Genomic DNA, 139,642 nt, shown 5'->3' with positions numbered 1-139,642 from the left:
ACATACCCACGCGAGGGGATTGGCCAAGGTGTAATTGAATAAGCAAAGAAGTTGTCTTCTTCGTTATCCTCACTGGCTCTGTTCCTCAGTGGTGGGAGCTGAAGGTAAAAAGCCCGCAGTTGGCGAAGAGATTGTAAGGGTAGACTGCAGGAAAAGTAGTTCATCATTGAGAAGCCTTCATGGCTCTTAACTTTTTACAGGATTTTAACCCGAACATTACCGCTCACCTTTGTGATATGGCGCTGTTGGGCATTTCGACTATAGCATAAGTGACACGGTACCTGTGGAGGGGCGCTCTCTTGAATATGTTCTTTGTGCTCAATTTTTATGAAGCTGGCTCATGAAGGCGGTGAAGCTGGCTGCAGGAGTTATTGTGGGGACAGATGGTGAAGTGCGGCACGAAATTTCACGGTCAAAGCGTCATCAGGCAGAGAGCTCATAGTCTGTGAGATCTCTTTTTAGCTGTGTGGTAAACTGCGAAAGCCGAAAAAATAAAGGTGATCGAAACAGTAAAAGCGAAAACCAGTGTCAAAAGCGATGATACGGCTTTCGTACAATGTAGGAACGTTAAACATCTGGAATTTACAATTGTCCGCCCAGCTTTTGTGCTCGTGGCAAAACATCCAGTTGATTATAAGATACAACTCCTGCGCTGATTCGTGGTCCTATTTTATAAATATTCCAAGCTCATTTGCTGTATTTATTCATTTTAGAGCAATTGTTATGGTTTAGTGTCTTTAGTCATGAAGGATAAGTTAACGCCACTGGCCAATTTTTATGCATTACCTTTAAGGCCACGTAATTATAATGACGTAGACTATTGTAATGTCCGGCGCTGAAATTCACACGAGGCCTGGTGGAGCTGACTCTGCGCTGTTTCATGCTCATGCATATTACTATTTCACAACGGTGCTCTTTTAATGACACTTTCACTAGGAAAACTCGCACTGCCTTCGAATACCATGTTCCATGGAGCAAGCGAGAACTAAGAATTTTATAGCCTAAATGACAGATCTATCCAGGTAGACCAGAGATCACCCATGAAAACAAACCAATAGCCGCAGATCTTCTGGCAGTTACAACAGCTGACTACGGCCAAAGTGCTCGCAGCGTTCACGGAATTTATATTTCAGTAGCCGTGGCAACTTGCCATTGGGACAGAAAAACACAATAGAGATCTACAAATCCCCAGTGTTTGCTCAAGACTCAGAGCATGCTAGCAATCGCTCTGAACACCCCGTACTTAAAACGGAACTGGACTACAATAGACACAGGCACGCAAAGACAGGGCCCTTAATGGGAGCAGTGTGTCCCAAAGCTGTAATTGTTGGCATCCTAGATAGGCAATCAGCGGCTCCAAACTCTTTAAATACCCTTAAATAAAGATATGCTCCTCGAAGACCGGAAGTATGACAGACTGTCCTCATTTCTGACGGGTTCACAGTTTTCGCAGATTTAGTAATACAAATACAATCCGGGAAAGAAGCGGTAAGAAAAAACAAGTTCATGTAAAAATCAGTAACTAAGAAACATGTTGTACACGTGAACTGGAACAGCCGTTTTTTTAAGGCTATTAATTGGTTGATAACAGCACACAAAGAAATAGTTTTAATGAGCACGCATGCGAGAAGATTCATGCTTGAATTTTCAGCGATAAGATTTTCTAGTAAAAAGAATTATGTCACCAGGCGAAACTTATTTACACCAAAAATATCTTCGCCAAATAAAAAAAAAGCAAGTAAGACACCTCATAGGGTCCCAATCCGTGGTGGTAGGTTATCTGATGTCAGGTCCCATTCCCTATCGAAACAACAGATACTGAATATCTGTGCTTTCAGCTCGGTGGGGCGCCGTCTACTATTGCCCCTCTGGTGACGGCCTAGCCTGTAGTGATTGCACTACGCCGGTGCTCCATGAGAAGGCAGCGCCTGAAGCGTGCGCCACATTGGTCGACGAAATTGTCGTAGTCCAATCCAAGGACGAGAACACACGTGCGAATGTCCGGACCCCGTAGAGTATCTGTTACGGGTCCAAGTTGGACTTATTTTTGGAACAATGGCGGAGAGTTTGAAGGATGCTTCACTCCCGCCACCGGTTGGCCCGGTATTGCGCTACCTCCAGGATCGGCCTTGTCTTTAGCGCGTCTTTACTATCCTGTCTTTCTATCCCATCTTTCAACTCTCCTCCTATCTGCACGTGGTAGCGATTGTGGCTCGTCTTGAGCCAGTGAGCAGGCCTGTGCACTTTCCCTTCTTTCTTCCTGGCAGCAACAGACAGACAGAGAACACACGTGCCGCTGTAGAGGCTCGTTCGAAAAATGAGCCTCCTGGCGTTGCTGACCATAAATCTCATTGTGGCAGTGGCACTGTGGTCAGGTGGCTCTCGCACCTGTTTGTGTACGATGCAGGAACCCGTGCCATTGGCAGGTAGATTGGAGCGAACTTCATAGGGGGCTGGAAGTATGCCACTCCGGTCGCCGGATCTACACTGCCCTCAGAGACCATGGGCGACGCATACTCAGCGATGCAGAGCTGCTCGAAGCTGATCCGTTGAGCTATGCGCGCGTACCGCTCGAGCACACTGTGAACAAAGCTAGTAATGTTCGCGCACAGGTGCTCCATGGAGGGATTTCTGGGAAGGCGCACGCGATGAGTGGCGAGAAAAAAGTAGTTGACTTCGCTGAAGACGTTGCCCACGAGATGCTCGTTGCCGGCGTTGACGTCCAGGATGACGGAGGTGATCGCCTGTCGTAGAAGGCTTGGCTATTGAAGGTGCTGCGGAGGTTCTTCAGAAGATCACCGAGCAACCTCAAGTCATCTGGGCTCTCGCAGCCTGGTTTTGGCTGGGCCCAGTCCACGGTGACTCCGTCAAGGTGAAAGTTTTGCATGGCGCTTACCACACTGTTCATTACACGCTGCAGCATCGCCGGGTCCTGAACTAGTCTCGTGAAGTGCGGGCTGTCTTCTGGGTAGCCACCTAGCGCCAGCCGGATCTTGAAGTCTGGGTATCCTTGAGCGTCAGTGATGGTCCTCAGCTGGCTCAAACCGTGTTGTCGAAGGTGGGCATCCTGCTCGTGATGGTTCCGTTTTCGACGCCTACCGACCAGTACACGATGTTGAGGCAGAGGGCGAACGGCAGGGTCTCGAACATGTAGTTCCAGGACGTGCCCGTGTAGAGCGGATCGTAATCGGGGACAACACGGGAGCTGTTGAAGACGCACAAGAAAGGGTTTAGAGATGGCGTGGGTGTCGTGCTGTTGTAATGGGGCCAATTTGAAAGTACGTGGGCAAAGCAGACAGAACTACGGACTCCATGCAAGGAGGTGGAGTGCTCTGCGTGCTGGTATCGGTAGTCGCGATTGATGTGGCTCCTGTCGGCTGTCGAGAAGTCCCTGGGAAGTTGAGTGCCTCAATATTGTAGACCGTTCAATATCCATGAGGAAGGGCACCAGAAAGAGCCAGACGGACAGGATCAGAGGGAACAGCAGGATACCGCGCAGTAGCCACACCGTCAAGCAGAAGCGTTCGTGTTCCTCCGACTCCTCGTGTTCCCTGCTCTGCGACTGGCGGACCCTTACTTATTGACGGTACGTGCGACGTCAGCGCTTGCTCCCCTTCTAATTCAACTTGCGCTTGAGTTGTCGCTGAAGGGGGTGCTGCTCTAGGGCTTAGCACGACGACGACGTCTTGTGTTTGCGGCTGCGCTCCAGGGGGACTTGCGATTCTGGCAACCTGATGTATCGGTGCGTCGCTCTGAATGACGTATGGGCCTATTCGTATCTGTGGAGACACGGAAGGGGTCGCGGAGCTGCTCTCTGTCGTCGACGAAGAGTCCTTGTCTTGGCCCTTCCCGTCTGGGCTCAGTCGTGGTCTGTTTGTCTCCTGATCTATGAACTGGTCGGGATTCATAGGGCAACTGTTGTTGTTGTTGTCGTTGTTGTTGTTGTTATCCTCGTACTATGGCACATGCCCACATAGGGTGATTGGCCAAGAATTGGGGGGCACAGAGAGTTTTTCAGGTAAATATTTCCTGGACGGAAATAAAATGAATGCTAAGGAAGGCAGAAGTAAACAAAAAAGAACAACGAAATGAAACGGGAAATGCATAACGCGCGCAGGAGATCGAGACTGATGTCTATAGCCAATTAGTCAAATGATAATGGTTTGTAAAAATAAAAGTAATATTGAAAAAATTAAAAAATTAACAAGGCAGCCGACTTGATTCTAATAAAAAATTTTGGACGGCGGTAAACACAGACTTGTGGCTGTACCCAAGTATGATGGCTCTAAACGACAATATGACTGGGCTGCTCAAAGGCCAAGCTGTTGTAGTGGTTTCTCTAAAAGCCGTCTTCTCATCATGGCGTATCGGCGACAAAACAACAAATAATGGTCTATGGTTTCGCGCTCACCACAGAATACAGAGACGGGATTAAGCGCCAACCCAGACCTGTGCAAATAAAATTTTGAGGGTGGGATCCGGCAGCGGAGCCTTGATAGAGATACCTCAACCTGCAGTGAATGTCATGATTACCTGCTCCAGGTGCAGGTAATCATCAGATCTTAAAAGAGGTCTAGTTGTCCTTCTTAACAAATGCTGTCTCCGAAACCTCGCTGCTGTAATTTCTGCTGTAGCCGGAACGATAGGTGGCACGGGGCCATTGAGGGATGCCTTTGCCAGGCAGTCCGCAACTTCATTGGCTGTCACACCGCTATGACCTGGCACCCATATCATGTGAACAAGGCTCAAATGTGGGGGGAGTAATGAATGGAAGGTGTTTAGAATTGGCGAATCCACAGCCGAAGCAAGGGACGAACACAAAGAAAGAGAGTCTGTAATGAAAGCCACTGAAGAGAAAGCTGGCTCTAGTTTGCGAAGAGCAAACACCTCCGCCAAAAACTCCGCTTGGAAAACTGGGGTGTAGTCGGGAAGCCGCAGAGAAAAAGACCAATCATTCATCGTGGCAGCTGTCCAGCCCACTGAACAAGAGCTTCTTCTTTGTCTTCTTCGTTAGCATGACTGCCTCTGTTCCTAAATGATGATAGCTGCAGGTAAAGAGCAGAAAATGGAAAAAAGAGGGGAAAGGCGAATTCTACGAGGAAAATCGTTCATTATCGTAGAGTCTTCAGCCTCTAAACAGTATCGACTACTTCAACAGAGGTATGGTTCAGAAACTACTATAGGCTGACCGGGTGCGGTTTCGTGGGGATGGAAAGCGAGGTTTAGTGGACTACAGTGTGAGAGCTCCGTAGCGCGTAAGGGTGCTAAGTCTGCGAGGTTTTTTTAAGCACACTTGTATACAGCAAGCTTCAAGAACGAAAATATAATCCAGATAAAAACAGAACTAAGTGTCATCAGCGTTGATACCGCTTTGGTACATTGAAGGAATACTGAAGATTTCACAAGTAACCTATTAACGTTTATGCTTGTTAAGGTACATTCAATTCATTGTAGGATACGACCTGTGCGCTGATTGATGACGTATTTTACAAACTGTCCAGGTTGCGTTGCAGTAGTTCTTTGTCCGAGGGGCTTCTGCTTCTTGTGGCAGCTGACATACGGTTAGCTGTTTCGCGATTCTTACGATAGGCCAGAGGACTCGAAAGCGTTAAGAGTCGTACTTGAGGCTTAAGAAAAAAACTAGTGGATTACTTTGCGCCATTCATATGGCAGGCCGACTTTATATCTACTGGGATCTGAAATCGGTCACGCCGAAATTTTGAAATGAGCTTGTAATGTAATCTTTCAGAATTTATTTTTTTTATTTATTTACAGATACTGCAGGCCCTTCTCGGGCCCATGCAGGAGTGGTTACAAGGAGGGAATATAAAACAAAGGGAATACGTAAAGTACAAGGGTACAAAAATAACATTTCATCGCTATAGTGGCACAGGGTACTAATGACGTCAAAGTCAGGAGAAGAAACTAGCGGGTTGAAAAGGAAACACATGTAATTGCAAAGAAAATACAAATGGAAATTGGGCGACATAGGTTCATCACGGTGGTACTGACAGTGATTCAACTCTGTTAACATGCTCTATGAATGATTCGATTGAGTTGCAGTTGCAGTGAACTATCTTAATAAAGCAAGTATTCCACCTTATGTCTGCTCAGGAGTTCCGATTTTTTGTCATTCCTTCCTGTACAGTGCCCCATAATGTGCGTGAAAACCTACAGTTACTTCGCCCCATTACCTTTGTTTACGAGCACAAAGCGAAAAGGCCAGTTTTCTAGAATCAATCCAAAGTCCCACTGAGCACTTGCCCTTTTGTGCTCAGTCTGAAGGCTTGGGATGGCACGTACTGACACTGCCATGAAATTAGATGGTACAGTACGTCTGAAGTCGGACGGGTGCTGAGCTCTAGAGACGCCGTAGTGGTGGATGCGGCATTAAATTTCTTCGAGCTCTTTATTATACCGGTCCGATATACCTACCGGTAGAGTAGAAAATCTCATCAGCTGCACCTTCGCAAAAAAAAAACACAAAAGGCGTAGCGAGGGTGACCGAGACCCGCAGCGGCGACGTGCGCCTACAACACGGCCCTCCCTTACAAAAATTTCTTTTAACAGTCTATTGACTGTCTAGGGAATTCTGTATATAAAGTCCATAGACACTCTATAGACAAACCTTAGGAAACGGGCTATAGGCCATAGAAATCCTACAGACAATGTACAGATGATCTGTAGATTTATGGCCATAAACTTTTAGTAGACTTGTATATAGTCTAAAGGCCATGAGTAGACAAAAATAAATATTTATGGGAAGGCAATAGAGTCTTTAAGAAGTGTAATGACAGTCTATAGACCATTTGTATAAAGGCTAAGTCTATAGACTCTCTATAGACAAACCTTAGGGGACGGTCTATATGCATACAAATCCTATAGACAGTCTATAGACGATCTGTAGATTTATGGTCATAAACTTTTAGTAGGCTTGTATACAGCCTAAAGACCAAGAGTAGACAAAAAGAAATATCTATAGGAAGGCAATAGAGTCTATAAGAAGTGTATAGACAGTCAAGAGACCATTTTTATAAGGGCTGCAGGAGACAACGCGGGTCAATCTGTTCCAGCTTCTCCTCGGTCAAGTTTCTACTAGGCGCCCGTTGACCCTCACTACGCGTTACGGTGCACCTGACCCCGACACTATGTTCAGCAAGCTGAAGAAGCGTGGCAACTGGCAAGACAGCATATACACCGCCAACAGCAGGTAGACGCTGCCCGCTACAACCTCCGAAGGCAATTCGACACCTAAGAACCAGGAGACTATGTGTGAATTCAGACCTTCGTTACCGCGGATTATCCGAGAAGGTACTGCGCAGATACTTGAGCCCAGACCGTGTTCTCCATCGCATTAGGGACGTCACTTACTTAGTTTCACCTGCCAGCCACTCAAGTCAGCTTATTACTCAGAACAAAGCCTACAGACGTGCCCGTTGTTCCGACGAAGCCATAGCACGGCCGACCACCTGAATGAACTGCAGGGTGGTACAGCCAGTCTCTTGGGCTCGTCCCCGTCCCCCATTTATTCTAGACACCAAGCAGGCATTCACATCTCATTGAGCCATATGCGTGACATGTTTACGAGTCAGCCGCGACCAATGCTCATATTCTTACTTCTATCCCTACAGAGACTCGAGGTGGTCGCCGACTGGCTGAACAGGCGAAAGCTGTTGTGGAGCTCAGGTGGAACAAGACGTCGAGTGTTGCAGCTAACAGTCCTAGTCCGCGAGACAGTTGCGTAAAACACTTCTAGAACTAAAAGCACAGCAAATATAACATTATGTGTGCAAATGAAATTGCAGCTCTGACAAAATACGTCCGAGCATATGACTTTGCTCGCTAGAGAAAATAATCAATTTTGTTTTTGTGGCTACTTATAACCGCAGCTGCTGCGAAACAGCGGCGACACACAAACTGCATCGAAGCCATGAGGAAATGTTCTAGAGGCTTGCCTCCGAGATTGCCAACCCTGTAGTCTACGCCTACAGTGTCAGAGGCCATGCAGAATTAGAGTCGCCGAAATGAGAGCGTTTAGGTAGCGATGAACGCCTCGCTATCTTTACGGCTGGTCCAACGAAGCTGCACCTCAAAGCTTATCGCCACACCCGCTCCACAATTTTGGCCAGTCAGTGAGGATTTCGAAGGATCAATTCCTCGCAGGATCGAGTTAAAATAGGTTTGGTTGGTTTGGTTTATGGGGGTTTAACGTCCCAAAGCGACTCAGGCTATGAGAGACGCCGTAGTGGAGGGCTCCGGAAATTTCGACCACCTGGGGATCTTTAACGTGCACTGACATCGCACAGCACACGGGGCTCTAGAATTTCGCCTCCATCGAAATTCGACCGCCGCGGCCGGGATCGAACCCGCGTCTTTCGGGCTAGCAGCCGAGCGCCATAACCACTCAGCCACCGCGGCGGCTCGAGTTAAAATAGGGACCCGAATTCCAGACTAACTCTCAAGAGCTGTCTCTCGTTTGTTGTCGTGATTCTCGTAACCGCTGCTGTTGAGAACACGTCCAATGCCACCATACGATCCACGTGTGTCTTGTCAGCGAAAGCCTTGGAGTAAGTGTTCACATCAGATAACAGAAACGGGTCAGGAAAACGTACAGTGTGATTCAATTTTGATAAGGAGTGTCCGATCAAGATACACTTTATGGCGTTGCAAATTCGCGTACCTCGCGAATCTAATTCGTCTTGAAGAAGGAACCTTAAATTATATGAGTCAATAAGAGGCATCGTAAAAGAAAAGGACAAAATACACAACGACATACAATTTTGACAATGAGTGCTAAATCTGCGTTGTACCGATACGAAATAGCTTATCACTTGAATGTAAATGGTGCTAGAATCTGTTCTTATTTCAAACTGTCAATCCCAAAGGATATTTTCATCTCATCATAACAGAAATGGGCAATGAAAGGATATAATGGCACACAGCTTAGATGGACAGTCCAGAAATAATGTACGTTATAAAGTTGCAAAATCACATTATAAATCAAGAACGTAAATTACCTTGGAGAGGGGACTTTTATATAGGTAAATTCAGGAAAAGAGATTGCACAAAACCTCTAGAACGAGCCAAGAATCAAGGCAGGTGTTACAAAGATAGAAAACCAAATTATTTCTTTATTTTATCTACATATACTGCAGGCCCATCTCGTGCCCATGTAGAAGTGGGGATAGCACAAAAAAAATACGAAAACAGATCTCTCAGTTACTTCGAACCAAATGGCTTAAACACTGATTTGCAGCCAGAACAACAAGTCATTGTGCCACATGTGCAAGACAAAACAAACAAAATGCCCCACATTACATTACTATGAAAAGCAAAAGTTCTTAAGATATTGACAAACCTTTCTTTAGAGATATACTGATAAGTCCTCCAATAATTCGTTTTAATGAGACCTCACAAATATGAAAAATGAGTGCCAAATCGAAAATTTAAATTACCTGGGATAAGAATCTTATTTTACACTGCCAATTTCATCCGGGTTTCTAACAGAAGTGTGCAGTCAATTTTAGAAATCACAATGCCATTTTTGATAATGAAGCATGAATCAAAGTGCATGATTTTCTGGTTGATAATCGAAACTTTAAATGGTAGCACATTATGCAGCGCTTAACAAGAACTGGGCTTTAGTCATGTACTTACAGTCCAAACGTACACAGCGAGCGTAGCAGCGAAATTGAAAAACTTCAATGCAGAGATGCACGCATATACACGGAGGCATGTACCTATCAAGCTATCAAGAGAATTGTTTAAATTTTTACAAGTACGAAACAATACCGAATAGCGTCAGTATGAAATAATGATTCATTTCGCGTGTGTGAGAGGTTTTCGCGTGTAATCCTCTTCTGAGATTTCGATATGAATTTTTAGACTTGTAGTTTTAATTTTTTGCCATCGTATATGTATTAAAGCGGAAAATTTTGGGACAAATAGGGAAGCGCGCGAAGCTCGTTATTAGCCTGAAAAAAAAAAACAACCATGGCATTCTTTTTCGTTTGTCACAAATTCAGGGCAAATTAATGATCCGCAATGCAGCAGCTTGACGTAGTACCTGCCTCTTTGGCTACAAACTGTCACTACAAGCATAAAAATGACTAGCCGCTTGCTTCATCCTATTCGTTCCACCCAGGCTTCAAAAAGAACGTACACACACGCAAAAAAATGAACACTTCGGACTTGCGAGTCTATGTAGTAGCTTCGTTTTAGAATTTACTAGTCTGAACATAACACAGTAAAAAATCTCAAGGTCAATTCTTGACAAAAAAAATACCGCACGCAATCACAACAACTCGCTCCAGGGTGCCCTGATCCAGCGTCGCTGCATGGAGGCACCCTAACTAACAAGTTCAAAATGCGAATCAGCGTTTAGAAACGACAAGCGACATATTCCCGACAGTGATTCTCTCGAAAAAAAAAACGCAAGAAACCGCCAAAACCAAATTCAGTTAGGGAAAAATGTGAAAATTTGTCTTTGGAATGCAGGACGTGTTGTGTTAAATAAGCACAATTTTCTTTTCTTTATCAATCTAGTGTGTGCGCATCACGCTTTTGAAACTAAGCCGGCCAGTAAAAAAAAAATATTTCCGTTCTCGTTAACACTAAAATAACGAATCTACCTCCTAGTCCTAGGTTTTTGACTTGAATACAAGAACAACTCGAAGCGCTATGAAATAGCTGCCAAAGAAAAGGTCCGTTTTACGCAGAACATCGAAACTCCGCGCCTCACGTCACAAAGATCTGCGAGCCATGACTAAGCCTAATCACATCGGGAGGCCCAAGCAGTCTCTGATAACGGCCGCCTCTTCGTCGCTGCTCTCATCGCAGGGACGATGGACGCAGCAGTACACGCATTCGCACCAGGACAGAGAGACACTGCCGCGTGGAACGCAGTAGTTCTCGAAAAAGAGCCTAAGGTCGTAGCTGTCCGTGCTCAGGTGACGCAGCGCGGGCAGGGACGTCAGCAACTTGTGCAGGTCCTGCGGCATTACTTGCAGCGCGTCGATCGTCAACGCGGTGCCCAGAGTCAGTTCCTCCAGGCATGGAAATGAAATCGGTTCGTAGTGCAGGCAGCACAAGTGCAGGAACCCGCGGCAACTGGCATCACCTGCGAGGCGCAGGTTCCTCAGTGTCCCGCTGGTGGCGTAGAGGAACGCGTCGAAAACGACCCTGAGCAGCTTCACGCACAGCTCGACCGTTCTCAGTTTAGGAAAAGCGTCGTAGTCCAGCGGAGTGTCATCGCTGGATATCTCGCAAGACACCAGGCGCAGTGTCTTGAGCTCCGGACAGAGCTGGGCCAGCGATGCGAGCCTTAAGCCTCCGCAGCACCAGAGGGAGAGACTCTCCAGCCGCGGCCACGTCTTCAGGAGCCTCTGTAGCTCAGCGCCAACGTCGGCGAAGCGGATGACAGCAGCCAGGGACACTGACAGACTGCGAAGGTAATGGAACGCGGAGATAGCGGCGAACGCTGGCCGTGACCCCACGATTACCTGCAAAAACCGCCACGTCAACCACTCAACTCATCAGAAAGAATCGACTACAACTTCGCAGAAATCCACCGAAACTCGCGTCCTTCACATGTACCCAGACGCGGCGGCCGCATTTCGGCAGAGGCTCCTTTGCTATGCGATGCGCCGCGTGTTAACTCTTTGTAGGGCAGCATATATTTTATCCAGACTTGATAAAAAATATGCATTTTGCACAAGATGCACAAAAACGGTTCTCGACAAATTTCACAATTTGAGTACAAGCAGTTAAGTGTAAAAAAGTGGGACATATTTGTCCCGTTTCCATTAAATGAGGATAAATAAAATGGGATGCATTTGTCCAACTAACCTACATGGGTTTGCTCACAGAGTTTTTTCTAACCACTTCATGAACTTGTTTGCACTAGTTTGCTTGTTGTTATACTTGTTCGCAGTACTTCTCCCGTTTTGCAACACCAACAGCGTCTACGCCTTTGTTAGACTTTCACAGGATTGTGTTCTCTGCCGATGAGCGGAACTTCACCCCAGATGCCAACTATTTTTGCCAATTTTATCACTCTGCATGTTCATTTGAAAATGCTTCTTGCTGCTCGCGGTTCTTAATATTTAGCCACAGATGATTTGGCGCCCAAAACAAACTCTACAGAGAATGTTTGAGAATTAGCGCTCAATATTCAGTCATTAAATGTCCCACTATTAAATAGTCCAACTATGTTGGACTATTAAATGTCCAACATTAAATGTAAAAGATCTTCGAAACAAGTGCACGTTGTGATCTAGTGTGCCTCTCGATGCAGGAAAAAGGAATCACTCACCGGGCATTTTGACTGTTTTTTTTTCCAGATCGAATATAGCCAAAAATTTCCAAAGCACCCCCCCCCCCTAAAGAAACGAAGTTTCAAGGTCTCGACTCGCTACCTTATCTAGTACACCCGGCTGACACCGTTTTTAAAGAAATGATTGAAACTTAAATATAGGTGGGAGCACAGCATACGTCCCACTGCATCTTACGAGCCTTCATTATAAGGAATAAAGTGGGACATATATGTCCCAGTGTCCCACAGGGGTTTAAAGAACCCCCGGTGGTCGAACTTCATCAAGAGACCTCCAGAGACGACATGTCCCACAGCCTGTGCGCAGGATTGTTGCGTTCAACCCTACACACAGCACCAGACCATAACACACCATAACACATTGTATCATGTATTGCAACCAGAAAGCAGAACCGGAAGCACCGCTGATAAGGATTAGCAGAACAGATGAATGGTCACCTGTGTTCATCATAAACATAGCCAAAAGAGTACGTCCCAGTCTTTTGCACCCGACAATCCTTTTCAAATGCAGCCTGGCTACGAGCTGATGTACAGCAGCTTTCATGCAGCAGGAAACTTTAGAGCAGTGTGGAGTTTTTGTGTACACGGTATAAATTTCAGCGGCAAAATTTCTTTCGCATATTTATAACGGTGAAGTTCTAAGGGCCTGGTGAAGCTCTGGGATCAAATCTCTGTTAGGAAAACTGATTTTCTTGTAACCAAGACAATTAACGAAGATTACCTTCCCAGACTGCTGAGCGCACAAATGGCATAAAATGTTGGCAGAACAGACGCTAGAACAAATAATTTTGTTCACTGATTCACCTGTTGGAGTAGCGAGTTTTGTTTTGAGATTTGACGATATGAACATACTCTTATTTTTCTAGTAATACAAACAATCAGCGGAAACTTTACGCCTTGATCGGTTGCCTAATCAGTCTTCTGAAATCCTCCCACGATACCACACAAGAAATTAGCTGCGGTTTAACTACTGAAGAAAGGAAAAAATAAGCGCCGTAGTGGAGGGCTCCGGAATAATTTAGACCACCTGGGGACCTTTAACGTGCACTGACATAACACAGCACACGAGCGCCTTCACGTTTCGCCTCCATCGAAACGCGGCCGCCGCTGTCCTGTTCGAACCCTGACATTCCTTCATCCCTTCCCTTAAGGGGCGGTTCTGGTGTCCGCTGATATGCGGGACAGATACTGCTCCAATTCCTTTCCCCCAAAACCAATATTTTTTTTTCATTTAAGTACGCTAAGGCGCCCGTGTGCTGTGCGATGTCAGTGCACGTTAAAGATCCCCAGGTGGTCGAAATTATTCCGGAGCCCTCCACTACGGCACCTCCGTCTTCCTTTCCTCTTTCAATCCCTCCTTTATCCCTTCCCTTACTGCACGGTTCAGGTGTCCAACGATATATGAGACAGATACTTTGCCATTTCCTTTCCCCAAAAAAACTATTATTATTATTATTTAAGTACTGCTTAATCTGGTAAGATAGCGAAAACTGTGGTGTATAAGCCAAGTAGACGCGGATTGGCTTCTGTAACGTTGAGTGCGTTCCGCGCACCGGATGGGCAGCGCGCCCACCCTGCCACCCTGGCAGGTGGCAATTATTTATTTATTTTATTTATTTAATTTATTTATTAATATTGCAGGCCAACATACTGGCCATGCAGGAGGGGCAATACAGCTGACAAGGTAAGGACAATGCAACAAGGGTGACAAAAAATGCATATATAAACTGCATGAAAATGATGCAGCCCATAGCCACGTTACAAAAATCTAAATGCTTGCCTTAGCACAGTAATTACAACAAAAAGAATCTCACATTTGAATTTATATATGGAAAAAGACGCTGTGCCAAACAACAATAGGGCATTAAACATAACAAAATACAGGAAATTTCACATAAAAACGAGAAAAATAGTGAAAATACTCTTATGGTTGTGTCATTTCATGTGACAAATAGTTTTCCAGCGCTTTTGTGAAGCTCCCTGATTGAAGTACATCAACAGGGAGAGAATTCCATTCGTTTATAGTACGTGGATAAAAGCTATTCATGTGAGATTTTGTTTTAGCAAATAATGGCGTAAGGAAAAGTTGTGTCTATGTCTTCTTTTTCGTGCATTAAGAGCCGTTACATAATGAGGCATTCGAAGCCCGATTTTTCCATTTATGATGTTATGTAAAAACTGGAGATGACTAACTTTACGCCTGTGTTCTAGTGAAGGGATTTTATTTCTAAGTATTAGTAAGGACGGGGAATCCTCTCTTTTATATTTTCCAAAGATAAATCTAACGGCCTTCCTTTGTACTCTGAAATGACAGTGCACGCCAAACGACGCTAAGCGGCCGAAAACTTTTTACACCTATACGGCTTCGGTCACGTGCTTAACATTGACCGGCGCTAACTAACATTCATCCACCTTTTTACTCGGTAGGAATCGTTGAACAGTTGTGAGCAACGTGAACTTTACACTAAGGTGACTCATTTCTCTCTCCCTCTTTTCAGACCTCGTCTATACTCACCTCACGGCGCGATTCAGGTGCCCACCATAAGTGATACGATTACTTGTAATCTCTGCTATATGGAAGGTTGCTTCGTATTATAATGTACAGAATACCTTGAGCACTTCGAGAAATGGAAATTTCCCTGCTGCGAGCTTAACATCCTCAGCTTCAGCGGTGAGCACATGGCCGGAGTTGGAGATCTTTGCCGCAAAGCCCAACATGAGGTGAGTGAAATTGGAGGCATTGTGACGCCCACCCCGAGGGCTCAACTTCGCCAACTGCAGGAAAGCTCCCAGGACTGATGCAGCGTCGATGCGGCGCACCTGTGCAAGAGGAGGCAGATGCTAAGCTTGAAAACCGTTCGTGGGCCCTTGAAGTGTAGTCTCATTACGCGCCTGCCGATACTTTGTGCCACGCAAGGTCTACAGGGCAGGGAAGCTGGTGTCGCAATATATGAAAGATTCATCCACTCGGCCTATTCTTATCATGTAAGTGTCACTGCACTAAAACGTAATGCTCATCTTACAAACTTAGTAGACCACCGTACTTATTGCAAGTCTATGCCTCTTTCATAAATTTTACTATCACCACATGATCAAGTCTATTATCTGCCCTGGCCACCGCATCTCCAGCCGCACGAGCCACTAGAAGGCCGTTTACCCTCCCCCTGCCAGGACTACTGCTCACCTGTAATTTTTGTCCGCACTAAAAAGGACTGGAATGACTTGCCCAACACCGTCGTACTTCACTCCGACCCATCATCATTCAAACAATCCATCGAATTAACTATGTGCCCTGACTTCCACTCCCTCATGTAATACCCCTTTATGGGGCCTTTGAGGTTGTAATAAATAAATAAATAAATAACGAGTGCTCACGGTCACAAGTCACTGTTTCAAAGATTGCGTGTGAACCTTGAGTCAGACGGCATGCACTGACAGTTCTAATCACACAGTCGAATAAGCTCTATGCTCACTGCGATACAGCTTCGGTTCAGAAAAAGACGCACCGATAAAACTGCGACGGATGACGCCTTCATACGTCCCTTACGGGGCTCCTTTTTACGCCGTCACTTCCGGCGTCCGTTCGACGGACTCAATTTACGACGACACCATTGCCTCCGCGTAGAAACGGCGCTTGGAGAATTCGACGGCAACACTTACCTTAGGGCACGTGCGCACGATTTCCAACACAGTGTCCTCGGTGAGGAGTAAGCTGCTGGCGCAACCTATCCGCGTGCTGCCTTCCAACACCCTCAGTTCAGAGGTCGGCACTAGCGGCTCCCCGCGGCATCTGTACGGTTCATCCAGATCCACGGCGTGGAAGCACAGGTCATGGGGTAGGGCGAGAACCTTGGCGTTGGGGAACATGCGAATGAGCTTGTAGATCGTGTCCCTGTTGTGCACGATGCAAATTTCGCCGGCGAATCTTAGCACCTCCCTCGCGGAGGCCTCAAACACGTTGGAGGACTCGAAGGCCGCGCATCCGGCAAACAGGGCTTCCGAGATCCTCGTCTCGCGCAGGGAGTTCGTTGCCGAGACAAGAGAGGCCTGGTTTGTCACCAGCAGGTGGCCATCGTCGTCGCCCATCGAGTAACCGTCGGGAAGCGGGACGTCTACCGGCCACGGTGTCTCGAGCTTCAGGACGATGTAGTCTTCGGCGAGGAGCAGGAACCATGGATCTCCGAACTGTTCCACTCGTTCCATCGCACAATAGGGGTCGCCACCTTGAAAGTGGGAAGTACTCCGGCTCTTCACGCTTTGAATGCACAAAGAAGAAAGAAAAAACGGGTTAACTACCGCTGAACCTCGTTAGAAAGCGAAAGCTGTGGCGTATCAGGCAACTAGACGCGGCTTGGCGTCTCTAACGTTGAGTGTGTTATGGACGGATAGGCAGCGCGCCCACCCTGCCACCGTGGCAGGTGGCAGTTAAATGAACGGTTGATCGGAGGTTGCTCACCCAATGAACGCTGTGGCCTATTGTTGCGGTGCCGCGTGTCAGCCACAGCGTTGTCAGCGCTAATGCATGCATCCCACACCTCTCTCTCACCACCTCCACGTACCTCACAGCGCGATTGAGGCGTCCACCGACCCAGGGTGCCAGTTATTCGCCCTTGCTTTCCCCAAAAATTCAGGGGGGTACTTTGTTGACCTAAAGTGCGGTGAGGCGAAAGCCGTTAGCGCGGTGTGGCTGCTTGTGTCGCTGATGTGTCATGAAGATGTTGATTAAAGACTTACTACCAAGAGCGTTTAGGCGGTACCTTTCCAGATCGGCGTTCAGGAGGCGTCTCGATTGAGACGCGAAAGCGTGTTGCAGCGTTGCCAAGGTGCCCACGGAACGCCATCGCCCGTTCGGCGCGACGCCTTGCCCGTTGTACAATTCAAGGAAAGGAAATGACGCCTGTCTCAAACGTCCTGGTGGACACCCGAACGCCGCCGTAAGGGAAGGAAAATTGAAATTGCTTTCAAGGAGAGGGAATGACCCGTGTCTCATATCGCGGTGGATACCCGAACCACGTTTGATTGACAGCTATAGCGTGACGAATTTCGCGGACGGACGGACGGCCAACAATGAGCCAGTAAAGGCTCGCGCCTTAATGTCATCGGAGTGTAGAACGTTCTTAACGCCAACTCCAATGAAATTGTAAAGGTTGTGTCGTTTATTCAGAATACGCAATAACATCAAACAACGTCACAGTGCTGCCGAAGTTGGTGCGCAAATGTTCGCGAAAATGCTTGCTGTGAAGACGGATGAAAAAACCTCGCAAAATTCAGGTATTCAAAGGTGTAGGAATAGTTAAGGTTTAAAATTTTGCATGTCTCACTGCCGGCAGATTGTTACGAGAGCGACAGCAGTGGTCAAGCCTTGCTGCATTTGGAATGAATTTGCGATAGCAACGATAAAATGAAAGACGCCACGGGGGAAAAAGCATAGCCACTAAGCAAGGACTAAGTGACATGCGTGGATAAGGACAAATATGTGGCCAAGAAGTGGAACACCTCCGTTGGGGTGTCTGGGAGGGCACAGTCACAAGACGAGGACAAACTATGCGCGATGCTCCGAAGGAGAGTCTTGCCTTCCGGAGTCGCATTCATGATGCAAGCGCGTTAGGAGGATCTCCTCCGGAACAAGGGCCTCTCAGTGGCTGTGGTCTTTTTCACTGTGCTGCGCGTATCAAGTCGCATTCTTCATCTGAGCTGTCATGCGCTTCCGGCGGCGTTGTTTCTCCAGGGCGATGACGTGGCGAAGGCTCCTGTGCGCGATGCACGTCTGCTGTGACCACAACTAACTTCGCGCCTTCGTCTTCTGAAGAGTCGTCGTAATTTAGTACTCCCTGCCTCATTAGCTCCATAGTAGGGCGCTGGATGTGCTCACTTGGCTCGTCGTAGCGCTCCGGGCTTTTCTGAAGCAAAGAGTTCAATGACATTGGTGGTCCGGGCGGCACCGAGCTGAGTAGCGAACTGCTTGCACTTTGTGAGGACTGCTTTCCAGTTTCTCGGCTCGCCAGCCAAGGTAGTCCCGATGCCCCGGGTTTCTGCGAAGGCGCGGGTTGCTGCGAAGGCCCGGGTTGCTGCGAAGGTCCGGGTTGCTGCGAAGCCCCGGGTTGCTGCGAAGCCCCGGGTTGCTGCGAAGGTCCAGGTTGCTGCGAAGGCCCGGGTTGCTGGTGCGCAGGCGATGACGTAGGTGTTTGGGCTACCTTGCTGTGCCAGCACAGCCTTTTAGGACACGGAGCATTTTTGAGCACAGTCTTAACAGCTCGCCTCAGGGTAGATATCGACTGTGATTTCTCGAAGCTGAACGCTGGGTCTTTGGAAATATCAAGGCCACAGTGCGGGCATCGTGGCCGCGTCGCCGTTATAGCTTCATCAGTTGAGAACAGTTCATCGCAGTGAGGGCACTGGACCATCAGAGGAGTTCCAGGCGGCGTGGTTTCTGCGCTGTTGCCGCAATTGAAACACAAGCTTGTTTGTCGAGAACGCGGCGGTCGCTCACCGCCGCCGCCGTCGGCAGCGCCTCTTCGTTTCTTGCTGGGAAGGCCCTGTTCTTCTTTGGCCATGTCGTCAATTCGTCGCCAGGAAAGCAACCGCAAGCGACTTTGCTGCCTCAGGCAGTTTTCCTTATAGCCTTATATCCGATGAAGCGGGATGATTCCAACGCCAAGTACAACTGACCACATTTACTTGCCCGCTTATCGAATGGACACAATGAACGCCGACGGTCTATAGCTTCAGTGCCGCGTCTCTGCTACAACGTTGTCAATGCCAACGCATGCAGCGCACATCTGTCACTACCGCCACGTAGCCTAAAGCGCTACTGAGATCTCCACTGTCCTAGGGGGAAAGTTATGCGCTTTTCCTTTGCTTTTGAAGCTCCGGAGCGACTGAAGGTTAAAGCGACGGAGTCGGCGAAACTCGCCGTACATAGCGAAATAAAGCTTTGGCTTTATAATATTCGTTATGATGTGAACGTTGATTCACAGTAACGCCAAATGACTGTGCCTCCTACGCGAGGCTCTTAGCAGTGCTGCGAAGGCACACGGGTTCAGGGGCAGTGGAAAAGCTCTCAGAATACAGCGAAGCTTCCGAATACACTGAAGGCGCTATTTTTAACGCGATAGCGTTAAGGAGCTCGTGTCACAGAAAAGCCGGTGTCGTCGGCGTCGGCGTCTTTGGCCATGAGCGAAAAATGGCGCATCTCGGTGACCTGAACAGCGCCGTAAGAGAAGGGATTTTAACGCGATAGCGTTAAGGATTTATTGGTAGATGGATTGACTGATTTATTGATGGATTGATTGATTGCTCTATCGATTGATTGATTTTTCCTTCCCTTACGGCGCGATCCGGGCGTTCAGCGAGAAATGTGAGACAGTTCATTTAATTTTTCTTCCCTTACGGCCCGGCTCGTGTGTCCGCCGGGATATGTGACAGGCGTCCTATCCTTATTCTGTCCAACGGGCTACGCGTCGCGCCGAACGGGCAATGGCCTTCTGTGTACCCCTCGGCAACGCCTAGACACGATGTCGCGTCTCACTCTTAAAGACGAAGCTTAAGCGTCCTCCAATTTTTGTTATCACCCGCCGCAATGGCTCACAGCTTAGGGCGCTCGGCTACTGATCCGGCGTGCCAATGCTCGAACGCGACCGTGGCGGCCGTGTTTCGATGGAGGCGAAACTCTAAGGCGCCCGTGTGCTGTGCGATGTCAGTGCATGTTAAACATCCCCAGGTGGTCGAAATTATTCCGGAGACCTCCACTACGGCAGCTTTTTTCTTTCTTTCTTCCACTCTTTCTTCCACTCCCTGACCCGCCGCGGTGGCTCAGTGGTTAGGGCGCTCGACTACTGATCCGGAGTTCCCGGGTTCGAACCCGACCACGGCGGCTGCATTTTTATGGAGGAAAAATGCTAAGGCGCCCGTGTGCTGTGCGATGTCAGTGCACGTTAAAGATCCCCAGGTGGTCGAAATTATTCCGGAGCCCTCCACTACGGCACCTCATTCTTCCTTTCTTCTTTCACTCCCTCCCTTATCCCTTCCCTTACGGCGCGGTTCAGGTGTCCGACGATATATGAGACAGATACTGCGCCATTTCCTTTCCCCCAAAACCAATTATTATTATTATTCCACTCCCTCCTTTATCCTTGAGTTCCCGGGTTCGAACCCGACCGCGGCGGCCGCGTTTTTATGGAGGAAAAACGCTAAGGCGCCCGTGTGCTGTGCGATGCCAGTGCACGTTAAAGATCCCCAGGTGGTCGAAATTATTCCGGAGCCCTCCACTACGGCACCTCTTCTTGCTTTCTTCTTTCAATCCCTCCTTTATCCCTTCCCTTACGGCGTGGTTCAGGTGTCCAACGATATATGAGACAGATACTGCGCCATTTCCTTTCCCCCCAAAACCAATTATTATTATTAACTCCTTTATCCCTTCCCTTGCAGCGCGGTTCAGAAGTCGCTGATATGCGAGACAGATACTGCGGCATTTCCTTTCCTCAAAAACCAATTTACAATTTTTCTTTTTTTTTATTCTGCAACAGCTGCAGCCGCCCAGTTCGTAAGGCAGGTGGTGCATGGAAAAAGATCTCTCTACTCTGAAAATTTCTCACCTGGCTCCGCGAAAACTTTGCGGCCCAAATCGTCAATCAAGTACGGCAGTAGCTGCATTTTGCTTTGCAAGGCGGGGATGGTGGCCCACAAGAACCATGCAAATGACAGGAATGCTCGGGCTGAGGAAACGACGTGGCGATACGACAAATGCCTACTGTTCCATCAGGCTGTAAACAGTGCTCGGAGCCGGAGAGAGCAACACGACCGCTTTTTCGCCATGCTACAAAGCACGAATTATCCTAACAGTAACACCCAGAAGATCGAAACAGGGCGTAAAATATTAGAGCTAATGCAGTCGAGCCCGGATATCTCGAACCCGGATATTTCAAATTATTACATATACCGAACACACTGACTGTACTCTGAAGATCCTGTGTGACGAGTGGAAAAGAGTCGCGGAATCTATCGAACTCCAATTTCGCCGTGAATTCGAACTTATCGAACTACGTGCCTTGCAACTGACAACGCGCTCTGTAACTGACACAAGGTCCAGCTCCGCGTATACGCTAAATCTCGAGCGAAGGCCCGTGGCGACGGCGGTAAACGGTTTCGCCTATACCGCTTGCTTAGTCACTCGGAACTGGACACAGAAAATTTCGCTCGTCGCACTAAGGCCACTCCCCGCCCAACCCCCTGCGTCAGCCCTCCGATTAGCCAATCAGACCCCTGCTGGCCGCACCTGGTGTTGAAGCGAAAGCTTCACTACGCTAGGTAGAGCCGATTTCGCCGTGAACTGCCGGTTGACCTTCAAGTGAGCCAGAGGCCAAGTGCGGCTACAGGCCTTACCATATGTGGTCCACCATGGTGTCGCACCACTTACCTCTGAACTTGACTCTCGCCGGTAGAGGGCGGTAGAGCAGTCACGTGACAATCGAGTGATGTCGCGTGATGGAAACTGCCGTTGTGACGTCAGTCTGGGAAGAATATATAGGCCGCAGCGTTCATTGGATGACCAACATCTCGCGATGAACCATTAATTTAACTACCGCCTGCCAGGGTGGCAGGGTGGGCGCGCTGCCTATCCAGTGTGCGGAACGCACACAACGTCACAGGCGCTTAGCCGCGTCTACTTGCCCGACACACAACAGCTTTCGCTCTCTAACCATGTTCAGCAGTAGTTAAACCGCAGCTTTTTTTTTTCACACAGCTCGTTCCCTTAGATACACTGAGATCTGTCAAACTGTCATTGTCCCAACAAGCACGTCGGCTTGGTCATCGCCACTGGCGCTAGAACGCCGCCGTATAAAAAACATAACTTTTGCCCTGGCTGTGAGGCAGATGTGAACGGTCTGCTGGTCGGTAACGCAGGCATAACAAAATTTAGAGCGGGCTACAAGCGAAGCACTGCAGGGCCAGATGCAAATCCAGAGCTCGATTCCCTGCGCCCCCTCGCCGGCTGCGATTCATTGCCTGCGCGGGCACACAGTCGCTCGCGTCACGTGCATAGTTTGGTCACTCACATACAAGCAGATCGCGGTGACTGTTTACGAGAGTGTTTAATATATATATATATATATATATATATATATATATATATATATATATATATATATATATATATATATATATATATATAGAGAGAGAGAGAGAGAGAGAGAGAGAGAGAGTGTCTAAATACTGCCGACAGGGAAAGCTGGCGCCACCGTCTATGCGGGTTTCTTGAAGGGCACTTCATCATGAGAATGCCGGGAAGAGCGTGTCGCACATTGCTTGGCCCTAAAACATGACTACTACTGCAGAGATAGGAATTTTCGCAAATTATATAAATCAAGAAAGCGTTGTTTTACAATAATTATGTCGTGTAATAAAATATGATTACTTTACACTGCAATAAATGAGAAGAAAAGCACACAGGTATAAACGAGCACTGAATTTGCACATGTTGAGGGAGGGTTGTATCTTCATGCCGCGAAATATATGCAATCATAGGAAATAATTGTTTTTGCTTAAAAGACACTTTTTAGAGCGTCTACTATTGTAAAAAAAAAATGTTAGCGCTTAAGATACTACACTTTAGAAGCTTCCGTATTCCCGATGTGGAAAGCAGAAACGTTTCATTGGTGTAGTCTGCTATTGCGGGTTCGCGCCCTATATCCGTGCATAGGCTATGTTCGTGCAATGAGAAACTTGCTCGAGCCCTCGCTTTCCCAGAAGAAACTAGTTTTCACGCACTAAGTGCCGGCTCTCGATATGTCCTGGAGCTGCGCTTGCAGATTTTGCCAAGCAAAACATGAATTAGGAAGCGAAAACTCTCCCTACCACAAGTGACGGCTATGTTCATGCTGACAACTGCAACTTGCGTGTATTTGAGTGAATTAATTCATGAAGTGGAAGTCGTACCTGGATGGATGGATGAATGGATGGATGGATGGATGGATGGATGGATGGATGGATGGATGGATGGATGGATGGATGGATGGATGGATGGACGGACGGACGGACGGACGGACGGACGGACGGACGGACGGACGGACGGACGGACGGACGGACGGACGGACGGACGGACGGAATGGAATGGAATGGAATGGAATGGAATGGCATGGATGGATGGATGGATGGATGGATGGATGGATGGATGGATGGATGGATGGATGGATGGATGGATGGATGGATGCGGCTGAACCCTTTAAATCGGGCGGTGGCTCAAGCCACCTAGCCATCACTTATGAAATTTTACTCTTCTCTTGATTTTAGCCACCAATCAGATAACCTTCGCTTGGTTACTTCTACCCGCTTAAAATCTACTTTCCCGTCACTGTCATTAAACCCCAATGTCTTGGATAAATCAGCCCCGCTGCTTTCCACTGTAGGGTGAAGCCCTTTGCAGAAAAGTGTCAAGTGTTCAGCCGTTTCCTCCTCCTCTCCGCACGCAACGCACAACCTGCATGCAATGCAACGGACGGCCACCGCCAGTCTTCCGAATGAACCAAACGCAATCCTCGGCGAGCACGGTTAACATATGCTGAGCTTGTCGAAGTACTTTGCGCTTTTAAAAGATAAGTGTCTCCGAGACAAGAAATGTGCTGAGTGGTCATGGCAGCAGACTGCTGAGTTCTCAATTCACATAATCTTTCTTCCCTTTCATCTTTCAATGCACAGGCAACATAGGCTCCCGCTGAGCAGACCCGGCTGGCTCCGTAAATGGCTCCAAGCATTGGGGCAAACGGGCTTCAGGCCCAGGAGGCACCAGACGCTGTGCTCAGCTCACTTCGAGCGCCTCCGGATGCTTCGGATCTCAAATGAACTGAGCGTGTAGCTGCATTGGTAACTACACCACCACCACGCGCACAAAACAGCAATGAAAAATACAGTGGCGAAAACGAAGCTGGACAACCAAAACACCAATCCAATCCGTAGTAGCCAACAAGCCATCAAATGTCAATCCGAACCGCTGTCCTCCCGGCATGCTCGGGCGTCCATAGTGGATGAGCTGCAAAGCCGCCAGCTTTCCCTTCAGTGAATAGTAAGCAACAATGGTTTACTAAGCCGCAGTGCGCGGGAGCCGATTCAAAGCACATATCCGTTAGTACACGTCGCCTGCCGCATATTTAAATGTACGACTGCCGCCTTCGCTTGCTTGAGGTTTGCCCGGTTTGCTCAAGCGAATGAGCGAACAACGCCGGTGATCGAGCGCCGCTCACTTTTTCGGACACACGAAGCGTACACTAAAACGACGCGAACGGCAGCAGCTTACGAGCGAAATATATCTACGCAGAACTTCGTTATCGAGGTAAAACAGAACGGCGCCTGACAGCATCACGTTTGTCACTACAGTGTTTCGACAACTAAAATCCTTAAATGCACCGCTCAAGCGCGATTAGTTACCAGCCTATCTGATGTTAGGTGATACAAGTAGCAGAAACCTGGGGCAACTTACACACTCCCACGCGGCGCCTTCGGCTAGACGTCTTGAACCGGCGTCATTCCGTAGCGTTCCCGGGCGCTGTCATGTCGGCGTGCTCGCTCCCCAAACACGCGTGCTAACCACGCGGCTCGCGGAAGCGGCTCATTGCGGGTATGTGGCTCCGTCTCTTAATGTTTTCTGTAAGCTGGCTGCGCACTGGGAACTAAAAACTAAAAATCTTGCCTCGCCTACGCAAGTAAAAAAACCAGCGTGGCTAAACGAAAGAAGCAGATAAAGAAAAAGAAACTGCATGAAGTTCGTTGCAGACGCCTAACCGTTATCGCGACAAGACGACGAGCTGCGCAGTGCCAGTCATCCTGACATCCGGTGGGAAAAGCGGCTGCGAACACGGCGGCAAAGTTCAATGATTTGGCAAGATACGTATCACCATGGTATCGCCTTTAAGACCCTGCCTCTGGGCACGTAACCCCAGTTTTTCCCGCCGAGTATCTTCTGCGCTCGATCGTGCTGCCTGACCGGATTGTAAGCTCAGTTTGTAACATTTTCAACAGAAAAATTAAAAGTGCACTTGTCTCCTTACCAGCGGAAAGGCGGAAGCATTTTGAGTTCCGTTGCTTCTTCTGTTACTTAGTAATTAATAACTCATTAAAACTAATTGAACTAGTTTGTTGTTCGGCCATTAATTTGCTTATATGGGACTGCAAAACTTAGTTGAAAGCAGTCAAAAACTTTTGGCGGCTTTGAGTCATTGAACACGAGTATCTCGGTGTTTCGGAAGAGTTCGGCAGTGCTCTCTAAAGCTTTCACTAAACACTTGCTTCAAAATTAATTTTCGCTAAGATAACTTGAGCTCCTCACACAGTACAGGAAAACGTGGACAAAAAGCTTGAACAGAGCCGTTTTCTTTTTTCACTGCCCTCTAATTATCTAAGCGTGTGGTTTCTCCAGGGGATGTTAATTGAAGTGGTGGCTCCAGGAGACATGGTTATGGCTGGCCATGGTCGTCAGCTACAGACTACCAGAGAGCTTCAGGCAATAAGGGAGTAGGCAAATTTTCGACGCTCCTAATACACACTGGTGGCAACAAATGTGTTAGCACTCCGTCTCTGTCTCTGTAATTCAAACAACTGCGTTTTGTAAAGAACCACATGGCACGTGCACCCTTTGTTGTTCTGCTGGATGGAGGCGAAATTATAGAGGCCCGTGTACTGTGCGATGACAGTGCACCTTAAAAAAGCCCAGGTGGTCGATGTTATCCGCAGCCCTCCCCTACGGCGTTCCTCGCAGCCCGAGCCGCTTTGGGACGCTAAACCCCCATTAACTATAAACCAATCCAAACCATATATTCTAGCACTTCCGGGAGGCGAAACAATTTTTTATACATTTATTTCATTTTGCATGTCTTGCTCACGCTGGCGCCTTAAAGTATTATTGAAGCTCCACCAAAGCGCCCGAACCAGAGAAAAGCTTGCATCGCCAGGCAGAAGCAAGCGAAATAAAAAATACGCGAAAAAATTTTTTGAACTTTTCGCCTCTTTTTGGTGTGAAGTGGACCTCGCGGAGCACAAAAACCTTTGACCATACGAGCAAGACCCACGGGTAACACATTACCACCAGAACAATGCGGGCCGTTTCAGACTCGGCATGCTAAGTCAACAGCAAATGCTTCAAATACATGATTCACAATGAATGCTCTCTGTGCAGCTCTCGCTGTTAGAAAACAACAGAAATGTGCATACACAATACTTTGTGCCTGCAGTTTTAAGACCGTTATAGTATTACGAATCATTATCTTGAAGTCCATTCCAATGCGATAGTCCGTCCCGGCATGTGGGACACCCGCATCTACTGAGGACACGGCAGCGCAACTCCAGGTTGGCAAAGCGAATCACACACAGCTGTTTTTGCAAGCGTTTAAAAGCAAATGATGTTCAACATGTAGCATCAGATTCTGTTGATGAAAAGAATAGAAAAACACAAGTGTCCAGCCTTCTGCAAAGCCAAATGTCGAAATGTAGACTAAGTAATGTCACCCTTTAACAATGAACGCATAAACATAATTATATCCGATATTTAATCATGTATATGGTCGAAAAATGGCAACTTTTTGCAACTGAACACTGTTATGAGCGACGGCACGCAACAGTTAGATTCAGAGATATTGGAAAACAAAGGCGCAGTACACGCACAAAGAAAAAAATACAATCATTCAGCGAGTTAGACAGTAACATGCTTGGAAATAAAAAAAAATGATCAGGACTACACTGGGGTAAATCAAGTATATCGCCGTAATCAAAGAAAACAACATTCTTTGTGTAAGTTCGCAACACATACCCGTCCAAGGCAGAGAAGAGTCAGGAAGACTGAGGTCCAAGCAGCAGGAGTCACTAACCCTTCTACATACCCTACCATTACGGAAATTTGTACTGTGAGCTGAAACGACTTGTTCAGTCGAGGTATCACCTTGGTAACAGCCCTTAGTTTGTCAACAAAATCATTGTGTTGTAAGCGAGAAAACGTCACTTGTAACCCAAGAAGATTGTGCATGATTTCAGGCTTTCCGCTTCGGAGGAATTACATCTGAAGGAGCTTCCAAACTCTAACATGTTTAGGACCGGCACAAGGCACTGTACCCGGGAATAGAGTCCCGCATCGACGGCGCTGCAGGTCATGAGGCAGAACCTGCGGAAGAAAGTCTGCTGTGCTGCGGTCCAGATGTCCTCAAAGTCCACATTGGTCCTATTGGCGTCGTACATTTGCATCGTCGCGGTATGGGCGACCTTAACGGCGCGGGCCCAGGAGAACAGTTCCAAGCCTTGGCGAAGAGACATCCTAGCGTTGCCCATAAAGGCACGCTGGACACACTCGACAAACCTGTTGACGTTCACCTCATACCAGTTCTTGCCGCTTCTTGCAGAGGGCAGACCAGCTTGAAACATTTCCTTAGCTAAGAGGACGCCGACTGTGCCCATGTCGAACTCCAGTGGGACCCTCGTAGAATACATCATAGGGGGTTGTTGCATTGCGGTCGGCAGCACAATCACGTTCAGCAAGCGGGAGTAGGTGGTCTGTCCCGTCAAGAACGATTCGCCGATAAGGAGTTCCGCGAGGGAAGGCGGCTTTTCTAGACGTCTCCTCGCTTCAAGAACCTTGAGAGACGCGTAATAGTCGATGAAATTGTCGGGGCGATTTAAGTGACGCATGGCCCAGACATCGGGCGTTGACACTGAGTGCAAGGGCGTGTAGTCTACAAGCATGGTGATGCCTTTCAGAGCCGCCAGTGCGTTCATCTTGTCCGCCTCCTCCATTGCTAAGTCTACCAAGTGCAGCGACGACAGCCTTCGAACACTGCTGAAAATTTTCTTGCTACGGGACGGCGTCGACAGCAACGGCCACGTGTGGCTCGAGAAAAGGCTTAGCCAACTGGGCCACATCACTTCTTGGCTCGCAGCGAGACATAATGCCCCTGCTTCGCTGTATGATGTGCTTTTGTAGTAGAATCGGCCAGCTTCAGCTAAGATGTGCAGGAAAATGTACACAAGCCCGATTCTCCGGTGCTTTGCAAGGTACTCGATTGCTGACTTAACAAGACCCAGCCGATGACTCATTATAGGTGACTGTTCACTCAGTCTGAAGTTTCCATGCGACAGCGAATTGATGAACTGGAGCCAATCCCGAGGGTCTGCTTCGTGCATAAGTACGGCGAATTGAGACGCGTTAACTGTCTCAGCCGTCGGCAAGATCTCTTCGCTCAAAGCGATCGCGCTCTCAAACACCAACAGCTCTTGTATTTTGGCCTGAATCCACGACATATTAGCGCTGGCTGCGATCTTGCTTGTATGCTCGAGCGCCTCCCCTATATAATACGCGAGTGTGGAACTGTGTGGAGCGCCGGCCAGCTTCTCGGTCAAGGTCTTGCCTCTGGAGACGTAGAGCGCCCTGCCCCTGTCACCGTGCCGAACAACACTGACACTGAGCAGCGTGGAAATGCCCCGCTGCAGGGACAGAAGAACGACCCGACGAAGAGCGGCGGTTGTGTTTGGAAGCCGCAGAATGTCGATGTCACTTTGGTTAGCGCTTACGAATCGCCTTCCATGGCTCACGTTCGTGGAGGTCAGGAACTGTCTGCAGCCGAAGTAGAAGCGCGCCAGGAGGGCTTCGGGTTGCGAAGCTAAAAAAAGAAAAAAAAATTATATGCGAAAGAATTGGGGTGGTGTTTAAATAGATGTACTTTATTTTTGATGTCGCCGTCGGTGACCCGAACAGGAGTTACAGGACGCACGCTCATTGATAAAAGAAACTTCTCCGGAAATACTTGGAAAACATATCAACACCACATGTTGTGGAGGTCATCATTGCCTACCGACTGGCGGGTTCGATCCCGACCACTGAGGCCGCGTTTCGATGGAGGTGAAACGCAAAGGTGCCCGTGTGCTGTGCGATATCAGTGCATGTTAAAGATCCCCAGGTGGACAAAATTATTCCCGAGCCCTGCACTACGGCACCTCTCTCTTCTTTCACTCCCACCTTCCTTCCTTCTCTTACGGCTCGGTTCGCGGGTCCACCGAGATATGTGATACAATTACTGCGTCACTTCCTTTCCTCAGAAACCAATTTTCATTTTCATTTTTACTGACTGCTTTATTTCTGGTAACGAGCGTAACGAAATGTCTCAAAACTGGGTCTATGGTAGGCTATCCTGCATTACGTCTGCGACAGCGATTACACAGAAATAAATTATATTGTGGTTTCACTTCAGGAAACGTCATCTAAATTAATGTGCTTGATTTGACTGGAACAAGCGGTCTCACATGCACCATGACGTCTTGCGGTTTCGAGGAGCGTCACATCAAGAGAACCAATGAGGTCTCGCGCCGCATTCTGTGCCAGGGTGGCGCCGTCAAAGTGGTCCACGCGCCAGCGACGGCAAACGTGGAGGTAGAAGTCACTGCAGGGCTGGATGGACTGGTCCAGGAGGGAGTCCAGAAAAGCGCGGGCATCGCGGCACTCCGCGCTGCTGCACTCGCTGCGCTGATGACTCGGGTCCGTGGCCCACATCATGAGCACCAGAGCGACACAGGCCAGGCCGACGAAGCCTCCGAGACTGCCGTAAATTACGGCGGACTGCGATAGCTTCTCGGTGATGGTGGTCAGAGGGACGAACTCGCGCAAGGTTGCTCCCCCAACTGGACAGTACAACGAAGGAAAGACGTATTAAGACTGAGGAAAGAAGCTCCAGCGATAAGCGCTAACATCGCTGACACACACTCTCTGCCATAAAATATAAACGAGTGCGAACTAACACTAGTTGCAGATATCCAAACGTATATTCAGAGCAAGAAATGAACTTGACCCCAGTGAGTTCCCTCAACGATGGCGTGAATTTGAATTTAAGTGGAAAATTAATCAGTGCTCTTGCCCTGCAGTCTGCTAGAGCGCTGGTTAGGTTTGGTGTAGATCGAATTTCCGAGACGGGGTTGGAAAATGACGAATTACTAACAAACTTCGGAGATTCTGAGAAAGCTGCGTGACTTTCCATTGCGGCCTTTTGGCTGTGGTCAGAGGATTGCTAGGAATAACTAGCGCCTTGAAGGAAAATAAATTTGAACATAGGGGCTATAGGGCACTGAATTCCAGCGAAAACGTATACAGGAGTGACAGAACACACAGGTGCAGAGATAAGATAAAGGAAGATCTAGGGAGATGGCGTCGTCGCCTCTGGCAGAGGACTGTGCTGATGGAGATCAAGATAAGAGGCCTATATCCTGCATAAGATCAACATTGGCTGGAAGATGATTCAAAAGCTTTTACTTTCTGGGCAGTAATTATAAAGCATTGGAATCGACTGATTGTACACGAAAAAAAGTTGCTTCATTGCAGGAAATGCTTTTTTTCCCCCGCTGTGCATTCTTTGTGGCAAGGAGTAAAATACCTTTCTAGTTCGCATTACGCTCATCCTACAGTTCCCCCCGTGTGTGCAGCTGCTGAAAGCCCCATAAACGCCAATCATTCAGAGCGAGTTCGGCATAGAGAAAGCGACCCAGTCTTTGTACTGAGGGAGCAATTACTCATAAGTATCCACCCAATCACAGCCGTATGGGCACAGAGGAAAGCTATAAAGCTTTCGCAGAAACTTCGTGGTTGGAGGCAAATTATTCCTGCTGCGAGGCTTCGAGCCCGGGACCAACGCCTCACCGGACGAGTCGCTCTACCAACAAAACTGACCGGGACCAAAAGATCTAGCCGTTCTGGCAGCTCAATTTACCAAGCAAAGCGAATGCTCCAGTGAAGCGGTGGTCCCGGGTTCGAAACCTCATATCAGAACAATATTTTTTTAACTGCGAAGTTTCTGTGAAAGCTGTATACTCGGTTTTCCTGTTTGTAAAGAGACATGGATGCTGCTGATACTAGTCCGAAGTCGCTTCCGGTATCAGTGGCGCGGCGCTTGATAATCTTTGCTGCGGTGCGTATGCTGCGTGTGGCGCTGGTTTTGATAAGACAGCGCGGCAAGTGAAGCATTGCGCGCAGTGTTTGATATGGCGTCGTTGCAAGCGAAGCACCAGCTCTCGATGCTTCTCTTACAACGGGAGCTGTTCTGGGGCCAAATCACAGTACTCCCAGAAGAAAAAAACGTTCGATAAAATCGTGTATAGTTTTCCAGTGTGGGCGGATGCTAATGTATGGTTACTCCCTTACTGCAAAACCTACTCCAGCTTGGGGTACTCCCCTTTACTTTGGGCCAGAGCCAGTCTTTTGTGCGAACATAATCATTTCCTTGATTCCTTACACGTCTTCCCGAAAACGTTCAAAAACGCATGCTAGGTCATGATCTGAAAGCTTTTCAGGAACAGAACGCTTTTGGTAATTATGCAAAGAGATTGAAGATACTCACATCGAACAAACGCCGTACGCGGCGGTAATACTGTTGACTGCTTTGACTCCGCAGCGGCGGACGCCGACAGAGCGTAGTGGTCCAGCTGCAGATGCCCAAATAGCAACTTGGTCTCAGACTTTATTTGCTAACAGTGGCGCAAAATAGAGGCTCTTTGGAGAGCCTACCAAGAAAGAATTGATTGAATGGTGTTTGTATTTTGGCATGCCAAATCAACGCCGTAGGCTAGAATAGCACTAGGTCAGCGGATAGCTCGAATAAAGCTATCTCGCCTCACACTTTTTTATAAAATATACCACTATAACTCAACATTGCGCTCCTTGTGGATTCAACCCCCATCATACATTTCATATCGCCGTAACCACAGTCAAAAGGTCTACATTCCACACTCAACCACGGTTGCCCATTCTAACTCTTTTCTTCCCAGGACTTGTAATGATTGGAATAACCTATCCGCACCACTAACAAGTAAAACTGGCGAAGAAGACTTTAAATCCGCGTTGCAAAGCTTCTTTCTTGCATAGTGTTAAACCATTTTTCATATATGTCTATCTTCATTGTGTACTGTGTTCATTGTTACATTTTTATTATATTTCTGACACCAATGCCACCTTATAAATTATATTTTGTACCTTGTTGTCCTATTTTCTTTTGTTTTATTGTTTTATTCATGTGCTAACATTACTTTGTACATGTATCCGCCCCTCCCCTCTGTAACGTACATCTGTACCCTGAGGGTATCTTAAATAAATAAATAAATAAATTCCGATGACCACCAGGTGTTTCGAAGCAGCATTGAGGGCAAATGAACGTGGCCTATTTTAATGGACTAGCTCTTTGAAATGAATTGGAAGCAACAATTAAGCCCTGATTTTCTGTGTTAAACTGCATACGATGCAGGTACGCTAGCACAGTTTGTATGGACTCTTCGTATAGGTTACTAATGACGGCTTCAGACAATGTAAGCGGCTTCTGCCTTTTCACGTGGCTGCAACTGCACCTGCCAATTGCACTGCAACTACTGCACCTGCCAACTGTGTCAGGTAGCAGCTGAAAGCTGGAGGCTTCGCACCAGACAGGACGCTGTTTTCGTTACGATGCCTCTAATACTAGCGCACTAAAACAGAAAAGGTAATATTGGCAGAGAAAATGACTGTGCACACGATATCTCTTCTCGCACTAACTCTAATTCAGTGCGCAAACAGTGTTCCTGGTGCTCGCCCTCTAGCTACGTGTACGGGCTTTGAAGCAAAGTGTATTTTGCTTCTCAGTGAGCCATCAGTTTCCAGCAGTCGTTCATTTTAAGTGAAACAGCGTAACATCTCATCATTCGATCAGAAAAGGCTTCTTGAAGACTGCCTCTTTAAATGTCCCTCACATAAATGGCATTATCTTCATATTGTTAGCATAAACAAAGATGAAGGTACGCATGTTGCGTTCTGACCACTGCCCACTGCGCTTGTCGAAGGCAGTTTTAGCCACCAGCAACTAGCAGCCGCGCTAAGTGAAAGCGTGCGCCCTTACAAAAACGTTCTACAGACAGTCTGTAGATTTCTTATTGATTCTACTGCCTTCCATAGATATTTATTTTGGTTTATTCATAGTCTATAGAGTGTCTATCGACAAAACTCTACTAGAAGTGTATGGCCATAAATATATATATATCTTCTATAGACTGTCTATTAAATTTGTATGACCTATAGGCTTCTCTGGGATTTGTCTATAGACAGTCCATAGACTTTATAGACAGAAGTCTATGGACAGTCTATAGACTTTCTAAAGAAATTTTTGTGAGGGCGTGGAGTAACCTTAACGCCCCCTCAGAAATTGAGAGTACGCGAACAAGGTCATTGTCCATATATTCCTCAAATGTATCCGCAGTTGGCTTTGGTATAACTGGAAGACCGATATTCCTCTCCTACACGACAATGTCGCTCTTCTTGGCTCAAATCTTCGATGCGCACTCGACCTTCTTCCACCGGTTTTTAACCCGTTCTATTTGCGATAATTAATTGCCCAAGTTTCTCGTATCGGCACCTCTGTCGATCTCACGGCGGTCTCTCTGCCGCTGTCAGTTTTACGACGGTTTTAAAGCGATCCATGCCATGCATTCACAAGCGCGGAACTCTGTTATAGATCTCGTACCCTCAAGCCACATGAGGCACTGCACTGAGCAATATTAATCAAGGAAAGCGCAAGTATAGGACATGCCATTCCTGATAGAATGGAACAGTGTGGTCACTTCTGGAGAACATTGGAGCTTTCATCGCCCTGTATCAGCACTTCCCGAAATACGGCGGCGCATTCGTCCGAAGCGTCCTGCAAGAGCAGCAGCCTGCCTTCGAACCGCATTTTCAGACTCTACAGTAAATGCTGCAAGCCCGAGGTAGCAGGTTTCACCGGTGAGCGCTTTTTACATCAGTACGATACAGCAAACCAGGCCCAGCAGCTAGCGCCTCGCGATCGTAGCCTTCACTGCACAGTCACAGAAAGCTGTGGCTCGAACAGATAATGGTGGTCAATCCCGAGTCCATAGTATAAATAACCGAGCATAGGTTAATTAGGCTGGCAGCATGAAATACTACGGAAAACCCCACTTAGTAGGCACGATACCATGCCTGCAGGCTTCGAAAACGATAGGCGATAAAATTATTAAGGCAGTATTCTTCAACCACGTCCTGCCCTCACCTTATGCGCCTGGGTCCCTTCAAAAGCCTTGAGAGCGCCTGGCGACGGGAACATGTCATCCGAGTGTGGCGTCACAACTTCTGTAGACGGAGAGGTTACCGACACCGGCTCGTTACCAGGATCTATTAGCCGATCTTCGACCCTCGTGGCAGGAAGATCAATGCCGGCCGTCGACGGCTTAATCCAGTCAGATGGCCCTGCATTTGAAGAGGCTGACGTGTGAGCACTGCCCAAGAGCGGTTCCGCACTACGCCTGGTGGTGAACGAGATTGCACTCAATTTCTGCGTTAGTGTCGTTTTCCTCCGCGCGTTTGACTGCCGTAGAATAAGTGCAGCTCTTCCTATCGATACTGAAGGCTTCACACGCGAAAACCAGCTTTTACATACATCCACAACTTTCAACCAGAAGTGAAATCTTTGTTGATTCTGGAAGTATTTGCGAAAGATATTTGCAGATGTCTATGCTACTGCCGTGCTATAATACTGCATGAATACGTGCGTACAGCCCCATCTTGCGATGCAATGCACGCACACCAAGCGAAGAGACGCGGAGGCCTGGACACAAAATTTACCACGCCCCTCCTCTTTCTTCGAAGAGCTCGAATAGCAGACTATGTTTTCTTTCGACGCCGTATTTTCCTGTGTTACTTCGTCCTCTTTTATTTTTTCAAGTGGACTTTGACTCCTTATATGTCCTAAATACCGTTGCAAGAACATTCTGTATTATGCCGCAGTGTACGGAGTAGTACTATCTCATTTTATAGGACGCCTTATCGGCATGTTCTAGGCTACACGATCGATACCTAGTGCTAATCCTTGGTCCAACAGAGGTTGCAACTGATTATGTGAGCAGTCCCGTCAGAGTCGCCAGAATACTCAAATACAGCGTCTCGAATACGTATTATCGTTAGCCTGGGCACCTCAACACTCGTCTTTCCTCCATTACAGCCTCATAAGTTTTGGGCAGAGAGACAGGACAAGTGTGTTGTGGTGTGTTGGGTTTAGTAGTGCATAAGCATCTAAGGATATCATGGGCCAAACAAGAGACAGGACAAGGGCTGAAAAATCGGCGCTTTTTACGAAGTTTGGTTCTTCCCCTTGCGTGGAAACGCCGGACGTACCAGTGCCTATTATAATTGAAGTCCAATGTCTGACGGAAACCCGCCTGGTTGGGATGTTACATGACGAAAATAGAAGGCGCCTACCAAAAGAAAGGATGGGATGACGTTTCGGCTACCCCACAGGAGCATTGTTCAAAATGATTCGAGCTCATTGTGAACATGTCTGTCATTGTGAACAAGGTTCCCGTGGGGGAACCGAAACGTCATCCCATCCTTTATTTTGGTCGGCGACTTCTATTTTCGTCATGCCTATAATAATACCTACGTACCAGCAGAGACGAAAGAGCCTTCCTTGGTGGCAGAGGCCGTAATCATGGATGTGCCTTCGGCAGGAAGCGGAGTTTCCGGCGCCGGTATTTTGCCGTCGCGAGTCCCAGCGCGAATGTCGGTCTTATCTGTGCCTGGCGAGTTCACATCTGGCTGTGGTATCGGCTTCACACCTGGCGATGCGAAATTCCCATCACTCTCGGCGCCTGTCGTCACCCCGGCTGAGGTTTCGGCAAGGCGAGGCAAGTCCGATGTCTGTCCTTTGTTGTGACGAGCCCTGGCGCCGACGTCTGACGTGCCAGCACCAGAAGACTCCGCATCTAGCCGAGTTATCTGTCTCGAACCTGGTGAGAGAGAAGCGCCATCGCTGTTGGCGCTGGTCATCACCACGGCTGAGTCCTCGGTAGGAGAAGATGAGTTGGACATCTGTCCTTTGTCGTGGTGATCCCTAGTGTGGGTGCCGGATGTGCCAGTGCCTGGAGCCTCGGCATCTGGTCGTGGTGTCTGCCTCGCACCTGGTGAGACAGAAGAGCCATCACTCTTGGCATCTGGCACAACCACGGCTGAGCCCCCGGCAGGACGAGATGAGCCGGACGTCTGGCCTCTGTCGTGGTGAGCCCTAGTGTGGGTTCCGGATGTGCCAGTGCCTGGAGCCTCGGCATCTGGCCGTGGTGTCTGCCTCGCACATGGTGAGACAGAAGAGCCATCACACTTGGCATCTGGCACAACCACGGCTGAGCCACCGGCAGGACGAGATGAGCCGGACGTCTGGCCTCTGTCGTGGTGAGCCCTAGTGTGGGTTCCGGATGTGCCAGTGCCTGGAGCCTCGGCATCTGGCCGTGGTGTCTGCCTCGCATATGGTGAGACAGAAGAGACATCACACTTGGCATCTGGCACAACCACGGCTGAGCCCTCGGCAGAACGAGATAAGCCGGACGTCTGGCCTCTGTCGTGGTGAGCCCTAGTGTGGGTTCCGGATGTGCCAGTGCCTGGAGCCTCAGCATCTGGCCGTGGTGTCTGCCTTGAACTTGGCGGGTCGCAAGCACCATCCCTTCTGGCGCCTGCCGTCACCTCAGCAATACGATGCGAGTCCGACGTCTGTCCTCTGTCGTTATTCGGGCGGAACTCCGTTTCCTGGATTTCGATGTTCCTCGAGGAACGCCTCCGATCAGGCCGCTGTCGGTGACGAGAGTGTCCTCCTCCTGTAGGAATTTTCTCTGTCACGCTGTGCCTATGCTTGCTTGCAGTGACGCTGGCTCCTTTACTGCTCTCTAGGGACTGGTTCTTGATCACTGGCTTGTCCGTCATCCTTGCGAGAACGCCGCGACAGCCTGGCGAGGGTGCAGCGAAAATTTCTTCTTCTGTTTCCTCGCACGTGCAAACGTGGACCTAATGTGCGCGCGCACGTAAGCCCACTTTTTTTTCGCAATTTCTCGCGAAATGCAGAGGCAGAAGTCAGAGTTCAATTCTTCCCAGGCAATGAACTGTATTCACATTCCAGTTGTTTACGTTCCCGACCGATGAGATGGGCAGTGATGGCTGCTCTCTTTCCTTTTTACGGAGGCGTCTGCATTGTATACGATTATGCACATTAAGCCATTGTCACGTCTTTGATCTCCAAGTTAACAGGACCCCTGTCCTTGCGTCTTTCAATCTATCAGCCCACTTGCTATTACCACTCCTTTTTCTGTCAAAACTTCCTTGTATCCAGTAATTAACCGCTGCGTCTTGGCCACTCCCCCGCAGTGGGTATGTGCCAGCATTGTTTGAGGCCCGTAACGACAGCTCGGTCTGAGTTTCTTTGCTGGGGTTGCTCTTTCTCTTGGTGCTTTCCCTTGGGCGCAGCAACAGGATTGTGCTCTCCGCCATTCAAAGCTTCCTTTTAGACACGAAAAGGCTCCGATCCTAAAATATTCCTGAATTAGATCTTCTGGCTGCACCTGTTAAAAAAAATGTAGGGGACACAACTTCTGCCGCAAGAGAATGACGCGCTAGAGTTAATGGGTTAACTAATGCCCATATGTGTGCAATCGTCCCTTCTCGACTTTGCATTCATAGATCTCTGGGAGTCATCGTACCACTCCTGGTGCAGTGGTGCAGCGGTTAAGCGATTGGCCACTTCTTTGCGATGACAGGTGCTGCCACTGGTGTTACTTGTGCGACCCAGGTTACTCTTCCCGAGTGACCAACCACTAATTTAGCTGCCACCTGCCACCGTTACCTGCCACTGTTGTCAGTAGCAGGTGGCCTTTCACGGACAGTTTATTTGTGAAAAACTGCTGGCTTGAAGCTACAGACGCTATCTGTTCATGCATGAAAAAGGAATTCGAAAAGATAAGCCTTTCACCCAATGCGGCAGCGGAGAGAATTACTGAAATAGGCCACGACATTGAAAACGCCTTGATGAACTGACGACGGAAATTCGAAGCCTTTTCGCCCGCAGTTGGCGGAAGCGCTGACATTACAGATAACGCCCAGTGTGCCATCTTCATTAGGGGCGTAGACAAAAGTCTCAACGTCAGAGAAGAACTGCTGGACATTGTCCCGATGACAGACACCACTACAGGAGTGGACATCATTTCAGTGCTTGAAGTAGTTGTTGAAAGTACCGGCTAGCAGTGGTAGTGGATGGTTTATGCAACAACCGACGGTGCTACGTCACTGTTCGGAAACAGGAGCTGTCTTGTAGGAAGCTTGCGAACGAGGCTTCGATGCGCTGTGTATTACTGGACATTTTGTGCCGGTGTATTTCATCTTGCACCAAGAAGCACTATGCAGCAAGAAAATGAATAAGAAATCTGTCATGTATGTTACGTTCGGCGCAGTGAACTTCATTCGTTAAAGAGCGCTCAACCAACGTCAATTCACTTCTCTGTTAGAAGAGGAAGAATTCAATCATATGGATTTCTTCTACCACACGGACGTGCGCTGATTGAGCCGCGGAAAAGTACTGAAGAGATTTTTTGACCTCAGAGAGAAAATAGAAAGCTTCTTGGAGAAAATTAAGGTAACTGCTGAGCTGCCAGATGAGAACTGGCTTCATTCCCTTGCATTCCTCACATACTTATGTGATCACCTGAATATCTTGAACGTAAAACTTCAGAATCACAACGAAAACGAGCGAGCTCATTCATGCATTTCAGGCCAAATTACAACTCTGGCAGCGCCAGATAAAAGCAAATAAGCTGGACCACTTTCCCACTCTAAGGTCACCAAGAAACGTTGCCCAAGAGTCTTGCGATGTTTTCTCAGATTTGCTCCGCAATCTAGAGGAAGGATTGAAAATTTGGTTCGAAGACATCTGCAGCCTCTCCAAACAGTTCTAAACTATCTCTGCGCTCTTCGATGTGCGAGTCTACGACGTTGAGCCCGAGCTACAAATGGAGCTTATTGAAGTTCAAGCAAGAACCACATTATGACACAAGTTCGAAGACGTAGGTGTCCCGAAGTTTTGCACTTTTTAGATAAGAATTTTTTTTTAGATAAGAATTTTTCTAACTCTGCGGCACCAAGCGACAGGGATCACTGCCATGTTCGCGAACACATACTTGTGCAAGCACCTCTTCTCTTATTTGAAAGTGAACAAATCTGCACTGCGTTCAAGGATAAGCGACGACCACCTCAGAGCCACCATGTGAATCATCTCCGCAGAAGACCTAATGCCGGATATCGCTTCCCTTAAGGGTAATTCCTGCGATTAAAAAATAAAACCTCCTCTTGACAGCAATTGTCCTCGTAGTTTCTTTTATTTAACAGAAGGCAAGATTGACGTTCTTCACACCGCCCCCCCCCCCCAAAAAAAAAGCACCATTGGAAGTGACCCCTCCCCCTCTTTTTTTATTTTCCGGCTTCTGACTCACGGTGGACAAAATTTTCTCAAGGCGGCCCGCATAGAAAGTCGAGTTTGAAATCTCTGTTCTATTGGGTGAGGACTTCGTGGAGGTTGGGAAAGTGGGTTGGTGTTAGATGGGGCAAGGGTCCTGGAGGCTTCACACGTTGAGGCTTCCCGCTGTAGCACTCTGTACTTACGGCTCTGACAGCGCGGCTGCGCTTCACACAGCGGTATTAAGCAATTTTTCAATGACCTCCTCTCTCTTTTTCTCTCCACTATTTCCCCTCCCAAGTGCAGGGCAACCAACCGGTCATTGTCTAGCTCACCCCTTTTCCTTATTACCGCGAAGAGTTAAAAAGACCCTGAAGCTTTTGTTTTTCTGAAAATCGGGCTGACAGCGGCGCCCTAAAGTTTTCCGTGGTGCATACTCGAATATCGAACCCAAATTAGGCAGAAACAAGAGCGAATTGCCTTTTTTTTTTAGCAGAAATATGCGGCCGGTGCCGCGGGGGGCTCTGTCGTGCGCGCCGCCGCCTGTGATTGGACAAGACGTCGCGACGACGCGTTGATGACAGAACAAGCTGCCGACATGGATCCCGCGCTGCGCTGAGTGCAGATCGCAGCTTTTCGTTGTGTTGCAAAAACGATAAAGGAGACTATTAATGCGCCACTGCTTGATTTTGTGATATCTGGAGAAAACCGGAGGGTGTTTTTCGGCGTTTCTGAAAAAAATCTTTTTTTTCCCGCTGGTCGTACGGCAAAATTGCTAAAAGCGGTTTTTATTGACGAAGAAATTATCAAGTTTATGAAAACGCGCGATAGAAGCAAATAGCAATTTTTTTACCGCTCTGGTTCACACTTTAAGCGCAGTTGGTTGCAGTAGTGCTCAATGAGCACTGGATGTCCCTTGGATGTACCGCGGACGACCTGAACGTCCGCAAGACGCCCACGGGAGTTTTAATGTCCATTGGGTAGGCTGGTTGACGATCTTGATTTCATATCGTTCGCACGCCTGTGTTGGCATCACGCAACGTCGAAAGTGTTTGGGATGTTAAAAGACGCTCTGGATAATACTGGCCATTCGCGCGCATTTGGACTGCACAGTAACAGAGTGATATACGGCAATAAATCTGCAACTCCGAATGAAGGTTCTTCAGGCTGTATGTTCCCGCACTAAGTGCCTGTTGGTCTATTCGCAGATGGAGAACGTCTTTGGAAACTACGTTTTTCACAAGGCTATACAATATGGACGTGGTGATCTAGGGGCCACCTGAGAACTGCAAGACATGGTACATGTTCTGCAGGATGTTCCTCGGTAACTTGTCTGACACCTTATAGAACGCTGCTAACATGGTTCGAGCTTACTTAAGTCCTTATCTAACATGGTCATTTGGCTGCCAATGCTTTAGTATCTTTCTGCTGATGTGCAATTCTGGTTTAGGTTTAGGTTTATGGGGGTTTAATGTCCCAAAGCGACTCAGGGTATGAGAGACGCCGTAGTGAAGGGCTCCGGGAATTTCGACCACCTGGGGTTTTTTAACGTGCACTGACATCGCACAGTACACAGGCCTCGAGAATTTCGCCTCCATCGAAATTCGACCGCCGCGGCCGGGACCGAACCCGCGTCTTTCGGGCCAGCAGCCGAGCGCCATAACCACTGAGCCACCGCGGCGGCTCTTGTGCGATTCTATTCCTTTAGCCAGGCAAGAAGCTTCATTCCGACGAGAGTAAATCTCGTGTATAAGGTTCTTGTGCGGCTGAATAGTTTACATAACCGCAGGTTACGAGACAATTATCTCGTACTGAAAGGTCATTCTAAGAACTTTTTACCAATATTTTAGAGTTTTAAGGCAAGTGTTTTGACAGTGACTCTTGTCTTTTACGACGTAATTGCTCTAAATAAAGGGAGAAAGTAGGCAATAAGGGTTCACAACATCGGCGAGTGGTTGAGAGAAAACCACCGCATGGGCTCACTATGGAGGGGATCTTTTGTCCAAGACAGAAACCTAAAGCTCCAGTTCCTGTGGTAGCTCTTCGTGAGAGCTGCGATTATGTGCTCCACATAAAGGCTGATAATACAGCTTGCCAAGCCACCTTGCCCCGAGGTTGCGTCGTTAATGTGCCTGCACGATCAAAGATGGCATCACAATCTGAAGTGCTCCCACAGCACTCTTTTCGCGCCTCTGCAGCTTGCACCTACCTGCATGAAAATTTCTTTCATTAGCAGCAATTATGGTATACTATGATCCTTTGAAGGGCCTCTAGAACAAATGTTATAAATATCACGCCACCACGGTATGCGAGTAGTCGATTTATTAAATTAGAAACGCAATTAATTATGCCATTGAGCAGCCTTTTTATCTTCATTAATGTTTACAGGCAGTAAAGGTTCAAAATCAAGTCAACTGGCCTTCATAATCTATGTACATAAAACCTAGGCCTCCCGCTAGCACGAGAGAGCGATAAACGTGACAGATAAAAGAAAAGGAGCCTGCAACAAAGATGAAAATGATAGAGATGAACTTGTGAAGGTGGCCATGCCGGCTCCTTTCACCTGGAAAGAAAATGAAAAAACGCACGCGTAATGTTAAAATCAAGTCACGAAACTCAAAACTTATTTTGACTCCTTGCAAGCTGTGTTACGCGACAGGATGAAAATCCGAGAAAACTGGTTCTCAAGATACTGCATATCTAAGCACATGTCTCTCAAATTGTCTTCGCTACCAGGTAGATCAGCCTTACCAGCTTACGTTTTCACTTGAATCGCGTGCAGCACTTTTCCTGGCTGTTATGATTATTGTTGCTCAAAATACACAACAGCCCCACGCACATTTTTGAACTGTCAAGGGGTGATGATTTTCTAGCGGTTAGATAGCTGACAAAAGGTGAAGAAAGCACCAGTGTCTCAGCAGTGCAAAGGCTACAGCGAATAACCGTTAAGGGAAATAAAGAGCGCTCAAAGGTCGCAGTTTTTTTTTTCATTTTTGTACGGAGGTACGAGTCATAATCTGCGACACGGATTTCCTAGCACCTGCTAAAAGGTGTCACAGGTCCCTGGACGGTACAAGGTTACGCACTGAGACACGACGTCAACAAGGCGGCACGATAGGCTATAAATGGCCTCCTTTAATGGGCGTTTGCCACCGAGTTAATTCCTGTGCTGTATCCAACTATACACCCAACTGTTCGCATCTTGTGGTTCCCGTGTACACATATGTAATATTTTATGTCTTTAACGCCACACCGTCTATTCCATACAAACCAATTGTTTGACAGCAGGCTACAGCCTCAAGTGCATCGGTCCGCTGCAGTCTCGTTGTACGCTGCTCACCAATGTGTGTACTCCTCGTCTGACTGCGCCCGCGGGACGTAGTCGTAGTGCCGCAGCGGCTGGTGGTACCAGTCCAGCTCGGGCGGCAGGTGGTACCGCATTAGGGTCGTGATCAGCATCACCGGTCGCTGCCGTGTGCTCGGCGTGTCCTGCGTTTGTTCCCCAGAAAGAAAAAACAGAGCCAACCTGTCGGTTCCTTCTGAATATTCACGTCTAACTGTCTCTGCGAAGCCAGGCATAAAGTGGGCGCGCATTTTCCTTTTCATCCAGATTTCCAGCGTGTCCGTATTCCTTTATGCGCCATGTGGTTATACCCCGTATTTTTATCAAGTGGATGTGTTTGATTTCTCCAGTTTTGAAGTCTTGTTTTTCGTTGTCTTTTGTATGCCCAAGGCGTGGTGTTTTGTGCTGTTGTTGTACATCGGTGTTGTGCGCTCATTAGTGTCTTTTAAGATCGTGGAGACGTACAGTCGTCCACAGACCTGTCTAGAGCGCTCGAACTCCGTGCCGTCTGCGCTCCGCAGCGCGCAGAGCGACGTCTGGCGGCGGCGCCTGGTTCGTGATTGCGCATGTCTGAAGTGCAGACGACGCTCAAAGATGTGCAATCTCGAACCAGGCGCTGCCGCTAGACGTCGCTCTGCGCGCTGCGGAGCGCAGACGGCACGGAGTTCGCGAGCGCTCTAGACAGGTCTGTGGACGACTGTGCTAGTATTGACAAATATCCGGCTCCTTCCGAGCAGGCGCAGTGGCAGGGATGCGCAAGCCGAAGCTACTGCGCGTGCACAACCGGCGTAACATAAACCGGCATACGTAGATGCTTACACGTCTCCTCTATGTTGAAAGCCTCTTCTATTATTCGGATGCATCGGGTCGGCAAATACAAGAACTTCTCGATTAGAACTTTTCTCGCATAACATTTTTCTTGCGTGGTTAGTGAGTAGAGAATGCGACTGCAAATGGCAGTTCATGCTGTCATGATTAATGTTGCCAAAGCTTTCATTACTTGCATCATGCTACATGAACAATTCAAGGCCGTTCAAGCAATGTCAAATGAATGTCAACGTCATGCATATATACTAAGTTAAATAGTTAATGTCACTTCTAATTGGCTCACAAAGAGCAGTAGTCAGATTAGTGGAATGCATGACCCAGAGTCACGTGACCTTGAAATGTGATGGCGTCATTTCATGCAGATGGCCATAACGAAGTACCAGCATCTGGCATTGTCAAGCAAAACCCTACAACAAAATAACGCTCACAACCATGGGAATATGTGTAATTCCTCAAGTCCACTTTCCCTCGTAACATTGCTGCCGCAAAAAAAAAAAGATGGCCGGCCTTATGCTTCCAACTGTAAAAAAGCGGGCAGGACTAGCTTTTCGTTTTATTCTTGCAAAATAAATTTCAGGCATTCCGTCCACACACTCAGCGTCCGTTCTGCAGCCCTCTCAGTTCTTTTATCCAGACCTCTGCCATCTTTGTTATGGCAACAATATCTTGTGGGAAAGGGCTCTTGCGGAATTTTTCATATTCATTTTGTTCTAAAATGAAACCTAAAGTCTGACGAAAACTCATCTGCTCGGGTAGAAGATTCATGTGCAAAGAAAGGAACGCCGACCAAAGGTTGTTGTTAAAACGAGGACGTTTCGGCTTCCGTATACTCCATGTATAAAGAAAAGAACGCCGACCAAAGGTTGTTGCTAAACGAAGACGTTTCGGCTTCCATACGGAAGCCTTGATCACATCACTCCATGTATAAAGAAAAGAACTCCGACCAAAGGTTGTTGCTAAACGAAGACGTTTCGGCTTCCATACGGAAGCCTTGATCCAGTAATCAAGGCTTCCGAAACGTCTTCGTTTAGCAACAACCTTTGGTCGGCGTTCTTTTCTTTATACATGGAGTGATCAAGGCTTCCGTATGGAAGCCGAAACGTCCTCGTTTTAACAACAACCTTTGGTCGGCGTTCTTTTCTTTATACATGGAGTATACGGAAGCCGAAACGTCCTCGTTTTAACAACAACCTTTGGTCGGCGTTCGTTTCTTTATACATGACCCTTTTGTTCTAACAGCCTATCGCGATACATAGTCATAATCTTATTCGTTCTATTGTTCTTTCAAACGTTGAGATATTAAATACTCCGGTAAGCAAAAAATACACATCATACGTTCGACACCCCATATCCTGAATTTTTTTCGCCCCCGTTCTCTTACCGGCAGCTTCATCTGCCTCAGCGACGGGGGAAGGTAGCACGGTCCGAAAAACCGATGCTCGCCGTCCGACGAAACCACGCAGCCCTGGACCAGGATGACGTCCTGCACAGCTTCGTCCAGGGAGAACTCGATGGCATAGTAGAGGTTCGGCATGATGCCCCCTTCCAGGAACTGCTTCAACTTGTCGTGGGTCCAGTCCTTCGTCGCGCACGCCGGGGAACAATGAGTTACCACCAAGGCTGCAGTTGCTGCCGCTGTTGCTTCCCACATGACATTTGTTATTAATAGTTAATAAACGTCAACAAGAAGTAAGGTGAAAGCGAAAGGAAATAATCCAACCTGTCCTCAAAGTGCACGTCCATCATTCACTGTTAAAATCACTTACTATAACAGGCTTTATCTTACCAGTACTCATGTACGGGGCGGAAACGTGGGGGCTAACGAAAAGGGTTCAGCTCAAGTTAAGGACAACGCAACGAGCTATTGAAAGAAAAATGATAGGTGTAACGTTAAGAGACCGTAAGCGGGTAGAATGGGTGAGGGAACAAACGCGGGTTAATGACATTCCAGTCGAAATCAAGAGGAAGAAATGGGCTTGGGCAGGGCATGTAATGCGAAGGCAAGATAACCGCTGGTACTTAAGGTTAACGGAGTGGATTCCAAGACTAGGCAAGCGTAGCAGGGGGCGGCAGAAGGTTAGGTGGGCAGATGAGATTAAGAAGTTTGCGGGGATACGGTGGCCACAGCTGGCAAATGACAGGGTTAATTGGAGAGGCATGGGAGAGGCCTAATCAGGCTGATGACGATGATGATGACTATAGCAGGCTATGCTACTAAGAATTACGGCCACACAACCTAGTGCTCTACCTGAGTGTAGCAAGGCTCTGTACAACTAAAGAGTCTCTCACGTACACGTCGGCACGGCATACTGAGCTTTGCGGTCATCAATTCGAATGCTAGGAGTCATAGTGCCAGCAATGAGCAAGCCATAACACCAACTTTTTTTGCTCGGCGATTACAGCAAATTCTAATCTGCAATAATATTCGTTTACTCATTAACAAAACTCTTCAGGATGTAGATCTAAGTTATCAATTAACAACTTGAGCCGCTGCGTTTCCTTTTCTCGTGACAACTGTTACCAGCACCATTTATAAAGTGCACTTGGCGCACCTCGTATCGCTTGTGGTTGATGAGCACGCCGAGGGCGATGCGCACTGCCACCGAGAACCACATGCGGTAGACTACCGTAGGTGGGTCCGGGTGCTGCTCCGCGATACGCTCGATCACCTCCATCGGGATGCTGCACAGCTGCGAGAAGGTATGGGGAGCTTCTTGTATTCCAGCTGCACTGCGGGAGAGCTTTCACTGCCCCACAATGAACGCGAGTGAGTTTGCCTTGATCGAAAGGCGCGGCCATTATACTATGCCCTAACAGAAAACATGAGCGCTTTCGGCCCAAGGCATACCCACAAGTTTTTGAACAGCATTTTTGAACGGGAAAGTTTATGAACGCAATTTTTTTCATATGTTGTAAGCTTTCACCATACCAATCAATACAGCAACCGATCTCCATTTGGAAGGCTTGAATTTTTTTGCTATTGACGTTTTTCTAACGCCAAAGGCGTTTCTGAGTAAGGCGTGCCGAATAATGAGAATATGCAGTCCTCTGATGCGCTGAACAAACAAAAATCTCTACATTTTCCACTTGTTTTCCCCATGGTTTCCGTATCCTTTCCGTATGACTTCTAAATTTGCACACGATGGACATGACGTTGTTCAGAGTCCGTATGTGTGTAGATTTCTCATGTGTGTATTCCGTGCTGGTATGTGGGGATTAACCTCTCTGAGCGGCAAGTGAGCTATGACAACCGCCGTAGTAGAGGTCTCCGGACTAAGTTATCCCACCTCGGGTTCTTTAGCATGCACTGAGATTGCGCAGAACCGCCTCCATCGTAATGAGGCTGCCCCGGGCCGAGATTTGAGCCCACAACTTTCAGCTCAGCAGTGGGTGCCCGTTGTACGTATGCCTCGATAGAGTATGTACGTACTGGGGGACAACAGTTTAAGGGACGCGAGTTCGAGGAAAAACGCTTATCGTAACTTCACCTCACCACCCCCAGTCGCCTGATATTGTATGAAGGCATTAAAGGCCTAAATGCTCCTTTCTCTCTTCACAATATCAGGCGAATGGGTAGCGAGGTGAAGCTACAATAAGCGTTTTTCCCAGAACTCCCTTTACAAAAAATTTCTATGGACATTCTATAGACTGTCCATAGACATCTGTCTATAAATTCTATAGACTATCTATAAACAAGCCATTGAGAAATGTCTGTAGGCAATACAAATTATATAGACAGTGTATAGACAATCTATAGATTTATGGCCGTACATTTTTAGTAGACTTTTTTCTATAGACAGTCTAGACTATGAATAGACAAAAATAAATATCTATAGGAAGGCAATAGAGTCTCTAAGTAGTCTACAAACTGTATAGAGACCATTTTTGTAAGGGTCGCGTCCCAGTGGAACTGCCGCTTGGTCCCGCGCGGTTAAGTAAAAACATCTAGGAGTGATTTTTGTTGTCTTATTTCGGTAGAAGTAGTCACCGCGGCTGCTCGTACGACCACAGACGGCTCAGCCATCAACGGAGCGCGCACCTCGACATCTGTCTCGCAGACTGCTTGGCAGACCGACGGAAACGCTGTCAGAAAGCCGATGAGGCCGATGCAGTCCGGCGACACGAGGTAGTCCTTGAAGTCACCCTCACTGAAGAAGAACTGGTTCGAGTCTGCATTCTGCAGGCGCCCGTCTGTTACGTTCCGGCCCATGCCCTTTCCGTAGACCTGCAAGGGTTTGCAGGCAACGGCTCGAGACCTGTACCGTATCTCGGCAACGTGGGTCTCATCCGCGTGCCGCCTAGCAGGACACTCTCGTTGAAAGTTGTCGCGTCTGGGTTCGGGCAGATCCTTTATACTGTCCGACGGTGAACAATAAAAACGAGTGATAAGCCTTGTACACCGTTACCAAATTTTCTTTTGACATTCTAGAGACTGTCCATAGATTTCTGTCTATAAAGTCTACAGACTCTCTACAGACAAACCCTAAAGAACAGTCTATAGGAAATACAAATCCTACAGACCGTCTATAGATGATGTATAGATTTATGGCCATACAGTTTTAGAAGACTTTTGTCTATAGACAGTCTACAGACTATGAATAGACAAAAAGAAATGCCCCTAGGAAGGCAATGAAGACTATAAGAAGCCTATAGACTCTCTATAGACCATTTTTGCAAGGGCATGGTAATGCGATAGTGCAAAGTGCACCGTTGTTTTTTATCATAGACGAATATTTTGCACTATAAATTAGCAGCAATACACCACGATGAGAAACACGATGATAGAAGTACGCACATTAACGAGAATCTGAAACGCTTAGAAAGTGATGCACGATATTTTCCTTATTAGTGCCAGAACAGTTATCGTTACCATTTTGAGCGGCGCTTTGCTGCGAAAACCCTGCCAGTAAGAAGCCGCGGGCGGTGTCTGTGGCTCACCTTCACAATCCCCGAACAGATGATGGAGACCCGCTCGTGCTCGTGGCCTTGGATGCAGAGCACGCTGCCTTTCTTCTGGCACACGAAAAACGCCTGCGAGATGTATTAGCATGACACAGAGACGTCTCTTAATGAAATGTGCGAAATTATATGTGTCAAACAAGCCTATTTCCTTTCCTTAAAGGATTATACACGCCAAAGTTTTGCTTGTGTGCTTCCTTGTTTAACGCGATGCGCTAGACATTCGTACACATGGAACACCCTGTGGTATTCGTGTACGACTGCTAAATAGTTTATAATTGAAGTTCCCCTAGACGCCGTTCCGGTTTCATCGACCGAACGAAAACTGTGACGTCAAGTTAACGTTTTGGTCACGTGATCCACTATAAAACCCTAATAAAATCGCTGACAGGTCATTTTTGTTGTTTCAAGTCTTGGAAGAGACTGGATTAAATGTCGTAGTGAATTATAACAACATATAAGCGATTACATTGCAGTTTTTTTAGTCGCTCGCGTGACCGAAACATCAACTTGACGTCACAATCGTCATTCGTTCAATTAAACCTAAAGCGAAACACCACGAGGAAGGAAATTCAATTATAAATTATTTGGCGGTTGTAGGGCAAATAACACCCGGTAATCCGTGTATTCTAATGTCTAACGCATCGTTGGACTGGAGAAAACGCGAAATAAAATTAGATGTCTATAGGCCTTTAAGAGAAGCTGTCTACCACCCTTTACGGACAACAAAAAATGTATACATATTATTTGTGCTACCTGTTATATTATGTGTTTCGCCTATGTAAACGTATATATAAGTGCATAAAATTTTTAAAATGATAAAATGTGCATTTAAGATACTTTAGCAACATGCTCAGAGTGATATAACTGTAAATATACATAAGTGTTTTTTTAATATGTTATGTTAATTGAAAAGAGTTAAGTATTTTCACAATTGCTGCTCTTTAATTTTGTATTTATGTGTACTGCCATGCTGCAACACACATACGCCTCTCATTTGCCTGTCCGCTCGGCAGCTTAACGATCGAGCGCCTCGATTCTGGCAGTCTTGATGCCATAGATAGCCTGAGAGGGTTCTCGCAAAACTTCCGCCCACACCGTTCGATCGCGTTCCACTCCACATGACACGGTAATACAGAACGTACAATGTCCGCCACTATGAACGAAAGTGGCGCTGGTCAGGCGTCTCAAGGTTATGTTATACGCAACATTAATGAGCCAGAAATTTAAACACCGGACAGCCGCCACAGTAGCTCAGTTGGTAGAGCACCATGTGTGAAATTCGGACGTAGTGGTTTCAGATACCATCTGCGGGATGTGGTCGTTTTTAGTGCGCGAGCAACAGAACACCCCCCCCCCCCCTTTCCCCCCTCAAGGTTTGCCGTTGCTTGTCTGTCAGAACTGTCCCTGGCAGGTGATCATGCAGCCTGGCACGTTGTGCAGGTGACAACCCGCCCACCGGATAGTGGACAATCTGCCTTCAAGCTTCATGGTCAATTATGCAAAACATTTTATGCCATATCACTCTTGGGTCGCTAGTGGCTTTCGAACCCGGGACGGCGTAAATAGATCGGTTTCGCTGCCGAATCCATTACACCATTACGTATTCGCCGAAGCCGAACATCCATCAAGTTAAAATTCTAGTCTCTCTCGCGCTGCGCTCTGGATATCGTCGTCTTCAGTGACCACCATAAGTGCGCAACGGATCCAGAAGACACCCCTAGCGCACTGTCTTCTTAAACCGAGCATAAGACCGAAACCGAAACCGCCGAACTGAAAACCGAATACCGAGCGCACTTAATTCGCACATGGCCTAACCGCGTTATTTTACATTATTTTTTCTTCTGCCTTCTAATCAATCACCTGTCAGCCATAAAATAATTGCAGTTATTTTCCCACTGATCAACACCACAGTTTCAATAAAAAGTAATAATAAAAATCCCCTTTCCTTGGTTTCAGTGACAGTTAGCTTCATTCACAAGTGCTCTACTGTGTGCAACACGCTCACATCGAGTAAAGCTGAGATTGCGGCAAGTTGGTAAGCATTCGTGGTGGGTGAACAGCACACCAACGACAGGACAGAGGCGGGACAAAGATAACATAAGCGTTGTCTCGTCTTTGTCCCGCCTTTGTTGCGCTGTTCACCCACCATGAGTGCAGCCCTTACAAAAATTTCTGTAGACAGTCTATGGACTGTCCGTAGATTTCTGACTATAAAGTCTACAAACTCTCTCTAGACAAACTTGTGAAAACAGTCTATAGGCAATACAAATCATATAGACAGTCTACAGACAATCTATAGGTTTATGGCCATACACTCTTAGTAGACTTTTGTCTATATAGGCAGTCTATGGACTATTAATAGACAAAAAGAAGCATCTACAGGAAGGCAATCTATAGACCAATTTTATAAGGAAACACGCTCGCCTCGTCCTAATGTTATTATTAATATATGTGCAGCCTGAATGTATATTATAAGTACGCATAGAGAAATGAGGAAAAATCTCGAACCTTGAGCAGCTTAGAAACCTCCTCCTTGGGAAGCCAGGGGATGCTGAGCAGAATGCACTGCGCCGTGTCGCCAACGATGACGTTGGACGGCATTCCGTCTACTCGGTGGATCATCCACGTCAGGTCCTGCGAACACGGAGCCAGAACAACGCAGAACATTGAACTCAGTGTTGTTCCATTCCAGGGGATCCAGGCAAAGAAAAACATCGCCAATGCACGACATACAACATGGACTGAGCAACTGCTGCGGCAGGATGGTGTCCGGGAAGACGGATAAATGCCCTGTCCGTCTATCCCCAATTCCCTTCCTCACTCAGAGTAGCATGTCAGTGAACTTTACATCCAGGCTAAAATCTCTGCTTTTCAATGAAGGGGTTCTTTTATCAGTTGATTTCCTTAAATTGCATCCGGACCTTGCTCTTGCATACCTGTGAAGTGTTTCTAATTGCGGTTTCTCTTATTCGTATTATTATAAGTGCTATATTGTGCGCTTTCAGTGGCTTTTTCAACAACCCTTATAGTTTTTGCCTTAAATTGTTTCTTATATTCTCGTGTTATAACTACTTTGTATGGCATTTCACGTCTATCTCGCGTGTTGTACACTTTCTGTTACACATCCAGGTTTGGGCCTCTAAATGTGTAATGCATGAAGGTTACGAAGTGACGATGTGGAGAAGCGATAAAGATTTGTGACAGGTGTCTGGCGCTTTGAAACACCAAATGCAGCCACGGAGGAAAAACGCTAAAGCGCCCGTGTGCTGTGCGATGTCAGCGCACGTTAAAGATCCCCAAGTGGTCGAAATTATTCCGGAGCCCTCCACTACGGCACCTCTTCTTCCTTTCTTCTTTCACTCCCTCCTTTATCCCTTCCTTTACGGCGCGGTTCAGGTGTCCAACGATATATGAGACAGATACTGCGCCATTTCCTTTCCTCAAAAACCAATTATTATTATTATTAGCCACACTGCGAAAGAAAGAACGACAAAAATGGTTGGTCCGAGTGTCTCCATTCATCAGTGTTGCAGTTAGCAGTACAAAACGCGTTTTGAGGCGTCAGTATGTCGGGGGATGTTGTTGAAACACTGTCACTTGCACACAAGGCTTGATTGCAATAAGTGCTGCCGTAAGACGCACAAAGTCACACTCATACCCTCGACGCCAGCGCGTCTCACCTCGTAGAGCATGCCGAACTGCTTGTCGTCCAGCAGACCACCATCGTGGAGGTCATGCAGTGCATCCAGGGCTTTGTTTAGAGTCTTCCGCGCCGCCTGGCGAGTCTTCGTTGCGACCTCGATGTTCGGATACTTCTGCTGGATGTCAATGACGTTCTTGAGCGTCTGCGCGGATGCACAGTTCTCTCAGACTCTATACAGAAAGAGGTGTATGATTCAGGCATCGCGGTTTTCGCAGGTGTCTAGATTGATTAACCCAGGAAAGCCGACTCTTTTGCTAATCACGTGAATTAACCAAAAGTATGATGAGGAACCACTTAATAGCTGTGGATACAGCAAGCGCTCAAGTGTGAACGCCTGTGTAAAATTTGCGACGACTCTCGTATTTGATTTATATCAATTTGTTTTGCTGCTGGTGCTACTGAGTGTTTATTGAGCACTTACTTTGCACCTAAGGTTTGTGCATACTAAGAACAGCACCTCATCTTCTGGTAATGAAACGCCTACATCAGTATTTGAAAATAGACAAATGTCTAGATGCAAGTTAATGCCTTTTCTAGGCTTCTATACCGTCTGCTTGCCCGTTACTGTTGCACCTTACTACTGTCGAGGACGTATAGCCACTTGTAAGCTGTACCCGCGAGAGTAGTAATTGGCTGAAATCAGGTGCATATTTGAAGCGCATATTTTTTTTGTTCTGTGCAGGAAATACGCGTCAACTTCGCTACCTGAAGCTTGTTGCGGCCACAGGCGTCGCGAACCCGCGCCGCCAGTTGGGCATTTTTCACCAGGCGGCCGGCCTTGGCCATGGCCTCGTCCTCCGCAGTGATGTAGGCCCAGCTGACGTCGTACGCGTAGAACAGCTTGCGGTTTAGCAGGCCGTCCAGCATGTCCCACAGCCACACGAACAGCACCTGCCCGATGTGAAACACATAACGTCTAATGATTCACATGGATAGCCAAGAACTACCCCAATTAGGCCTATCGACAACGGTGAGGCTGAACGAACACTTTGCTATCGTGATTATCATGCAAGCCCCGTCCGAAATTTTTACGAGGTTGCATGTACAGGTAAGTGCCCACAAAAGTTTTCAGAACGCCGAAATGACGAAAAAGCTGAATTTCTTTGCTACGCAGGGGCACAACCAGGTGTTCAAAAGTGCACTGTTCAGGTCGCGTAAGAAAGTATGGAGCTTAACAATCGGTTCGTGACTACAGGCTTACACTGGCCACAAATTACCCTTTCTTGTAATTTTCTTGTTCCGAAAACTTTTGTGTGCACCTGTACACTATGTTGTGTTGAACTAGAGCAAAGTACAGCCGCGTTCTGTATAACCTGCAACATGCCGGACACCGGTGTGCAGCAGGTTATACTGAGAGCGGCAGTACTTTTCACTTTCTCAGCCCAGCATAATGCACATGCAGCCGTTTCAGGCAACCTGGCCAAAATAATGGGCAACGCAACCATGATGATGATGACATTGTGTTTTCATGGCACTAGGACAACTAACCACCTAGAACGGCAGACCACTGTAGCTGAACGGTCAGCTCACGTCTCCGAGAATATAGACTTAAAGTCAGACTTCAAATGTATGCTGAATATAGAGGGCTCCTTCTGACAGCAGTGACGATCAGTTCCGTAATATCATGCGCAAGGTGTTCTTTTGTGATCTTGCATACTTTCGTGAACACCATCAACATCAATATTTAGTGCGTGGCCACGGAGTTTCAAAAGAAAACAGAAGGGGAGACACTTGCGACTCTCTTCTGAAGAGTCTTGATGGAGCGGATGGCGACCAGGATCATGAAGCTGCACTGCAGGAAGAGCGCGTACTCCTTCTTCTCGATGTCGACGGTGACGAAGCTGGTGAGCACAAACTCGGAGACGACGAGGCAGAAGATGATGACGTCCAGCTGCCTCCACACGTCGCGGCCCATCTTGAGCGAGCCCATCGAATACACCTGCAGGAGGTCCATGCAAGCGCAAAATGTGCAGCCTCTGCCACAGTAATGCAGTGGTTATATGGCGCAGCACTGCTGAACTCGCGGTTGTTGGGTCGAGGTAAGACATTGGCTAAATGAAAGCAAACCCTTGTGCTATGCTATGTGAGAGCTTTTTAAAGAAAAACAGGGTGCAGAAATCAATCCGGCGCCCTCTACAACGCCGTTTTTCGGAGCCTGCGTGCAGCTTATGCTACCAGATACTGTTACAAGTTGTAATAATTTGATAATTTAACGCTTTTAGGGTTACAAACTGTTTCTTTCGCTAAAAGTATCCTGCAAAGGACATTTAAGTGAAAAGGAACCAAGTAAAGCAGCATCCTCATCAATTCTGGGACGTTTGCTTGTCATCGGTATTCGGTGCTGCTATATGTGCTACAGTATGGTATGTGGAGTTAAACGCTATAAAGCGGCGCATTAGCTAGAATAGACGTCGCTGTGGAGTGCAGTGGACGAATTCACAACAAGTGGACTTTCCGGACAGGCAATGATTTCGCACAGCAGACGAGCGTGTTTGCCTTCTTACACCACGGTAATGCGGCCGCCGAAGGTGAGTATCGAACCTGCGACCTCGTGTGGAACAGCAGGTCGCCACAGGCACTTAGCCGCGGCGTGTTGTGCTAAATGTGGCCTTCCTTTAGCTCGATGGGGCGCCTTGTATGACTATGGGCGACGCAAGGCAGTCTCAGTTTTAGCCTATCGAACAGTTTTTACGTCATGTCGACCTGATTTTCCGTGAAACGCAATCAAGCTCTAGCTTTGTTATTCAATGACAGCGATGAGAGGCCACGTTTTTCTTGCTTGCCTTAGTCTGCGTGACATATAATATTCCACTAAAGCTTTGAAATAAACTCTTCATCATGATAAACGATCCTGTAAAGTTCATGCGCATAATCAATGGTTGCTGTACAACATTAACAAAGCACGTCCGCGCAAACGTTTGCCTTAATCAAAAGCGCAGATAACCGGCGAGAAACGGAAATATTGCCTCCATTCCATTGCGCACAGTTATGTAATGCCCTATAAAGTGAGGTATTCATGTGACTTTACGGGCACCATTTTGTGATACAGTGGGCAGCATGAGCAGTGCACACCTGTACAGGTGGCGACAAGCTGATTTTATATGCTTCTGACGTTCCACATGGACCACCATATGGCCGGCACTATGACGTCGGTGCATGTTCTCTACTGAGCTCCGTAAGTTTTATCATATTAAGTTAAAAAAATATTTCCACAAGATTTACCTCCCAATGCCTAAGTTCCTGTTCCTTTATGAAGTTATTACAATAGCGCATTAACTTCTCTATGGCGGAAACTGTCGCACTTTCGCGCTTAATTGTGCTCATTGGCTCAGCCACATCCCCCCTCATGTTACAAAGGAACGGTGAAATATTATGAATCTTTGATAAAATATTTGCTGCGCTATGTTCCTTCTATTTAATTTTCTCGCATTCATAGTGCCTTCATATGCCACGAAATCCTGTCTGGAAAGTCACAAGTGCTCTCACCGCTAGTGAGAGTGCTCTCAACAGTACTTGACTTTAGGAGTATTGGACATCGAATGTTTCAAGGACACATTGAGAAATTTGGTAATTAAAGCTCGCCAACATAGCATAATAGAGAGAGACGGGCTAGTTGGTGACTTTTAGTAGAATGCATCTTGAAACCACGCAAAGAAAGACAAGGGACGAGGAAGAAACTAACAGGACAGAGCGCGGAACTTCAGCTGGTTTATTACAACAGTGCGCCACATTTATACAGTCATCGTAATCACATCGTAACATGACAAACGATCATCACGTAACCATTGTGCGCAGGCGTGTACGGGACATCATGCAATCTGGATATGAATACTCTTTATCAGACAGGTTTACTAAAGTTTTGCTGACACGCGAGCCGGATTCCTTCTTGATACAGTCGGCCTCGTACACTTCTCTGCTTAGTTTAGACCCGAACTTGTTCAGGATTATGGTACATAGCGAAAGTGCCTCACATTTTATGGCTTGCCTCTAGAAAACACGCAGTGGTTCTTGTACCACCATAGAGGAATGTGCGGCTTAGGCACCCTCACCACAAGCAGTATCTCGAGGGCATAGAGGAACACGTAGAGGCCCTGGACGGCGACCACGACGGAGATGACGAGGTCGCTCATCTTGTACTGAGAGTACACGGCCAGACCTCCAAGGAGCAGCACGAAGCCCACAGCGATGAGGCCCACTAGCACGTGGTACCAGCCCTGGGTCGATGAGCCGCGAACTGTTTCGAAACAAAACTCACACGCTGACCCCTCTCCACTGCTGCTAAAAATCTGCACCCACTTCGCGGCACGTGTGGGCAGCATGGTCACTTGACAGACACTCTCTTTACAACTTACTGCCCCGGTTCACACGTACAGTCGCGAGCAGTATTAAAGGGAACAAACTTTTCCCCCAAACTTGTGAAATTTCAGGTTATTCCTCATCTAAATTTTACAATCACTTTTGGATATTACAGAAAAGAGGAGAACCAGTTACGCAACCGAAAAAAAAGTGTGTTTGTCACACATAAATGAGTAATCAATAAATGAATGCTGGTTTCGTTCCTTCAGGTATTGCTTATGGCTGTACATTCTCCTCCTAAAGAATTCAGGCCGTGATGCACGAGGTTCCATCTAGTAGATGCTTCTGGAGTGCGGGCAGATGGTGAGTGCATGGAGTTCTGCTTTCGATTGTTGGTGGCCTGTGAATCTTCTTCCAGAAGCGCACACCGGAGGGTGCTTTCTCTGGCGAGTGCTTCCAGAAGGAGGAGGGTTCACACACGCGCATGCAAACAAACACACGCGCACACGCAACGTAAGCGGCTTTCGTACTTGAGGAGAGACACCCGCCGCGGTGGCTCAGTGGTTAGGGCGCTCGGCTACTGATCCGGAGTTCCCGGGCTCGAACCCGACCGCACGGCTGCGTCTTTATGGAGGCAAAACGCTAAGGCGCCCGTGTGCTGTGCGATGTCAGTGCACGTTAAAGATCCCCAGGTGGTCGAAATTATTCCGGAGCCCTCCACTACGGCACCTCTCTCTTCCTTTCTTCTTTCACTCCCTCCTTTATCCCTTCCCTTACGGCGTGGTTCAGGTGTCCAACGATAAATGAGACAGATACTACGCCATTTCCTTTCCCCAAAAACCAATTATTATTATTATTATTACTTGAGGAGACAAGACCTCTTGTTGCTAGTGGCTTCGAGAATTCACGCCAATGACCCGATTCATTGCCGAACGCTGGCGGCCAAGCAAACTCACCTGCGTGATGGAGCTGGAAAGAAGGTCCAGCTCCAGCACAGTGGTGTCGGTCTCGTCGGTGCGGGCACTGACGCGTCCCGAGCTGCGCCGCTCGATGAGCTCGGTGCCAGCGAACTTCTGAAGGATGTTCTTCTGGAAAGTTCGAGGACAAACAAAAAAAGCGCGCACGGAGTTGTCAGCGCATAAAAAAATCAAGGGTGCGATCGAAGGGCTAAAGGAAAACTTGTGCTGGGCCAGCTGGTTCATGGTTTCGGAAACTGGCAAAGTATGTAAACAAGACAAACACTGAGGCGTAAGAATGACGAGCTCTCAGCCATTCACACTGATCCTTCGTCCGCCTCTGCGCATGTGCTGTCATTGATATTTACCACCTATTTACAACTGTTTACAATGTCCCTTAGAGCTAAGTGCCAGCGACAGCTGAACGTCATAAAATCTGAGCTTGTCAGGACAGGAAATACGAACTTAAAAATCAACTTCAAGGCACTCGCAAAGAGAACGGTGCTTTAAATTTATACGCTGTGTGTAAAGACAGAGAGAAGCTTTTGCCCTGACTTGCAACAACTCGCCGTGGAAATAAGTGTTCATCTTACGCGCGGCTACACCGATTTGATTTGAAGATTTTAATTGGGCCTCGGAAGCATTTGGAGGAAGTATTGAGTTAAAAGCACGAAAAGCCTCCTGGTTTCAACGTCCCAGCTGAGAAATTAGGGAGAAGACAAGGTTTCCTTGTTTTCTACATAGTGGTTTAGTCCTATAAAAGAAACATGTCCTACTCACCACCGAATAAATCCATGCAGGCACCGTTATGTACTGCGTCATCATGTCGATGTTGAGGTACCTGCACAGAATTCAACCGTGTTTTCCATATTAGGAGCTGGCATGAAAATAAGGGCTTCCGAAAAACAAAGCAGAAGACGGCAGCACACAAGAATAAGATGCAAGTTCTAGCAGCTTCAAACCTGACTTCCCTCTTCGGTTACATGTTCCCGATTTTCATAGCGTGATTCATTCACGTGGAACAACAAAAGAGATCACCTTCACTGTTTGCATCGCGCGTATGATGCTAAAATATTAGCAGCGCTTTAACCACTGCTGAACCTGGTTAGCGAGCGAAAGTTGTGGTGTATCGGGCAAGTAGACGCGTACCGGCGTCTGTAACGTTGAGTGCGTTCCGTACACTGGATATGCAGCGCCCCCACCCTGCCACTCTGGCAGGTGGCAGTTAAATTAATGGTTGATCGCGAGAGATTGGACACCAAATGAACGCCGCGGCATATTCTACCGCCAGTACCGGCGAATCGAAAGGTCAAAGGTCAGGTGGTAATACACTATGGTGGACCACATATGGTAAGGCCTAAAGCCACACTTGACCTTCGGCTCACTTGAAGGTCAACCGGCAACGCACGGCGAAATCGGCTTTACCTAGAGTAGTGTACCTTTCGCTTCAAAATTCAGTGTAAACTTCTTTGCATCCGGACTGTGGAGCCTTAGACTAGGGACCCAACCCTGTAACAAGATGGAGTGTCAACCTAAGAAGGAAGAGACCATCTGGAGCCATCAAAAACGAATTTGAGAGCTCAATAAATGTTCTTTCCTTCTCCTCCGGACTGTCATCTGAATCTGAATCTGTATCGGGGCAGTCAGGCAACGGCAATTGCCATAAATGAAAAACAGAGCACATCGTTCGAGCCCTATAGACAAGAGTGTGTAGGAATGTGCTTCATTTTGCACCAATATACAGAAATCTCTCTCAGAGCATAACAGTGGCAAGCATTCTTTTAAATAGCCCGCACGGTGACGTACTTAAAATGGAGTCGTTAAAATGGGCCACCATGCGCCAGTAAGCCGTTCTCGTGAACGCTTTTATCACGAAAGCGTTAGAGCGCAAGCTCGGCGGCTTCCCCTGGGGCGTGAGAACGAAATTCCTATTGGTCCATGCTCGACATGGTCGTGACGTTACACGAAATTGAAAATCATTAGAATATCAGATAAATTGTGACTATAAGGTCGCAACATCACTCAGATGTTATTATGACATCTAAGAATGTTAAGTAAATTAATCGCGCTGAAAAAAAGATTGAGGTGATATGGGAATCGAACCTGGGACCCAGAAAGCCCAAAACGTAGCTGGGAAGGCCACACTTACATTTATCGTTCTAAAATAAACTGGCAGTGGCTTAACTTGTCTAACCCTGGAATTCAGCGAAAAGCAAGCACGCTTGCTAAGCGTCTGAGGCTCGTCCATGGCAGCTGCGCTACACGCTCGCGACAGCCGTTTTATGTATACCCACACGACCACGTGGCTATGACGTGGTATCGCATGGTCTGACGACACCCCCATTGGATGTCATCGCGTGGCTTCACATCAGCCCCATCGGATGTTCTTAAGGTCAAAGGTGAACCCGAAGGTCACCCAATATCAAAAATCAAAGGGCAACTAAAGGTCATGAGTCAAGGGTTGGACACCATAACTGTACCACATATGCTCATACATAGCTACTCTTGGTGGGGCTGACGGTCGTTCAAGGTCGTAGCGCTGCCTAACCGAAGATTGTTTGACCTAGCGTAGTGAAGCTTTTCGCTTCAAAAATTGAGGTGATATAGAAATCGAGCCTAGGGCCCCTAAAGCCCGAAACGTAGCTGAGTAGTCAGCACTTACATTTCTCGTTCTAGTGGATACTGAAGGGCCGCAAGGATGGTTGTCTTTGTTCGCTTGTGAATCATGCCGTCTTCGTACTGCTTGTTGTAGCACACCTACAAAATAAGACACAAGGGATCTCTGCAGCGTACTCACCTCTCGCAGGATTTTTATTGTGACGAGCAGTTTACTGCTGAGTAGTCGATAATACTTTGCGCCATGGCGCTCTTTGCCCATAGATGCCCTTGCGCCATAAAAATCCATAAGCATCATTATTAGTTTATTGCTGCCTCCACCTCGCCAAGACGATTTATCGGTGCTGAAAATCATCCACGCACGCTTGCGCGAGAGTCCATTGAGTACATTTGGCTTGTCTACGATTTGCATTAATCATCGTTCGTTCGAATAGGCGGTCCTTTACTCCCTGATATGCCACCAATACTGGCAATAAGGCTCATCGGTCGAATTCCCTCTGTTTTTTTTTTTCTCAGCGCAGGCCTAAAAGCAGCCAGGCAGGCAAATCAAAACAAAAATAATCGGCATTTCGCCTTCCTCTTGGGTAAAAAACTACAAACACATCCGTGCCGTGCCCGTTGTCCTTATTCCTTAAGCCTGTTTATTTCTAGACCCATGTGAATCACATGACTACGCAGGTGGTATGAAAAGATCTCAGGCTTTGAACACTGGCGGCCGGCGCTGGAGTTCGACAAGGAAGAGGAGAGCCCGAGGCGAACGCGCCACGCAATTGGAAGCGAGCGTCATGTTGGCAGCCTCGGATGTAGGGAGCCCGTCGCTACTTGCGTGTCTTCCTCTATATCATCCTCTATAGAAAAGCACACAGGGCGCCTGTGTGACCTTAAAATTCACACTATACAAAGGCAAAAAATAGCACAGGGTTTGTCATGGCTAAGGGTGGTATATCTTGCAGTAGCACTAGTTACGGCGAGCACTTTAAGTCCTTACTTGCTGAAGGCATTCGACGTAAAGGCCTTTACCATAAGGTCTTACACTGCATGCCCTCAGAGTGAAGGCCTTTATGTCAAATGACTTTACCATAAGGCCTTACACTCAAGACCTTTGATGGAAAGGCCTTTACTTTGAAGGCATATACCTTGAAGGCCTCCACCAAGGTGTACCCTTCACCCAGGTGAAGGCCTGCAATGTGTACACACATGGCAGGTTGTCCTCAAGCTTGTGGGCATGTGGACGGCCTGCCACATAGCAGGTTTTAGGGACGTGAGTACGAACGCATGCCCGAAGTCGGAAAAAGCGTCTTGTAGTTCAGCCGCACTTTAAAATTTAAAGAACTCCAGAACGGCGCTGTACACTTTGAGATCTGAATTTTAGCTCACGGCTTTCTCTAAAAAAGGCTATAGTGCAAGCGCTTCACGCTCACGTTGAGCTCATCATCATCATCATCATCGTCGTCAGCCGGACTACGCCCACTGCAGGACACTGGCCTCTCCCATGCCTCTCCAATTAACCACGTCCTTTGCCAACTGCGCCCACCGTATGCGCGCAAGCTTCTTAATCTCATCCGCCCACCCGGTACCTTCTGCTGCCCCCTGCTACGCTTGCCTTCTCTTGGAATTCCCTCCGTTACCCTTAAGGACCAGCGGTCATCTTGCCTTCGCATTACATGCACTGCACAGGCCCATTTCTTCCTCTTGATTTCGAATAGGATCTCATTAACCTGCGTTTGTTCCCTCACACACACTGCCCGCTTCCCGTCTCTTAACGTTGCACTTAACAGACTTAAGAGACGTTAAGATGATGGCTACTAATCAGCAAAGGTCGACAATTTTTTGTGTAACTGTCGCGGTGAAGAAAATAAATTACGCAGTTCACCTTCTGCAGGCGGAGAATGTTCTTGTTGGCATTGTGCTTGGCCTCGGCCATAGTGTCCTCCCGTCGCTGCAGCGGCCGCAGCCCGAGAGGACCGCGCTCTGCGCTGGATGCGATCTCGGCGTACGGGTTCTCGATGAACGTGTGCACCTGGACCCACTTCCAGTCGGCGCCGCTGAAGTTCTTCTCCCGACGCTGCTTGCTGGTCGACTGTTTTGCCGTGTTGCGCAGAGCCGTCACCACCATGTTCATGTTGGCCTTCTCGGCTTCCGACATCTGCAGCAAGCCTGCGGCGCGTTTCCAAGGGGCAAGCGCTTGATCCTTACAAATTTTAGGCAGTCTATAGACTCTCCATAGACTTCTGTCTATAAAATGTCTATATACCCTCTATAGATAAACCCTAGAGAACCGTCTATACGCGATACAAATCCTTTAGGCAGTCTATAGATAATCTATAGATTTATGGTCATACACTTGGTAGACTATTGTCAATAGACAGTCTATAGACTATGAATAGACAAAAAGAAATCTCTGTAGGAAGGCAATAGAGTCTATAAAAGTCTATAGACTGTCTATAAACCATTTTTGTAAGGGAGAGACACTCAAATAATCTTGACGGCCATATTCTAATGCAACAAATCTGGACAGGCGGCTTTTTCAGAGTATTGGAGTCAAATTTAGAACCTTTGCGTGACCTCTATAACTTACGAACATTTTTATCGATTGCTGCTCGCAACCGGTTGGGACGACACCTCAGCCCGCGTTCTTGACCACCCCTACCCCGATGGCGGAAATGATTAATCTTGGCGAGCCTTTCCACTGGGCGTGCCCAGTTGACGCGGATGGGATGGGGCCTCGGCAGGGCCTCTAGGCAAAATGCTAGAGGCCCGTGCACTGTGCGATGTCAGTGCACGTTAGAGAACCCCAGTTAGTATAAATTGTCCCGAACCCTCCATTCCGGATAATTTATCCGGCGTCCCTTATAGCTTGAGTCGCTTTGGGACGTTAAACCCCATGACACCATAAATCATCTTCAGTGATAACTAGCTACTAGAGCAGAGCACGTACTCGCAGAGCTCCTAGGCAATTTTCTTAAAACAAGGTTTCGGTACTCATTGTACTGGGTCCCGCATGTTGAGGTGCTTAGATGTCCAGTTTAGAGTGAAAGTGGAATTAGAATCATACTTCTGCCTGTAGGAATACATTCAGACGTACTCTTGTACTTCGACTCATCTCTTGCTTCCAAGCACCCCAACACATGGGCCATAATTAAGCGTGTATTTGGTCGCTACAGCATATGGAAAGTAAGTAAAGCGCGAACACGATCTGCCCCTAGATTACTCTGGGGCCAGTCACACACGATCCTAGAGACCAACACAAGGTCCTAAAGACCAGCAAAAAAACGGACGTTACGAGAACAGAAGAACGCATGATAACTGTCACTACAACCTCGGTATCTCTCTTGGGGAGATGCGCATCTTACCTCGTAATCCTGAACTCACTAACTCCCTCATGACACCAGACCACACGCACCATATATAAGGTCCACCCTGGAGGCTCACACGGCAGCGATGTAAACAAAGCCTGTCTGAGAAGAATACTCTGTAGGTCTCTTGCAGGGCGCCATACTATATAAGCATTGCTCGCTCTACGTGTAAATAAAGACCGCAAATACTGAGTTTCTTTTAGCAGCTACAAGCAGCAAAAAATCGCCGCTTACCCAGGGTCCACATGAGACGGGGCAGAGAGAGTGTGTTGATGGCCTGAACAAGAAACACAAGGCCCAGCCTTATGGCGTCGTCCTGCGCATGTGAAGAAACAGTGCTCCGACAATGACGTAGTTGCACAGAACGGTCTGGGATTTTGGTTCTTCGAGTTATCTGTAGACAAAATGCATATCAAAGTGATCCTTCCTGCAGCTAACCACCCTACGGTCTGGTTATTTAGAATCCCTTCAATGTTCTGATGCAACGCAATTTATAAGAATTCAGCGTGACTTATAACGGCCGTTTGGTAATGAAATGTTATATCTGGGATCACATGCATGAAGGTAAAAATAAGCCGTAGTTCTAGGCGATTTATCAGTGGTGCTTCAACATCTGACCCCTTTTTAAAAAATATTTATTCTCGCGAGTGCTTTGGCGGCACTATTCATTTCAAGAAATTTTCTCCTTGTTTTTTTTTGTTCAAAAGTGGAAGTTAAAAAATACAATACGAAGACAACTTCATAGGAGCTCTCGACAACTGTACCACTGCGATAATGTTTAGAACTAACTATTGCGAAGCTGTAGCAATGCGTGAGTGGATCGCCACTCAGAGCTTCCTGCTCAGCGTTTAGCAACGAAGCCCTGGGCCTGAACCCCTCATCACATTTGGTGTAGGTGCTATATATATATATATATATATATATATATATATATATATATATATATATATATATATATATATATATATATATATATATATATATATATATATATATATATATATATATATATATCTTCACGCGGTACGTGCGTCACAGAGAGTCGCGATTTGATTGACGTCGCTTTGCGCCCTCCTGAAAAGGCGCCGTTTTCGAATGGCGCGAGAAATCGCCCAAATTATTTCAGCCGCCGCAGAGAGGTTAAACGCGTTATCTAAATTCTAAACGCTGATATGACTGTTATTACCGGCAGGCTGCAAACCTCTAATTGCAGTCAGGCGCTTATATGTATTAGTTTGAACGTTAACTATCACAATTTAGTTATTCGCTTTGCTAGTTAACATGATCAGCCTGTTTTTCTTTTATTCTTGACGTCAGCCAACACTGGTATTACAATGCCGCAAAAAGGTTCTCTGAAACCGAAAAAACCCTCGTTGTTAAAATTAGCGGCCGGTTTTCCTGAAATACCTTTTATATATTCATACACGCTACGGACAGCAAGAAAAAGTTCACGGCATATATGTGCAGATGACAAAAAATATCCTACCAGGTTTCAGCAGAATTAAAGTGACACAATTCATCCGATCACGCGTGTTAGTCTAGAAGAAGGGCAACAACTCCTAGACGATAGCTGTTTCTGCCATATCCAAATACTTTTCTTTTGTCCATAAAAGTCGGAAAAAATGACGCAGACCAAAAGGAATAATTTTCATCAGCGTAGTCATCAGTCCTTTCTTCAAGTATCTAAAAGGTTTTGACGCAAAAACAACTACAAACATCACCATTTTATAGCTACAAAATAGCCAGAAGCTCTTCAACCCAACTTCCTTTCCCTGTCTTTTGCAGGTAATGCACGCATATTCTATGTTTTGTAAGCTGAGCTTTAACCTGTACGTCAGGCATAGGCATGCCAACTCCCCAACGTAAACTGAGTTAGTGCGGTTCATAGAAGGATATAGCCTAGGGAGTTTATTCCAGCGAGCTAAGATCTCCAAGAGCACCTTGGCAACGGACGTACCCTGAGCGCGACGCTGACATTGATGTTGGATATCCAGGTGGACAAGGAGAAGCCCACAATGACGGCGCTCTTGAAGTTCATCCAAATAAGCGCCACGCACTGACGCCAGTTCAGGTCGTAGCCCGTCGAACAGAGTGCAGGGTACAGAAACAGCACCATAAAACCCCTGCACGTGAAGAGAGTCAACAGAAGCCGTCCTGTTACTATGACGTCACAGGCCATATTACCGACGATGAATTCTCCCAATCCTAACAGCGTTATGGAGTGAAGACGAGTATCGCATTTTTCTTCAACTACAAGGTTTCTGCGAAAGCTGCATAGTTTTTCCTGGTAGCCAAACGCCTTCTGTTGGATGGATGATAATGAGTAATTAGTCATTTAATAAAGGTGGTCGCCTCTATTTTCTATAAATAAAAAATAAAAACGCGTTCATCGCTCATTAGCAGCGAGTAGGGGTGGTAACAAGCTCTCAGCGCAAAAGCAGTGGGACAATTTTGGACTCAGTTGTAGTGTATAACGGCTATATTCCATTTCTGAGTCATCCCTGTCCCCCAACTTATTGGTACATTGTATGCGCGCTCAGGCGTCGCTTTGAAATGCACTTTACGCAATTCGTTTCGGCAGTGTCTTCATGCCGAAGCGGCGTCCCAACACAAAGGCATGGAGGACCAGAGATATCTGAAGCCAACAATGAGTCTTTACCAAGGCTCCACGTGCAAGCCTTTACAAACCTGACTCCTACAAGAATGATATTGCTAGTTTCAACAGATGCCACTGGACTACATTCTACTGAGTCGGATGAAGAGGGCATAACTTTTCGCACCTCATATGATAATGTGACCCGGAGTCCAGCTATTGCGATTTCAAGGGCCCTTAAGCGTGCCTTCTATGTGCTCTTCGAACTGCAACCTCTCAGACTCCTTCGATTCCCACTACTCAATACTTCGATGTTTTTCTTCCGAACTATGACATGTCTGTCCTAAGCGTTATATTTACATTCATTTCGCGTAATTAGCAAACTTTATTATGTCGCTTTGTGCAACCTGCGTGCCTTTCAAGAAAAACGCTGCTTGCGGACATTCTGAGAGACACTCAGCAGCTTTGCATGCTGTGAATTATAGTTAAAGAGATAGTAGGGTTTGAGAGGCACGCGCAAACACTATCAAATGGTTCTTTCACGTGCTTGCTTGATGAGTTTTTCTTTTTCTCGTAAATGCATTTTTCTTCTAGTATGTGCTTTTTTTTGTAAATTCATCAGTATGCAGTCTACTTTCCATTTGTAACCCACCTTCACCTCAGCTTTTCCAGCAGGACAGCCCTATCTTTTCCAGGCTCAATAGGATCATTATTTTACGCCGGACTACCCACGCGTGGTAAGCGTTTTAAAAGTAATTAGCTGTAAATTTATGAATGATCCTTGATTATATGACCTCACATGGTGAGGGTTTGAATGTAGACACATCCAATCTGTCCGCCATGACTTGCAACACTAAAAGCCTCGTGCAACCGCCGATTCACAAACGGCACCCAAAACATTTACCCGCCGCGGTGGCTCAGTGGTTAGGGCGCTCGACTACTGATCCGGAGTTCCCGGGGTCGAACCCGACCGCGGCGGCTGCGTTTTTATGGAGGAAAAACGCTAAGGCGCCTGTGTGCTGTGCGATGTCAGTGCACGTTAAAGATCCCCAGGTGGTCGAAATTATTCCGGAGCCCTCCACTACGGCACCTCCTTCTTCCTTTCCTCTTTCACTCCCTCCCTTTTCCCGTCCCTTACGGCGCGGTTCATGTGTCCAACGATATATGAGACAGATACTGCGCCATTTCCTTTCCCCCAAAAAACAATTATTATTATTAAAGCATTTACTTTTCATGAAGGCCGAAGGAGTTATCCAAACATAAGGACTGAGGATTGAAGTGGTGATGACTGATTTACCGGGTATCAAGAACTCTAGTTTGTCGCGCTGCCTACTCCGCTCTCTTTCTGTCTTAAGTTTTACCTCTCGTTTTCCGATTCGCAGCTCACTGCCCTGTGTTCATTTTCGTTTCAAGCATCGCACGTTTCCTTAAGTGAACAAGGAGGGGGAAAACCTCAGCCTGCTTGCCAACGTTTCATCAAGAGGACTTCCCTTCGCCTGGGCAAAAGGTTCCTTATTTGCGGGGTTTAAACAGGGCCTTCCTCCACGGATTGAAGGACAGATTCACACTCCCCATCCTCACACCCTTCCTTGTCCACACCCCCTTCCCTTCACCGTGCCCTCCTCGTCCTGGAAGTGAAGGCCCTATTTAAACCCAGCCAACGGTGAACACTTTGGCCGGGCGAAGAAAAGTCCTCTTGTCGAAACGTTGGCAAGCAACCTGAAGCTTTCCACTCCCTGTTCACTTTGTGAGTGTCAAGAAGCCATCTGTCTGCCCTCTCTCTACTATGAAAGACGGTCCGCCGCGGTGGCTGAGTGGTTATGGCGCTCGGCTGCTGGCCCGAATGACGCGGGTTCGATCCCGGCCCCGGCAGTCGAACTTCGATGGAGGCGAAATTCTAGAGGCCCGTGTACTTTGCGATTTCGGTGCACGTTAAAGAACCCCAGGTGGTCGAAATTTCCGGAGCCCTTCACTACGGCGTCTCTCATAGCCTAAGTCGCTTTGGGACGTTAAACCCCCATAAACCGAACTATGAAAGACGAAATGTTAGACGGAAACATCCGTGCAGTTAATAACGAGGTAGTATAATACACGTCGATTTTTTTAACCACAAAACTCACCTCACTATGATCTTGGCGGCGTAGGTGTGGCCCAGCAGGATGACGTCATCTGCCGCCAGGTACTCGACGGCGTCGCGGCCAACCTTGAACGCGGCGAGGAACATGATCACCGTGTTGTACGTGTACCGGAACAGCGTCCAGAACCTGAGGGAAAAGACAGACAACGGCCGTGTCCGCAAAAACATCTCTCTTCTACGTGTGAAGTCAGGGGAGAAAAGCTTCACTTCAGTCTCAAAGCGACCCAATAGTGAGCAAGAGCAGAGAAGCCCCCAATAGTATCAACACTCTACGATGAACAGTGTTTTTCGGAAGTTCCAGTGCCAGCCGCATTGCTTCTCGGCAATGCTAAGATGTGCTAATGCGCCTAGCACTGCAAAGATCTGAAATTATCTTGAGGAAGGTTTTCCTAACCCTCTAACAACATCGCCCCCTCGAATTCTAAACGAGAAGAACCGTAGGCCGAGAAGAAATTCCGACTGCATGAGAACAGGTTGTTGAACAAAAAAAATCATATGACAACATTGCACCCGGCATTTCAAACGAAGAAGGAATAAGTGTTATAATTGCTTTCTTGTAACTATACAAAAATGATAAAGTAATGCCTCAGACAAACGTTTCACTTAGGTAAACTTCTCTTTACAGTCGTTTTGCGTAACACACACACGAGAAATGATGCGTCGCGTTAAGCCTTTCACCTCGAACGTGCATGCCTTGTGGAACGGCAATGAGAACTGTAAATAGCAGGTGTGCCTAAATACTTCGGACCCTCTCGTGTCTATATAAACAGAGGTGGAGTGATTTGAGCGGTTTAAAAAGAGCCCAAATAAAAGAAACTGCTCCCCACACACGGCACACGCGGTCGGAGTGACAGCATGGCTCACCTGCGCAGCACCACAGGGTCCATAATTGTTGAGGCGCTGTGCGCGCTGGCGGTGAGCGCAAGGGCTATGATGGAGGTGACGCCGCTACCCATGAAGGCGTGCTCTGCCAGCAAGAAGGTCAGGTACACGGCGCACAGCGAGACCAGGTAGGTGATGGACACGTCCTGGGACAGCGTGATCAGCAGGTACGCCAGCAGGTGACCCACCAGCTTGCCGAAGAGCGGACCGAGTCCCAGCGTAGTGAGCACGGACAGCCCGAACTCTGCGATGAGACGTGGTAATTGTTATACATTTATTCGTACATTATGCAGTCTCGCTTCAGGCTTCGACAAGCGAAGAAATAATGCACGAATAAATAATAATGAGCAACATAGCACGTCGTGAGGTTCATAAAATTTTTTTTTATGGGAACGCAACCCTGTATGGTAACTGAAGAGAATTTCGCTGTTCCTAGTCTAGTGAAACATGTTAGTAACTACGGTGATAAACTCCTGATGCTATCTCAACTACTGCCAGGATACAAGGTGGAATCATTGGTGCGTACCTACACCCTATGATTTTTTTTTCGTGAATGATTTGAGGAACGATACCAAGGCAGCAGAAGAGACCTTAAGTGGGGCCCATAGTCCATGCGAGAACTGTGGAAGTCCTCCTGGCATGCTTTTCAGTTATCGCACTCCTAATTCCGTTTGATTCCAGCGGTAAGACCACAAAAAAGCAGTTTATTAGTTATTTTTATGTGTGCAAATATAGTGCACTTTTGAAACTGTAGAGAACAGCAGAAGACAGGAAAACAGCTTCCTCGCGATTCGCACCATCATTTGTTTTGAGGTTCAACACAGGACAGCTAGAGCTTAAAATTAGTGTAATATATTAACACAAACGCACGCCTCAAAACGGACCCAAATGAAATATCAATCAGGATTCCGAAACATTCATTTATGCCTCTGCCCGAGCGGACTGCTGTTAGAACAACTGCCTATGCTCCAATTTTATGGATCCATCCCGACACAGCATCAACATATCGCGTTCCAACTCAGTTGCTGCTATATAAATTGGTAGCGGTTCTTGGCGATCAGTAAAAGCGAAGGAATGGTGAAAGAAAGACTCGTTGACACAGTTCTCACCTGTCCTTATTCATCATGCGCCTCCCATCGCAATAGAGCTCATGCTTAGTCTTTTCCTCGATGCCCGTACTCACGCATGACCTTCCACGTGTCTATATATGTCCACCTGATCTATACCGCTAAATAGGCGCAAATGACTGGACGAGAAGACACGAGTGCTCATCAATCTAATATCGTCCCCCTAATTAGCGTTCGCGTCGACCTTATTTAGTCATGAGAAACCAACTACAGCCCGACTTCATGCTCCGACTGATATGCACGACACAGTTGCTGTTCAATTCCTTACAAAATTTTTTTAGACAGTCTATAGACACCGTTCTCTAGGGTTGTCTATCTAGAGGCTACAGACTTTATAGACATAAGTCTATGGACAGTCTATAAACTGTCCATAGACTTATGTCTATAAAGTCTATAGCCTCTCTGTAGACAACCCTAGAGAACGGTCTATATGCAATACAAATCATATAGGCCGTCTATAGATAATCTATAGATTTATGGCTATACATGTATTTTAGTAAACTTTCGTCTAAGACAGTCTACAGACTATGAATAGAGAAAAATAAATATCTATCGGAAGGCAATAGAGTCTATAGAAGCCTATAGACTATCTATAGACCATTTTTACAAGAAGTGTCATTGGCTCAGACGGCGGGAGTAGTGCAGCTTACTGTAGAAGCTGAAGTCCTTGAGAATGGCCACAGCGTTGTACACGAACCAGAAGAATGATAACCCCACAAGAGCCTCGCCCATGGCCAGCGTTTCCAGGATGTGTGACTTTGCTGCGCAGAACGACAAAGCCGCATGCTTTCGGTTTCTGTTGTGAAATCGGAATTCAGAATAATACGGCAACACACACAGTGCGTAAAGTAACAAAAATATGGCATTTTGGAAAGTCAACAACCGTAGTTGTACGCAATTTTCTTCATTAGAGACATTGCAGTGAACGTCCAGACCACCACCACTCGTCAAAGGCTGTGTGACTCCACGGAAGGTGATGCTGGTAATTTTGAACACTGAACTTGGCTTGATGGTGTGCTTGTTGTAATAGACAAATATTTCACGGTGATCGCAAATAGTATTCACCATTTCACCCTGCTTTTCTGTGAAGCTGGTTCAGTCCACCGAAGAAAACCCTCTACAGGTCACAAGAGTTTGACCGATGTCCTGCCTGTTTAGCGACAAAGTTAGGAAAGCTTTTCGAACTCAAGGTACAGACTGGCACTACATTTAAAACGATTAACTAACGATGAGTGCATTAGCATTCAGAGCCTACTAGATCGAAAGTTGAGAAAGTTACACGTTACACACCGATGCCGTCAGTCGTGCGAATTTTGCACGCCGCTGCGTTATTTTTACCGAAAATTAGAAAAATGATTGATGACGGCAGCTCTTTAGTTTTACGATGCTATTTATGTAGCTACAAATCCGAAGGCACTTAACATCAGTGCTATCTGAGCCAAAGAGAAATCAGTGCATGGGTGGGTAATAACTGTCGGTTACCTGCAATCCCGCCTTTAAAGCCGTACGATATGTTTACCTGTTCCTGATAAAACGGCGGCTGTCGCTAACCCAAGCATACACTGCTGCTAGGAAGTATACGAATGGACAGATTAGTAGACAAATTATATTCATTATGTCACCATTAAATGATAAGCGCTATAAGGTAATAGCGAAATACGTGCTCGATATATTTTTGTGGTCTACTGGCCATGCGGACCCGTTCTGTTCGCATGGTATAGACACACCATCTCGCAACATCTTTTCAACGGTTGTGCAATTGACTCGCGAGCGTGTTAAAGCTGCTTCTTCGTGTAAGCCTCCTCCTCACGCACAGAACATTCGCCCCACTGCGAAGAAATAGCATAAGGCAGAGTGTCACAGTCCATGTGACGACGCTTCATCTACTGTACAGTTGTCCACTGACCTGACCACTTGAAATCCCTGCCGTCTGCGTTCTGCAGCGCGCAGAGTGACGTCTAGCGGCAGCGCCTGGTTCGAGATAGCGCATGTCTGATGCTCAAACGCAAGACCTACTGAACTAGAGACCTGCACACTTGGCGGGGTCCTATGGGACTGCGTGCGCCAACTTTCGTTAACTTTTTGGCCGTTGAGGGCGCTCGGTTGACGTGTTCGTCTGTCATGATCATCATCATCGTCTGCTTTCGACAAATGATTTCTCTCCTCTCACTGCCTCCCTGTGCATTTGTCCTGTATTATTATTTTGAAACCTAGTAATGAACGATACGAATATGACATTTCTTCAAATCCTAGTGGTGAATATTTTGTTTGCGCGCATGCATGCGCAAGACTTCCTGGCATCTTTGCTAGGCAATAGATGGACGATGAATACTCAAAACGTAGACAAATGACAATAATGTTATATACATGAAGTAAAATAACCGACGCCGTCATGCTCAACAGGTTAATTGTAGCACCAAGCCGCCCGTAGCTGCCTTTCCCTAGCGGCAAAAGGCATGAACTAGAACATGCGCGCTGGAGCAATGCCAAATGTGCAGGTCTCTGGTTCAGTAGGTCTTGGCTCAGACGACACTCAAAGATGCGCAATCTCGAACCAGGCGCTGCCGCTAGACGTCGCTCTGCGCGCTGCGGAGCGCAGACGGCACGGAGTTCGCGAGCGCTTTAGACAGGTCTGTGGATGACTCTACAAGAATCCGTGAATCAGAGCCCTTGTTCGCGTACCGGCGGTAAGAAAGGCCACATCGGTGAAGAACATGGGCTCTGGGCAGCAAACCAGGAAGGCCATGAGTGCGGACGCGGCTGAGTTGTCGGCGATGGCGTCGCGGCTGTCGGCTCTGCTTCCGTCCCGGCCACTCCAAGTGTCCCGGCTCGAGGGTACCATGAAGGTCATGTACAGGACGAACAGGCCGCAGCTCAGCGCTGCAAGCGTTCAAAAGTTGCCCGATGAGGCACGAAGTAAGCCTGTAGATCTTGGGTGGTTTCTGCTGATGAGCGCGAACAAGATACACGAGGCGATCGACGCAGCCTTGTAGATGTTCCACTGCCGGTCCTTGAAATAAAGACACCCTTCATAGTGCTCCAAGTTGTTACAATTTTTAGCGGCCCGGTTGATTCGAGAGCATCACGAAGCGTACGGAACTCAGTGTATCGTCTCGTGTTTCAAGATATTCACTGATTGTGTCTGGTCATCACTGTACGGTTCGTAATGCTTCCGTGTTCTTGACTCCTACCAGTTAGAAAATTACGGATCAAGATTCAGACATAACCGGCTGCCACTTCCTCAGAATGAGAAGACACAGCCGAAGCCGGTGACACCCTGCGACTTCTTTCTACGCAACGAACACGTTTTGAGCACCCGAAATAAATCTGAAATCAGGAGCGGCGTGGCAGTTTGCTAAACTCCGATGCTTAGACAAATCTGAGTGCCTTATTTTGGATGCATAGGCTTTACGTACAGTTTCGCGGATAACATAAGAAATTATTGCCATGCTTATGTGAAATTTTATTTACAAAGTAGGACGATACCGGCTTCCTTGTCCGTCCGCTCTATCGATGTGTGCTGTTTTTTATTTTTTTTTTTGCTCGAGGCACATATCTTATAATTGTTACTAGCGTCGAAATTAGAAGCATGTCTCATCTTACAGGTGTTGAAACAACGTCTGTGTTCTCTCGTAGCAGCTTGTTGGTGCCTTCCTCGCTTTGTCTATTGTTTTTTTTGGTGGGCATGTTGTTACAAATGGACAGATTAGTAAGCAGAACCTTGCAGCGTAGGACTGCAAGAAGAATGGATCGCTTAATGAAGATAATAGATTCTTACGTTTCAAGGTAACTATGTGCCATGTGGGACACAACGTAGTGGACGATTGTTTGGCCATGAAAAATTGATTCTTGAGGAAAGGAAATAGCGCAGTATCTGTCTCACATATCTCGGCGGGCACCTGAACCGTGCCGTAAGGGAAGGGATAAAGGAGGGACTGAAAGAATAAAGGAAGAAAGAGGTGCTGTAGTGGAGTCTCCGGAATAATTTCGACCACCTAAGGATCTTTAACGTGCACTGACATGGCACAGCACACGAGCGCCTCTTGCGTTTCGCCTCCCTTCGAACCCGGGGACATCATCAGGGTGTATATTGCAAAGATTCTTTCAATGACTGACACTAACATTGGAAATGGCCATCTGCCGGCTCTGTCATCGAAGGCAGGACCGGCCAAACGCAAGAAACTGAAGAATGAGTTGCGAAAAAAAATCCTCGCCAAATACGGTCCTTCGCTTCTTTAACGTAACTTAACATGTCAAAACAATGACATTTTTACATCTCGCTTTCATTCAATAATGGCGCCATGAAACCCGCGAACTGGTTCTCAGCATTCAAGCGGTAGAGCCGTGCTCACCAAGCCCCAGAGCCCCCAGAAGTACGCACTGCCAAAAGCAGCGCCAGAACAGGTGGTACCGCAGGTTCAGAGCCACGGTGAACACCAGCACCGGCATGTACAGGTGCAGCAGCTCGCTCAGGTGGTTGTCGGTGACGGGCAGGAAGGTTTCTTTGTCCCCGTAGCGGCTCACCAGCCAACCGGCGATGAAACCCAACAGGACCACGACAGCAACCACCGGCACGTTGACCAGTCGCTTCATCATCCGCAGCACCGCTGCAAGCGCGACGTTATTTTTCTTTCGCCGTTCGCTTTTAAAGTGCAGCTATAGAATACATAAAATGATTCCTGATTATCGATCAGAACGAGAATAGATCAACAAACTATGGCCAGAAGAAGGTTCATCGTCGGGACGTCTTTGCAAATCTTAGCCGGTGGAACATGTGGCCTTCAAGTATCTGAAGTTTTGAGCATTCAAGGCTTCGCTAATCTGGGGACAACCACGCAGGGTAATTTTCGTAAGGCGATTACTCTACAGAAAAGAGTCATACGCATGTTTGAAAACTACCTCGTGCAACCAGAATATTTACCGACCGATTCATTATTAATAAAGTATTCCCTGATAAAGGCTAACCAATTATACTGTTATAGGCTCTTGCAACAAGTTCAGAACCAGAAACTTTACAGCACAGCAATCCCCGTTGCAGAGTACTGCTTCCGCACACATAGCAGAAAAATCCCTGTAGTCAGGACAAACTACGGTAGGCAACACGTACAGTTCCAAATACCGTCTCTACTAAATCTCACTGAAAAACTACTTGATTTCAGCAAGCCAATTCCAAAAGAGTTCCTTAAGCATGTAATATTGCAAAAAAAACATTGAATTCATTTGATTTATTTTTCGTGTTTTTTGCTAGCATTTATGGCCATTCAGTGTTGCTTGTTTTATCCCTTTTGTCCCCTAAAAAGGGAATCAATTGTATGATTCTGATGCCTGTCTGCTGACTGCATACGGAGCAGAGGCCTTTGTCAGGCTTTTTGCCTTTGCTCCGGTTTCTGTAAATCAGAATGGAACAAATAAACTGAAACTGAAATGGTGAAAATACAATTAAACACACTAACAATCTAGCGCCGTAAAGTTTGGCTCAAAATCACTTGAAAGTAAAACCTCGACCCTCAGAAAATGAATCTATGAATAAAGCCTTTATTGTAAGGAACGGTTGGCTCTCGGCCGCTGTTAGAGGATTATGTGGGAAGAAAAATTTTTCGCTTTATTGTAACTCGATGCCTGCAGCCTGCTACTGTAGCGATCCACACTGCCGCAGGTCGGCTGGAAGCGCTTTGACATCGCGTGGTGCAAAGCTGACTGTCGGAAGTTCTTTTGTTTGTGGCAGTCAGACAACGGGAAGAACCGATTTCCTACACTGCTCTAAAGCAAACCGCGCGACCTGGACATTTTCGAACAAGCCCTGTTCGCTGTGCTGCTGCAGTCATCGATGCATCTTTCAAGCTCTTTGTTTCGTCGTCTACGTAAGCACAACGGCAGATGCAAAGGGTTCATTACTACCCCCAATAGCTTCCACACCTACATATACGATGCGGTACAACAGCAGGGCTGGGCGCATTTCTGGCATTGTCTCCCATCAGCACACTAAACAAATAAGTAAAAATGGAGTAAGCTGTCTTCTAGAGGTCTCCCTTTTACAAAGGGGAGTGCGCTAGGCGACAGCTTACTTCCTTTCTACTCCCTATGTAGGCGTACTCTTACTTAGAGTGATGGCCACCATGGTGCTCATGAATAGCATGAGGCTACTTCGTTTCAAAGGTTCGGTAATGTTTCCAACGAGAGGACGTGGTCAATTTTGCCCGTAGCGCCCACATATTACGTATCACATTACACAGTAGGAAAAGCCAATGCGAAGCGGCTGCCCACTTACCTGAGACGATGACCACCAGCAGTAGGACCAAGGTACCGTACTCGGGTCGCTTCTCATAGCCCGTGGGGCTGCTCGCTTTTGAGGTATACATGCTGCAAGAAAAAAGGCCTTCTGGGAATTTTGCTCTAACCCTATAACAGACGCTTCCCGGCGTTAACTGCTTTGTCCCGGTAATCTTCATCTGCTGTCACCTTGGTAGGCCTAAACGATAAGGAACATGCTGTTCGGGGTATGGGTCACCTGTTTTCATATGCCTCGGGCAGGCTGCGAACGGGTGTATTTAATTCGTTGGCGGAGACATTGGAGTATTCGCTGCCTTTTTTCCGGCCCTGTAAAAATGCAAAGGGGCGGGTAGGATATAGAACGGTAGCTCTACTCAACTTAAAAGTCGTTCACCAGTCCTTGCCTCATTTGGCCTTGGTTTAACCTCGAGAAGCAGACATTGGAGCTGATCGACTTTGGCAGATTGGGGGATTGACGTTGGCCGATTTGGACCAAGATTGATGTCCAACCATGATTGACCATGGCCGACACGATGGCGACCTCCAAATTTGGCCCTGGCCATTGCGAAAATGCTATCCTTTGACCGTTGGGTATAACCATGCCGGAACACTGCCTAACGTTTTTTTTATTTGTTTCGGTCGCTTCCGACACTCGTTCGCTTCAGAGCTATTGCTGCAATTGACCTTGACACGAGCCTTAAGACCACCATTCGCCTCCCGCTGGATTGTCAAACTGCTGGCAGCAGAGCTGTTTTCCGATCAGTTTAAAACATTCAAAGTGGACTGAGAACAATTTGGAATTGTTCTGCATCGAGATATTACTGCAGTGACCAGTAACGTATGTTCACTGAACACAGAGATCATATTCGACATAAAGAAGGCCTCAGGATTAAATACAGGTACCGCCGTCCCACTTCTGCTGCCGAAGAGATAAAACAAAGCTGCAGCGACAACCAAGCGGTTTGTTCCAGCAGGAAAATTGCATGAAGCTTCCTCAGGGTTAGGCACTCATCTGTTAAGAATACTTCCCGTGTGCGTGTTAGAACTAGTCCTTTATTTTCTGTGATTTAGCTGCTAAACAGTCAGCCCCCGGCAAAAGTCTCCAGTAGAAGCGCAAGTCTTGGTGCTCTGATTGTTTGCAGTCATATACAACTCGAGAAGGCAGCAGAAGTCCCGTCTTTCAACACTCCTCAAATTGGTACAAATTCGCCTGCCTATCTTGGCAACCCCATGATTTGACTTTTCAGCACAGCCGCGGGCTTCTTTCACCATTCCGACATCACGACATCTCGACTCCCGACATGTAAAGCACGCTACGTGTAATTGGTGTCATTTGTAGCGAATTTCATGGAGCGTATTTGTGACGAAGTTGCGGTAGCCGCGTCCTTGCCGTACTAGCTACCCTACGAGCGCTCTTATGTGAAGGGAAAACACAGGCGAGTGCCAGCTTCGCCTCTTTGCATCGGCTGATTTGGCCATGCACCGGCGCGTCGGCGGCCAGTGACTACTGTTGGGAAAGTGTTGGGAAAGTTGATTTTGTGCTGCTTATCAATAAATGGCAGGTAGAACGCGCGTAACAAAGCTGAGTCGTCCATCTTCGCAAGCGCCCGCAACTTGTACATTCGTGAGTGCGTGTGTGTGGGAGTGAGTGTGTGTGCGTTTTCCCAGAACCTTTTGTAGCGATAGCTACATTACTATAGCATTTCGAGCCTTCAGCGTGGCGACGCCGTGGGGGTGGTGGCGTCACCGCCACGTGGTCACTTGGTTGGTCACGTGGTGCGGAGCAGCTGCCGGCGGCGCGGCGCCGTGGCTGGTCACGTGACGTGGTTGGTCACGTGGTGCGGAGCAGCTGCTGCTGCCGGCGGCGCGGTGCGCCGGCGAAACCGAGCTGTAACAGCTGTGCGCATGCGCCGTGTCAAGTGCGAGGAGGAAGAAGAAGAAGGAACGCCCAGAGAAACGGAGCGATGAAAGACTGACTTTGCAATTCAACTGAGCAAGTTCCACTCGGCCAGCTGTAGCTATCGCGTAACTCCAAGTTTAACCAGAGCTAAACCACCGCAATTTTTTTTACTGACCAGAGCAAACAAATCGTAGATATAAGATTCGCAGACGATTACGACCACCAGTAATGCGAAACTAAAGCACAGCTCCTCACGGCCGGCAGGTGGCGTGTCACGCTGGTAGCCACCCTTCGGGATCTTCAAGTCCTACTCGGACAAAAAGTTTCACCGACCGCGCCGACGACTGCGCTGACGCAGACTATACGACGCTCAACGCAGGAACGGCTATCTAAGAGCCCAGTTGAAGGTCACCGAGGGATTACGACTCTGCACTGATCGCATCAACAAGCCTGCATTTGCCTGAGCTACATTTACTAATGCGTAACCAGGGGTTGTATGGTACTGAGGAACTGCGTGCGCAATTCTAGAGCGATCGGCTTGATTCCACCGGCTAACCGCAAAACTTCAATTGACAGTTCTTCACCATACACTTCGGTTTCTTTCTGAAAGCTTATCATGTTCATTTCGCCGTCAGCGAGTACAAAAATGCGGAGCACGTTATTTGGTAAATTGCCGGCTAAAACGTCTGAACGATCACTGCGCGTTTCAGCCCGCATACTAAAACCAGAGAAGTTGCATGCAGTTGCAGCAGAACGCAACAGATGCTGTCGTAGGCTACAATGCACAGTTAATGTGACGTCGGCGGCCCCGATGTAACGGCTGCCCAAGAGACAAGAGGCCGAGAGGATGAGTATCTTGACAAACGGATGGAAGATGTTTATTCAGAATATGTGACCTGAATAAAGACGAAAACAATAATACGAACGAATCTAGCCATAAGTGCGCAAAAACCGAAACTGTGACAGGGACACGAACCACCGCGGTGGCTCAGTGGCTAGGGCGCTCGACTACTGATCCGGAGTTCCCGGGTTCGAACCCGACCGCGGCGGCTGCGTTTTTATGGAGGAAAAACGCTAAGGCGCCCGTGTGCTGTGCGATGTCAGTGCACGTTAAAGATCCCCAGGTGGTCGAAATTATTCCGGAGCCCTCCACTACAGCACCTCTTTCTTCCTTTCTTCTTTCACTCCCTCCTTTATCCCTTCCCTTACGGCGCGGTTCAGGTGTCCAACGATATATGAGACAGATACTGCGCCATTTCCTTTCCCCAAAAACCAATTATTATTATTAACAGGGACACCATATTGTAAGGGTACAAAAGCGAGGAGGCGCCAGGTGTCGATATAAAAAGGTATATGACCACTGCCTATATACACACACGTCATGCCTCGTGCACCATTCGGTGTCATCATGTGAGGCGCGTGGTCTTACGACGCCGCCTAAAGCTGAGAAACGCCTTTCGGATGCTTTGCGGGTGTCTCTGTGGTAGCTATAAGCAGTTATAGGAAAAAGTGAGGTAGCACTCGTGCATTAAGAGTACCGTGAAAGAGGCTGAGAGAGAGGTAGAAAGGGCATGACCGCAATGTTCGATAACGTAATTATAAACGCGACACCCACGCAAAAGAGCAGCGCCGGCAAGTTCCAGCTGTCAAAGGTTCCTTGGTAGAAGAGAAGCGTCAATGACGACAGACTCCTGCTGTGAAAGTCGCTTTCATACTTCAGTTAGCACTATCATATCAGCCTGGCTATGCCCACTGTAGGGCAAAGGCCTCTACCATGTCCCTCCAATTAACCCTGTCCTGTGCCAGCTGTGGCTATCGTGTCCCCGCAAACTTCTTAATCTCATCCGCCCACCTAACTGAACGAAATTTTTTCATTCAGTCGCAAAAACCACCCAGAACCGCCGCGCTGTAATATTGCATTGTCGAGTATCCAAACGTGCTGCGAGTTGGCGACAAGCGCCGGAAGAATTGAGTAAAACATTAGGCGACTGCAGCGCCACCTGGTCATTAGCAAGTTGCTTAAAAAGAGCGCACTAACAGAGAGGGAGAAAAAAAAATTAGTTTAGGGACCATGTTCAATGGATCTCTAGTATAACATGTGTCTGTTCAGTGTGTGTTTCGCTGATGCGGCGTCACTTGACTGGAGGGGAGCGCCTCAAGAACACTACTGCCCAGAATACCTGCAGGCACCAACGAGTGCCTGAGTGAACACAAGTTGCGGCAGTGCACTGAATTGGGGCAAAGTGCTGCGGTCTGGTACTCAAAAACCCGAAGACAACACGACACTTTCAGGCAGTATTGAGACTCAAATGCTTTCCTGTTGCATTTGTGTTGAACAACAGCCGCGAGTGCAGTCATCTACAGGACTTCAGGAGACGGATTTCAATGCATGCCACGGGCATTGCCGTTCATACGAGACAGAGGAGAAGCGTGAAGTACCACATCTGCAACATCCAGACAGGACACTCAGTTACTGAACAGTGGACGATGAGCTAAGGACGTCATATCTGCCCAGGTGCTTCTCTGAAGTATCCCAATAATCAGGGGCGATCACACAACACTTTTCTTCAGCCCCGTCAGTTACGTTCAGAAGAATGACACCACCATCATCGGGAGCCAAACTTAAAGGGGTATCGCTCAAGCCATTCAGCCGCAAGCATTCAGGGGGCTGGGCGATTAGCCGGACAAAAAGACGAGCCCTGGACGGAGATGGTGACCGACGCACCAAGGGCCAGGACAACAGCAGCAGCAGCTAGTAACAATATCTAAGGCACGGGAAATCTCCACTCACGGTTTGAGGAGCCGAGGTTCGTCTTAGCAAAATGGAAACTCCAGTGTCAGTGACCGGCTTCTTCTTCTTTTATCCTTCATCCCAGTCCTCATCTTCTTCTGGCTCAAGTACATGTAGGCAAATATCTTTTGAACAAGCTTTCTTTGAAATTCAGGACATAACAGAGATAACAATTCTTTGAATATATTTGAAACTCTTACAAAAGGTGGTGAATAAAGCAGCGGCCACGTCGTCAGACGTGCCAAGCTTGCTGTTATCGGTTCCGACTGTCATGTGTTCTGACTGCTAGCGCCCAGAAATTCTTTTCGCAACATACAACGCTCACTGGGACTACTGCCATCCACCTCGACATGAGTATAATTAAACAACAAATGACAATAAATTGACTTTTAGGAAAGGAAATGCGCCATAGCAGTCTAGCTTTCTGTGGACACCTCAAGAGTGCACTGAATAAAGGATGAAAGAGGTAGTAAAACATGGAAGGTAGTGGAGAGCTGCCGTAGTGGAGAGCTGCTCATTGATTCCGACCGCGGTTCTTTAACGTGCTTTGACATCACACATCTAACGGGCCTCTGCGTCTGTCTTCACTGAAACGCGGCTGCTAAACACGATAACAAGTGAGTCCCCACCGAGGGCAAAATATAAAAGCCACGAGAACGTTACAGGAAATGAAGATAAACTCAGCAACGCCCTCCCAGCTTTACAATCACAAAGCAGTCTGAGTCAGAGCATGTACACTCGTCCTAACTACTTCTTCTTCCCATAATAAGGATATGTGGATCTTGAATGATTGTTGGACTACCTTACGCAATAATAAAATGTGAGCAAACGTACTAAATGCCTGCAGGATGCTAAACATTTCCACGCGGCCCGGTATACAGCAACAGCTAAGCAGCAATGCGCACACATTCTCCCGCTTCCTCTCCTAGTAGCGCTCGAAAAGTACTCAAGTTTGTGATAAGGAAATGGCAACGCTGTGCTAAACCTTCCCACCAGAGAGTTTTGCTATAACGCCGGTGCATGCCGCTATGCTTAAGTTATAAGGCTTAACATATATTCTACCGCTCAGCATTCCGCCACCGCCAGCACGAATGTGCACGCGTATGTAGACACGAAAGACCAAGTGCGCCCGCAACTTCCTCTCGGGAGTATCTGCGCATGCGCTGGAGGTAGCCGACGGCACCAGTTTTCAATAACGCTGTATGATATGCTAAAAATTTCTAGTTTCCAGAGAAACGTTTTAGCTTAAAGCTACCACATTACCACCACCGTTTCCAAACCTATATAAGGAACTTCACATGCACGTGCCGCGAGCACACAGCCACAGCGCTCAGCAGAAGCTCTAAGGCTTGAGGTTTACGTTAAACTGTCTTGGTTTCTAGGGTTATCTTGGGGTATTTCCCTCACCTCGAAGTGGCTCCCCTAGTAACACCGAAAGGTAGGCGAGTTGGTCGCTCGAATGTTGGACCATTACACCATGGTAAAAGGAGGGGTATAGTCATATGGCAGGTTCTCTCAGATCATGAGTGGCAGTTTGCCAATTTCCCTCAAAAGAAAAGTGTACAACAGCTGCGTCTTACCGGTGCTCACCTACGGGGCAGAAACGTGGAGGCTAACGAAAAGGGTTCAGCTTAAGTTAAGGACAATGAAACGAGCCATGGAAATAAAAATGATAGGAGTAACGTTAAGAGACCGGAAGCGGGCAGGGTGGATGAGGGAACAAACGCGGGTTAATGACATCCTAGTCGAAATCGAGAGGAAGAAATGGGCTTGGGTAGGGCATGTAATGCGAAGGCAGGATAACCGCTGGTCCTTAAGGGTAACGGAGTGGATTCCAAGAGAAAGTAAGCGTAGCAGAGGGCGGCAGAAGGTTAGGTGGGCGGGATTAAGAAGTTTGCAGGCAAAGGGTGGATGCAGCTGGCAAAGGACAGGGTTAATTGGAGAGACATGGGAGAGGCCTTTGCCCTGCAGTGGGTGTAGTAAGGCTGATGATGATGATTACAGTGAAAAGGTGTAGTTGGAATCACCGCCTGTCATGCCGTCTTTGCTTTAGTTACCAATGATTTACCGATGATCCAGTGTACTTCATGGTGTATCTCCTCAAAGGTCCCATGTGGAGATATTACATGAGTAATTGGGCGTCTCTCGTCCATCTTATCTCCGCTTCCTCCTCTGGACGAATCCGGCGACTGAAGCTGATCTGATAATAGTGGACTTGGCCAGTACTCAACTGCAGGGCAGGAACTTGAAGACTGCCAGAAAGCTTTACATTGAGTAGCGGACATGCAAAATAGCCGTGGAAGATAAAACAAGAAGGGTAACGCAAGGAGGAAGAGCGGCAACGGCAATAGGAGCCAACCACCTAAGGAAATGGACATTTGAGATAACATAGCCGGTGCGTCAAAGAGACGGGTGGACAGATGAGGTTAGGGAAGTTTACTAGGATAGGGTGGCTTGAAGAGCATTAGGGAAAGGTTGTTGTCCTGCATTGTACGTATTCCGGGCGATGATATTGGTAATGGTAGCCATGACGATGATTATGAACATGACTTGTCCGTGCGGATGGCGTGCCCGCGGTCGCTGCGTCGTCGACTTTGAGACGTGATCATGCTCGCCGCCACTGTCCGGTGTGGCACAACTGGGGAGCGGAAATGTCAACGTTCCGTTCTTGTCTTTCCCAGTCAGTCCCTACACAACTTCCCTGTTCCCGATAAGCCGAAAACGGCAGCACGATCATCTCGCTAAGTCAACTCCTTCTGCATGAATTCGAGTACTGAATTTTATTTTGAAGCGAAAAGTTTCACTATGCTACGTAAAGCAGTCGTTGCGTAGGCCGGAGAATGACCTTGAACCACCTTCAGCCCAACCACGTTAGTCGTGTACGACCATATGTGGTAGAGTTATGGTGTCAAACCCCAGACCTTGACCCATGACCTTGAGTTGGCCTTTGACATCGGTTGGCCGTTGGGTTGACTTTTGACCTTACGAACATCCGATGGGGTGATGTGAAGCCACGTGATGACATCCGATGGGGGTGTCGTAAGACCACGTGATACCACGTCATAGCCACGTGGTCGTGTTGGTATATACACAACGGCTGTCGCAAGCGTGTAGCGGAACTGCCACGGACGAGCCTCATGCCCTTAGCAAGCGGGCTTGCTTTTGGCTGAATTCCAGGGTTAGCCAAGTTAAGCCACTGCCATTTTTTTCTGTGAAGCTCTTCGTATCCCCGAGTTGAAGTGCTTTCTTCATATCTTTTTAGATGGCGTTGCAGTAAGGGTCAGCAATATATGGTGCCTGGATCCCGGCTCACCTTCGCTTTCAGGGTGGGGACACCCTTTGTACCACCCTGCGCCGCCCTTTCCCCTTCGCGGTGGCATGTTGGGTCCCACGCGCCAGTTCCGCACTGCGCGCTATGCGTGTGGCGTGGTTTGTATGCGGCTGCGTGGCGACTGTAATAATGCGAATGAACTGGAAATAGACGGTGCATAGTTGTTTCACTGGGGGCCGCAGTGTTAGGAACTTTTGAGTGCATTTTATGAAAGGCTGCACTCACTCCGACTACACTACAATCAAAAAGTTATGACGGACTCCTGTGTTTACTAGTCACCGGCTGCGCTGAAATAGAAAAGCGGTAATTTGGTCTTCATTGATAGCGATAATATAGACTATATTAAGGTCACCAAATTCCTTATAATTATGCTGGTTTTGTTGTTTTGAACGTAAGGACTGTTCACAAGGCCCCATGTTTCTCGTGCATACAAGCAGCGCACAGGATGACCTACCAAATGAAATATTTTTGCGTAGTTAACACCCACTTTTCCAACATTCTCTGAAGTGCCTTCGTCTTGTTGCTGCGCCGTATGTGGAAAATTCCACGTAGTAATGTCAAATTTCTCTTCCAAGTTGTTTGTCGCCTCACTGCTCTGGAGTGGAAAGCTGAGGACACATCTGAAACGAAATGGCCATATTTTCTGAACTGCTGCCCTTAGTGGCCTCTACCGCAACAAAATAATCCAGATGGCTACGTTTACCTTTAAGTGGTGTTGACTACAAGTAGACCCGTGGTGAGATGCGACGACGTCTTCCAAATTCGTAGTGAGTAAGTCGCTTTATTCGAGGACAGATTGAAGTAAACAGTTTATTTTTTCATTTGAATACAAGAAAATCTTTAAGAGCGACTGATTCGCAGAGACCTTAGAAAATGAGCCCCTGGTGGCTACTTGTTTTGAAACCCATTGTCCCCGCCAGGCTAAACTAACAAAAAGGAGCCGGAGCAACAGAGGCCGCGTTACTCGCTTCCGCGGAACCGTCTGCTCCAGTTACCAAGAGACGCTGGCTTGCTGTCTCAATCTATAGTCATCGAGCAGGGCAATAGATCTCTCAGGAGTCTGGGCTAGTTGGAAAACCACGTTTGAGCAAGTGAACACGGCCGACAAGCTCTCATTTCTGCTGTTGTCATCGAAAGAGGAAAAAAAGTAATATATAAGACATGATTGCCCAGAAACACGGGTGACAAATTTTACTGACATAGCTGCATGACTGCAATGAATGAGAGCCTTTTTTCCCCTGTTGTGGCTTTTTCCCCTGTTGTGGTCGGCGAAGGAGCGCCTACCTTCCAACGTGCAAAAAGTGACGAGTGGAGAGAGAAAGGCGCGAAGATGATGAAATTCAAATTTTAACTACAGATAACTCAGCTTCTACAAAGCGCATTTAAAAAATCCTTGGTGGAGACTATTCGTGAAGCGGAGTGCTTCAATATCCCAGGCATGCCGCAACTTTATTAGAGCCCCCTTCACAGCCCCTTTAACACTCGCCTTTCAGCTTTCCTGGCCTACGTCATGAGTGTAAGTGCTTCTAGTCCGGTGGACAAAACATGCGACTTCTGACTGCGTGGTGCAGAAGGTTCCATGTGTAGTGACTCGGCTGTAATCGGGAGAAGAAAGGCCGCGACGGTTAACAACGAGGAGTCTCTAATCAGGAGAAGAAAGGCGGCGGAGAACCCACAAAACATGCTAAGCCGACTCGAAAACAGGCAATTTCGCCCATCGGGCCACACCCATTTGCTAGAGCTCATGTTGTGTGTGTGACGCAGCAGTCAGAGATCAAGCTATGAAGGACTGTTGTGTTTCCGTGTGTTCTGCCCACACGTGGCAGCTAATTCCACGTGGCAGCTGCAGTTTTCTCTTCGAAACGGCGCGTCGCCGCATTCCATTCAATGCAGCGAAATGGGAGAGTCGGACCCAACATGCCCCCGCCGAGAGCGGTGTCTTCACCCTGAGTGAGAGACGGTTGCCCGCGCTGCGCAGAATTATTATACATATAATTATAATTGGTTTTTGGGGAAAGGAAATGGTACAGTATTTGTCTCATTTGTCGTTGGACACCTGAACCACGCCGTAAGGGAAGGGATAAAGGAGGGAGTGAAAGAAGAAAGCAAGAGAGAGGTGCCGTAGTGGAAGGCTCCGGAATAATTTCGACCAGCTGGGGATCTTTAACGTGCACTGACATCGCACAGCACACGGGCGCCTTAGCGTTTTTCCTCCATAAAAACGCAGCCGCCGCGGTCGGGTTCGAACCCGGGAACTCCGGATCAGCAGCCGAGCGCCCTAACCACTGAGACACCGCGGCGGGTACAGAATTATTTCCCCGAACGTAGAATCACAGAACGAAAGCTGTACTGGTCATCGAGGCACCCTAGTGCAGCAGAACAAAAAAAAAGGCCCTAGACGCGAAACAAAGGACAAACAGGAGCACTGGCTGACCAGAATTCGTTACAGTCTATCAGCGGCCGAAGTGACGACTTCATGAGAGCACTCAAAGGTAACGAAGAAATTGAAGCGTTTCGCTCCGCTCATGCAAGAAAAGATGCAGAGTAAAAATCGTAACAAATTTTTATTATTTATAAACAAGTTGCTCAACTCAGTGCGCCAAAATCATTTCACTCACGCTGTACATGCCAGTTATACGATATAAATATTTAAATAAACGCGAAGTGTCGAGAATATGATAATTACACATATGCTGAAAACACCAACACGTAAATGCGGACAGTTGTACTGAACATAATTAAGACTAATTAAACATGTTTTTGTCAACATAATACAAACTTCGCGGTGACTATGATGATTTTACTTGAATGACACAATGGCAGCTTGACCAAAGCGCACCAAACAACCATCTTCACATACATTTTACCATCCAAAGCAGCCAAGCACCAGGCCAGATAAAAGCTTGCACCCAATGAAATATAGGTGGGTATCGGGCGGCACTGGGGTAGAACCCGCCACCTGTCACGTACGAGGTGAATACTCGAGCCCACTGAGGTCGAAATACTGATTGACCTGATATTTATCGCAACGCTTTTCATATATTAGGTCAGTTCAAAAACAGGCGGGAAAAGCAACAACCTGGACCAGTCCTGACAGTTTGTGGTCGCAAGCTTAAGACTATAGTCGGATACAACTTAAGTCTGCAGTGAAGCTCCGCCCACATTCAGGACCGGCGCACAGAATTCCTCCACGACAAAAATGTAGGCCGTTGTTAAAACTTCTCTTGTCACCTAAAGAAGAAGCTAACCATGAGAAAAAAGTTATAAGCTCTAGAATTTTGATACCTGGCTTGTTTAATAAAGTCAAATATTAAAAAGCTGATTTCGTTCACTTTTGTGACAGGCTAGCGGAGTAATACAGTACGCAGCGGACCGTGGCCCAGTGTCAACAACTGCTGTTTTTTTTAAGTTGTATCCTACTATAGCTCGTTTCTATTTGTAACTCCTGTCGTGTTTTGTTAAAAAGAATTCCCCAAATGTGCTTAAGAGGAATCAATTTATCTGGCCACTTAATCAGACTCTGCCGTCGAATCATCCCAATGAAAGTGCTTTCAAGGTTCGGCAGAATGAACATTGCGGTCAAAAACAACCGCCAACAGTACTTTCTTCCAGCATGTCGTTCCTCGTAAACGCATAAACCTTACCTCTGAAAAAATCTCACTGGGGCCGCTGGCTCTGCTCAGCAGACCTTCCGCTCAGCGGACCTTCCCTGGCTCTCGCGGGAAGGGTTCAGAGGAGAAAAGAGGGCAACTCTGCTCCGCTGGTTTAAGGCTTTGACATGCGGCGAAGTAAACGGCGAAGCTCGCTAGCAGCTTATAGGACAGGAGGGCAAGCTCTGAAGGAGACAACGATAATTAAACAGACGTAGCGCGCAGATGGGACAGTTCGAGCACAATCAGCACAGGACCTATGCGTGAATAGAAGTTCGATGTTGCGGTTCGTGGCATAAAGATCGCACCTCAAGTCCGTCTGCGTTTTGTCTTCCTTTACAAGCACTCGAACTGCTACAGTCTCACCTAGATTTATAGCTCCGTGTGCAAACAAAGCAGGTATTTTTGTAGGGATATCGGTTGTGCTGTTGAGAGCTTTATTACCACCATACGGTAAGTATCCCTAACTACGGTAACTGCGACCGGATGGAAAATTTGGCTAGCCAAAGTAAACCAACGCAGCGACCATACTGCTCTGCTAAAACTCTTTATTTGCAAAAACTGAGTGCCACCATAGCTGGTTTCTCAAGCAATTAGTCTTCCCTAGCCTAATGATGCGACATTTACGAATACAGCTATACTCTAAAAGCATGCGTCAAACATATGTTGGAAACCGGTGCAACGCTGACGACTGGTCGCTCACCTGGTTAGTCAACGGACTCGTCGCAGCACAGACTTGTGACAAAACACCGCCACTTGTTCTGTTATTCATTAATAGCTGAATTTTGGCCTAGAGGTTATATCACCACCAAGCCCTACAGAGCATGCGCCCCATGATGCCATCTAGCCGGAGGTAGCGCGCGACTGGGCTTGAGGTTAGCGATTCTGTGGGAGACCAAAAAAGGGTAGACGAGGTACAGCACGGGGGTTTCAAGCATGATACCACCAAAAGTATATTCAGCTATTATACCGCAACGGGAAGACAATGAACGTTACGAAAGTGAAAACTATCCTAATGTAAAGAAAACAGCTTGCAGAGCACCCATTCTTGGAGAAGGTGCTTATCGCGTGAATAATTAAGAGGACCAGAGGACGTATCTTGCAATGTTCAGTTTTGTGTGCCTTTATTCGGACCGCTGCAATTGGTATCGTCCGCCACGACATCCCTTTCCTGACAGCTGCGAGCAACGACAAAGAACAAGAAATGAGAACTAACAGAAACCCTATCAAATAGGGCCCCGAGTATTCCTTTTGGCGGCCCCATGAGCACTGCGCAGGCAGCCATTTTCTACAGTATTTGGAAATATCCCACTCCACCTCCACCTCCCCCCCCCCACCCCCCCCCAAATAGGGCATCGCACAGTTTGCTGACAAGAAGCAAGCAAAGAGGTTTCAGGCACGTGGAAATGTCCCATGACAAAGTTATGATCGGACTCTAAGGAAAAGAACAGACAAGGGTGACGAATTTACTTTTACTACTAGATTGCCTCATTATTATCACATTTGAGGGTTCTGTGCATAGATGGTAGAGCTCTTAAATGCACCCTTGATCCCAACACCAAATCTGACCATTTACTCCTTCACTTCGGTAGTAATTTGAACATTCTTAAATAACCACAAAATTCAAATTAACAAGCTGGCAATGTATATGGTTGCAAGGCAATAATGAAAACCCATGTCAATGAGTGTTTATCACAAGAGCCATGCCAGCCTTTGTTCAACTGGACGGCAATGAGTCTCAATGTACTTAAAATTTCTCAAAAGAACACATTGGACAGAAGTCTGTCAGGTGTCGCATCCGATGAAGGGACTGAGTAGGTTTCGAAACATCGTGTGATTGTAACTTAGTCAGCATTCTTTTCTCAGATAAATTAAACTCAACTTATCGTTGCCGTTTCTTTTAATTCAAACCCGTTATAGCACCTGGCCTGATGCTTGGCACTTGTCTTGCTCACTTCCACTGGTTGCCCACACAGTGAAGCATAACAATTTCTCAAAAACAAAAACAATGTAACAATTCAATGCCTCAAAGATATATTAACAAACGGTAAATTCTAGCACAATACCAGCAACTAACATTCTAAAGACATTGACCCGGCTGACGCAAATATATACTCTACAGAAGATGACCGAAATTTACGCGTTATGCAGGCCATACCTAGCTGTAATGAATTCTGCAAGTTCAGGCAGCCACTTTCTCTTTAGCTGGCATTCCTTAAAATCCATAGGAACAGGAACCATACTGGTCACTTTCATTCAAAAGGCGTTCTCGTCTCTGTAAAGTATACCGGCAACCTGTTGTCCTTTTGTTTGGTTCACATGGTGTTCTTTCAAAAGTTGCAAACACAGCAAGTACACTTCTACTTTTTACACGAAAAGGCATTGCTCCCGGGCACTAGATCACAGTCAAAATGGCCAGACACCATAACTGCTGGTTGGGCTCTTAAAGCTCTTCGCACCTGCCGCTTACAGTTCCGGTCGAGTGTTGTTGAACGCTGCGTATTGTGTCACATAGTAAGTCTGCACCGTCTTGAAACGTGGAAACACCATGCGATTGCCGTCAGCTGAGGATCCCACGATGCGACCAGTGTTGAACCCATCCGCGTACTTCTTATCACGAGCCTCACGCAAAGCAGCGAAGTCGCCCGACTTCTCCAGCAGCACATCAGGATCGGACCAGTGCAGTTCATTCTTGAAGACGTCTTCGTTGCGATAAAGCGTCCGTCGGGGAGGAAAGGGCACATAGGCGTAGAAGTACTCGACATCCACAGACACCGCCTTGCGTGTCGCATCGAGGCCAGCCTCGGCGCTCTGGGCTTGCATGAGCTCGTAGGCAACGCGGCAGAACTGTGCGAGCAATAAGAGAGACTGATTTCAATGTATGAAAACGAAAAAGAACTCACAGGACGGTTACGACTCTGTAACGTGATGTTCAGCGATAGCTGTTTAGGTGTTTAGTTTTGGGGATGTATTCCTGGTGAACTGGTGTAGGGGTCAAGTGATGTACCCCTGCACCGGCAGGCAGCTGCTCGAAAGAGAGCCACCCATAGGCTTATGTGGCCCAGGTTGACCATGACATAAGGTCACGTGACAGCGACATTAAGCCAGGGGAGGGCGCCTAACAGCTATCGCTGTAAAAACAATGCTACCTCAGCTCTTTATTGTGTGACTAGTTTAACAGCTTCCCCAAGGCAGCCCCATCCCAGTGAAAGGCTCAAGTCTATGCTCGCTGATTACAGTGCTCTCCTTGTGGACGACCCACTACAGGTCATATCATGTGCTGTAACTACATGCTGCATCCGGAAGACCGCCAATAGATGGTTGTGTGAAAGCAGGAAGGAACACTCGAACCAGAGTATTAATTCTGTGCTCGTACAGCTATCTACAAGGACTGAAACCAATGTTCAGTAAAGATGCCATGCAGCATATGATGCAAAGGACCACATCAGATTACCACCCGAAAAAAAAAGGAGTAGTCATCATTGAAAACGGATCTAAAGGGCATGCGAATCACGAAAGAGAATAAATATTTGAACAAACTAGTCTACATGCACTTAAAAAAGAACAGTCTGAAGCCATCACACAATGTGAGATAGAGAGAAACCCTTCAATGAAAAGCAGGGAATTTAGCCGGCATTTAAAAGTCGCTGGCATGCTACTCTGCATGGGGATCACACAATGTGACGTGAAGAAGCATAATGCAATCACACAGTTTAAGCATGCCATCACGTGTTTCTGGTTCATAGTTTATTTGGTTTAACCTCTCGAAATGACTCAGGCTGCGGGGGACGCAATAATGGGGGGCTCCGGATTAATTTAGACAACCTTCTGTTCTGGTAAGTGCACTGACATCGTATAATGCACAGGCCTGTAGCATTTCATCTCCATCAAAATGCGACTGCCGCGGTCAGGATTGAACCTGCGTCTTTCGGGTCAGCGGCCGAGCTTCATAACCACTGTGCCAGTGTGCCGGTGGCAGACGAAACGACAGAAGTGAATGCGTCAATGGAAATCAACTCCACCTAAGAGTAATCCTTTAATATAATAGGATAGCACCATTCCCACTTTTAGCAACCAATAAGGCCATGGCCTCCTATTCGATAACTGGCCTGGTTAAATTTGACGATGAACGGTACGTAGGATATAATTCAACAATAAATTAAAACACTGACCTTGCAGGACCCAATATAAACAAGAGTATTTCAGCTTCATAATTAGCTAGAAGAGTACAGGTATAGTTATCAGCTACTGAATGCTTTCAGAAGATGATTACAAGATTGCACAGTTTAAGAAGAAATTCTCAAAAGATCAATTTTCATGAGTGCAGTTGCATAGGTAAAGATTGTGCCTGTTCTGATCAAAAGGTGCAGAGCCGTGAGATCACGCTCCAGGAATGCCTGGTAGTAGATCATCCAGCAAGCAACATTTTCTTACTGCCTGTTGTAGAAACATGTAAGTCAAAGAAGAGTCTGCCCATGCTAATTGTGTGGCTATGGAGCTACAATTTTGTGCCCCCCCCGAGTTTTAAGCAATTTGATTACGACAGCTAAAATTATCATTTGGAATGAAGAAATATTTTAAAGAATTTGTTTAGAACATATAGAAGTAAAAATTTGGAAAGAAGTAATCTTCTCGGGAACTACTGTTCCACTTTGGCTTTCGGTTAAACTTTTGAACCTTTGAAAATCACAGTTGTTCTACATCTTTAGCATTTAAGAACTAAATTAAAACTGCTTATAAGCAATTGGCATTTATCAAGCGAAAGATATATGCATGTCTGCTCAAAACTACTGCCAATTATACAACATCCTTTGTGCCGCTGCGACAAACAACAGTGTCTTTAAATTTCTGGTTTGCCTGCCAAACAGGTACAGATGCCATTGCAGCCATGCTAAAAAGAAAAAAGGACATGTTTCAGGTTCAATGACTAGATATTCCAATGAAGACATCCAGTCTTCTTGAAGGATGAGAAAATCCAAGCGCCCTTTGGAATCTATATGGTTCAACAATGTTCTGGCACTGCTATTTTTAATATCTCAACAAGAAAACACTAGAAAGTTCTTTTGAAATTAGACACGTTTCAATCATTGTGGCTCCTCCTACATGAGTGACTAATGTAATCGTTATGAGTTGAATACCTTTGTGGCCAAGTGCTAAATACTTTTGTGACCAAGTTTTCGTTAAATACTTTCGTAGCACAGTCTTCAACGCGATTGTGGCAGACTGAATGAATGGGTGAGAAGGTGAATAGAACCACAGCAAGCCACAAATCTCACCCCAGAGGAGAAGCTGCAGACCAGTTTATCAGATTCAGCCAGGAGGTAGATGTCCGTTAGCATGCCATTAAGGGCAGAGCTTTCAGTCCTGGCTTTCAAATCATAGGCTTGACTTGCGGACTGCCGATTTGATATTACCTTGTACTGTGGAAACCTGTGGTCAAAAAAGTCAAATGAATTCCTACCCACTCTCTAAAAGGTACACATGTTCATCCAAGGTTCTTTTCTAACAACCACAGTGAGAAAATGTGGCCGCTAATGATGTAAGTAGTCCTATAAAGATCCTGCAGCCAGTACAGAATGACACAAAATGACCAACTGCAGGAAACGGCCTTGTATTTCTGGCATAATATTAATAATGCATAGTTCATTTTTTAGATTTATGTAAAGATGAAAATTCTGTGCTGGTTAAGCACCCATCCAGCTTGTGTGATTTGAGAAAAAGCTGCCAGAGGACCACATGGCATTGAATGATACCTGAACTCCAGTATGTAACAAATACCAATAGCAAACAACTTTGGCAATGAAAAATTCAAAAATATTTGCAGTGTTGTATCTATACTAACACGGTACTATTTGAATGTACTGTACTTCTTTACTGCATAAAAAAAAAATAACCAGTATGCAAGGTATAAAAGAGGACCACTAAATAACTGCTTTTGAGATAAAAGCTGTAAAGAAGCATCACTTGCCCGAAGCATGACAGTTTAGAATATGAACTAATCAGAAATGCATCATAAGAAAGTACTCTTATAAGGAGTTTGCCTACTTAGATTTTATCTCTCCAATAACAGCTGGCTCGTCAGTAGCTATGAAAATTCTCCTCTGTATGGCTTCTCCTTTGAGCGTCAGCCTGTTGTAAAACTCTTCGGCATGTTGCATGTATTCACGCACATCGTGGTATGCAGCCTCGCGCTTCTTGTCTGTACGTCGTATGTGCATCCTGTAAAGAAAGAGATTTTATCACCATTTTCTGGATGTAAATTGCTGAAATTAGCACTGGCATCAGATCAGACCCTGATGTCCAAAATGCCTTATCAGGCCATTTCTGGAACAGCACAAAAAACTGCACAGTAATAAAAAAATAAAAACCACCTCACTTTCATGATACGTATATTCATTTATTTCCGAATGAAAACAGTGCCTTCAGATTTTTTTCAGTTAAACCCAATCATCTAGTATAATTTCAGGACAGCTTTGCAAATCTATTTAACACCTGGAGATGTGCAAAAACTAGTTTGTATAGTAGGCACTATCGTTTCAACCACAGTCTACCATGGCGGCAGCATAGATCAAGGGCAATAAAGTGCAGCCGCCTGTAACAAAGCAGAGAGTCTCCTTACATGACAAAATTTTATTGGCTATCACCCAGCATGCTAAATTAGAGGAAAGTAAAGCATTTACTCAACAACAGAAACTCAGCAGCGTTAAAGGCTTCAGTAAGCATATGGCTTAACAGACATTTTTCATATTCGGCGCAGCACAAAAAAATGTTGGGAGCATTCTGCTGATTCGATCCCTATAAAAAGCCAACATTAGGACTGCATCACAGTTATCTAAACGCCTTGAGAAGCTGCAATTAAACAAGTGCTAAGCAATATATGAATAAAAACAAGTGCCACATGGGTGCTTACTAGTGCTGTGGTTGATAATGGCTTATTGCATCAACCTGCAAATTAATCTTGCTTAGAAAAGTTTTATTTTGTGCTAATGCAGTTGTACATAAGCTTTCCAAATAAACCTTATTGAATCTGTAATAGTAATTATTTTGTTATTAACATTCTTGTTATAACGAGTGTTAGCTTAAGAATGCACGGTTGTTCATGTGTAGAAAGGCCCATTGAACTCACGCCACAATTGGATGCTTGTAACCATTCTTCTTCTTGAAGTTTTCTATAGCCTGCCGTGTTGTGTTCTGGAGTCGAAAGATGTAGCTGACAATTTGTCCATACCACCAAGCATAAGGATCCGCATGGTTTGCAACCAGAAGCTTCACAATAGATGCGGGTAGGTCGAGAATCTTGCTGCGCTCCTTAGTACCTGCAATATTGCAGTTTGTAGGCTCATTACGAATAAACGCAGGACGAAGCAAAACTAATGCCGAAATATATGCACGACAGGTAAAACTAATCGCTTTTATCAGTACCTAACAGGCTTATTCACCTTTTGCCTGAGGCTTACGAAGAATTCCATAAAGAAGATCTCCAATGGATGTTGACATGCGTAATGTTTTTAGTGGAAACCTTACAACATTTCTCACTTCACGGATTAATTACTCATAAATGGTCTTTCGTATCAATGTTACCGAATTAAATCAACGTCCCTTCATGCTGTATAATCCATTCCCAGAGGCCACCGCGAAGAATCTTTCATGCCCTTAAAAAAATCTCAATGGCGATTTACACAGCTTGCACAGCTGCTCCATCAACACACGGAACAGCACCCTCCCCCCCACCTCACCAGCGCGGCTGCCGATAAGCGGCGAACCAGCACCCCCACGCCCCCCCCCCCCCCCCCCCCCACTTCACTGTGCATGGCTGCTGATAGCCGCTGAAGATAAGATCTTGCATTTGATCGCCTTTGAGGCAGTGCTGCCTCAAGTGCTTTCGCATGTCTTGCTCGCTGTAACACGTTAAAATCTTACCATTTTCGACTACTGCTACTACAGCGACGACAACCAACACGCCTTTCCTGGGAACCTTCGCAGTAACAGCTAGCGCTGTAAGGAATCTCTATATAATCATCTGAAACATCCGGTACGCGCCTTTCAGGAATGGCACTCAGGAGAGCACCCCACGTACCTCTTACCAACGCTCAGAAGGATAGTTAACAATGAAGGAATAATAATAATTGGTCGCGAGCAAACGAAAGGTTCAGTAAGCTCCTCTCTCGCGATAGACGCTTAGACCATGTCGTGAGGGAAAGGATAGAAGAGGGGGTGAAACGAAGCAGAGAAAAGGTGGTGCTGTAGTGGGCGGCTGCATATTAATCTGTACCACCGGGGTTTATTTTGTGTGCGCTTACATCGCATTGTACACGGGCGTCTTTCTCATTCAGTCGATATCAAAATATGGCAGCATCAGCTGCATACTGCATTGAACTTAATACATTCAGTTGAACTCATTATGCAAAAATACACGACAGCTGTTCTCAAAAAATGCAACTCAGTAGGAGTTCAATGAGAAAGCAGCGCCAGCATTTTGTATGTTCGGCAGCGTTCCCAGTCTGATTTCAAAACTTTCTCAACTATGTCAAATGGCATCGTATAAACGTCGCCCATTGAAGAGGCACACACCTATCAAATATTTTTCCGCGAAACCAGCTAACTAGACTGCTGCCTTAAAGCGACTTAGTTATATAAGACCCAGACGAAGCAGACTATAAATACCGTCGCTCGGACCACAAACCTGAATCGAAGCCAGGATAGCCTTTGACGATCGTGTTCTTGGTGCCCACACCATGGCAGGCAGGCCCGGTGACAGGCTGGAAAGTCCTTGTCCAACCATCGTCACCGGGGGCGTAATGCCACGGCATGCTGTCGAGGATCACCGTGTGGCCCATCTGAAGCGCTGCCACAAAACACCAGAGGGCGTCATGGACGCCGGCGGCTAATCCATGAGGATTGTCCAGAAGGCATCGCAGCTTGGGCGCGGATTCGCAGTCGCTCGGGTTCTGGAGGGCACAGATATGTGGACACCTTTGTAGTATTGACTTTCACGCATTTAATAAGGTCAGAATATCATGAATATATGGCACCCCTTAGTTTCGTGGTCCATCCGCCATGTGTACCTAATTATCAAATTCCCCTTCAGTGCTATCATTCTCTTCTCAATAAACTCCATTCCTCACAAGCATGTATAGCATGCTTCTCAAAAGTATGCAGGATTCTGAGCAGCATGCACGATTCAGAGCATCGTGCAGGATTCTGAGCAGCATGCTTCTCAGAGTCATTGCTGAACCACAGCAGTTATTGTTTGCACTAGAATATCAACAAAATCAAATTTAAAATGAAGAACAGCTTCATTGTGCAGTAGGAACAGCTCAAATATAATGTTTATTAGAGCAATTAAAGAAACTTTTTCCTCACCTGAAGCCGCTGAATTGTTTCCTGAACATAATTCCGCAGTTTGTGCATATTTCTGATGCTCATCCGGGCAGTTTGGTCAGTTGCTTTGATAACTGCAACATCCGCTTCCATGACCCTGCAAAGAGAAACCAAAGCGCACAACGGTTGTTAAACGAAAAGGCAGTGTGTTGCATCGCTTATATTCTTCACTCAAGCTGCCAGTTCAAATAAACCTTGAGAGAAATTACCGAGTCCAGGTCAACGAGGAAGAAAAATTAAAGTTCAGTTCAAGCTGAGCATCCTGCATGCAGGAAATTAAAACCAATAGAAATCAAATGCATTAGTTCCAGCTTTACAACCCTTCCCAGTGATACTTTCAAATACAGGGTGTCATCCATCAAGTCTACTTGTTGTAGGTTTGGTATTTTTTATCGAGGGTTTAACGTCCCAAAGCGACTGAGGCTATGAGGGACGCCGTAGCGAAGGGCTCCGGAAATTTCGACCACCTGGTGTTCTTTGACGTGCACTGGCATCGCAAAGTACACGGGTCTCTAGAATTTCGCCTCCATCAAAATTCAACGACCGCGGCCGGGATCGAAACCGCGTCTTTCTGGTCAGCAGCCGAGCGCCTTAACCACTGAGCCACCGCGGCGGCCTCCTTGGTGTGGGCTACGCTGGTTAATCTGGAGACGAAGCAAGGGGGAAAAAATGGGGTTCGTTATGACATACATGACGGAAGCCACTAAGTCACCGAAACAGAGGAGCACAGGGGATGTTTTTTTTTGTTTAATTTGCGGTGATAATCAAAGTTTAAGATAAATAAAGCAGAAGAAAAACAACCACACGCCACCGGCGGGAAACGAACCCACGACCTCAGAATTTCGCGCCCGGTGCTCTACTAACTGAGCTAGAGCGACGGCTCAAATCAAAATCCCCAATTTTGTTCATCACCAAAAATGAAACAAATAACATCGCCTATGCTCCTCGGTTTCGGTGACTGCTGGCTTCCGTCAAGTCTGGTTAATATAGGTGGACAGAAAAGGTGAGGAATACTGACACCAACCAAAAAAAAATGATCTTAAATTCAACGTTTCAAGATCAGCTCGGTTTCTTTTTCAGTGGTGACTAAACTGCGAGCCAGCAGCAGCAGCAGCAGGGAGCCGTCTTCGCATTCCCTTTGTTAACACGTGCCATAGTCCATTGAATTACGCCGGGAGGAGCGCTCCCGGAGCCCTATTCACCGTCGCCTTCGTGAGCGAGATGTCCCATGTCTCAAAGTGACGCTTCTTGAACTGATTACGCTACAAGGCCAAGACAATCAACTCTTCGAAGGCTTCCGCGGTCGGATGGCTCGCAGTGCTCGCCGAGGGGGTTGCCTTCCGAATTCACTGACCGGATGACATTCTTGTGTTGCCTGATTCGCTGATCGAGGTTTTTTTGCTTCGCCGATGTATGAGACCGAGCACTTGAGCATGGAGTTCTGTAAAGGATGTCCGGTTGCTTCTCTCTGGGGACGCGGCCTTTGCTGGTCGTTGAAGCGGGTTTGTGAGACACGCTGATGTCGTGTTTTTCGTAGAATGCGGGTCAGCGCTTCCCTGGCGCCCCTCATGTATGGAAGCACAATGCGAGCACGCTCTTTGTTTTCTCTTTGCTTTTTGTTTTTTGTACCTGACTATAAGTTCCTTCTGTCTGAAAATAAACCTCAGTTGATAGCCAGCGCTCGTATTGTCTCGTCCACTCGTCCAGTCGTTGTTTTTTGCGCTGTTATCTTTTGTAACTTCATGCACCAACTAGCCCGCCAACATGCCCTCCCTGACAATATTCTATCTCGTAGTATGCGATAAAGCATGTCGCCAAGTTACATTTGTTGACACGTCTTCGAAGTTCCACGATCAACTGATATGCCGGTTAATCTTCGTTTTTGGACGCGGGTGAAGGATGTGAAGCTCCGCGCTACCTCGTTAGGCTTAGGTACGTAAAAGCCTTGCAGTATTTGCATAGTCTCGGCGTAAGTCAACTCTTCAACTTTTCGTGGCGCTCAGTTTAACACGTCCATGGCTCTTGAGCCTAGTGCTTTTTTCTTCGCATCATCTTCGACACTGTTCTTTTAAAAGTAGGATTCGATCTGAATGATGTACGAAGACCGCTAATCGCTATCGGCGTCGAACTGCGGAACTTGATAAGTCACTGCAGCTCCGATTGACGTTTTCAATGGGATGGTCCGTGACTCCTCGCCACTGTTATGCCACCTACACTAGTGGTTTCTAGGCAAGAAGCAAACGGAAGGAGAGCTGCCGGAAGGCTGGATAAAGTTTATTCTCGGCCAGGATAGATGAGTACGTGTACAGGATGACCACATGTCCTCCGCGCGGGGCACCTCACATGACCGTTGGCGCCAAAGCGGGCGCTTCGTACAAACAAAACACGCAGCGGCCCTCAGTCCCTAAGGAGCGCATGGCGGATCGGAGCGCACACCACGCACTTGATAGTTTTTGTATACTTTTGTTAGTGCTTCTAATGCTCCTGATGTCCGTTGGCCATTGCTTATTTTCTTCCATGCTGTGCTTTGATTGCCATGAAGTGTTCTGTATTTGTTGAATGGCGCTGAGTTTGTCTTACTGAAGGGTAGATACTTTGGCTTGTTGGTTCATTTCAAGGGTAGAATTCATAGCGCAAAAGAAAAAGACAGGGACACAGAAAGACGACACCACACAGCGCTAACTTCCAACAAAGATTTATTTCGTAAAAGAAGGGTGGTTTTTATATACTGACTTATCATACAATTACTATCAAACCACAGCTAGCAAAGCATATGAGACAGATTTAAGAGCTCATTTGGCAACAGAGCTACTGAAGGGCTACTCACACAGTCATCTTCCAACAAGGAAATCCATTCCGCTTCAATTATCTCTGGTGTTAAGCGGTTTTTGTGCATTTTTAAGACCACGCATTTTTTAAAATCTTTGTTGGAAGCTAGCGCTCTGTGGTGTCGTCTTTCTGTGTCCCTGTCTTTTTTTTTTGCGCTATGAATTCTGCCCTTGTCTTACTGGCTTTCATTTTTGAGCTGATATGTGTTCAGTTCAGTGTGTTGTACCAAACTGAATGCGTTATGGCCTGACAGGTGTCCAACTGAATTTTGTTTTCAAACTGCTGCCTAACTGTACACAGATGGGGCTGGGCTTCGTCAAGCCGCAGTTAGGCAGCTTTTACCCGTCACCCCCTCTTTCTACTTGAGAAAGAAAATAAAGTTTTATTTCATTTGATTACTGCGTCGTAGCCGGCGCGCTCAACTTACACCGCAGCAGTCACCATAGTGCATCTAAATACTTCAAGCATGTCTTCACCATTTCATGGTTGCTAGGAGATCCTCTTCATTCATGCTGCTCCCATCTTTTACAGGAAAAGTTGAGCAAAAAAAAGAGGCAGAGAAGGCAGCGGTTTCGTAAACGTTACATCGCAAGCCGAACAGCAAGAGAATGGCCGATGGCAATGATGACCGCGCCCTTCGCAATAAGGGTGGAGGTCGCTCTTCGTGACTTGAAAATTCCTACATTAACTACCCGCCGCGGTGGCTCACTGGTTAGGGCGCTCGACTACTGTTCCGGAGTTCCCGGGTTCGAACCCGACCGCGGCGGCTGCGTTTTTATGGAGGAAAAACGCTAAGACGCCCGTGTGCTGTGCGATGTCAGTGCACGTTAAAGATCCCCAGGTGGTCGAAATTATTCCGGAGCCCTCCACTACGGCACCTCTTTCTTCCTTTCTTCCTTCACTCCCTCCTTTATCCCTTCCCTTACGGCGCGGTTCAGGTGTCAGAAGATATGTGAGACAGATACTGCGCCAATTCATTTCCCCAAAAACCAATTATTATTATTATTATTATTATTATTATTATTATTATTATTATTATTATTATTATTATTATTATTATTACTACATTATCTACTCGCACAAACACAGCACCTTCTTTTCTTTTTTCACAAAGCTTACGACATTCTAGTCTTAACTATATCGACAACTGTGCTAGCGACAACTGATAACTTGCGATACAATTATGGCCAAGGGCTCGTTTTTTGCTGCGAACGCGTCAGTTGTGCCATTAACTACACCATACAAGACTAAACTTCATTGTTCAACCTGACCCTTACATATTTTTTTAGACAATCTACTATAGACTGTCCATAGACTTCTGTCTATAAAGTCTATACGCTTTCTATAACAAACCCTAGAGAACAGTCTATAGGCAATACAAACCCTATAGACAGTGTTTAGAAAATCTATAGATTTATGGCTATACACTTCGTAGACCTTTTTCTATAGACAGTCTATACACTATGAGTAGACAAAAAGAAATATCTATAGGAAGGCAACAGGGTCTATAAGAAGTCTACAGAACGTCTATAGAACATTTTTGTAAGGGTAATGGTTCGCGTAGCTTTTCGCAAATCGCTAAACATACAAGTAGCGCCATCTTCCAGTCATTAATCACAGAACTACGGATTCTATGAACTGTCTTAGCGACCCCAACAGAATGCGGCTATCAAAATAGCTGCAATGCGCCATCGAGCTGAGTATTTCGAGCGGGATTCAGCCGCTCAATAATAATAATAATAATTGGTTTTTTGGCGGAAGGAAATGGCGCAGTATCTGTCTCATATATCGTTGGACACCTGAACCGCGCCGTTAGGGAAGGGATAAGGGGGGGAGTGAAAGAAAGGAAGAAGGAGGTTCCGTAGTGGAGGGCTCCGGAATAATTTCGACCACCTGGGGATCTTTAACGTGCACTGACATCGCACAGCACACGGGCGCCTTGGCGTTTTTCCTCCACAAAAACGCAGCCGCCGCGGTCGGGTTCGAACCCGGGAACTCCGGATCAGTAGTCGAGCGCCCTAACCACTGAGCCACCGAGGCGGGTCCAGCCGCTCAAGCTGTATACAAATTAAATACAAACTCGACAGCGCACGTGCGGACGCAAACCTCCAGCACGATGTGACGCACTTGCTCAGGCCGTTTGGCGGATCGATACATTTCCAGGCCTCAGACCACTCGCTTCCCGCGATCTACAAAAAAAAAAACAACAGACAAAACGCTTCTCGCTTTCTGCCCCGATATGTTGCAAGAAAAGCCGAAAGGAGGAGGGGGGGGGGGGTGGGGGGGGGGGGAAGGCTGGCGCCAGACTGAATCGATTCACTCAAAGGCGTTTGACCTCTCCGAGCATGGCGCCATAAACAGCCCCGCACTATGAAGCCGATGACAATTACGTCATTTAAAGAAGTATAGCTATATATATATAGTTACACGTTTTCTTCCCTCATGGTGAGTAAGACGGAATGCATGGATCACCACTTGATGTTGGCCTACGACCACTTAATAATTTATAACTAAATTTCTTTTTTCAAGCTGTTTCGGTTTCATCCATTAACGATGGCTGCAATGTCAAAGGAGGATTAAGGTGACGTGAGGAATTAAAGAAAAATGCAATATAACCGCTGATACGTCATTTGTCGCAATTCCGGCTCTTGGAGCAGGCAGCCTTAAGCGTTGCGACCAGTTAAATGTACCCATTAGTGACTAAACTGGAGCCTTTTTTAGATCATCCCTTACGTGACCTGAAGCCACCTTTCCAGTCACAGCCATTGTTCGGTTGATGAAATTGAAGGAGCGTCAAGAATAAATTTATTTATAAGTTATTTACCGAACGTAGGTGAATACCGCTTGGTTATCCACGAGTTCTAATGTCTAACGTATTTATTTATTTATTTATTTATTTATTTATTTATTTATTTATTTATTTGCACATACTTTAGCCCTATTGGGCTATTGCAGGGGTGGTTGTAAACAAAACAACGTAGAGAAACAAGGTGCACAACAATGGCGAACAGCAGAGACAATGTGAGCAGAGAAAAAAAAAACATGCAAGAAAAGGCAATACTATTCAGTAGCCTCTAACAACAGTTTTAAGGGAAGAGAGCGCGTACAACCAGGTAAAGAATTCCAGCATTCGATTACACGCGGAAAGAAGCCGTACTTAAAAGTGTTCGTACGGGCAAAATAAGGAGTGATGTTTAGGCTGTGGTGACTTCTACTTTTAGATGGTATAGCTGGGATTAGATAATCATTTCAAGAGAAGAAAACAAGCACTCAAGAATTTGACGTACATGCCTAATTCACAGGATCAATTTTGCAGCGGTCTTGTATTATTAGCAAAAGCCGCATTTTCGGCTCTGTGGGAAGCGAGATTTCCCGGTAAAGCTGTAAGGCACGTGCGTGGTTTTTCAGATAAAAAAACGTAGAAGAGTCATGTTCACACCGGCGTCTAGGAAATTCCTCCCGATAAAAATGGAGTCTGCAGGCCGAACAATGCCCCCCCCTCCCCCCCCCCCAAACTGAGGCGGTGGAATACAGATACTCTGTCTAGCGCACCAAGAACACCGCGCGCTTACTCGGGTTATATTACTACCCACCGTTAGCTTGTTGCCCGTCTTGAGAAGTCGCTCGTCTGCATTTTTTATTTTCTTGTTCTATTTTTCTGTTATTGCCTCCATACCGCTGGATGACGCTGCTTGTAGTCACTTGGCGCCATAAAGATAACGCCGGCCCTTTTACACTTTCACGCGCCGCTCCTAGCTTCTACGAAGCTTACCCAACGGTGCGGTCGTACTTTCTGCCTCGATTCGTAACTTCGTCCATTTGTGAGCTGTTACGACTGGAAGGTTGTCAGTCGCACGTATCTCACAGGCTGCGCTGGTTCGGAGCTCGCCTTTGCACTAAAGTTCTATTAGTACATAAGGTGACCAAACGGAGGGTTACAGGCACCCGGAATTCGCTCATAGTTCGGATGGCTGGGTTAGACGTGCTTACATAAAGTACGTAGCCTCTCCTTCCCGATAGCTAAACGAATACCGGGCAGTTTGTAACCGCACGAAGGCATTTTCTCGCTGGACAATCTTGTCTACCCGCCGCGGTGGCTCAGTGGTTAGCGCGCTCGGGTACTGATCAGGAGTTCCCGGGTTAATTCGAACCCGACCGCGGCGGCTCCGTTTAGATGGAGCCGAAACGCGAAAAAAAGGGCGCCCGTGTGCTGTGCGATGTCAGTGCACGTTAAGGATCCCCAGGTGGTCGAAATTATTCCGCAGCCCTCCACTACGGCACCTCTCTCTTCCTTTCTTCTTTCACTCCCTCCTTTTGTCCCTTCCCTTACGGCGCGGTTCAGGTCTCCGCCGATACGCGAGACAGATACTGCGCTATTTCCTTTCCCCAATTTTCCAACGTTCAATTTTTCGATCTTGTCTACAGCCTACATGGTGTATGCATGCTTTATAGCTTGCCCGCAGCCTCTGCCTCAGCAATGACCTAACATTATATCTTCGAATTGTTTCCTTGACCGACCGCTTCTAGCGGTACTGAAGCCGGATTCCGTGACAGTGGCGTACGGCCGAAGAAAAAAATGAAGTCCCAGGATGCTGCCGGAAACGACGCCACGAATGCCCACCTTTTCGGCGCGCATTGTAAAAGGACCTCCCGTGTTTACAATCCACACACCCCGCTCACAGGCGGCTGCCCCGAAGCGCAAACCGGCTGTTCGCACTCTCAGTTGTATCAGCTTGAGCCGAACCAGTGCAGATCGCATTCAGTTGGCCCCATTTGAAAGCGAAGCCGACAGTTGTTTGAATTGGTTTGGTTTATGGGGGTTTAACGTCCCAAAGCGACTCAGGCTAGGAGGGACGCCGTAGTGGAGGGCTCCGGAAATTTCGACCACCTGGGATTCTTTAACGTGCACTGGCATCGCACAGTACACGGGCCTCTAGAATTTCGCCTCCATCGAAATTCGACCGCTGCGGCCGGGATCGAACCCGCGTCTTTCGGGTCAGCAGCCGAGCGCCGTAACGACTGAGCCACCGCGGCGGCCCCTAGAGTTGTAGTAGTAGCGGTAAGTGGCTACAGCAAAGCAAGAAACGACGAGCACGGACAATAAGGACGGCCTTTTACACCTGCGCAACGGTCCTATCTCATACGCTGTAGTCGGCACCTTTATTGCGCTGGCAGAGGGACTGGGGGCATGCTTTTCAGTAAAAATCTACGCGGTCACAGTTTCATACTATGCTAAGGGGAATCTGCGCTGCCAAGGTTTCACTGCAATTGTTCCATTCGGTGACTCAAAACTGCTTTTGTCAGCCGCTTGGGCCGCTGCAAACTCTGTTACACATTGTGCATGCGCGATTAGATACCCGCGTTTGGCTGGCAGCATTCATTGCCTAGCTTCTGTCGGCGTAGCCCAGATAGCTGACGCACGGCACGTGCGCCTTGGACAGAGCGGAGAGACTCAACCATTAAGCGCCTGAAGGTGGCGCGGATAAGTACTAAGAGTACTACCCAGAACTGCTTGCTCTTCTCGCTGGGCAGTGTGTTATGGCGCTGCAATCGGCACCGCAAACTTAGCGCAAGATCCCTATAAGTAGAACGGTGAACGGCTTAGCATATACCGCCCCCTGATAGCAAACGAAAGTATTGGCGTCTCGCGCGTTGCCGATGAAATGGAATCACAACCTCACGACCTTCACTGCAACGGGAGATTCTCAGTTGTCACGTCAATGAACTGAACGACAGCGGTGCGCGCAGAGTCTCTTAACGAGCGCTGCCCACTACACTAGAGCACTCGCAGACTAAGAAACACAAAAACCCTATCAGCTGGCGACACGCCAACCGCTGCCACAAGCTTCACGCTGCGCACGTTTCATTCAGTCGTTACAAAGCAAGACCGGTCGCGTGTCAAGGCCTAATACCCGCACGTATCTACGCTTGCACGATGGACCTCAATGGCCTCGCTCCAGGCGGGTTTGCCGAGCATTTCTCTCATTCGTTTCCAATCTCGTCCAGGACAGATTCGGTGAGCAAATATCAAACTGCACGCCACAGCGAGGTTCCTGTGGCGGTGTTCGCTTATAAAAATGGTCTACAGACCGTCTATAGACTTGCTATAGGCTCTATTGCCTTCATATATATATTTCTTTTTGTCTATTCATAGTCTATAGACTGTCTACAGACAAGTCTACTAAATGTGCATGGCCATAAATCAATCGATTGTCTATAGACCGTCTATAGCATTTGTATTGCCTATAGACTGTTCTCTACAATTTGTTTATAGAAAGTCTATACTCGTTATAGACATATGTCTATGGACAGTCTATAGACTGTCTAAAGAAATTTGTAAGGGGTTGTGAAAGGCAGTGAAAATTACACGCCTGCAGAAGCAGCACGGCTTGCACCTTCCATTTCCGTATACTCACGAAAAGGTTTAATTCCAGGAACGTCGTGTCAATGATAATTAACCGAATATTTTTTATAACTACGCTATGCACTTCTCTAACCACGCCTGCTTCAAACTACCAGACTTGTCGAAATTTATTCGTACTAAAAATTCTTTTGACCATCAGAAAATACTATACACAAAGTCTATAGACTATCAATTTGAATTTTTATAAGGATATGCAGTCGTAGTGTCGCGTGACGTACACGACGTTTGTAAGAGCCATTGTGAGACGGCGACCCGCCTTAACCGGATGCCGAATGACTATAGCATGGCTTCCACGCCCCACGTCACTCCTATGAGCGGCGTCACAATGATACCCGACTTGGCCCCTGTATTCGGAACAGAGAATCCCCGCCCACACCTACCACAAATACGCTCCCTCATGTCCACGTAACCCACGTGACCGGAGATGGAGCAATCGAGAGACCACACGCACACACACCACTTGACCTTGCAAAGAATTTCTTTACACAACGTATTGATGTTCTATGTAGCGTATTGTCTTCGGCAAGCGCGTGGCTTTCTTTTTACAGTCTATGATAGTCACTATACTCGGATACAACTCAACAACAAAGCCCCAGGTTCCCTTCAAAAAAGGACCTCCAGCCAATGGCGTAAACCGATTTTCATGACATCGTGGTTAATCTAATTAAGCCATGGTAATTCCCCTTTCATTTGCCACACCTTGTGATTCCATGGTAGCAGGTCGAAAGAGGTAGGTTAAGGGGCAGAATCAGTCGACGCCATTGGCTGGAGGGGCTCCTTTGAGGGTCATTTGCCGCTTCTTTCTTGAGTTGTATCTGGCCGTGAACATCCGAAGGACATCATTTTTTTTTAGCGAAAGGGGAAGTTTTTTCTCTATATAGTCCATAAACGTTTTACAGGCACTATACGTGCTGTCAATGGGCAATATTCTTTTTTAAGAGCGCGCAGAGCTTTCCGCTGCGACATGCTACGCTGTTTACGACATAAAAAGTGCCGTACACAAATACTGTCGTGTAAGGCCCAGCGCGATCTTTGTTGAAGCTGCAGTTGCAGAACTGGAACTATTTGGCCATAGATGTCGGGAACCACTCCAGCGCAGCGCTGTTCCAGACAAAAGAGTCATTCGTTGAGCTAGACGCCACATGTTCGAACACGGAAAGAGACAATGCCGCAGGAACAGTTCAAGAGCGCCGCTTAACAAATCACCCTTAAGTGATGCTACACACCGGTCAAGTAAAGCCCCCATTCTGCAATGCGGGAGCATGTAAGGAATGAGTATTGAAGCAAGTATTAAGCCTCCCCAGTCGGGTGTTTTGTTTCTTTGCTGCTGACCCCACACCACGGAGTCTAACTGCTGCATAAGAAGACCACTGTGGGCCAACGAAAACACTTGACGGTAGCTGGCCACGGTCTGCACTAGGCCCGCGTGGCTGGACAGCGTAGATAGATAGATAGACAAAGAGGAGGAGGGAAAGGCAGGGATGTTAACCAGAAATGGGTTCCGGTTGGCTACCCTGCACCGGAGAAGAGGGATTAGGGGACTAAAAAGAGGAAGAGAGAAGGGAAAAAATGCATAACACACACACACGCACAACGCTGTCACAATTTGTCACTCAATCCAGTCGCACTCAAGTAGGCAAAGAGTGCCTTGTATGCCTTGAGGGCATACAAATACAGCGTAGACTAGCGTCTGTACATACCTGAGGTACTCGCGTGCTTTGACGAGTGTCGCGGAAAGTCGGCTGTCGCTGTCGTGACCAGAAGCACGAACGTGGCGCACCAGGAAATCCCGCATGCCGGCAATGGCCGCCTCAAGCCTGGCCAGCCGCTCCACATGGCGTTCCTTGTCACCTGTCGGGGAAAAGATGACTGAATGAATGAATGAATGAATGAATGAATGAATGAATGAATGAATGAATGAATGAATGAATGAATGAATCAATGAATTCTGAGGACAGCAGACTCGGTGGCGAAAGTCAGGGGAAAATTATGGAGGTACACATTATTGATGACTGGGTAATCTACATAGCAGGCTACTCCACATGAGGATGATACAGAAGTGGAGCATTCACAAAAATTTCACGGGCACCATACGCGCGCAGTGGATTTCCACAACGCACCTAAATGTCCCGTGTCTTTAAGAAATTTCGACAGGACGATCGCCGCACGTAGCGCTGAGACCGCATTATACACCAGGATCGAAGTATACTCGACAAATACAAATTCATGGCTCTGGGCAGCTGAAGTGCTGCAATGTACCACGCGAACTTCCGTTCCACTGCAGTGCTGTGCCATTTGCCAAGAGCGCCAAGTTTCGAGACAGCCGAATAAACAACCGCTGTTATCTCAATATCCGTGGCGCTTTCGCTGGGGGACTGACCGCGGGCGCAGCGCATCCCATTTGCTTCCAAACAGTAGATTTGGAGTAAGACCCTTCCGTGCCTCCGCCAATGGGAGAATCTTGTCGCAGTAGCCAGGACGGATATGCTCGTGCTTCGTGCAATAAGCACACCGCATAACGAAAGCTGTCTCGGCTGCCTATTCCGTAGTCTGGGTATTTCAGGTACTCTGCCGGTTGCGATTCGTCGGTCCCTCTTGTGGTTAATTTTCTGGAACCACGGTCACCTTACGAAGGCGGTGTGTCGGGTATTTGTATTTGTGGTATTTGGTAATGCCTGTGGTATTTGGTAATGCCATCCATCGCTCCACAAGGTTGCGAGCTGGAGACAGCCGGTGAAGGCTTTGCAGACGATAGGAATTGTAGATCCCTGTTTGGAGGAAGTGGTCTGCCTGATTCTGCGGGGATGCAGCCTTGAACATGCAGACTAAACGACGCGATGCGCTGATACGCGTAGGTGGCAAGGATCGATACGTGACGGCAACCGCCGATAAGCCGAGCAGGAGTGAAGCCACTGGTGAAATTTACCTTAACATTACGTGCATGTTGCGCTAAGCAGGCCGGCGCTACATAGACATCCGTTGGTTCCGGAGCGGAGATGCTCACGGCAGCGCTGGAACAGAAGCTCTAATGCCACTGGCGGACTTTGTATTGCCACGTAATGCCGACGGCAGGCAGTCCACAAGGAAGGAGGCCAGACTTGCGTCAAACTCGAAAACTGCTCACAGGGCGATCTTGCGCGCGCAAGCAGAAACGGGGCTTCAGAGGCCGCGAGCTATACTGTGCTCGCCGGTCGGTGAAGGTCAGAATGATGGCGTCGATGGCGGCGCTCGATTTATAGGCGGCGACGAATTTTTTTTAAAGAAGGCGCACCTAAAATGCCGACAACATTTTGGTCGCTCCTCGCGTATCAAAAGAGTAAGGCCGCACGCCGCCAGCAATCAGTAAAGAGCTTAATCAAGCTACAAAAAGAACAAACAACGTTTCCCACCACTACCCAATCAGCACAGGTCATCTTATTCATTTCAGAATACTGCGGGCCACTGCTTGGCCCAAGCGGCGCAATACTGGAAATATATTGGCAAACGCTGGCCCTACAAAGGACCAATGTCGAGCCAATTACCTGTGTTGCTTGGGTACCTGCCTCTTAAAAAAGCAACGACCCGATGCTGGCACTTCAATGGAAACGCCGATATTGAAGTAATTGCTAGCGGAAGCTAGCGGAAAACACGGGCTGGCGAGAGGTATCGCGTACGCTGAAACCAACTATTCCGGGTTCGAACCCGACCGCGGCGGCTGCGTTTTTATGGAGGAAAAACGCTCAGGCGCCCGTGTGCTGTGCGATGTCAGTGCACGTTAAAGATCCCCAGGTGGTCGAAATTATTCCGGAGCCCTCCACTACGGCACCTCTTCTTCCTTTCTTCTTTCACTCCATAAAAACGCAGCCGCCGCGGCCGGGTTCGAACCCGACCGCGGCGGCTGCGTTTTTATGGAGGAAAAACGCTAAGGCGCCCGTGTGCCGTGCGATGTCAGTGCACGTTAAAGATCCCCAGGTGGTCGAAATTATTCCGGAGCCCTCCACTACGGCACCTCATTCTTACTTTCTTCTTTCACTCCCTCCTTCATCCCTTCCCTTACGGCGTGGTTCAGGTGTCCAACGATATATGAGACAGATACTGCGCCATTTCCTTTCCCCCAAAAAACCAATTATTATTATTACTCCTATATCCCTTCCCTTACGTCGTGGTTCAGGTGTCCAGTGATATATGAGACAGATAATGCGCCATTTCCTTTCCCCCAAAACCAATTATTATTATTATTATTATTATTATTATTATTATTATTATTATTATTATTATCACGGCCCCGAAGTGCCTAGGCACCATCTAGGCTACGGCAGCATTCCGCAACCTGTACAAAATAGTATTCGAAGTTGTCAGCGATCATGACGCGTTGTGCCAGCTTGCCAATTTATAAGACCCCCAAGTTCACCTCGCTCGATGGAGCTTAGGTCTCCAAGAGTTCGACGCCTTTGCCTACACCGCTGGGCGCAAGCACACCCATGCAGACTGCCTGTCACGCGACCCTGTCGACGCACCGCCGAAAGATGACGACGCTTTCTACAGTACCGATAACCAGCAACAATTTCATGCAGCAGGAAGCGTCTTACCCTTGAGATACAACTCCTCACGGAGTATGGATAAGACGCTTTGACCGCAAAAACTTAAACATTGGGAAAGGCCCTGGAAACCCGACAATGCCAATGAAACGGAGGTACAAGAGTTAACCTTCAGCCACTCCTAAGTCATGACTCCAGGCAATGAACTCTTGCTGTCCCATGCCGTAGCCAATAATTTCCTTACATAGACCCCAAAAAATCCGTATTTGGCGGGTTTACCCTGCAGCATATTAATGCGAAAGCATTACACACACACACACACACAAATATATATATATATATATATATATATATATATATATATATATATATATATATATATATATATATATATGCATGTTGTGTCGCGTCATGTGCATGTTATGTCGCGTTAGCAAAAAGTGTCCGCAAATTTTGTCCGCACGATTATGCCGTTCTGTGGAGATAAATGTGCGAAATTTTGATTGCGTTAGGTAGTGCGTGAGTAGATCTTGAAATCGGAAAAGTTGGGTTGACGAATAATTAATTAATCAACTAAATTAATAAATAAAATTGGCGGTGGTCTAGCTCTGGTTAAACCTGTAGTGACGCGATAGCTACAGCCGGCCGAGTGGAACTTGCTCAGTTGAATTACAATGTCAGTCTTTCGCCGCTCCGTTTCGCTGGGCGTTCCTTCTTATCTTCGTATCACTTGACACAGCGCATGCGCACAGCTATGGCAGCTCGGTTTTGCCGGCGCGCCGCGCCGCCGGCAGCAGCAGCTGCTCCGCACCACGTGACCAACCACGTGGAAGCGTGGCGGCGCCAGGCTGAAGGCTCGAAATGCTACCGTAATGTAGCTATCGCAACAAAATAAATGCTGTATTTGAAGCCGGTTTCGTGTGGCTGATTAGATGAAAAGCGATGTAAATGCGTAAGAAGGCTTACTTAGTGCTAAAAATAAACTAAAAACAAAAATAAAGTAAGAAGAATTAAAAAGCTAGGAGGAACAAAAATAAATAAAAATAAAACTTCAAATAAGAAAAAAAAACAAAAATAACAACGGACAGAGAAAGAGAGAAAAGGCTTTCGCATTTCCGCTTTAGGCAGACTGAAGTGCAATCCTGTAGTTTTTGTAAAATCCCTGCGGATTTATTTCTGGGTTACGTTTAAGCATTTTTTTATTATTCCTTCCTGTCCATCGGGATTAACGACGGCCGAAATGGCGGAGTTTTCTAAGCAATACGCACTTGTTTCAAGTGTCAGTGGTCCTTTCAAGCAAGAAAAACCCGTGATGAAGGCTGTGTGCCATTCCTCACTTAAAGTTATACGTGTAAAAAGAAACAGTTGTGTACGTGCAGAGGAGGTCGCGTTTAGGAGGATCCGGGTCGGGGTTGCCCTCACACCTGCCGTCACTCGGAAGTGACCTCAGTACCGAGATTTGTTTCCTCGGCCAGGATATCCGATATCTAAACACGAGGACATTGAAGCCGACATTCATCACTTACTGTGGGACTGCCCTGCTCTCAAGCCTACCAGGATCCGGCACCTGAAGGTATACCGGGTCTTCCACCGAGCAACCCTGCTTCATACATTGCCTGGACGCAGGGACCGTACCATCGTTCTCTACTGGACTTCATCAAATCAGCTAGCCTTTTCCATTCATTTAATCACTACTACATCTTTCATCACACCTTCGCCCATCATTGATTCCCTGGGGCAATAAATTTCGCTTAAAAAATAGTTGGGTAGATGACGCGAAGAGGAGGCGACGAGCTGGCGCCTCATTACGTCGCTATCCTGGGACGCCTGGTACCTCCTCGCCGCAAGAGCGCGGGTTACACAGTCGCAGTGCCCAGGTTCCAACCGGGCCGCGGCGGCCGTATTTAGATGGACGCGAAACGGAAAAACGGCCGCGTACTGTGCGATTTCAGCGCGCTTTAAAGAACGGCACGTGGTCTCAATTATTCCAGAGCCCTCCGATACGGGGTCCCTCAAATACCATGCGTATTTATAACCTTCAGACATCAAACCCCGCAATAGAGAATTCTTTCAATTCTCTTTTACCGGAATGAGGCAGTGATAGTGGCCCGTTTGGTACACATTTTCTTTGCACAACCACTTACAAAGATACCGGTAAAGAAGTCTATTTTCTGACCGGGATTATTCGCGTAACATCCCGCGACGATTTGAAGGGATGTTGGTAGCTTGCTCAGATGCATGCCTATTTATGTCTCAGTGTTCAGGCTCGAGCGCAGAGATCGCGGAATGAACGCTGTTGAGACGCAGAACGAGCTCCAAGCGCGATGCCTAAAATGGCTGGCCGGTTTTTGTCACAGCTTCTTCATCGTAAAGACTGCAGAACTTCGCAGGGGACCCATGTACAAAAACTGCCGGGGGCACTTCAGGAACTGACGGGCGAATAAGGCGAAAGCATTGCAATTCTGTTCTAATTCTATTCCAATTATATTATATTCCTTTGTAGTTCGTGCAGTTGTGAATATTAGTACTGACTCACACGAATTAACATTTCGTCGTTGCCCGCCTTCGATGACGTCACACCATTTTGACCAATCACGAGTTTTTTAACAACGCCACTTTTTGGCCGACGTCGGTTATTCGTGTCGGTAAGTCATCTAATGCGTCCGCGTTAATATGCAGTACTATGCATGATTGGGCCAACACTAAAAGCAGAAAGCTCTCTACGCGCCAACTGTTGGCAAAGATAGTCAGCTGTGTACAAACTAGAGAAGTTTAGAAAGAAATTTCCCAAGCAGCAAAGATAATTGGCAGAATATTGGGAAAAGAGATGGTTTCACATTGCTCCTTTGTAGGACCAGCCTTTGCCGATACAATTCCAATATTGGGCAGATATTGACCATCATGTAACGCCTCGATTGAGACCTTTGAGGAAATAAATGAATAAATGATTACCTGTGCTGCTTGGGAAGGTTCGCTCATATGAGTAGCCTCGCGCTGGCACTCAGCGTCGCGATCAGTGAAACCAAAGCAGTAAGAAAACTCCGCGTATAAAGCTCTCGGACAGTGAAACTAAAAGCTGAAGTTAAAAATTAAACAATGATTTTGACAAACCGCGGGAACGTGCCGATTTTTTGCCACAAGGCAGCGTCCTCATCTCCTAACGTCGACGGGGTCGATGGTGGCTGAGTGGTTGCGGCGCTCGGCTGCTGGCCCGAAAGACGCGGGTTCGATCCCGGCCGCGGCGGTCGAATTTCGATGGAGGCGAAATTCTAGAGGCCCGTGTACTGTGTGATGTCAGTGCACGTTAAAGAACCCCAGGTGGTCGAAATTCCCGGAGCCCTTTACTACGGCGTCCCTCATAGCCTGAGTCGCTTTGGGACGTTAAAACCCCATAAACCTAAACCTCATCTGCTAACCTCCAAGTGGCGGACACAAAAGGTACCAGGTTTGGAAGCGGAATTCCACGACTCATCATCAAGATGCAAGCGCAGCTTACAAAACATGAGGGTGGCCTGCAGAGCAAAACGAAGGAGCTGTATCTGTTACGGTTCGGTCTACTAACTTGAATTCTACACACTGGGTGTCGAAACCAATCGCAATAAATTGTGCAAATGGAGCAGAGCCCCTTACCTGTAAGCATCGTGGCGTCGAATGCCTTGCCGTCGACAGGGGACGAGATGGCCCGCGTGCTCGGTGCCGGAGATGTTTCCCTCCACCTGAAATTAAACGCACTCATTAAAGGGACACGTAGAAACGTTTGCGACTTTGTAGTGCAGTCGAGTAGTACGGACTCTCGCAGAAAAAGTGTTTCACACTGCAAAACGTGAGTGAAATATGGCGCGGTTGGAGCCAGCAATGTGACAGTGCATCTACCGTGGGAATCATGAAAAGTGCATCCTTGGGCAAAAATTAAGCCCAATGGGTTCCCTTCTAAGCCGTGTAGTGGTGGTGCTTTCATATACAACTCAAGATGGAAGCAGGCAAGTACCCCTCAAGAATACCCTCGGGCCAGTGGCGTCAACCGACTTTCCTGAGGTCGCAGTTAATCTGCAGTTAATCCCCTGTCACACTAGCTCGACAGGCAGTGAGATGAGGCCTAGAGACAGGCCTCTGCCCGTATCACTGCTGTATAGTGAGCTAAGCGAAGGGAGCCAATTGTAAAAAAAACGGATTTGACAGAGTGAAAGTTCAGATGATTAACTACGAATTAACCTCATCACGAAAATCGGTAGACGTCAATGGCTGGAGGACCTCCCTTGAGGGGCACAGGCCGTCTCGTTCATGAGCTGTATCCGACATTAGTAGCACCACAGGAAATCTCAACTTTCCGAGTGGTGAACGTAGGGCCTGGTTCGTTCAAAAACTTTCGAACACTGACCATGATTACTGAGCCACAAAGCATGATCCAGAAGCAAACACAGCTGGCCCGATCAAGGACGAGCTTAAGAAAAGAGGGCACACCAGACATCGAATCACTCTTTAGCCCAGCGTGTGCGAGAAGTAAGCTTTTGAACGACAACCTGAAGGAAAACTGCTGATTTACACTTACTGTCCCGGTGACGAGGCACCCAACAGTCCAAATGCTATGAGCGGAGACTCTTCCCTGTTGGAGATGAGGACTTCGTACCGGAAGCTGCGGCACGCAAATCCGGAAATTACGAGCCAGAGAAGTCCCAGGCACATCAGCAGAAGCACACCGCTGACCAGCTTTGCCGATAGACGGTTCTTCATTCCGAACATCCTGGCTATAATGAAAGAGAAAACAAAAAAAAATGACAGTGGCTCAACTTGGCTAATCCTGGAATTCAGCGAAAAGCAAGCACCGTCGCTAAGCGTCTCAGGCTCGTCCATGGCAGCTCCGCTACACGTTCTTCTTCTGTTGTTGCCAGGAAAAATGAAAAGGAAAGTGCACAGGCCTGCCCATTGGCTCAAGCTGAGCCCCAATCGCTACTACGTGCAGAAAGTAGGACAGTTTAAAGATAGGATAGAAAGATGGGATGAAAAAGACGCGCGCTATAATGCCCCGGGCCGATCCCGGAGGCAGTGCAATACCGGGCCAACCGGTGGCGGAGGTGAAGCAACCTTCAAGCACTGCGCCACATTTCCAAAAATATTTTGGGTTCAAATGGGACCCGTATCAGATATTCTAAAACCGAAAACGGGCCACGGGGGCTTCGAACCCGTCCAACCTCCGCTACACGTTCGCGACACCCGTTATATATACCCATACGACCACGTGGCTATGACGTGTATCACATGGTCTTATGTCACCCCCAACGGTTGCCATCACGTGGTTTCACATCACCCCATCAGATCCTTTTAAGGTCAAAGGTCACCCAATGGCGAAAACCAAATGTAAACTGCATGTCAAGGAGCAAGGTCAAGGGTTCGACAGCATAACCGCACCACATATGGTCATACACGGCTATCCTTGGTTGGGCTGAAGGTCGGTCAATGTCGTTGTGCTGCCTACGCGAAGACTGCTTTACCTAGCGTAGCGAAGCTTTTCGCTTCAAACCAATGTAACAGACAGGTTATGCAGTGCTACTTGACGCACCACCCCAAAGAAAATGGGCGGCTCTGGTGCCAGCAGCATCCTTACAGCCATAACGACATATGTACCAGAGTTTTTTGCTGGCTTTTATTAGCCACGAAACTCCCTACTAAGCTTCATAGCTGAACCGAACCGGTCACTACGACAGGCGCCAAAGACTGCAGCGCCACATATATTTCAATGCCTGTCACATCGTTAGGTATTCAACGACAGCCTTTTGCAAGCCCTCTTAGTTTTCTTGTTCGTACCTATGTGGCGCCACTTATGGGGAGCGGTGCTTACGTCATCGGCACCGCACCCTATATAAGTTACGTTACAGGCAAGAAAAGAGCTCCTGGCATGGGCGGTGCAGAAACTTGCTCGTCCATTCCCCATGATATGTCGCTGGTTCCGGGCCTCTTTTCCCTCTCTCACTATGCCTGTATATGCGAAGCACGCACGAAGTCTGTGGAAGGAAAGAAGGTAAAGACTGTATGGCTGGGATTGTGTCCAGGGAGCACTGGCGTGAGGGCAGAAAGCTGCCGTTCTGCTATGAAAGAACCCTTGTACATGGACAGAATCGCTGCGTTAGAACTGCACATAGACTTCGCATAGCATAGCACATACACATAACAAATACACAAAGACTAAAGAATGCCCACAACTTCCCGGTTGCTGATTTGTTTTATTCATTTTCTTAGTTAAAATTAGAACAAGCCGACCCTTCGCGCCTACTTTGGGGGTTAAAAAATTTGGGAGATACTGCTTGACTGGCGTACGATGACCAGCGATGCTGCAAGCCGAAGACGAAAATTCCATCAATTACATGAAAAAGTCACTATTCAAGCAGGGTTAGTGGGGCATGCCCACACCATGTGGTACACGTCCGGGAACGCGCAGCAGAATGCGGGCACTCCCCGTTAAAAGCCGGATTAACATAGGGCACGGTACCGCGTTGGTATATAACCGAAGGAGGCAACGCTGCTGGCTAAAATTTTGTTAGCCCTTTCGCAGGGGGATGAAAGCGGCTATGCTGGATTTGATATAATTGAATAATTTCTGAGATACCCTTTCTTCATGGTCTCTGCCCTGAAGCTTGAGTCTTGATGTGGTTGCCCTTCGTATAAATGCTTCAGTAAAATTATTTGATTAAAAATTATGACTACGGTTGTCCACACCGGTCTGAAGTCAGGGAGGCTTTTTTTGTTTTTCGTCTCACGTTCGTCGTTTCCTAGCTCCAATAGCAAATATGTGTTTATACACTTTGTGGCTTTCAAACGAGAATTTGTGTTTTCACACGATGAATTGATTAAAAGTGCGAACAAAGTGGCTTTTAAGTTAAAATACTAGCATGAACTTTTATGTAGAGTTTACAGGTAAAAACGAGAAAGGAGCCAATATACAGAAGATACTGCAAGCGATGAAAAAACTTTGTAAAGCAACCAATATTCGGACTGTCGAAGGGAGAGGTACGGATCATTTACTCACACTTTGACAGACACCGATGCGCTCTGTTGTATGCGACCATTGTATTCAAGAAGGGGACAATGAGCTCTGCGCGTGCTGCGTAGCCTTCGAGGCTCCTAAGGGCACTTATCGGTGATAACAGTGCCTACAAACATTACGGCCGCGGGAAGCAGGCCTCTGCAAGCGCGAAATAAGCAAACCAAAGAAAAAAAACAATACCGCTGGAGGATGCAGCCCGATAAAAAGCTGAACGCCCATTCAAAGGCGATATCGTGTGACGATTATGTCATGCGAGCGGAAGCACACTTAAGTACCAGACATCCATTGTTTGGCTAACCATAGTATCAGCAGTTACTCAGTGAGCCAAATATAGAAGCAAGTGATCTGGCGACATGGACCTTAGCAGACCACGCTGTTATGATGACCGCTGTTATCACGGAAGATACAGCTTTACAAAGTTCCAAGTTACACCCTTTTAAAATCGGAAGGCTCAGAAACAGGAAAATGTCCTTTGTAAGCAGATTTCGACTAATAGTGCAATAATTTGGCCTAATTTGTTGCGCATGATGCTGAAACGCGCTAAACTTTTTACGAACGGAAACGGAACGACGACATAACGCTGAGCGCGAACTGACAAACTCATTTTTAATGGAGCAGGTTTCCTTTTATACATGGCGTACGCAAATGCCACCTGTGGGACACAAAAAAAAATGAACCGACATTCATTTCAAGTAGGTCAACACAATGGTACAAACTCATCCATATAACCTAAGTAGTTCCACTTCTTTTGCTGAAAGCGACAAAGACACATCACACAGCACACGTGCGCCTTAGCGTTTTTCCTCCATAAAAACGCAGCCGCCGCGGTCGGGTTCGAGCCCGGGAACTCCGGATCAGTAGTCGAGCGCCCTAACCACTGAGCCACCGCGGCGGGGCTTACTTCTCAACATAAGTTTCGATTCCTTTTCGGCGAGTCACGTTATTTTCGAAGAATAAATTGATTTTTTTCTCGGTTAGTTAATGTCAACCCTTTGTGGTGAAAAGTCATCCAGAGGATATCTCATTTGTTTCAACCTTAACAGTTTATTTACCAGTATTTAACGTGCAAAATCGTAGTACTTGGAGCTGTGCTTGCAGAAAGAATTGCTATCGTCATTAAAAAAGTAATTCGAGCAACAGCCAAAACCCTAAGTGGAAGTTAACCTGTGAGAACTAGCTTGAGATGTTATCTTCGGTTCTTGCGCTGGGTTCAGCGACCGGGCACGGCATCACGTGGTCTTCGTGTGTAAGGCAGAATCGGAACTGCCGCTGAATAATTGAGGTAGCCAGAACAAGGTATACTTTTTCGCGACTGTACCCAAGCAACACAGGTAATAGGCCCAATATTGGAAGATGATGGCATTGCATTGGTCTTTTGTAGGACCAGAATTTTCCAATACATTTCCAATATTGGACCGATTACGTGCGCTGCTTAGGAAGCAATTTTTCATACCAGTCTCTAGCGTGAAGTCCATAAGCCTATTTAACCAACTAACTGCTCAAAGCGGGTGGTGGTAGCGAACAAACAGTGCTTAGCTAACAGGTGCCTATAAAGTGAACAATTCCTCAGATCACACAACTATGCTATTTATCGGACAATTTCACCGTCGCTTCACGCCCCTCTCTTTTCTACTCAATTGATTTCTAAATTCAAATAAGCGTAACCCGTACTCAAAAGCCAGCTAGATATGTCTTGCGTGCCAAGAATGCTCATGCCTGCCGTTAAAAGCGATTTTTCTTTCATTTCATTTCTCCATTCTGCCTGCTATCCTTTATTTCCGCTGCCCCAGCTCAGGTGTTTCAGTATCCGTGGCAGATGCCGGGGGTAGCAAAAATCTTTTCCTTCCTTTTTACTGTTATTTTAATAAAAAAAACCACTACCACCAGAAAAACGAAATCAGCATACGTTTATCGCTATTTTTACGGTTTAAACAAAAAGTTCCCACCCTTGTGATAAGTCGTTTATCTTCTCTTAGGCTGAAGAAGTCGGCGCGGAACAACGAGGACAAGCGAGACAATAAAATAATAATATTATTAATAATAATAATAATAATAATAATAATAATAATAATAATAATATAATAATAATAATAATAATAATTGGTTTTGGGGGAAAGGAAATGGCGCAGTATCTGTCTCATATATCGTTGGACACCTGAACCGCGCCGTTAGGGATAATTGGTTTTGGGGGAAAGGAAATGGCGCAGTATCTGTCTCATATATCGTTGGACACCTGAACCGCGCCGTTAGGGAAGGGATAAAGGAAAGGGTGAAAGAAGAAAGGAAGAAGAGGTGCCGTAGTGGAGGGCTCCGGAATAATTTCGACCACCTGGGGATCTTTAACGTGCACTGACATCGCACAGCACACGGGCGCCTTAGCGTTTTTCCTCCATAAAAACGCAGCCGCCGCGGTCAGCGAGACAAAGACGAGAACTTCTTCAGTATGCATATCAACCAACTAGCCCAACTTTCTGCTCTCCCTTCGGCTGCTTCAAGAGGCGCGCAACTTTAGACTACTGTCACTGATAAGTACAGAACTGCGCGACCTGATGACGCCACTCTTGGCAAACATCCGCACAGCACGCGGAGATAAGCTGTAGTCAATAACAGGGAAGCGTCCGTCCTTTGCAACTGCGCCCAAGTATAATACATCAAGTATTACTGCTGCACGAAATATGAATGGAAGCCCTCAATTCTGACCCAAAAACTAAACTTGTTCTACTTCTGGGTCGAGCTCGAAAGGTATTAAACCCGGTTTTCTCGTCAGAACAAAACTGTAAGAAAAAAAATTGTACTAATTTGTGCTTACAAATGATTAGTTCATTCCGCAGCAACAAGGTTCTTCTCAGGTAGCCCCAAATATTAGAATGTTACATAACTGTGCACATCTGTACATGGCAGGAATATTACACGCTAGTATGGTAGAAATGGGACAGGAAAGTGAGGTTTTTGACAATACAAAAACTGAACAAGGAGCCTCAGTTTAACGGTTTGTGTTACGTTAGAGTTGGTGATCCATTTGAAGGGTGCTTCGGCACGCTAACAGGAACGTCATCTTTTCAGCGCCTTACAAACTTCGAAAATTATGCTTCTTGGTACGCAGTCGGCGAGAGTAGTCTGCGGTAAACAGCACAAATGTTTTTTTTTTCTTTGCCAAATGCAGTAGGCGTGCCCAGTAGATCTGCCTCACTTGCGATCAGTTTTACGCTGGAAAAACTGGCAGGTGCATCAACAATGACCGCTTGTGAGAGAACACAAACTCTGTTGATGCTGACAGCGCAAAGTACCTGCCAGCGCTCTGGAAAGGATGCCGTTGTTCCTCGGTTATTTTTTTTTGTTTGCTTTTTGGAATAGAGTGACTTCAGGCAGAAAAAAAAATGCCAACTGGAAAGGAACACTTCTGAATCTCCTATTATTCTTCGTTCAAGGGTTAATGTAAGCGTTTGTGAACCATCCATGACATTGCTTAAACGGGTGGAGACACCAATTTTTTGGTTGGCGCGTTCTTTGTTTCAAAGGTTGTGCATTGCCCCCACGCAGGACGCGTGACTATATGCTCCGCGATTCATACATGCGCGGTAAATAATTTATTACTGCGTTATTTATACTGCGTGATTTCGGTCTCTGTTTCTGAGCCCGGGAATGTGCTATCAGGTTACACCAAGGGAAGTGCACCAAACCTGGTCACGTGGGCCCCAAAAGTTGTGCCACGCGTAGTGCGTCGTCTGCATACCAGCGCCTTCCGAAATAATAATAATAATAATAATAATAATAATAATAATAATAATAATAATAATAATAATAATAATAATAATTGGTTTTTTGGGGGAAAGGAAATGGCGCAGTATCTGTCTCATATATCTTTGGACACCTGAACCGCGCCGTAAGGGAAGGGATATAGGAGGGAGTGAAAGAATAATAATAATAATTGGTTTTTTGGGGGGAAAGGAAATGGCGCAGTATCTCTCTAATATATCGTTGGCCACCTGAACCGCGCCGTAAGGGAAGGGTAAGAAAGGAAGAATAGGTGCCGTAGTGGAGGGCTCCGGAATAATTCCGAAATGCCGGCCACACCGCGATATGCCGAGAAACGCTTTGTCCTGTCAGCAGCGTCCCTCCCGTCAGAGGAAACCAATAAGAAGGTTTTTGAAAGTTGTTTGTTGGGGGAAGGAAATGGCGCAGTATCTGTCTCATATATCTTTGGACACCTGAACCGCGCCGTAAAGGAAGGGATAAAGGAGGGAGTGAAAGAAGAAAGAGGTGCCGTAGTGGAGGGCTCCGGAATAATTTCGACTACCTAGGAATCTTTCACGTGCGCTGACATCGCACAGCACACGGGCGCCTTTTGCGTTTCGCCTCCATCAAATTGTAGCTCCAACTGCTTTACAGTGATTATATTCAACTCCGGTTGAAGTTCGCTCCGGCTGCCTGGTCACAGCTAGGTGGCTCGGTTTTAGCACCATTTTCTTAACTTCTGTTTTTTCTTCTCTGGACGTTGTTTTCTTGTTTTCGTACTCGTGGAACAGAATGCCCGACGACGCGGGTTTCAATGAGTGCAGCCGTAAGTGGTGATCTGCAATGTGTTTCCCTCGGCCCTGTTGTCGCAAAGAAGCGCCTTTTTTTTCAAAAAGTTAAATCTCAGCTTCACCCAAGGCAGTGCCGATTCTGCTGATTGGCTGTGACTGGCTACATAAAGTCCAGACACATTGCAGTGAAAACTGATTTCTGGAACATTCACAGTCGTCTTTCGGGTTATAAAACCGCACAGTTTTAAATTTTAATCGACAGAAAGTTGACTCCTTGGGCTGTGAGCGCATGCAAGCAGCGACGCATTCGGGCTATCTATTTTGAGATGGCATTCGTACATGAGCCAAATAACGCCCAGAAATCGTGGCGTAGAATTGGAGCCCGTTGAATATATAAATAAGCGTAGTTCACTTCGTGTTTCCTGACGACAAAGTAATCATAAAGAACAAGAACCCTATAGGAGGAGAGGAAACAATGCTCACCATTAGAAGGTTCAGTTAACGCGCTCCAGACTAGCAACTTTCGGCTCTGCCCAGCCGCCTGATCTTTTAAGTCTTGCACTCCGAAGTTCTCAGTAGCCAGTAATGATAGTAAGAAATAATTTAGGGACAATTTTCAAGCCACCGCCGATCACCTGGCAAAGCGGGTCAGCCTGTTAGTGTCCCGGGAGCGCCGAAACTGAACTGTGCCCAGAGAACTGGGGCCGTGAAAATAACTAAAATATTTTACTCGAGGCGCCCTAAGTACGCAGTCCAAGCCGATTGAATATTCACAGCTAAATTGAAACGCTCTCTCCATGTTGAAAACTAACACAATACCTTTTCTGCTGTATACCAAAAATCGCCCCACCATTCAACCTGAACATATGTTAAAGCTACGCTTTACATGTTATATAATGTTTAAATCTTAACAGCGAAATAGCGTTACAAGCATATATCAAGCGCTGTGTCTTTTTTTTTTCTCTATTTGTACTCTAATGCTGTCATCTAAAGAAATTTTGCAGTTAAAACGCATGGATTATGCCTGCAAAGGATTCCATTCTTAGCGTCACAATTTTGATCAACTTATTACCGATTCACCACAAACACTCACGGAGCACTCTCAAATGACTGGGTACGTAGACACGGGTCCATGTTATCACTTCGACGGTCATTATGGGTTGCATGCATTGTTTGTACTCTACTGTAACCCTATTACCCTTTGCTACTTGGAAAATGTTTAAAGTGTGTACTCACGCAGTTCGTGCACCTGATCCTTCATGATTACTAAGCAGGCAGCAGAAATTGCATGTGCGTTGCTTCAACGTTTAAATAAGCTCAGGGAAATAGCCTTCACTTGCAACGTTGCACAGACGCTACAAAATTGGATATTAAGAACAATGCAAGTACGCTAGACTGAAACAAGAAAATAGCACTGTCATGAGACTAGGTTTTCATAGCGCTTCAATACACACTCGGTTCCCTGGTAGCTGTATTTCCGAGCCGAAAAAGAATCCGTCCCCGCTGCATCAGAGCGCACGGATTCCCCCAGTACACACGTGATGGGCACCAACACTGGTTTCGCTTCACAACGCAGTGCTAGCGACAATTGTGGCAAGGAGACTCACCTGGCTAAGCACGTCGGTAGTTATTCCGGCCGCGCCTATGGTGCTTCCGATTTGGTTGTAGGGCGCTTTGTTTTTAGTTCTTTGTAAGGCACGTGCTGACGAACACGCAATCCTCCCGTCAACTATGAAAGAAGCGACGGCTTGGCTGTCCTTGTTTCGGCGGGTGCTTGCAGTCACAACAACGCACGATAAAACCGGACACAAGAGGGGGGACAAAAATGTGTGGCTTCGTTCAAGGACGTCACAAGAGGCGGCACCCGCTCAGAGAACAGGGGAAAACTACGTCTGTCATAAACAGCACGATCTTGCGTTCACCGCCGCTATGCAAACCATGAGTGGAGCGGTAGGCGGCTCATACGGACGGACGGAAGCACGCACGCACTCCAATCGAAATCACAACACCGGCGGCGATGCGAAGGCGCACAAACGGCTCACGAAGTCGCGAAGTCGTGTCCCGATGCGGCGCCTTCTGACTACGAAGCAACTTCAACGCCGTCCAATGAAAACATGGCCGCGCACAGGCACCATGGTACTCCGTACATGGCACAGCACCCCGCGACCGCCCGCCGCACCAGCGCTATCCGTTCCCGTGCGAAGAGCTGTTTCCGTCTGCGGCGAAAGCAGGCGGCAGATGTTGAGATATGGGCGAGAGTGAGAGAATGAAGAAGCTCTCCTCCTGAAAAAAAAAAAAAAAAACCTGGAAAGGATAAACGAAAGTGAAAGAAAAAGGAGAGGGAGCAAGGACGCGTGGTGAAAGGCCGGCAGGCATGGATGCATGCACGGATGGCGACGGGTAAAGAGGGGGGTGGAAAAAATATGGAAGGTTGTGTCACGTGACAGGAGACCGGTTTCTTTTTGGGAGCCGGGGTGGTAGCGCCGCCGGCCGCTCTCTTTCAGTACTACAGCTCTCTAATGTCCTGTTCTTTTTGTTTGTTGTGTCGGCTCGACGTCTGTGATTCGCCTGGCCTGAGCCGTGCCATGGCGCCATTTTTTGCCGGAAAGCGCAGCGAACCCGCGGTATCACCGCTGACGACAGTTCACGGGGCGGGCCGCGAGAGAGACATGGAACACCTGCGACAAAAGGATGCCAGTTCTGCGCTGCGCGCAACGGGTGGTTTTCTTTTTAATTTGTTCGTTTCTGCATGCAGTGGAAAGGAACAGGCTTCGATAACATACTTATCTCTGCCATTCGGTACACTTTCCGATGGGGAAATTTACTTTCGTGACGGCGAAATACTAGGGGAAAGCGCATAACAAACTTCACGTACTTGAATGACGTGTGGTTAATTAAAAATAAAGGAATGAGCGGCGCTCAGGACTTGGAGCGGAGTGTGCTGAAGCCCAGCTGTTCACGAAGTCAAAAAATGTGGAACTGTTTGTTAAATGTTGGGTTAAGCGAAGTCTGCCAACTGAGGATTTATTTCGTTACAGTGTAAAAAAACAAAACAACAACACGTACCATTTGTTTTATTATAAATGAATGAGGGGGGCGAAACCACGGAAAATGAAGTTCCAACTCACTTGGACCTGAGCAATACTGCAAGGCACAAATAGTACCGTTTAACAGGTCATACACAATCACGTACCAAACTCCGCCGGTTGGGAGAAATTAAAACTTATTAGTGAGCTGTCTGGCAAACCCATTCTGTAAAAAAGGTAGCAGCTTGAATGCGCATGCTCTGAAACGTTTACCAGCTGACTCAGTAAAGGTAACGGAGCAACTATTTTGTTTGTTTTTTTCGTGTAATCGTAGGCCGTAATTTTTTACTAATGACTTCACAGCGAGCTCTAAAACAACAAGAAATCGAAAAAAAATGTTTCGTTTGGTGCTGTGTATGCGAACAGCGGCTGTAGAAACAACTAACCAGTCGATAGTGCAATCACTCAATGTGTAGAAAATGAAACACATTACGAGCATTCGGCTGACCGCACACTAGGGCGCATTGCGATAGTCCTTTCTTTTCCCGAGCGGCCTGGAGAAGGATCGGGCATTTGAATCGTTGCTTCTAAAACTACTCCCATCTTAATCACGTCGTTTCTGAAATCGTGTTTTACAGGGCGAATTGGTCAGACGTAGTTCGAGGCGCAGTCCACACAGTTGGCGCAAAACACACGTAGTTGTCGACTGCAAAAAGTGGTGCTGTTATCGACGGTGCATTGTAGATAGGATAGCGTCGAAAAGAATACGGTCACACAAAACACAACGTGAATGGAAGCAAGCAAACAATTGGATGCGAGGGCACCGTAAACTGGTTGAACAGACGACCGCAACTGGAGGGACACCCGCCAATAAAAATAAATATATAATAAAACTTAGACAACTGACTTCAGACAATGTTATCATGAAGAAACACCTTCGAACCCAGCTTATCGCCGCGACCGCAGTTATCACGCAGAAAAAAAGGTAACGCGCGGAATGCAGCCGCTCGCTCCAGCCCCACATTGTTGCACGCAAGAAACGGCCGCCATAAAAAGCCTTCTATGAGTGTGTTTAATTTGTATTTGTTTTTTCAAGCCATAAAAACAAGATTGAGCCGCTTGCATTATGACAACATCCCGTTTGTGTACAGATATAGGATTTATTTACTCCTTCAGAGACAATATCTGGCGCCCAACCTAGCCGTGCTCTTAACTTGCACCTAGCTCGTGGTAGCAACCAAGCGCGCATCTATATGCACGAAACCAGTTTTTCTTATGTATTGTTTTCAACTGTTTTCCAGGACATCTGGAGCAGACCCTGTCGCCAGTGCAGATGCTGCTACTGGCCCTACAGCAAAACGAGGCCGGCCTGTGGGAAGCTGAGAACACCCCATTCACTCTTCCATTTTTCTGCCGAATCTTCATTGAGCTATGGGAAAAAGATAGCGATAGAGCAAGACAGCCGTTTTGCCCTTGTGATTGTCATCATGGATGTTTCTGTTCTTGTTTTTTGTGCATACATGTATGTACTGTCGCGAAAAAACGACCTCCAAGATTAGGCTCAAACTGCCAAGGCTGGAGCTCACGAGATTCAGCGGACGGCGACACGACTGGCAGCCCTTCTGGGAAGTGTTCGAACAAGTAGTCGACAAGAACGAAGAACTGTCATCTGTCGACAAGTTCCACTACCTGAGGGCATCGGTCACAGGTGACGCCGCTGCTGCACTCGCCGGACTTCCACCAACCGCACGGTGCTACAGCGACGCCGTAGAGCTCCTCAAGAAGCGCTTCGGCAACGAAGAGCTCCTAATCCAAGAGCATATGAAGAAGCTGATTGATATACAGCCAGTTCGCTCTTCGGACGACGTACGCGGACTTCGTCGCCTGTACGATACTCTGGCTGCGCACATCAAGGGCTTGGAGACACTGGGCCAAAAGCATGACTCCTACAGCTCACTGCTCATGCCGATTGTGCAACCAGCTTTACCAACGGACATCCTTCTCGACTAAAGCCGTCAATGCCTCATCGCGACAACTAGCTCCTCGGACGAGGGCGAGGAATCAACGACCGACGACGCTTCGGAAAGCTCTAACGAAACTAAAAAAGGTACTGTGACGTCCTTTTCACGCCTTATTGCTTTCCTGAGGGTCGAAGTGGAAAGTCGAGAAAATCTGGCTGCATTAAGGAACATGGATATAACTAAAAGCGCTAATGACAGTCGAAAGGAGAAAACGAAGCCGCCTTCCAAAAGATGAATAAGCCTTTTTCGACCGCTGCAGCCCTGCACCAAAATATAACGAAGGAAGGCTGTTTCTTCTGCAAGGCTGAGGAGCATCAGACGCATGAATGCGATGCACAGAAAAGCATAGACGAAAAGAAACAGCTTCTACAAGCGGCAGGAAGATGCTTTAAATGTACACGAAAAGGGCATCGTTCAAGAAATTGTAATGTGTACATGAAATGCATTAAGTGCGGGAAGAGACACGCTACCTCAACATGTGACCCTTCCTACTTGGTAGCTCGCAAAAGAGAAGCAGCTAATGGAGTCACAAACGCACAGGTTAGCCTTGAAACGTCGACAACAGGATCCGAATCCGCTCCCATGAGGACCGTCTTACTGCAAACGGCGGCAGTTAACTGTGGTGGCCAAAAAACCTGGACGCAACTGCGAGTCCTTTTCGATGGCGGAAGCCAACGCTCGTACATCACATCGGAAGCGTCGAAAAGAATAGGATGCAGACTTCTCGGAGAAGAAATGCTGACCGTGGGGGTCTTTGGCGGTCACCAAGAAGAAAAATTATGCAGGCGAGTTATGGTCAAGGTGAAAACTAAAAAGGGGAAAACTTGCGAACTGGAGGTTCTGGAGACAGACGTAATTTGCGATCAGTATATCCCAACACCACCCGTGACACTGACGGACAGGCTGAGAATACTCGGCTACGAACCCGCTGATTTTACCAACGACGGAGGGCCTAGAAACATTGGGCTTTTAATAGGTTCCGATCACATTTGGGAGCTAACGACCGGCCGATCGACAAAGATCGACGGAAAACTGAGAGCCGTTGAAACAGCTGTTGGTTGGACCATTCAAGGACCAGTTCAAGGCATAGACGAAGGGCCCCACTGCATGCAAACGATCACCCTGCGAACCTCGGTCACGGAAATAAGCACAACTGACATATTGACGAAATTCTGGACATTGGAATCGATTGGGATAAATGACAATGAGGCAAAGACCGGAAAAAATGCTGCTGTGGAGTTTTTTGAGGACACGGTACAGCTGAAGGGGGGTCGTTATGAGGTAGCCCTCCCCTGGAAACCTGTTACGGCTTTAGAGGATAACAGAGAGGTTGCTCTCAGACGCCTACACCAGCTGACAAGACGCCTGCAGAATTCTCCAGAGCTATTGAATGATTATGATGCGGCTATAAGACAGTACAGCGCACTGAATATGGCAGAGATCGTCGAAACGAACGACAGTGGCGCAAACACTGTATATCACATGCCGCATCAGGCTGTAATCCGCGGCGCTCACAAGCTGCGTGTTGTTTTTGACGCCTCGTCTCACAACAGGTCAGCAAAATCTCTGAATGACAACCTGGAAAGTGGTCCAAATTTAACGTCCGACCTTGTGGGCATGCTGCTCAACTTCCGCAGGCATAAGATAGCTCTCGTAGCTGATATCGAGCAGGCGTTTTTACAGATCTCAGTGAGACCTGAGGACAGAGATGCCCTGCGTTTTTTGTGGTACGAAACGAAGCCTGAGCCAGGTGGTCCACTTCCACCAATTCTGACGTGGCGCATGAAACGAGTTCCATTCGGGACGACTGCCAGTCCGTTTTTTGCTCTTTGCCACTCTCCAACATCACTTAAAGAACACGGAAGAACAGTTCCCGATCACTGCTAGTCGACTGCAACGCAGCCTTTATGTCGATGACATACTGATGGGAGCCGAAAACGAACAGGCCGCATTGAATCTCTACAACGAGGCAAACACCATTTTCGGAGCGGCCTCGATGCAGCTGCACAAATGGGCATCTAACAGTGAAAAGCGTTGTCAGAGATTTCAGCAAGACTCGAAGGGAGCCAAGCCGCTGGGTTATCTAGCGGCGGAGCGGATCACACGCAGCCTGCTGAATACTTCTTTCTGTACTGTCCCAGGTTATCGCGCTCTCCCGGAATACGCAGCGGAACTGTGAGCCTCCCGAGGTGCTGCAGAAGTTCTGTACCCGGCACTCTTCGACGGCCTGGCGGAGCCAACGTTTTGAAACACGCGCCACATCGCTGCTGGCCACATCGCTGCAACGATTCTGCGCAAGCGCTGCTGTTATCTGCAAGCTACGCTACGGAAACGGCGGGGGCGGTTCCTCTCACTTTGGCAGCAGCGGCGGAGCGGATCACACGCAGCCTGCTGAATACTTCTTTCTGTACTGTCCCAGGTTATCGCGCTCTCCCGGAATACGCAGCGGAACTGTGAGCCTCCCGAGGTGCTGCAGAAGTTCTGTACCCGGCACTCTTCGACGGCCTGGCGGAGCCAACGTTTTGAAACACGCGCCACATCGCTGCTGGCCACATCGCTGCAACGATTCTGCGCAAGCGCTGCTGTTATCTGCAAGCTACGCTACGGAAACGGCGGGGGCGGTTCCTCTCACTTTGGCAGCAGCGGCGGAGCGGATCACACGCAGCCTGCTGAATACTTCTTTCTGTACTGTCCCAGGTTATCGCGCTCTCCCGGAATACGCAGCGGAACTGTGAGCCTCCCGAGGTGCTGCAGAAGTTCTGTACCCGGCACTCTTCGACGGCCTGGCGGAGCCAACGTTTTGAAACACGCGCCACATCGCTGCTGGCCACATCGCTGCAACGATTCTGCGCAAGCGCTGCTGTTATCTGCAAGCTACGCTACGGAAACGGCGGGGGCGGTTCCTCTCACTTTGGCAGCAGCGGCGGAGCGGATCACACGCAGCCTGCTGAATACTTCTTTCTGTACTGTCCCAGGTTAGTAATTGTTGTTCAGTGCCGCTTGCACTGTTTATAGGCGCTCCGCCGTTTGCTGCCGGTTTGATGGGTTGCTGACAATGTAAACGCGATACGCACTTTTGAGAGCGCCCTAGGCCGAGGCAGTATTCTTATCTACCATTGTCGTTTGCTTATGATGGAGCGGTGTAACATCTGTCGGTGTGCAGTGAGTGATGATGGTTTTGCATTGACCTGCGGAGAGTGTGAATTTTTATTTCATGTAGGAACGTGCTCTGGCGTCACTGAGCAGCAGTTTAAGTCCAAAAGGCTTGCTAAGAAGTCTTGGAAGTGTGAAGTTTGTAAAACAGGAAACACCAGGAGTCCACATACGAGGACATCCGATAGTGAAGTGGTGGCTAAACTTGTAGAGATGGACCGGAAATTAAACACGCTGCTTGAATTACCGACCAAGGTAAACGGCATAGAAGAGTCTATCCAGCTACTCTCAGACCGCTTTGATGCCATACAGCAACGTCAGGACCGCCAAGAAAAAGAACTCAAAGATATTAGGCGCAAAGTCGAGAGCATTGAGAAATCCGGAGCCACTAAGCAGCTAGTGCAGCTTGAGACAGACATAGATGCACTTGAGTGGCGTAGCAGAAGCCTCAACATCGAGATCCACGGTGTTGCTGAAACGAAGGGCGAAGATCTTTTTGAGAAAGTGAATGACCTGGCGAAAGAACTAAACCTAAATGTTCTAACTAGAGAGGACGTGGTAGCACTCCACAGACTGCCAGCAAAACCCGGAAACACGCCAGGGATTATAATGCGCTGTGCTCGCCAAGAACTTAAGAATGCTTTCATGGCTAAAAGGAAAGCTTTGAATGGACCTGACGAGAAGCGGTACATCTGTGAAAATATGACGTCTCGGTCTAAGAAGCTGCTTACATTCGCTAAAGAATGGGCGAAAGGAGCAGACTACAAATTTGTGTGGCACACAGGCGGCAAGGTTCTCGTGCGCAGGGCTCCAGGTGAAACAGCCACAGTGATCAAATGTGAAAGTGACCTAGACGCTCTACATTCGTAGACGTCCTTTCCACTTTGTAGCTTTTTGAAACTTTCTCTCCTTATGGACAGCTTGCAATCTATACCAAAAGAACAATGGTTCACTCTTCATAACTTGGGTTCAAAACGACTGAGCTGTGTTCATATGAATGTCCAGTCACTCAATAAGAAAATTCCAGAGTTGGAGGCCTACTTTGCTGGCATAAACATACACTGTGATGTTGTTATGTTTAGTGAGACATGGTATAATGAAGATTCTGAGGTATTTAGATTGCCCAATAAAAACACATTTTATTTGAACAGGACATCAAGACGTGGCGGAGGTGTTGCAATGTTGATAGATGACTCTATGAAAACTGATTTGTTATCTGATTTCTGTTCCGTGACCGATGACTACGAAATGCTCTGTGTTGAAGCCAATTGTTTACTTTTTGCTACATGTTATCGGCCCCCTGATGGAGACCATAGTGCATTCTTCAATTTTCTTGAGAAATTTTTTGCCTTTGCAAGTCAGAATAGGCAGAGAGTTATAATTGGCGGCGATTTCAACATTGATATCAAAGGTGCTACTCGCAAATCAATAGACTTTGAAAGACTACTTGCATCCTATGGATACGCGAATGTTATAAAATCTGAAACAAGGATAACTTCCACGTCAGCTACTTTACTTGACCTCTTTATCACGAACTACGATCTGCCATGTGTGTCCAGTGCCGTACTAAGCTGCTGTATAGGTGATCATATGCCAATATGTATGTCCGTTAAAGCACCCGAAAGAGCACCGAATACAAAGAAAGCATGTATAAACTTGCAAAGCATCACTGAAAACTCTCTAGAGGCTTTCCGCATCGACATACAAGGTACTTGCTGGGATACCGTGTTTTTACAACATACAGCACAGGGGGCTTATGATACCTTCATAAGTCACTTTGTGACCGTATACAAGAAACACTTTGTCTCTAAAGAGCAAAAAATAAATAAAAAGATTCGGAAGCCTTGGGTAACCAATGAGCTTTTAAGGAAAATTAGAAAACGAGACAGGTTGTATGCGAAATTTCTAAAAACTCGAGAACCCTCATATCTCAAATTGTTTAAGACCTTCAGAAATAAGTTAACCAAAGAGTTAAGAATAGCAAGAGACGCGTATTATATTCAGGAATTTGTATCCTGTGCCGGACAGACGAATAAACTGTGGAACAAGGTAAATGCTCTTTCAGGACGGAAACAGAAGGGAGAACAACCACAAGAGATTTCGTTAAATGGACGCTTAGTGAGAGACCGCGAGCTTGCTGATGCATTTAATCAGTACTTTGTAACAAAAGATACTGATCAGAATGCTCGTCCTAGCAATGACCTCACTGCACCTAGAAACAATAATTCCATTTTTTTCGCGCCAACTGACAGTGATGAGGTGTGCTCCATTTATCTCAACCTTAAAAATTCACGCAGCTGCGACATAGACGACCTACAGATACGGCCTGTTAAATATGCCATACATGAACTCGCCCCTATACTGGTGTACATTTATAACATGTGTATCTCTTGCGGGGTTTTTCCCGACAGAATGAAAACCGCAAGAGTAATTCCTATTTTTAAAAAAGGCGACAAACAGAATATAAAAAATTACCGTCCAATATCGATTCTCCCCATTTTTTCTAAAGGTTTTGAGAAGATTATCCTCAATAGGCTGTCTTCATTTTGCAGTAAACACCAGCTTATAACCGAAGCACAGTATGGATTTCAGAAAAATAAGTCCACAGAACTAGCGCTTTTAGATCAGAAAGAGCACATATTAAGAAACTTTGAAAACAAGCTTTTAACTCTCGGCATATTTGTTGATTATACTCAGGCGTTTGACCATATCAACCACAATATTCTCCTCAATAAACTAGAATGGTACGGCGTAAGGGGCACACCACTCGCTTTATTATCTTCCTACCTCAAAAACAGGCAGCAATGTGTCTCATTAAGCGAATTCAAATCGCAAACCAAGGGCATAATCTCAGGTGTACCACAGGGAAGTATTCTCGGGCCGCTACTTTTTAACATTTATGTTAATGATATAGTATCGATTTATCAAGAAGCAAAATTTATAATGTACGCAGATGACACGAGTATTTTTTTATCGTCCTGCAATTACACAGACTTAATAAGAATGGCAAATGAACTTCTCGGGAGACTTTCGATTTGGTCGAAAAAAAATTGCCTACAGGTTAATTGCAGTAAAACCAAAGCAGTAATTTTCCGAACTCAAGGAAAAGAAATCCCACAGTACCATAATATAATGTTCGAGTCTATGCAAATTGAGGTTGTTAACTCAATTAAAATTCTTGGTGTAACCTTCTCCAGCAGCCTACAATGGGACGAGCATGCAGATTCAGTCCTCAAGAAGCTAAGCAATACGGTTGGTATGCTAAGTCGCAATCGACACATTTTTCCTACTTTTGTTAAAATACTTTTGTATAATGCCTTGTTTGCCTCGCACATTAATTATGGTCATTTAGTATGGGGTACAACGACACAATCAAATCTTAATAATATATTAATCATGCAGAAAAGGGCTCTACGTATTATTGCCAGTGTATCCTTTACGGAACACACTGAACCACTCTTCGAGAAGTATAATATAAGAAAGATTCACGACATTTACACATACAGACTTCTGCGGGATTTTTACTATAGCAGCAGGAAACATAATTTTACGTTAGTGAAAATCGCGAACCTGCATCAGAATGTACCTGCCTACACTACACGCCGCACAGAAATATGGAATGTTTCGAGATACAGAACTAATTATAGCAAACAGATGCTTGAGAATAATTTACCAAGGTTGTTGAATTCCCTATTTGAAATGGGTATCGACATTCTAAGCATGAACCCGTCAAACTTTAAAGCCTTCATGCGTTCCTATACTGCATAAAATGTAATATATTTTTGTCTTTATTATTTCTTTAATATCTCTGTCTCTCCTTCATACATATTTGTGAATGTTTCTATGTTTTGTTTTGGGCTTTCTTTATTCACTTCTTGTGTTCTGATGAGCTGACTGCCACCGCTGCTCTGTCAAGTGTACACCAGGATGCAGGACCGGTCAAGCCTCCAGGAGGCTTTTTGCCTGCCATCCTCGACATTATATCTGTATGGTGTAATGTTGGAATAAATATTTGAAATATTTGAAATGAAATGAGTGTTGAAGGTGTTGGGCCTCACGTGGGAACCAAGTACCGACTTGCTAACATTCTGCCCCTGCACCGATAGAATCTCCACGACAGAACCACCCACCAAACGATCCGTCCTACAAACCACAGCACGGATTTACGATCCCCTAGGGGGGCTATCCCCTTTCATTGTACGAGCGAAGGTACTATTTCAACAACTTTGGCGCCTGAATATCGAATGGGATGATGCCCTGCCCGAAGGAATTGCAGCGGAGTGGTCAAAGTGGCTTGACGAACTGTCTTACCTCCCCGAGGTCAAGGTGCCGCGATACTACAAGGCAAAAGCAGGTGGAGACGCAGCAACCAGTCTGCACATTTTTGCAGATGCGAGCCCAGTCGCCTATGGAGCGGTCGCCTACCTGACGACAGATGGCGAGGAAGGTAGTGCGACAATACTAATAAGCAAATCTAAGGTCGCTCCAATTAAGGAACTTACCCTAGCTAGGCTGGAGCTAACGGCATGCCTGCTGGCTGCACGATTAGGTCGCTACATTCTCGGCCAGTTAGAGGAACCTCCCCAAAATGTCCATTTGTGGACAGACTCAACCATCGCATTACATTGGATTCAGGGGAACGCCGATCGCTGGCAGCAGTTTGTACGCAATCGCGCGGTCCATATTCGGAGGCTGACTGGAGAATTTACCTGGAAGCATTGCCCAGGAAAGGAGAATCCTGCAGATCTCCTTACCCGCGGTCTACCCGCACAGAAGCTGTCGAATAACGAGCTTTGGTGGACGGGTCCACGATGGATCTGCATGGAGGAATGCTACTGGCCTCAGTGCGGAATCGCGCCTACATACACCGAGGCGGAGCTGGAGCGAAGAAGGGAAACGAAGGCACTACCCGCCGCCGCAACCACACCGGCAGCGGACGCCTTGACGGAAATGCGACTTGTCGACTACTTGTTCGAACACTTCCCAAAAGGGCTGCCAGTCGTGTCGCCGTCCGCTGAATCTCGTGAGCTCCAGCCTTGGCAGTTTGAGCCTAATCTTGGAGGTCGTTGTGGCCTGAGCGGCGTTATTCTCGTGCTGAGTCGTTGGTGGGTTTCCAGTCGGGTTGGAGATACACTGTTGCAGCTTTGCCAAGACGGTTACGATGCGATCGTTGTATTCGAAAATCTGCTCGTACTCCGTCTTGGCAAAGCTGCAACAGTGTATCTCCAACCCGACTGGAAACCCACCAACGACTCAGCACGAGAATAACGCCGCTCAGGCCACAACGACCTCCAAGATTAGGCTCAAACTGCCAAGGCTGGAGCTCACGAGATTCAGCGGACGGCGACACGACTGGTAGCCCTTTTGGGAAGTGTTCGAACAAGTAGTCGACATGTACTTCATAGATCCTCTCTGTATAATCTGTATAATCTCTCTGTATAATCTCTGTATAATCTTTCTATGTTTGCGCATGCTCCCATACAAGTAGCATAAGGCTGTAATCTTTTCTTCTTGATGTGTTTATGCTTCCCGCTGCACACTGTATTTGGGGGCCAGGGACCCCTCAAGCCGTCGTAGAACGGCTTTTACCTTGGCCTCCTGTACACTCCGGTGTATGAATAAAAATATGAATGAATGAATGAATGAATGAATGAATGAATGAATGAATGAATGAATTAGCTTGATTCATTGGAACACTGCACTCCACTGACGCTCATTTCTTTTTCGTTTAAGCATTTAGTCTGCGTAGCCGAAGTCGATCGATCGTTCTCATCGTCGCCATCATTATCACCATCATCATCAGCAGCAGGTAGATTATTTCCGCTGCAGGACAGGTCTCTGTTTCACTAATCTTGATTAAGATTATGAAATCCCAGACAATATTCTAAGCACACTTAATTTGTTAGTATAAGCTGTTGCTTCTTCCGTCTGTTGGAACACACTTCTTTAATCACAGAAACCTTCCGCTAACTTTGCTTCAGTTACATGTACCGCCCAAGTCTACTATCTACTTTTTATTTCCCACTATAGGATATTGTTAGCTAGAATTCGTTTTCTAATGCCAACTGCTCTTTATCTCGGTCCTAAACTTCCCACGGTCGTCGTATGTCACATTCCATAGCTCAATGCACTGTCTTCAATGTACGAGCATTCTAGTCTGAACTAGCGGGTAGAGTTAGTGCTGCAAATTTTTCGGTTCTTTAAGAAAAACAAAGATGAAACGTGGAACGTATATCGCCAGTCGCACTTACCGCCGCTGTCGCCACATCCGGTTAGGCTGGCGCACATCCGGCTCGTTTCTTCCGGTGTGGAGTGCCGGAAGTGTGCTTCCGTTCTAAGCGTGCAATCATTTCACATCCATGCACGATCCCGCATCAGTTCAGTTATTGCTACTCTCGTTAGCTTCGGTCAGAGCATCATGGAGGGTAACGCCGTTAATCACAAATTATCCGGTAAGAGGGAACTTTTCAAATTACGAATATCCGAGAAAATGCGTAACAAGCTTCTCTACAGCCTCACGCTGCTACTGTTAATAGGTGACTTTCCTTCCCCAGTGGGTAAATAACAATTAAAAATTGGAGAGGACACTTAAGCTCCGCCCTAAGGGCTATGACGCGATAGTGTAGTTGATTAAGCTCTCCATTCTGAGCAATTTGACACCTTTGAACGCACTTTTCGTTTCTTGCAATTATTTCAATTAATTAATTGATCAACTACACACTAAATTTTCTTAATTAGCATATTCAAGCATTGGGTTTCCATTATGAGCATTTTGACACCTCTAAACCACCTTTTCCTATTTTTCTCATTTCTTTAATTCATCGATAAATCAATGAATTAATATGATTTGATTAACTCGTCATCGTCTACTATACACCAATCAATCATCAATCACTGGAAGCAAATCCCGGCTGCGGCGGTTGAATTTCGATGGAGGCGAAATTCCAGAAGCCTGTGCACTGTGCGATGTCAGTGCACGTTAAAGAACCCCAGTTGATGGGAATTTCCAGCGCCCTTCACTTCGGCGTCGCACTGGATAATAGACCACATTCACATTGCCAACCAGGTGATATAGGAATGCGCAGAATATAAACAACCCCTATATATAGCTTTCAGTGTCGCACTGGACAATAGACCAAATTCACATTGGCAATCAGGTGATATATAAATGCGCAGAATATAAACAACCCCTATATATAGCCTTCCCTGATTACGAGCAAGCATTTGATTCAGTGGAAACATGAGCAGTCATATGGGCTTTGCGGAATAAGGGTGTAGAAGAGTCTTATTAGAAAATACTGGAAGACATCTATAACGATTGCCCAGCTACCATAGTCCTATATAGTCTGTAATAAAATTCCAATAAGGAAGGGTGCCAGGCAGGGAGACACGATCTCGCATATTCTATTCATCGCCTCCTTACAGGGGGGTGTTCCGAGGACTGGATTGGGAACAGTTGGGGCTAAGAGTTAATGGAGAATACCTAAGTAATTTGCGAATCACTAATCACATTGCCTTGCTAAGTCACTCAGGAGAAGAACTGCAATTCGCTTTCAATGAGTTAGGCAGAGCAGAACGGTGTGTTTAAAAATTAACTTGCAGAAAACCAAAGTAATGTTCAACAGTCTCGCAAGGCAACAGCATTTCACAATTGGCAGCGAGGAGCTAAATGTGGTAAGGGAATACGTCTACTTAGGGCAGGTAGTGACCGCTGATCAAGATAGTAAGAGGGAAATAACTAGAATAATAATAATAATGGGGTGGAGCGTGTATAACATGTTGTCTAAGGTCATGAATTTCCCTTTACCAATATTTCTCAAGAGATGTATATAACAGCTGTATCTCACCTACTTGGCAGAAACGCGGAGGCTAACGAAAAGAGTTCAGGTTAAGTTAAGGACAACGCAGCGAGCTTTGGAATGAAAAATGATAGGAGTAACGTTAAGAGACTGGAAACGGGCATAGTGGGCAAGGGAACAAATGCGTGTTAATGAAATCCCAGTCGAAATCAAAAGGAAGAAATGGGCTTTAGAGGGCATGTAATGCGAAGGCAAGTGGATAACATAAGGCAAGCGTTGGAGTTGGTGGCAGAAAATTAGGCGGCCGGTTTAGATCAAGATGTTTGAGGGGATGCGATGGCCGCAGCTGGCAAAGGAGAGGGTAATCGGAGAGACATGGGACAGACCTTTGCCTTGCAGTGGGCGTAGTCAGGCTTATGATGAATCATTAATTTAAATGCCACCTCTCACGGTGCGCAGTTTGCTGACTATTTGGTGGGCAGGTTGTCATGACGACGCAAGGTCACGTGACCTAGATGGCCTACCTGCCTCCTAGGTTGCTCTCTGGGGACCACCTGCCAGAGGCAATATCGTGATTTTTCGCTCGCAAAGCCGACGCCAACAC

General features: G+C 47.0%; 6 protein-coding genes across 7 annotated transcripts; 1 reads left to right on the top strand and 5 right to left on the bottom strand.

Moving 5' to 3' along the window:
• Window positions 1-9,113: 9,113 nt before the first annotated feature.
• On the bottom strand, window positions 9,114-24,929 carry LOC144104550 (uncharacterized). Its single transcript, XM_077637637.1, has 5 exons — window positions 24,804-24,929; window positions 21,747-21,840; window positions 15,992-16,586; window positions 14,942-15,151; window positions 9,114-11,501 (listed from the first exon to the last, which is right to left on the bottom strand). Exons 3-5 carry the CDS (start codon window positions 16,532-16,534, stop codon window positions 10,776-10,778), a joined length of 1,479 nt encoding a protein of 492 aa, XP_077493763.1. The 5' UTR covers window positions 16,535-16,586; window positions 21,747-21,840; window positions 24,804-24,929; the 3' UTR covers window positions 9,114-10,775.
• Window positions 24,930-27,019: 2,090 nt separating this feature from the next.
• Window positions 27,020-37,067, bottom strand: LOC144103718 (uncharacterized). The gene is made up of 5 exons (XM_077636376.1): window positions 35,762-37,067; window positions 34,372-34,568; window positions 31,684-31,768; window positions 29,603-29,977; window positions 27,020-28,962 (listed from the first exon to the last, which is right to left on the bottom strand). The coding sequence occupies exons 1-5, from the start codon at window positions 37,065-37,067 to the stop codon at window positions 27,311-27,313; spliced, it is 3,615 nt and encodes a 1,204-aa protein (XP_077492502.1). The 3' UTR covers window positions 27,020-27,310.
• Window positions 37,068-41,942: 4,875 nt separating this feature from the next.
• LOC144105613 (sperm-specific sodium:proton exchanger-like) lies at window positions 41,943-53,303 on the bottom strand. Its single transcript, XM_077638736.1, has 9 exons — window positions 53,124-53,303; window positions 52,396-52,560; window positions 51,224-51,349; window positions 48,692-48,784; window positions 47,793-47,978; window positions 46,306-46,443; window positions 45,135-45,332; window positions 42,923-43,071; window positions 41,943-42,145 (listed from the first exon to the last, which is right to left on the bottom strand). Exons 1-9 carry the CDS (start codon window positions 53,283-53,285, stop codon window positions 42,142-42,144), a joined length of 1,221 nt encoding a protein of 406 aa, XP_077494862.1. The 5' UTR covers window positions 53,286-53,303; the 3' UTR covers window positions 41,943-42,141.
• An 820-nt stretch (window positions 53,304-54,123) lies between these two features.
• On the bottom strand, window positions 54,124-74,974 carry LOC144103717 (sperm-specific sodium:proton exchanger-like). The gene is made up of 13 exons (XM_077636375.1): window positions 74,734-74,974; window positions 73,064-73,261; window positions 71,032-71,142; window positions 69,237-69,498; window positions 68,356-68,499; window positions 65,600-65,765; window positions 63,877-63,958; window positions 62,160-62,443; window positions 60,333-60,427; window positions 58,451-58,511; window positions 57,671-57,802; window positions 56,468-56,632; window positions 54,124-54,357 (listed from the first exon to the last, which is right to left on the bottom strand). The coding sequence occupies exons 1-13, from the start codon at window positions 74,972-74,974 to the stop codon at window positions 54,124-54,126; spliced, it is 2,175 nt and encodes a 724-aa protein (XP_077492501.1).
• A 12,244-nt stretch (window positions 74,975-87,218) lies between these two features.
• LOC144104547 (alpha-(1,6)-fucosyltransferase-like) lies at window positions 87,219-125,451 on the bottom strand. 2 transcript variants are annotated; one of them, XR_013308570.1, is made up of 11 exons: window positions 124,647-125,427; window positions 116,024-116,219; window positions 115,105-115,190; window positions 108,658-108,808; window positions 97,687-97,801; window positions 97,007-97,271; window positions 95,450-95,639; window positions 94,369-94,542; window positions 93,600-93,753; window positions 88,094-91,170; window positions 87,219-87,791 (listed from the first exon to the last, which is right to left on the bottom strand). XR_013308570.1 is itself a non-coding variant. In XM_077637634.1 (10 exons), the coding sequence occupies exons 2-10, from the start codon at window positions 116,212-116,214 to the stop codon at window positions 90,790-90,792; spliced, it is 1,707 nt and encodes a 568-aa protein (XP_077493760.1). In that variant the 5' UTR covers window positions 116,215-116,219; window positions 124,647-125,451; the 3' UTR covers window positions 87,220-90,789. The 2 variants fall into 2 exon arrangements, 1 of the variants encoding a protein (XP_077493760.1); XM_077637634.1 differs by having other exon boundaries at window positions 87,220-91,170; window positions 124,647-125,451.
• Window positions 125,452-127,589: 2,138 nt separating this feature from the next.
• Window positions 127,590-128,075, top strand: LOC144103716 (uncharacterized). The gene has a single exon (XM_077636374.1). It carries the CDS (start codon window positions 127,590-127,592, stop codon window positions 128,073-128,075), a length of 486 nt encoding a protein of 161 aa, XP_077492500.1.
• Window positions 128,076-139,642: the final 11,567 nt, after the last annotated feature.

The sequence above is a fragment of the Amblyomma americanum genome, chromosome 9 (assembly GCF_052857255.1).
Source record: "Amblyomma americanum isolate KBUSLIRL-KWMA chromosome 9, ASM5285725v1, whole genome shotgun sequence".
NCBI classification, from domain to species: domain Eukaryota; kingdom Metazoa; phylum Arthropoda; class Arachnida; order Ixodida; family Ixodidae; genus Amblyomma; species Amblyomma americanum.
This window is presented reverse-complemented; position numbering and strand designations above follow the sequence as displayed.

Bases quoted from the DNA above. Each gene is read 5' to 3' on its own strand.
- LOC144104550 (XM_077637637.1), bottom strand. From the start codon at position 16,534: ATGGAACGAGTGGAACAGTTCGGAGATCCATGGTTCCTGCTCCTCGCC. The intron at 15,152-15,991 runs GTAAGTGTTGCC...CCTCTTGCACAG, and splicing joins TCGTGCGCACGTGCCCTAAG to GTGCGCCGCATCGACGCTGC. The intron at 11,502-14,941 runs GTATTCTGTACA...CGGTTTTTGCAG, and splicing joins CATTTCTCGAAGTGCTCAAG to GTAATCGTGGGGTCACGGCC.
- LOC144103718 (XM_077636376.1), bottom strand. From the start codon at position 37,067: ATGACGGACAAGCCAGTGATCAAGAACCAGTCCCTAGAGAGCAGTAAA. The intron at 34,569-35,761 runs GTACGTAGGTAT...CTTCAAATGCAG, and splicing joins AGGCTCTTTCGTCTCTGCTG to GGCCATCTGACTGGATTAAG. The intron at 29,978-31,683 runs GTGAGTATCTTC...TGTACTGTCCAG, and splicing joins GCGTACGGCGTTTGTTCGAT to TTGGGGGAGCAACCTTGCGC.
- LOC144105613 (XM_077638736.1), bottom strand. From the start codon at position 53,285: ATGCTGGACGGCCTGCTAAACCGCAAGCTGTTCTACGCGTACGACGTC. The intron at 45,333-46,305 runs GTGCGCCAAGTG...TGCGCGACGAAG, and splicing joins TCAACCACAAGCGATACGAG to GACTGGACCCACGACAAGTT. The intron at 43,072-45,134 runs GTAAGAGAACGG...GAACAAACGCAG, and splicing joins TGAGGCAGATGAAGCTGCCG to GACACGCCGAGCACACGGCA.
- LOC144103717 (XM_077636375.1), bottom strand. From the start codon at position 74,974: ATGAAGCGACTGGTCAACGTGCCGGTGGTTGCTGTCGTGGTCCTGTTG. The intron at 69,499-71,031 runs GTAAGCTGCACT...GTCTCATCGCAG, and splicing joins CAAGGACTTCAGCTTCTACA to AGTTCGGGCTGTCCGTGCTC. The intron at 65,766-68,355 runs GTGAGTTTTGTG...CTTCACGTGCAG, and splicing joins GCCGCCAAGATCATAGTGAG to GGGTTTTATGGTGCTGTTTC.
- LOC144104547 (XM_077637634.1), bottom strand. From the start codon at position 116,214: ATGTTCGGAATGAAGAACCGTCTATCGGCAAAGCTGGTCAGCGGTGTG. The intron at 108,809-115,104 runs GTAAGGGGCTCT...TTTCCCCGACAG, and splicing joins CGACGCCACGATGCTTACAG to GTGACAAGGAACGCCATGTG. The intron at 97,802-108,657 runs GTATGTACAGAC...TTCTCTTTGCAG, and splicing joins AAAGCACGCGAGTACCTCAG to GGTCATGGAAGCGGATGTTG.
- LOC144103716 (XM_077636374.1), top strand. From the start codon at position 127,590: ATGTACTGTCGCGAAAAAACGACCTCCAAGATTAGGCTCAAACTGCCA.